Source organism: Rhinolophus sinicus, chromosome X, assembly GCF_036562045.2.
Source record: "Rhinolophus sinicus isolate RSC01 chromosome X, ASM3656204v1, whole genome shotgun sequence".
In the NCBI taxonomy this organism is placed as follows: Eukaryota; Metazoa; Chordata; class Mammalia; order Chiroptera; family Rhinolophidae; genus Rhinolophus; species Rhinolophus sinicus.
Genome location: NC_133768.1, coordinates 49,039,510 through 49,183,688, shown reverse-complemented (window position 1 = coordinate 49,183,688; position 144,179 = coordinate 49,039,510). Strand labels below are relative to the sequence as shown.

Below are 144,179 nucleotides of genomic sequence, written 5' to 3'. Positions count from 1 at the left end.
TTAAGCCTCAAGTCTCTTTCTTCTTCCATCTGTGTCATTTCCAGGTTTCTATCTTCGATGTCACTGATTCTTTCCTCCATCTGGTCAACTCTACTACCTAAGCTGGTTATTTCATTCTTAATTTCTTCTATTGAGTTCTTAATCTCCAGAAATTCTATTTGGTTCTTTTTCAAAATTTCAATCTCTTTCGTAAAATGCTCATGCTGTTCTTTGATTGTGTTTCTGAGTTCATTTAACTGCCTATCTGTGTTTTCTTGTATCTCGTTGAGTTTTTTCAGAACTGCAATCTTGAATTCTCTGTCATTTAAGTCACATATTTCTGTATCTTTAAGTGCCTTTTCTGGAATTTTTTTACTTGTTTTCTAAGCTCTCTTGTTATCTTGGTTATTCATGGTGATTACTGGTTTACTATTTCTCTTCCTAGACATCTACAGGAGTGGCTTCTGCAACAGGTTGATAGGAAGCGATCTTTTTTTGTTTTCCAGTACTTGTTGGTAGAATGTTTTATTTTTTCTCCAACTGCAGCTTATTTTTCTTCTCCACACAGTAGTGCTATGTTTTCTCTGCACTATTCCAGCTTCTCACACAATGGGGGGATTCCCTGGGAGATGGGCTTCTCCTTTGTTAATAGTTCATCTAGGTCACAGGGCGCAGTGTCCCGGTGGGTATGCGGAGAGCTTTTGATGTTCCAAAGCTCTTACAGCTCCTGATTCAGAGCCCGTATGTTTCAGAGGTTCTGTTTACTCCTCAGGGATCCGCCCAGATAGGTGGGGCCAGTGGTGGGGTGAGTTGTGAGAGGTGGCCCAGAGCAATGGCAGCAACCACCACCACAGCCGGTCCTGCTTCCACAGCTCCCTCCCCTTTGCCGGAACTAGTTGGGCTGCAAATTTGTGTCTGTGGTCCACAGTTCTCAGAACAGCAAATATTCTGTTCTTTTGCTCTGACACTGCTACTCTTGCGTTTCTAGCACCTGGCAGGTGGGGGTGGGGCGAGCTCTGGGAGGGTAGGGAGGGGGCGGCTAGTCTCAGTGCCTAAGGCTTCCGTTCTCTGCTCGGCAGTGAGGGCTTAAACCACCGTTTTCAGCCTTCTTCCCTCAGTCTTTTCTCCGAGGTTTCTGCTGTGAGCATTGGGTTCAGCCGTGTTATATGCTGCCCCCTCAGCCCTGTGGGCCACAAGCGGAGCCCTAGCAGTCCGACTTCTTCCCTCTCTTGCAGCTGCGGTAGTTCTGGGAAGCAGCGAGCTCGGAGCACTGAGCTAGGTCTGCATCCTGCGCCCGCGCGGCTCCTTCTCTGCACTTCTGCCTTCCCTCCTCCTCCCCTGCTTGCGCGAATCTCCCACCTGTAGGTGATTTCGGTAGTGGGCCTCTTCGTCTTGCCTGTCTGCTGTGCAGGGAGTCCTTTGTGGAGTTTTTGCTGTTTGATTTGTTGTAAATTCCAGGGGAGCTTTACAGAGGCTCACCTTACGCCGCCATTTTTCCGGAAACTCTTTGGCTTCTTCTTTATATTTTTAGTTATAGGACTTCTGATCAGCTAGAATTAAGGTGGTTCTCCACATTAACTGTTCTATAATTTATTAGGTTGGTGGAAAAATAATTGCGGTTTAAAAGTTTAAAAATAATTGCAAAAGCTGCAGTTACTTTTGCACCAACCTAGTCGTTGTAATTTTAATGTGTTCACGGAAGGATGCAGGCACAGTGTTCATCTATTCCGCCATCTTGGATCTCTCTATTGCTTTCAGTTTTTTATTCCACATGAGTGAAGTCATATGGTTTTCCACTTTTTCTGACTCATTTGCTTAGCATGATAACCTCAAAATTTATCCATGTTCTTGCAAATGGCAGTATTTCATCTTTTCTTATGGCCGGGTAGTATTCCATTGTTTTTATATGACACATCTTTATCCAGTCATCTATTGAAGGACACTTTGGTTGTTTCCATGTCTTGGCCACCATGAGTAATGCTGCAATGAACATTTTGGTAATATATCTTTTTGGATAAACGTTTTCAGATTTTTTGGGTAGATACCAAGCACAGGGATTGCTGGTTCACATGGTAATACTTCTTAATTTTTTGAGGAAACTCCATACTGTTTTCCATAGTGGCTGTGCCAATTTACATTCCCACCAGCAATGTATGAGGGTTCCTTTGTGTCCACAGCCTCTCTGACGTTTGTTATTACTTATTATGTTGATAATAGCCATTCTAACAGAAATGAGGTGATATCTCGTTGTGGTTTTGATTTGTACTTCCCAAATAGCTTGTGATGTTGAGCATTTTTTCATATATCTGTTGGTTGTTTTTATATCTTCTTGGGAGAAGTGTATGTTCAGGTCTTCTGCCCATTTTTTAATTGATTGTGTTGTTGTTGTTCAGTTGTATGTGTTCTTTAAATATTTTGGACATTAGTCCCTTATCAGAGGCATTGTTTGCAAATACCTTCTCCCATTTTGTTGGTTGCCTCTTTGTTTTGTTGACAGTTCCCTTTGCGGTGCAGAAGCTTTGTAGTTTGATATAGTCCCATTCATTTATTTTTGCTTTTACTTCTCTTGCCTGTTAGTTGAAATTCATAAAATCTTCTCTAAACCCAATATCCACAAGTTTAGTACCTATGCTTTCTTCTATGCAATTTATTGTTTCAGGTCCTATGTTGTGGTCTTTTATCCATTTTGAGTTAATTTTGGTACATGGTGACAGGAAGTAGTCTAGTTTCATTCTTTTGCATGTGGCTTTCCAATTTTCCCAGCACCATTTTTTGATGAGGTTGTTTTTTCTCCATTGTATGTTTTGGGCTTCTTTGTCAAAAATTGTCTGTCCATATTTATGTGGGTAGAATAAAATTACCCAGAAATAATTCTATTCTATTGGTCTGTGTGTTTGCTTTTCTGCCAGTACCATACTATTTTGATTATTGTTGCCATGTAGTACAAGCTGAAGTCAGGGAGTGTGATATCTCCAGCATTGTTCTTTTTCTTAGGATTGCTTTGGCTGTTCCGATTCTTTTGTGATTCTATACAAATCTGATCATTTTTTTGTTCTATTTATTTTAAAAATGTCTTTGGGATTTTGATGGGCATTGCATTAAATCTGTGTATTGCTTTGTGTATATGGCCATTTTAACTATGTTGATTTTTCCAATCCATTAACACAGGATATTATTCAATTTCTTTCAAAAATGTCTAATAGTTTTCAATGTATGGGTCCTTCACATCCTCAATTGAGTTTATTCCTAGATATTTTATTCTTTCAGTTGCAATTGCAAATGGAATTTTTTTGTTTCTTTTTATGAAATTTCATTGTTTGTATATAGGAACACAATTGATTTTTATACATTGATTTTGTGTCCTGTAACTTTACTGTATTTGTTTATTGTTTCTAACAGTTTTTTGGTGGAGTCTTTAGTGTTTTCTATATAAAGAAGAATTATGATTTTTGCAATTTACTCTCAAATGGCTCAGTAGAAAAACAAAGAGAGTGAAATTAATTAAAAAAATTAATCTGAAAGAAAAAAAAGTCAGTCTTCTTTCTTTAACGGAAGCTGTTGCCTATAGTCACTACTCACGTTTCAGCCCTACAGCTGAAAACTGGCAAGACTGGGACAAAAAACCATGACTTCTGCTTCTGATTCTATTGTTTAAAAGTGGGTGTGATAGCATTTAATTTTAATTTTTTTTTTTACTTGCAAGCTATGGAAAATGTTTCCTATGATTGAGGTGAAACTACTGTTGACATATTTTTCTTTACACTCAAAGTCTGATGACAAATAATTCAGATGATGGCATTGCTAAATGTCTCAAGTAAATAAAGCAAATGCAATTTTCTCCTTAAACTAATTCACAATGCATCTTACTACTCTCTAGTATAAATGTGATGCCAGATGTTGCCAGACATGAACTGTCAAAATATGGTGTGTTTGTTTCAGTGAACTCAGTGAGTCACAATTTATTTGTCTAATCTTTTTTTTTTTTCTTTTAAGACACATTATTACATTCACCCTCATGTAGAATGAAGAGTGTTGTTTGAACAATGTCCAATAAGGGGGCATGGAGAATTCAGATGTAGATAGAAAGTATATATTTAACTTGTGAATGCTTTCCAAATATAATATATTTTTAAAATCCCATTGGACACATTACAAATGTATATCACCTTAGTTCTTTGTAAAGGACCTTGGGAATCAGGAAAAGCTACAAATTTATGAAATGATTTTGGCAGCAAACAGAAAACATGAAATATGTTGACCAATGTTTAGACACACACTGTTTAGTCCACAATTTGGTAATAATGTGGTGTTCATTAAATTGTTCTCAGAGTTTACTTTTGATTTAAATAAGAACTCAGTCTTTTCTCCCTTTGATCATATTAATGTATGGCTCTCAGATGCACAAATTGAACCATTTTTATCAGGCTGGTGAAAAAAGGAAAGTGGAAGAAAAAGAAAGGAGTAAAAGAAATAACTTGGAAGAATTCTTCCATTACTCTTGGGCCTCTCTGAGCAACCAAGAAATGGATGTTCCAAAAACATCAAGACAACTGGTAACTATATTGAACATTAGAGAGTTTGCCACACTTATGGTGTGATAATTGAATTCCCTTTGACAGTGAGCAGCAAACCTGGTAGGTGACCTCCTAAATGAAACTGAAGAATGGGCTCCTGCAAATCAATTATCATCTCAATGCTGGTAAGCAGGAACACATCTTTCAGGTCTTTGAGGAAAGGGTAGACTTTCCCCAGGGAAAGTGCAGGGTAGACTGACAGCAACAAATGGAAGCTGGAGGGACTACCACAGCTCCTAGGGTGATTGACCTCTGTTACCTGATGTGAAAGCCAAATGAGAGGTAAACAGGAGCTGAAAGAATTAGACGATAAGTCACAGAGTTGGATTATGCAGCACTGCTCTAGGATGCTTCCAAATATTTGATAAATGTTGGGTAGTAGATTAAAGTGAAAAGCAATGAAGTAGAAGGACAGTCATGAAGCTTATCTAGCATGAAGGTGAACATCTGCTTGCTTTAACTTCATTGATGTATTACTAGTGGGGGAGAGAAAATGATCTTAATACAGCATATACTTTCTACTCCCCTCCCTCTGGATAATTGATCATTTGAAAATTCTTTTTTGCTGGCTATTTCCTATGTGAATTAGTTATCACCACCCCTTGACCTCATCACCAAACAAATTTAAAAAGGAAGGAAAATATTGTGTTGTGACCTCTGTCTCATTGCAATATGATTCCACATGCCAAAAAGGAAAACCATGTAACAAGCCCAGATGCTACTAATAGGACAATTGAACACCCTGTATAAAGTCTAGATAATGATTAAGGAATTTGAGATTGTGCTTTAAATGACAAAAGTGAGGAAACTCAAGGTTTGGGCTGATTTTCTTCCTCCTCTGGTGTTTGGAGAGTAAAAAGTACAAAGGAAATAAAATGAAAACAGGTGAAAGAGAAAAAGAAAAGCACCAAACACACAAAGGAAAACCTTATTTCTTAGTCATTTTCTGGTACTCAGTTTTATCTACTGAAAGTCACAGGTAATTTTCTTTCTGGACATTCTTACTATTTCTCCAAGGCTGAGAGATTGCATACTCTTGTATGCATGGTGTGCATGCTATCTCTCAAGGACTTTAAAGTGATCAAGAAATGGATAACAATGAGTTAAACCATATGTGCAGTTGTACATTATGTTGAACATAAAAAAAGAAAGCTACTAACAAAATTAGTTCACTCATATTTTTCCTTAAACTAGAAAACAAAAGGTGATTCTGGTAAGGAAACAAAAGGGAAGGGCCACTGGTAGAGGATGAAAAAGTACATGAGAGGCAAGGGCAGCAATCAGAGGAACTAAACAATGTTGAGGTTCTATCCAGGTCTTTTAGAGTTAATTTGGTTGAAAGGAAAATGCATCAGCCAGGAGATTCTGGTCTCATCTGCTCTGTTGCTCAAAGAAAGTGTGTCTTTGGGTAAGTCACTAAACCTTTTCAAAAGGGCCTCAGTTTCTTCATATGTAAAGTGAAAATAATAATTCATTTTGTCTCTCTTAATTGTGTAGGACCCAAAATATTTATGACTACTGAAAAAAAGTTGTACGAATCTTAGGGTTATACTTCTGATGATGATGATAATGATTATTATTATTATTATTATTATTATTATTATTATTTTACCACATTGGAGTAGGTAATAAAACTCCTTTTGTTAAGGCAGCAGGCTAGGGTTTACCCTGCGTTGGAGCCAACAGAAGCTAGAATAAGACAGCTAATGTTATGCACTTGCCATATGCCAAAAACTGCACTAAGCCCTTATATGCATTAAGTCACTTAATTGTTACAACTTTCTAAAGCAGAAATAGTTACCCTCCATTTTACAGATAAGGAAAAAGGCTCAGTGATTTGCCCAAGGTCATATAGCTAGGAAGTGGCAAACCTGGGATTTGAACCCAGGGCCTGTCCCAGTTACCCCAAACTTGCTGCTTCCAAATTGAGATGGAGAAACCAAGTTAATTCGGGTTGTTTGAATGGGGTATGCTATATAAGAGTTGGCCCAAAGAAAATGGTACCCCTTTGGGAATTCCTGCTTTCAAGTATTCTACCAGTATTAATGCATGTGGTAAAATCATTTATGCTGAAGTGTTATTCCTTCCAAGAGTCTAGAGAGGGCAATATTTAACCCATAGAGAAAGAAGTAGTAGTAATGGTATTAAAGACCTTGCAGTACTGAAGCAAATGGAAGGGTTTTGTGGCAGGGCCTCCTTCAAATCATGTCTTTTGGACAATTGCCTCCTTTGTCTACATTTACAAATGTTCTTAACTTTTCAGAACACTGATAGCAATGTTTCCTTAGTTTTCTAGGGTGTAGCAAACACACCTGGGTTTGAATCCTACTCTGGCTTTTACTGGCTTTAGAAGAATATTTAACTTTCTTGAGTTTAGGCCTCCCCATCTGCAAAAAAGAAATAATAATTATTACCTCACAGAGTTGTTCCGAGGATTAAATGAGACAATGTATGTCAAAGCGCCTGTTTCATAGTATTGTTCCAAAACTAATAACAATAGCTAACAGTTATATAGCACTACTTTGTTGCAAACATTTTTATAAGCCCTTATTCACATTAACTTATATAATCGTAAAGACTCTATGAAATAGGTATTATTATCCTCATTTTATAGTTCAGGAAACAAGCACAGAAGGGTTGACTTGCCCAAAGTCCCAGAAATATGAAATAGCAAAGCCAGGATTCAAACAAGCAGAGTGACTCTCAGATTGCTATCTACATAGTAGGAATTTTCAAAAGGAGAAAATTCCATAAAAGAAAAGAAAAAAAGGTTGGAATAATGAAAGCACGGCTGGATTGTTTTAACTTCTGAAAGTGCATATTTTAAGAGAGCAGTGGATAAATTTGGGAGCATTTGTTTAAAAATGAACTGCATCAATAATAACATAATTATGGATAATATTTATTCAGCCTTTACTACATATTAGGTCCTATATTACCTCTCAGTAATTCTGAGCTATAAGTATTCAATAAGAATTAATAAGTACTAATTTTTTCTATCATGATTATGAAGCTCACAATCCAGGAGGAGGAATACAACATGTGTACAAATAATTAAAATACAAAACAGAAAATGCAAAGTGACAAGAAACATTAAGATAAAGTGATCGAGGAGTTCAGAAGCAAGAGAGGGGACTTCTGGGGTGGGAATATATATGCCACTGATAAAGAAAGTTTAAAAGATAGCCATTTACAAGAAGGAACATGAAGAGATGGTAACGGTTGCAAAATGCAGAGCAGGAAGGGAAATCAAATTCTAATAGAAGGTACAGAGACAGTGAAATGTGCAATATGTTTTGTGAATGACCAATAATTCATTTTGGTTATGAATGTGGACTGTAGAGATGAACTCAGCAAATTAGGATGAGGTGAGATTTGAGGAATGGTAGATTTGAATGTCAGGTTAATGATGACTTTGAACCTCATTCTATGGGAAATGGGGAGTCACTGGAGGCATATGAAAATGTTGTTGGCATGAATAAAGAGCTCAACTTCAGGAAAATTAACCTAGCAACAAATGTAGAATGAATTAGAGGGGCAATGGAAAAAGGCAAAGAAGCTAGTTAGGTAGCTACATATTGCAATAGCCAGTTGATAGACACACACAGAGAAAGAGTGGGTTTGTTTCTGTATCAAGGGACCAATTCAACATATATTTGTTCAAAATATACACACTAAATTCCTACTGTGGGCCAGGCACTTGGTGAATTGAGCAGAGACCCTTTCCTGAAGGGGCTTAGTAAATTATAATTTAGTAATTATAGCTTTAAAATATCTTAGAAGTACATTCTATGAAAAAGTAGACTTGATAAACAGCAGTTTACTTTTTTAGGAAACAATTTGAACTGTGCAATCAAAGAAAATAATCACCTCATAGAGATGGACAATAATCAAGCTTGCAAATGCTCTTGAATACACAACCACAACCTGTACTTAAATCCAGTAACCAGTAGATGGCGAGTATCAGCTTTCACCCAGACGAAAACAACTGGCTTTCAAGTCATGGGATAGAAGAAAGAAAAAAGAAAGAGGGATGGAGAGAAGAGGAAACAAGGGGAAGGTGAGAAGATATGTGAAAGGAAGGGAAGAGTTGGGGGTGAAAGAGTGGGAGATGGCAGGGTGCTAGAAGCTATGCTTGCAGCTCAAAAATGTCCTTGAGATATATTTAGTTCCGAGCTGTCTTTCTAGCAGTTAAATTTATAGCCAGCCCTGTTGGTGTGGAAAAATGTGTATGGGATTCCAAGCAGATATTGAAGAAGAGAATGTTCTTATTCCATAACCCTCCAACTGAGTTTAGTAAAGAGAGGGAGTAGCTGTGTTTGAAAGGTGCTGCACTGGTCTTTTGACCTCGTGTAGTGAGAAATGTGATTGAAATATCTCATAACTATTCTGCTCCTTGTGTATTCCTTTCTTTCTAGTTAAGCTGAAAAGCCTACCAGAGGAAGGGCAAAGTTGGAACAGACAAGTTCCCAATATATTACAGGGGGCCTTTACTAAAGTCAAAACAAAGAGGTAAATTCTAGTCAAGTTGACCGTTTGAAATCCAAGTGGAGATTATCTCCAAAGGAAGAGTATCTTGAGGTAGACATTGGATCTATCTTCCCGAGTAGAGATGGGAAGATCGGGAGTTCAGAGAGGTTAAGAGCAATTTTTACCCAAATACCCTGTCTTTGCAACCACAAATTTCTCTAGGTAGAAGTCTGACATGGGTATCACCAGGCTAAAATCAAGGGCTGTGTTCCCTTCTGGAGGATCTAAGGAAGATTATATTTCCTTGCCTTTTCTAGATGTTAGAGGTCAACTTCATTCTTTGGCTTCATTCTTTGGCTCATCCTTTCTCCCATCTTCAAAGCCAGCAATGTTACATCTCTCTGACCAATCTTCCTCAGTCACATTTCCTGACCACAGCTCAGGAAGGTTCTCCCAATTTTAGGGATGCAGGTGATTAGATTGGACCCACTCAGACAATCCAGGATAATCTAATCATCCCAAGGTCCATACCCTTAATTATATCTGGAATAGGAGAGAGAGAGAGAGAGAGAGAGAGAGAGAGAGAGAGAGAGAGAGAGAGAGAGAGAGAGAGAGAGAGAGAGAGAGAGAGAGAGAGAGAGAAAATAAAAACCAAGTTCACATAATAAATGATGAGAGAGAGAGAGAGAGAGAGAGAGAGAGAGAGAGAGAGGACAGAGAGAGAGAGAGAGAAAATAAAAACCAAGTTCACATAATAAATGACCAACTCTTGTTTTCTAGGATTATTAAACAGAATTGCTTAGAAATGAGTATAGTGGGACAGTCAGTCAATCAAACAGATTCTTTGAATGCCTCTATAAGTAGGGCATTATTTTTGGTCCTTTGAATTTGACAATGGCAGAGGAATGTTAAGAGTAGATTAAAAATATAAAAGGTAAAATAAAAATATAAAAATGTAAAAGGTACAGTAGTACTGCTTCATGTTACAGTAGATGGTATGATGATGGGTGATTATTATCATTATTATCAATCACTTGCTAAGTTTCAGGCACTTTATGTGGGAAATCTTATTCAGTAGTCCAAACAATCTTTGTTTAAAGGTAATATTTATTTTTTAAACAATATTTATTTTAAAGGTAAGGAAAATGAGACACAGAGTAGTTACGTCATTTGCCCAAGGTCACTCACTTATAAATGGTAGAATCAAGGACCCATCTAGCTGGCTCTGGAGCACAAATTCTTATCTATACTGTGTCTAAATTTTTGGCCTCTCATGAAGAACTTGAGAAAGTTATATAGATATTTCTAAACACCAAATAAACACACATAGCTCAGATTAGTCCCCTGATTGTTGAAGGACAACATTTCTTCTGTTTGACTTTGAAAGAACAGATGATCTCAAAGCTTATCAGTATTATCCCTTTTCAGGGCTAAATGACTTAAAATGATATTGAAGTTTCCTTTATATTCAGTGGTCCATGACTCCATTGCTAGTTTGACAACTATTTACTGCCAGGATGAAGAGAGGTAGAAAAGCAGTGAAAAACAGTTCTCCCAAGTACAGTTGCCAATTTCATTTTAATGGGTTTTCATATCTACTGTAGGCCAAAGCTTTAAACGCAAATGGTGTATTTGCAGGCACAAAGATGAATGTATAGTACCTAATATTCACTTATCATTAAAATTAGAGCTAAGTTTGAGGATCGAGGGAATGGAATATATAAAGTTTATCATCAAGAGAGTAAAGATAAATTGTTCAGACCTTCATTTGATAAGCTTTTCCTGGACACCAGGGCCTGCAATTCTCAGGGTACAAGGTGAATGGGGTGGGGCCTTATAGAAATATTCCTGGCTTCCCACAGATATTCGTAAAGGAGAAATGATACAGAAAATATTTCCAGTCAAATATTTTCCCTCATCAAGATATAATTAGTTATTAAATAAAATTATTGTTTTTGAAATTATTTATTAAATAACTATATATTATTTATTAAAAGTAACCATTGGTTAATCATTTTTAAAGGCAATATGAAATCAATGTGATAATGTTCTCTGTTGTATAGATCTACAGTGGATAGGCATTTTCATTTTATTTATTTTCTTCTGATTTGAACAACAGATTAAGAAGATGGGACATAATTTGTTTGTTTTACAAACAAAGAAGAGAGTCAAAAAATGTCTAATCTCTCCTAGTCATTAGTTGAAGAGACAAAAATCATCCAGGTTATCTGAATTCTAGTCCAGTGCTTATCCCATTTTCTTCAGAGAAGCATATACAAAGGACAGATAATGAAAAGGCAAAGAAGTGTTTGAGAGACAGAAGATAGATAACAAATTACGTACAGTATTTGTAATGTATTTGTTTATTAAAACAAAATAAAAAAGGAGAAAATCTTAACCTACCCTCTGGCACAAAGAGGTTGATATCTCCAGTTGCTTGTCTATGTGAGGTCTTGTAAGACTATAGGGAACAATGGCTGGAAGGGTCTCAGACAATGGAGGAAGCTGACAGGATGAAACGGCCAGATCAGAGAGTACACTGGAGGCCAAGGCCAGTTTTTATAGAAATCATAATAAAAATGTTAGCAATAGTTAACATTTATTGAACGTCTACTATGTGTTATTATTACCTTAATTATTTACTTTCTAAAACTCAGTCCAAAGTAGGTCTTCTTTTTATCCCTAGTTTATAGACATAAAATTTCAGACCCAGAAAGGTATTAAGCTTACATAACTAGTAAGTTAAAGAACTGGGGTTTCAAACCCACGTGTAACTGGTTTTATGGGTAACCTATTGTTTTTCTAGAAAAGTAATATATTTGCACATAAGAATAAAGACCCCTTTCACCACTAATTTTCCAGTCTTTATCCTAGTTCCTCTTTCTTTTACGCTTTGTATCTTACAAGACCTTTTTCTATGCATATACATATGTATTTACATAGTCATAGAAAGCAGATCATATGATTTGTGTGATTGTATGATACCATACAGAATATATTATTCTGTAGTTTACTTTTTATTCAGGTATGTATGTATGTATATACTATCAATCTATTATCTATCTATCTGTCTTAATGATTTCATATCATTAGCCTTTTTAGCTGATATACAGCAGTCCACAGGACAGATAAATCATGGTTTATTTCAGCCAACCTCTTCTTTTTTTTCTTTTCTTTTTTTTCCCCATTTTTTTTTATTAGTTTCAGGTGCACAAAGCAAAGTAATACTTAGACATTTATCATTTATATCCCTCACACTGTGTCAACCTCCCTCCCCCCATCCACTATCCCTCTGACATCGCACACAGCCATTACATTTCCACTGTCTCTATTCCCAATGCTGTACCAACCTCTTCTTAGTGGACATTTAAGCTGTTTCAAATTTTTCATTATTGTGAATAATGCTGAATATCCTTGCATATGTTTCCCTGAGCACAGGTACAAAAGTTTATTTGTTTTAGTAACCATACGTCTTTGTGTAGGTACTTTCTAATTGTTAATAACTACTGTCAAATTACACTACCAAGTGGTGGTTCCAATTTATACTCACCTTCAGTTATTGAGAGAACTCTTTTCTACATAGTCTATTTTCTCCAACTTGCTTGCTGAAAAAAAATTGTTTTAATTTATGTTTTCTCGATGACTGATGAGGTTGAATTTTATATTATGTGCACATTTACCATTTGTTTTTCCTCATCTTTAAAACGTCTAACTATAGCTTTTGCTTTTTATGATTGGAATATTTCTCTCTTTATTTTTGATTTGTAGGAATGCTTTACATATTCTAGATACTATCCTTTTTTTCTGTTATCTATGTTGCAAATATTTTTTAAATATCAACACTTGATTTTAACTTAAGAATGGTATATTTCTGTCATACAGAAGTTTTAGTAATAGTGTAGTCAATTTTATTGATGCTTTTCATTTCTTTTTCTTCCTTTTTTAATTAAAGTTTATTGGGGTGACAATTGTTAGTAAAGTTACATACATTTCAGGAGTACAACTCTGTATTACATCATCTATAAATCCCATTGTGTGTTCACCACCCAGAATCAGTTCTCCTTCTATCACCATATATTTGATCCCCTTTACCCTCATCTACCACGCCCCTCCCCCCTTATCCTCCGGTAACCACTAAACTATTGTCTCTATCTATGAGTTTTTGTTTCTCATTTGTTTGTCTTGTTCTTTTGTTGTTTTTGGTTGACATACCACATGTCAGTCAAATCATATAGTTCTCTGCTTTTTCTGTCTGACTTATTTCGCTTACCAGTATATTCTCAGGATAAATACATGTTGTCACAAATGGTCCTATTTCATCTTTTCTTACCGCCGAATAGTATTCCATTGTGTATATATACCACAACTTCTTTATCCATTCATCTATCAAAGGACATTTTGGTTGTTTCCATGTCTTGGCCACCATAAACAAAGCTGCAATGAACATTGGAGCACATGTGTCTTTATGAATAAATGTTTTCAGATTTTTTGGGTAGATACCCAGGAGAGAGATTGCTGGGTCATATGGTAATTCTATTCGTAATTTTTTGAGAAACCTCCACACTGCCTTCCATAACGGCTGCACCAGTCTGCATTCCCACCAACAGTGTATGAGGGTTCCTTTTTCTCCACAGCCTCTCCAACACTTGTTACTATTTGTCTTGTTGATGATAGCCATTCTGACTGGGGTGAGGTGATATCTCATTGTGGTTTTTATTTGCATTTCTCTGATGATTAGTGATGTTGAGCATTTTTCATATGTCTATTTGCCATTTGTATGTCCTCTTTGGAGAAATGTCTCTTCAGGTCCTCTGCCCATTTTTCAATTGGGTTGTTTGTTTTTTGTTGTTGAGTTGCATGAGTTCCTTGTATATTTTGGATATTAGCCCTTATCGGAGGCACTGTTTGCAAAAATCTTCTCCCATTCAGTTGGTTGCCTCTTTATTTTGTCGATGGTTTCTTTTGCTGTGCAGAAGCTTTTAAGTTTCATATAGTCCCATTCATTTATTTTAGCTTTTACTTCCATTGCCTTTGGAGTCAAATTCATAAATGCTCTTTGAACCCAAGGTCCATAAGTTTAGTACCTATGTTTTCTTCTATGCAGTTTATTGTGTCAGGTCTTATGCTTAAGTCTTTGATCCATTTTGAATTAATTTTGGTACATGGTGACAGATAGCAGTCCAGTTTCATTCTTTTGCACGTGGCTATCCAATTCTCCCAGCACCATTTATTGAAGAGGCTGTCTTTTCTCCATTGTATGTTTTTAGCTTCTTTGTCAAAAATTATCTGTCCATATTTATGTGGTTTTATTTCTGGGTTCTCAATTCTAATCCATTGGTCTATGTGTCTGTTTTTCTGCCAATACCATGCTCTTTTGATTATTGTAGCCCTGTAGTACAAGCCAAAGTCAAGAAGTGTGATACCTCCATGATTGTTCTTTTTTCTTAAGCTTGCTTTGGCTATTCGGGTCTTTTGTGGTTCCAAACAAATCTGATTATTTTTTGTTCTATTTCTTTAAAAACTACCATTGGGATTTTGATGGGGATTGCGTGAAATCTGTATATTGCTTTGGGTAATATGGCCATTTTAACTATGTTGATTCTTCCAATCCATGAGCACGGAATATCTTTCCATTTCTTTGTGTCTTCTTCAGTTTCTTTTAAAAATATCTTGTAGTTTTCAGCATATAGTTCTTTTACATCCTTAGTTAAGGTTATTCCTAGGTGTTTTATTCCTTTTGCTGCAATTGCAAAAGGAATTGTTTTTTTATTTCCTTTTCTGAGATTTCATTGTTAATATATAGGAATGCAATGGACATTTGTACGTTAATTTTGAAGCCTGCCACATTACTGTATTCATTGATTGTTTCTGATAGCTTTTTGGTGGAGTCTTTAGGGTTTTCTATAGACAGCATTATGTCATCTGCAAAGAGTGACAATTTAACTTCTTCATTCCCAATTTGGGTGCCTTTTATTTCTTTCTCTTGCCTGATTGCTCTGGCAAGGACTTCCAACACTATGTTGAAAAGCAGAGGTGATAGGGGACAGCCCTGTCGTGTTCCTGAACGTAGAGCAAAGGGCTTCAGTTTTTCACCATTAATTATGAGATTAGCTGAGGGCTTGTCATATATGGCCTTTATTATGTTAAGGTATTTTCCTTCTATACCTATTTTATTAAGTGTTTTAATCATAAATCGATGTTGTATCTTGTCAAATGTTTTTTCAGCATCAATTGATAGAATCATATGATTTTTGTCCTTTATTTTGTTTATGTGATGTATCACATTGATCGATTTGCGGATGTTGAACCATCCTTGTGCCCTGGGGATGAACCCCACTCGGTCGTGATGAATAATCTTTTTAATGCATTGTTGTATTCGATTTGCTAGAATTTGTTTAGGATTTTTGCATCCGTATTCATCAGAGATATTGGTCTGTAATTTTCTTTTTTTGTGTTGTCCTTACCAGGTTTCAGTATCGGGGTAATGTTGGCCTCATACAATGAGTTAGGGAGTACTATCTCTTCTTCAGTTTTTTGGAAGAGTTTGAGCAGGATTGGTATTAGATCCTCTTTGAAGGTTGGTAGAATTCACTAGTGAAGCCATCTGGTCCTGGACTTTTGCTTTTGGGAAGGTTTTGGATAACTGATTCAATTTCCTTACTGGTGATTGGTCTGTTTAGATTTTCCAGTTCATGGTTCAACCTTGGAAGGCTATATGTTTCTGAGAACTTGTCCATTTCTTCTAGGTTATTGAATTTGGTGGCATATAGTCCTTCATAGTATTCTTGGATGATCCTTTGTATTTCTGTGGTGTCCGTGATAACTTCCCCTTTTTCATTTCTGACTTTGTTTATTAGTGTCTTCTCTCTTTTTCTTACTGAGCCTAGCCAAGGGTTTGTCAATTTTGTTCATCTTTTCAAAAAAACAGCTCTTTTTCAGACTAATTTTTTTCTGTTGTCATTTTCTTCCCTATTTCATTTAGTTCTACTCTGATTTTTATTATTTCCTTTATTCTGCTGACCTTAGGTTTCATTTATTCTTCTTTTTCTAGTGCATTAAGGTGTACCTTGAGGTTAGTTATTTGGGACTTTTCTTGTTTCTTGAGATAGGCCTGTACTGATATCAATTTCCCTCTTAAAACTGCTTTCACTGAATCCCAAAAATTTTGGTAGGATGTATTTTCATTGTCATTGTTTCTATGATCTTTTGATCTCTCCTCTAATTTCTTCTTTGACCTGGTAGTTCTTTAAAAGTATGTTGTTTAAATCTCCATGTATTTGTGTTTTTTCTGCTTTCTTTTTGCAGTTGATATCCAATTTCAAAGCCTTGTGATCAGAGAATATGCTTGGTATGATTTCAATCTTCTTAAATTTGCTGAGGATGATTTTATGTCCCAATATATGGTCTATCCTTGAGAATATTCCATGTACACAAGAAAAAAATGTATAGTCTGATGTTTCAGGATGAAGTGCTCTATAAATGTCATTTATGTCCATTTCATCTAATGTGTTATTTAGGGCTGTTATTTCATTATTTATTTTCTGTATGGATGATCTATACATAGCAGTCAATGATGTATATGGGTCCTTAGTATAATTGTGTTTTGGTCAATTTCTCACTTTAGTTTTGTTAGTAGTTGCTTGATATATTTTGGTGCTCCCTAATTGGGGACATAAATGTTGATGACTGCTATGTCTTTTTGTTGTATAGTCCCCTTACCATTATGAAATGTCCATCTTTGTCTCTTGTTATCTTTTCAACCTGAAATCTGTTTTATCTGATATCATTATGGCTACACCTGATTTTCTCTAGATACCATTTGCTTGGAATGTCAATTTCCACCCTTTCTCATTGAGTCTATGCTTGTCTTTGTAGCTGAGATGTTTCTCTTGGACACAGCATATGGTTGGGTTTCGTTTTTTTATCCAATCTGCTACTCTGTACCTTTTTACTGGTGAGTTCAGTCCATTTACATTTAGGGTGATTATTGATATGTGAGGATTTCCTGTCATTCTATCTTTAGTTTTCTGGTAAGGCTGTATATCCATTGTTTCTTTGCCTTTTTGTTGTTGTCTATTATTTCTGTGTGGTGGTATTCTATGATGTTTCCCTCTGTTTCTTCTTTTATTTCAGTACATATTTCAGTTCTGGATTTTTTTTTTGAGTGCTTACCATTAAGTTTATGTAAAAGAAAGTTTGATATTTAGAGTATGCCATTTCTTCAGCATGCTAATTTTCTCCATTCTCATATTCTGATTCAGGCCTTTATTCTCTCACTTTTTATGTTTTGGTTGCCAGAAATTGTCCCTGTATATGGTGGTCGAATAGCCTCCTTTAGTATTTCTTGTAGTGCAGTTCGTGTATTAGAAAATTCCTTCAGCTTCTGTATGTCTGGAAAGATCTTTATTCCTCCTTCATATCTAAAGGATATCTTTGCTGGGTATATTATTCTTGGCTCATGATTTCTCTCTTTCAATAGTTTTAATATTTGGTTCCACTCCCTCCTGGCTTGTAGAGTTTCTGCTGAGAAATCAGATGATAATCTAATGGGCTTTCCTTTGTACTTTACTGTCTTCTTTTCCATGGCTGCCTTGAGGATTCTTTCTTTGTCGTTAATTTTAGACAGCTTCAATACAATGTGCCTTGGAGAAGGCCTGTTCGGGTTGAGGTAATTAGGTGTTCTATTTGCTTCTTGGATTCGAGGGTCCAGTTCTGTCCACAAGTTTGGGAAGTTCTCATCGACAATTTGTTTGAATATATTCTCTGTTCCCTTCTCTCTTTCTTCTCCTTCTGGTATGCCCATTATTCTTATATTGCTCTTTCTGATGGAGTCAGAAAGTTCTTGTAGAGTTCTTTCATTTCTTTTAAGTCTCAAGTCTCTTTCTTCTTCCATCTGTGTAATTTCCAGGTTTCTATCTTCGATGTCACTGATTCTTTCTTCCATCTGGTCAACTCTACTACCTAAGCTGGTTATTTCATTCTTAATTTCTTCTATTGAGTTCTTAATCTCCAGAAATTCTATTTGGTTCTTTTTTAAAATTTCAATCTCTATCGTAAAATGCTCATGCTGTTCTTTGATTATGTTTCTGAGTTCGTTTAACTGCCTATCTGTGTTTTCTTGTATCTCGTTGAGTTTTTTTCAGAACTGCAATCTTGAATTCTCTGTCATTTAAGTCACATATTTCTGTATCTTTAAGTGCCTTTTCTGGAGATTTTTCACTTTCTTTCTGAGGTATCTTGTTGCCTTGGTTATTCCTGGCAATTACTGGTTTACTATTTCTCTTCCTAAACATCTACAGGAGTGGCTTCTGCAACAGGTTGATAGGAAGAGGTCTTTCTTTTGTTTTCCAGTACTTGTTGGTAGAATGTTTTATTTTTTTCCGACTGCAGCTTGTTTTTCTTCTCCCACACGATAGTGCTATGTTTTCTCTGCCCTATTCCAGCTTCTCACAGAATGGGGGGATTCCCTGGGAGACAGGCTTCTCCTCTGTTAATAGTTCATCTAGGTCACAGGGCGCTGTGTCCGGGTGGGTATGCGGAGAACTTTTGATGTTCCAAAGCTCTTCCTGCTCCAGATTCAGAGCCCGTATGTTTCAGCAGTTCTGTTTACTCCTGCAGGATTCCGCCCAGATAGGTGGGGTCAGAGGCAGAGTGAGTTGTGAGAGGTGGCCCAGAGCAATGGCAGCGACCACCACCACAGCTGGTCCTGCTTCCACAGCTCCCTCCCCTTTGCTGGAACTAGTTGGGCTGCGAATTTGTGTCTGCAGTCCACAGTTCTCAAAACAGCAAATTTTCTGTTGTTTTGATTTGACACTGCTACTGTTCCGCTTCTAGCACCTGGCAGGTGGGGGCGGGGCGAGCTCTGGGAGGGCAGGGAAGGGGCAGCTAGTCTCAGTGCCTAAGACTTCCGTTCTCTGCTTGGCAGTGAGGGCTTAAACCACTGTTTTCAGCCTTCTTCCTTCAGTCTTTTCTCCGAGGTCTCTGCCGTGAGCATTGGGTTCAGCCATGTTATATGCTGCCCCCTCAGCCCTGTGGGCCATAAGCCGAGCCCTAGCATTCCGAGTTCTTCCCTCTCCTGCAGCTGCGGTAGTTCCGGGAAGCAGCCAGCTTGGAGCACTGAGGTAGGTCTGTGTCCTGTGTGCACGCGGCTCAGTCTCCGCACTTCTCCCTTCCTTTCTCCCCCACTGGCGCGAATCTCCCACCTGTAGGTGATTTCGGTAGTGGACCTCTTCGTCTTGCCTGTCTGCTGTGTAGGGAGTCCTTTGTAGAGTTTTTGTTGTTCAATTCATTGTAAATTCCAGGGGAGCTTTACAGAGGCTCATCCCATGCTGCCATTTTTCCTCTTTCTCCTATTTCCATATCTTTAACTTCAGTTTTTGGAGACTTTTCACTTTCTTTCTGAGCTGTCTTGTTGCCTTGGTTATTCATGGCAATTAATGCTTTATTATTTCTCTTCCTAGACATCTGCACAAGTGGGTTCTGCAACAGTTTGATAGGAAGAGTTCTTTCTTTTGTTTTCCAGTACATGTTTGTAGAATGCTTTATTTTCTCTCCGACTGCCGCCTTTTTTTCTCTCTCACACTGTAGTGTTATGTTTTCTCTGCACTATTCCAGCACTCACACAATGGGGGTATTCCTTGGAAGGCGGGCTTGTCCTCTGTTAATAGTTTGCCTGGGTCATAGGGCACCGCGTCTGTGTGGGGATGCAGAGAGCTTTTGAAGTTCCAAAGCTCTTCCTGCACCAGATTCAGAGCCCGCGTATTTCAGCAGTTCTGTTTACTCCTGCAAGGATCCGCCCAGTTAGGTGGGGACAAGGGCGTGGTGATTTGTAAGAATTGGCACAGAGCAATGGCTGGGACTACCATCACAGCCGGTCCTGCTTCCACAGCTCCCTCCCCTTTGCCAGAACGAATTGGGCTGCGAATCTGTGTCTGCGGTCCACAGTTCTCAGAACAGCAAATATTCTATTCTTTTGATCTGACAGTGGTACTGTTCCGCTTCTGTCACTGGGCAGGTGGGGGCGTGGCGAGCTCTGGGAGAGTAGAGAGAGGGCAGCTAGTCTCAGTGCCTAAGGCTTCCATTGTCTGCTTAGCAGTGAGGGCTTAAACCACCCTTTTCAGCCTTTTTCCCTCAGGCTTTGCTCCGAGGTCTCTGCTGTTAGCGTTGGGTTCAACCGTGTTATATGCTGTCCCCTCAGCCCTGTGGGCCGTAAATGGAGCCCTAACAGTCCGAGTTCTTCCCTCTCCCGCAGCTCTGGTAGTTCTGGGATGTAGTGAGCTCGGAGCACTGAGCTAGGTCTACGTCCTGTGTCTGCGTACCTCCATCTCCGCACTTCTCCCTCTCCTACTCCCCTGCTCGCGCAATTTGCCCACCTTTGGGTGAATTCAGTAGTGAGCCTCTTCGTCTTGCCTGTGTGTTGTGCACAGAGTCCTTTGTGAAGTTATAGCTATTTAATTTGTTGTAAATTCCAGGGGAGATTTCCAGAGGATCACCTCACGCCTTCATTTTGATTACTTCTGTATTGATGCTTTTCTGTATGTTTCTTTTTTATCTTCTAGTGATATACTCAACTTTTTAATGTTTTTCTTTATATTTTTACTTGTTTTTCTTCTTTAAAAAGTACTCACTAACTCCAAAACATATCATACATATTCATTTAATATTTTTGTAATCTTACTTTTTATTTAGGGACTTAATTCCAGAACTAACTTATAAATTCTGTGAGGTATGGCTTTAATGTTATTTTTTTCTCCAAGTCAACAACTGGTTGTCCCAATAATTGAACAACTGAAAAATGTATTTGATCACCACTGTTTGAAATACTATCTTTATCACATACTAATTATATATTCACATATATCATATGCTAATCAGTAATTATATACTATATGCTAATTATATATCATATATCATATACTAATTATATAATATACTCATTATATAATCTATTTTTAAAGTCACTAGTTCTATCGAGCTCTTTGTTTAGTCTTTAACCAATTCCACAGTTTAATTTTTTTGTAGTTCTACCATATGTCCTAATATCTGGTACAACCCCTTATGTACTTTTTTAAAAACATGAATTGTTTAGTATACATTTACTCTAATCTATGAATTTTAAAATTAGTTCCATGAAAAAACTATTGTTGTGGTTTGGGTTGACATTGCACTAAACTTATAGGTTATCTGGAGGAATAAATGATGACATATTTACACTATTGATTCATCCCTCCCTTAGCATTATATACCTTTCAGTTCATTCAAATCTCGTTTTATGTCATTGCCTGTTGTTTTTCTACTAACACATTACCTCTGTGGGGATTGAAGATAAAGTTAAAATTTGGAGGCCACAAGCAGGATTAGAGCCTTATTAGGTGTTATTTGGCATGTGGTGGTCTAAAATGGGCAGTAAGATATAGATTAGGAGATTTCAGGTATATGGGCATAGGCAGCGAAAAACTGAGAGTTCAGCTCCTTAGTTTCAGAATCCCATGTACAACCCTGGGAGAGTCATAGGAGTACTTGCAGCTGCACCGAAACAAACACAGAACACTAATGTTAGAAGAAGATGCGAGACTAGACAGGAAAATCAGCATCACCAACTTAGCATAACCTAAGAGGCTGAAAAGTGAAAGGTCAGTTGAAGAGATTAAGAACTCAGAGAATATGGATTTAGCCTCATTTAAAAAAATATTGCTCACTTCTATAAGACATTGGAATATAGATAGGATTGCTTTCTACTTTCACCCAAACCCCAGTGAATTTCTCTGATAATGTTTTCTTCTAGCGAATGCATTGGCTGAGTGCACTTTGATTTGACTGAAAGAAAATGAGGCTTTGAAGCCTGTTAGGGGGATGAGGCTTTGAAGCTTTTTAGGGGAAGTAATTTAGGATTAAATTATTTTGTCAAAGAAACCTCTTATGAATTATCCAGAGAGGGCATATGTATAGAAAGTAAACAACAATCCAGAAGAGTAGTCTTAAAGTCCCACATCCAACTCCTGCGTCTGCCACTTACTAGCAAGTTACTCAACCTCTCCAAGACTGTTTCCTCATCAGTTAAATGTGCATAGTAACAGTACCAACATCACCAGACTGCTCTGAAGAATTAAATGAGATTGGGTATATAAAATACCTGATAAAGAGCCTGGCACGTGGTAAGCATTCAGCAAAAAGTAACTTCCTTCCACTTTCTCCCTCTCATCTGTAAAGTATGACTAATCGTCCCTCTGCCTAACTTGCAGGGTCTTTGTGAGGATCCAGGGAGATAGCAGCTGAGACAGCAACTTACAACATAGTGTAGTTCAAAGGTTCCAGATTATCACTTAGCCTGTTATGGAGGTAGACCATTTAAAATAATGAGATTTTTAAAAAGCACAAAGAAGTTTCAGATAAATATCGGAGAAAAACATATGACCATGAAAACAACTGTGACTTAGATGCCTCTGAAAAGGCAGTGATATATGTACCAGCTGTGGTTCTATCAGTGCAGAGTGAGGACAGATTGTGCCAGCTAGGAATTTGGCCTGGCTGATAGACTAAATGAATGGCCAGAGAGCCTGTTTACCTAATTTTGAAGGCCTCCTAAAAAGTGATAACTGACCTGAATTTTCAAAAAGGAAAAAGAGTGAGAACTTGCCTAAAAAATAGTTGTAGGCAACATTTAGAAATGTGGCTCTCATTTACTCAAATAATTGCTTCCAGATGAGTCACCCATTAAAATTACCATGTTTCCCCCAAAATAAGACTGGGTCTTATACCGTATTTCCCTGAAAATAAGACCAGGTATTATATTATTTTTTGCTCCAAAAGACACATTAGGGTGTATTTTCAGGGGATGTCTTATTTTTTCATGTACAAAAATCTACATTTATTCAAATATGGTCATGTCATCTTCTTCTGGAACATCGTCATAACGTACTAAATGTGTGTGTCTGGCTGATGATCTCAACTGGGGCTTATTTCCGGGGTAGGTCTTATTTTTGGGCAAATACAGTAGTCAAAGAAAGAATCTGAAAAAAACAGCCTAGCAGCAGTGCAGGCTGCTAGGTGTCAACAATGCAGTTCCTGGGATAATAAACTGAAATTCTGTAAACACCGGTACAGAGCAATGACTATTCTCTACCTTAAAAATAGATACACAAAACAATTTATTTCAGTAAGCAATTTCTCAATCAACTGAAGGATGCTGAAAACACTGTTTTCCAATAGTTTATAAACTTTAAAATCGTATTTAATCTTTTGAACCTCCTTAAAATATTTTAGAAAGAAAACAAATCATTTTTTGTTCTACAGAAGTTATTTTATGATAAAAGTAAGCATTTTAAAATTTGTATATAAAATATAGTGTTTGTTAATTTAAAAGAAAGCAATTATAATTTATGTAAGGACACTAACTTTTTCTCTTTAAAATTAATACATATTGATAAATGTAAATTAGGTAAGTAAAAGTATGATTTGTGAAAAAATACATTCAAAACTAACATACCTTTGCCTTGAGAATTGAATATATATAAAATGACTACATTAGAAACATCAGAGGTCGTATCTTGCAACTTTTCTCATCTTGTATTTTTTCTCACTAAATATCATGTAATTCTGGAAATACATTATTAGAGAATTTCTTTGTCAGGTTAATAGCAATGGACATCTGACAAGAGTTCTTACAGGTAGAAAAATTATATTTTCTATATCAGCATGGGCTCTTTAGCTTTTGCAACTTCATAAAACTTTTCAATGTGTCTAATAAATTTAGATTTCTCTGCATGTTTCATGAGTGTAACCAAATACCAGATGTTTATAATTCCTGAATTTTGTGGGGATTTTGGTTAATTAAAAAGAGATTTTTTTATTAAAATATAGCTAACATACAACATTATATTAGTTTCAGCTGTACACCACAGTTATTCAGCATTTATATACCTAAAGAAGTGATCACCATGATAAGTTCAGCAAGCATCTGACACCGTACTATGCTATCACAATATTATTGACTGTGTTCCCCATGCTGTACATTACATCCCCATGAGTTATTATCTTTTTTAATTAAAGTTCATTGGGGTGACAATGGTTAGTAAAGTTACATAGGTTTCAGGTGCTGTATGACTTATTTGTTTTATACCTGGAAATTTGAACCTTTTTTCTCCTTCACCTTTTCCCTCATTTTTAAAATTTTTCAATTACAGTTGACATTCAATATTATTTTATACTAATTTCAGGTGTACAGCATAGTGGTTATACATTTATATACTTTAAGAAGTGATCACCTGTGCTGGCTATTTTTTTGGCTTATGTGTGTGTCCTTTGTAAGGTGGGGATTATAATTCTACAAAATGGCAAATAATTCATCAGCTTTTTTTTTTTCTTTCATTAAAATGAGTGGCTATTAAAAAAAAAAAAGACATTAAAAAAAAAAAAAAAAGAAGTGATCACCTGACTAATCTAGTACCCATCTGACACCATACATCGTTATTACAATATTATTGAGTATATCGCTTATGTTACACCCTATATCCCCATGACTACATTGTAACAAAAAATTTGTACTTCTTAATCCCTTCCCCTTTTGCACCCAGCTCCCAAACCCCCTGCCATCAGGCAGCAATAAAAATATTCTCTGTATCTATGAGTTTGTGTCTGTTTTGTTTGTTTCATTCTTTAGATTTCACCTATAAGTGAAATGACATTGCATCTGTCTGACATACTCCACTCAGCACAATACCTTCCAGGTCCATCCATGATGCCACAGATGGCAAGAACCCATTCCCTTCCATGGGTGAACAATATTCATATATATATATATATGAATATATTCCAGTATATCTATATATAGAGATAAAGAGGAGGTGATATATAGATATAGATATAGATATAGATATAGATATAGATATAGATATAGATATAGATATAGATATAGATATAGATATAGATCACCTCCTCTTCATCTATTCAACCATTGGTGGACAACCAGGCTGCCTCCACATCTTGGCCACTCTAAACAATGTTGAAGTGAGCATGTGGATGCACATGTCCCCTTGAAGTAGTATGTTGGGTTTCTTCAGATAAATATCCAGAAGTAGGATTACTGGGTCCTTGTTTGTTTCTTTTTACAGCCTTTGTTCTAAAGTCTATTTTGTCTGGTATAAGTATTGCTACCCCAGATTTTTTGTTTGTTTCCCATTTTATGAAATAAATATCTTTTTCCATCACTTAACTTTAGTCTGTATCTTTTAATCTGAAGTTGAAAGTAACTATTGATAGATAATGTAGTTATTGCCATTTTATTATTCATAGTTTTGATATTTTTCTTTTTTAGTCTTAAAGAAGTCCCTTTAACATTCCTTGTAATACTGATTTGGTAGTGATGGACTCCTTTAGCTTTTTCTTGTCTGGAAATCTCTTTATCTGTCCTTTCATTTTAAGTAATACTCATAGTCTTCCAAGGTAGACTACTCTTGGTGTAGATCCTAGCTTTTCATCACCTTGAATATTTCATGCCAATTCCTTCTGGCCTGCCAAGGTTCTGTTGAGAAATCAGCTGACAATGATATGGGAGCTGCCTTATAAGTAACTATTTGCTTTTCTCTTATTGCTTTTAGGATTCTCTCTTTGTCTTTAACTTTGGTTATTTTAATTATTTTGTGTCTTGATTTGGGCCTGTTTGGGTTCATCTTTTTTGGGACTTTCTTCACTTCCTGGACTTTTATGTCTATTTCTTTTTCCAGGTTAAGAAAGTTTTGTCATTATTTCTTCAAATATGTTCTCAATCTCTTGCATGCTCCCTTCTTCTTCTGGTACCCCATGATGCGAATATTGTTATGCTTGATGTTTTCCCAGAGGTCTCTTAAACTATCCTCATTTTTTAAAATTCTTTTTTTCTTTTTGCTGTTCTGATTGGGTGTTTCTGCTACCTTGTCTTCCAAATCATTGATTCCATCTTCTGCTTCATCTTGTCTGCTGGTGATTCCTTCTAGTCCATTCTGTATTTCAGTTATTGTATTCTTCACTTCTGACTGGTTCTTTTTTATGGTTCCTTTTTATGCTTTCTATCACTTTGTTGAAATTCTCACTAAGTTCCTTATAACCATTGTTTTGAACTCTGTACTCTGTATCTGGTAGGTTGTTTGCCTCTATTTTGTTTAGTTCTTTTTCTTGAGTTTTCTCAAACCGACATGGGCCACCACCAGTTCTGGAAAACTAGCACACCCTGAGGCCATTCTGCCACCTGTTCACTCACATAAGACTCAGCCACTGATAAAGCCTCATGCACTACACAAGTTGGGTGATGAGGGGTCCTGGGGAGTCACCAAGTTGGAGTGAGTGGAGCTCAATTCAGATTCAGATTTGGCCATGGGTATGGGAGGAGGGCTCAACACAGGAAATATGGTGCCCACCTGCCAAGTGCATGGGAGCAGGATCCCACACAGGGAAAATGATGACTGTCCTTTCAGTCCTTATGTCGGAGCTATACAACTCAGTCCCTCCCCATATGTCTCCAATGGCCCCAAATCATTGTCTCTCTGCTGGAGTCCAGGGTGAGTACCTTTGAGTGAGTGAGTCTGTGCATGGTCCCTTTAAGAGAAGGTCTGGGTTTCCTATAGCCTTCTGGTTGGTTGGAATCTCCACTGTTTTTCACACCCAGATGTTGTGGGGCTCCTCTTCCTGGCACCAGTACTCTGGACTCTGGAGCCCAGTGTGGGCCTGGGGTCCCTCGCTCCTCTGAGGGGAACCTCTGTGACTGAGATAGTCCTCATGATTCTCTACCACTACATGGAGGTTTGACGCTGGCCCATTCCATGTCTCCACCCCACCTATCAGTCTCAATGTGGCTTCTTATTTATAGCCTTAGTTATAAAACTTCTGTTTAGTTAGACTTCAGATGTTTCTCCATGTTGATTATTCTATAATTTAGTTGCAATTTTAATGTGTTCATGGGAGGAGGTCCACACAGCATTTATCTACTCCACCATCTTGGATCTTCCTGAATTTTCTGTTTTTGAAATCAACTGATTTATGAACATAATTTTTGTGTGTATTTATAAATAATGATGTAAGAAATATTTTAGGTTACCATTTGGAAATAATGTGGATGATCTCTATTCCTATGAAGAAAAAAACGAAATTAAATCTAATTTTTACCCTCCTTTCTCTGTCTTACATTGTTTTTTTTTTTTTTTTTTTTTTTTTTTTTTTTTACTTTTATTAGTTTCAGGTGCACAGGACAAAGCAATACTTAGACGTTTATCATTTATATCCCGCACACTGTGAGGTATTAGAGTTATCTTGATATGTTGTATAAGAACCTTTATCACATAGTGCAACTTATATATCTGGTGAATAGAATCTTAAGGCAAGTTTTCAAAATTGTTGTTTTATGTTTTTCATTAAATTGTTATATGGAAGCATCAGTGTTCCTAGTGTTTCCTATTTTTAACCCATAATCAATTATGGATGGGAAATCACTTAGACAATTTAAAAATGTGTAAAGGTCAAAACTAAAACAGCAGGTAGCAGTTTTTAACCATAATAAATTGACTGACTGAAACCTGAACATGTTCATTTGGTCTCCGCTAACAAACATGTAAGTTCTCTTCATATGTACTCATATATTTTCCAGTGATTTAATTTTAAAGGATAAACATATTTAAATAATTATTTAATTTTTACTTGTAATTAATAAAACTGATGCCATCACTTCTCAGAAGTGCATCCACATATCCCTAGAGGTTTGTGAATGATATGTTGGTAAGTACTCCCCTTAAAAAAGGGCAAGAACTGAGCAGTGCTGAATGGGTGTCACTGCCCAAAATATGTATGCAAATGAAGTTTTGCAAACATTAAAACTATATACCATGAGTGACTAGGACCATCTATTTGGCCTCAAACTAAACATCTTACCCCATCCAAACACTGACATTTTTCATCCTGTAACTCATCTGAAAATTAGCTTACAATAGTTTTTATATTCTATAATCAACACCACACTACTTAGCATGATGTATAAGACTCTCCTGAATCTAACCACCTCCTTACCATTTAATTTTATCCTCTATTCTTCCCCAAAAGCTTTTTCCATTCTAGCGAGGCCAGCTCTCTAGCTAACAGCCTTTTATAATTCTATTTCCTTTGACTATTAGATTGAACCATATGTGTCGCGTCCAGCACAACATGGGCAGGGAGAGAACGAGAGTGGCGGTAAAGGGTTAAGAAAGAAACAGAAATCAAGAAAGTTTTGAAACAGAGGCCAAGGGTCTCACAGCCTTAGAGGACTGAGAGCCCCGAATTGGGCCACGTTGTGGCTTTTATTGATGCACACACAAGGGAGTAACATTGTTTTTTCTACTGTCTGTGAATCTCATACACCATACCAGGAAACTGGTTCAAACCAATCACTCTTGCCTGCCAAAAGTAACATGATGTATTAGTAATTGTTGTTTGTACCTCCCCAGGGGACAAAACCTTTATGCTGAAACTTGCTGAGATGGAGAACTGATGTTATCACATCTAGAATCACTTGCCAAGCAGTTTGTGGGAAGGAATACAGCCACAGGGGCAGAAGCTCTCCTTAGACGGGGGAAGGTGGGGGTCTATGCCCACCTCTATCAACCCTGTGAGTTCTCCTGGTCGTTCCCACGTGACTGTGCCTGGCTTGAGTTGCTCCCCCCATGGGGAGTCTTACCTATCATTGGCTGACCAACCATCTTTTAGGGGCCAAACAGAGAGACATGAGCTGTAAGCACAAAGGTGAAGCAAAGTCCCTGAAAGGATTAGTCTCACAGACTCTTCTTTCTTTAGGGATAGGCACAAGGGAACAGACAGGCAGGCAGCTGCATGACAACACATATGGAATTCCTGTTTTATGTGTAAAGTGGTCAAATGTTAGCAAATTTAAATGGTTCAAACTAATAGAATACTTTCCAATTTCCCTTTACCAATGTAAACCCTACCTATCCTTCGGGGCCCAGTTTATATTATATCTCCATCAAAAAACCTTCTTTATATGACTTTACCTCATAATGACCTTTCTCTTTCCTTAATTCTTAACATATTGATCCCACATACTACGAGTGTGATCAAAAGATAAGGTGAATGTTTAAAGTTAAAAAAATATTACAGTAAAAGACACATTGCTATTAATCCCCCTCAAAATACTCCCCCTCTCTTCAAACACACTTATCCCATCATTCTTGCCTCCTTCTGAAGCAGTTCTGGAAGTCCTCTTTTGTGAGTGTCTTTAGTTGCATGGTTGTGGCTGCCTCGGTATGCTGAATCTATTCAAAACCTTTACCTTTCATGGTCATTTTGACTTTGGGGAAGAGCCAAAAGTCTCAGATTGCCAGATCTGGTGAATACGGTGGATGAGGACACATCATAATGTTTTTATTTAACAGAAATTGCTGAATCAGAAGCGATGTGTGACATGAAGCCTTTCTGTTGTGATCACAAAATACAGTGAATGCTGCTGCCGAGTGTCATCCAATAGAATGGCAGGGATCTTCGATTTGGGAAGCAGCTTGTGGAACCTTAATAACAGTGTGTGACAAGTTGCAACTTGTTCAATGCAGTCAGTTGGGTGTGAGTTACTGTTGAGAGAAGGATTGTTTTGAAGTGTGTCATAAATCATCCTCCATCATGATAACACTATGTCACACATTGCTTCTGGTATATGGCGATTTCTGTCAAATACAAGCATTACGGTGTGTCCTCCTCCACCTTATTCACTCGATCTTGTACCGTACGATTTCTGGCTCTTCCACAAAGTCAAAATGATTCAGGACATCAAGGCAGCCATGACAGCACAACCAGAAAATCATGAAAGAGGACTTCCTGAACCACTTCAGAAAGTGGCAAGAATGATGGGATGATTGTGTTCAAGTGAGGGGGAGTATTTTGAGGGAGATTAATTGCAATGTGTCTTTTACTGTAATATTTTTTATTTAAATATTCACCGTATTGTTTGATTATACCTCGTATGTTCAAATATGTATACTGATGTATATATGTAATAATATGTGCCGTCCAATGACAAGGACATAAAAAACTGTAAAAGCTAGTGCAGTCTACTCTGGTTTATATTATCTCACACATTGTCTTCACAGATAAATTAATTTAAGAACATTTTAGGAGGCCTAGCACTTTCCCTTAACTTAAAAGAACAGCGCTGTCCCAGGAGAGACATAGGCAAGAGATCACAAACTCAAATGCCTTCAGGAGCCCAAATAGGTAATATAATATATAAAGGCTGACTTCATGGATGGTATAGATGCCTGACCACTGCGCTGTACACCTGAGGCTGAAGCTGAATAATATTGAATGTGAAATATATATATATATATATATATATATATATATATATATATATATAGAGAGAGAGAGAGAGAGAGAGAGAGAGAGAAAGAGAGAGAGAGATAGTCGGGGGATATGGAGTACAACATAGGGAATAGAGTCAATGGAATTATGACAGCTATATATGGTGTCAGAGGGGTAGTAGATTGGGGGAGGGGGTTATCACTTTGTGAGGGGTGTAAATGTGTATTACATTGTTTTGTACACCTGAAACTAATAAAAAATGTATAAAGGCTGGGGAGAAGCTCAACTAGGGGTTTGTGGCTGAGAAAAGGGAAAGTGTGATAAACAGGAAAAGGTGTGCATTGCAGGAAAAGAAAAGGCATCCAATTCAGATCTTTTAAAACACTGAAATAAAATTCGAGTGTTCTGATTCCAACCTTGGCTTAGACACTTTGTAATAGCAGGCATCTGTGAGCCCAGGTTACCATGTGGATCTATGAGATTAACAAAGAGTACATGCTTTCCCCATGGCCAAAGTTTACCTTAACGTCTTCTGTGTCTTAGTACCCTACTCTCTAATTCTGTTTACCTTAGCTCTGGAATTGCCTGATTATTTTGGGCTTATCTGACCTCCATGGACTCTATTCTGTTTTGTTCCCTGACAATTCTCTCAGTATCTAGCACTGTCTGTGGTAACTTAAGCTTTGTCTGATTCTCTAGATCAACATTCTGCCTTCCTGATTCTACCTGCTATACTCTGTCATCTTCATGACATCTGTCATATTCGAGACTGGTAGGAGACATAGAATGGCTGGTCCCACACCAATGTACAGCAGTTAAAAATTGGGAGGGTTATCTCAGCTGCATAGGTCCCCCCTGAGGAGCGAGGGGCCCTAGCACCACACCAGGCTCCCCATCCCAAGGTTCCAGTGCTGGGAAGAGAAGCTCCCATAATTTCTATCTGTGAAAACCAGTGGATATTGTAGCTGAGTGAGACTAAGGGCTAAGTATGGTGTCAGATTGTATTATATTTTTGAGGAAGGATCATTTCATAAGTTATATAAATATCTAATCCCTATTTTGTTCACCTGCAACTAATACAATATTGTATGTCAACTGTAGTTGAAAAATGAAAAGAATATTTTAAAAAGGGAGGAAGTGATAGAAACACTTAGATTTGCAATTTTTGAAATGTCCCTCAATTTGCAGTTGGGAGAAAAGATTTGAAGAAGGAAATACTAGAGACAGATTCTATCCAGTTATTCATTCAACTAATATTAACTGAGTACCTACCATAGGCTAGGTTCAATACTACGTACCAGAGAAATATCAGCCACAAGACCAGATACAGATGCTTGTACTAACAGAATTTGTATTCTAGTGTAGAAGAGGGATAAAGACAATAAATAAATGTAAATAAAGTATAATGAAGGAAAAAGTGATCAGAGTGGAAAATGGTGAAAAGGAAAGGAGGAAAACTACAGATAAAACCAATAACCCAAAGTTGGCTTTCAGAAAATATAGACAAAATTGAAAAAAAAAAAGAAACTAGTTTGAACAAGAAATTACTCTTACTAGGAATGACAGTTGGGATATCACTACCAACATTACAGGAATAGAAAAAAAAAATGATTCAAGGGAATACTATGAAAAGTTGTATGCCAATCAATTAGATACCTTAGATGAAATTCCCAGAAAGAGACAAACTATCAAAACTGACTCAGGAAGAAGCAGAAAATCTGAATAGACTTATAAGAAGAGATGAAATTCAGAATTCTTTTTTAAAAAATAAGACTACCCACACAGAGTAAGCCAAAGTCAGATGATTTCATTGTTGGATCCTACTAAATATTTATAGGATAATTAAATTCAATTTTGTAACAAACTCATTGAAAAACTAGAAAACTAGGAAACCTTTCCCAAACTATTTTATGAGGCCAGTTTTTCCTGATAACAAAACCAGTCAAAGACATCACAAGAAAAGAAAACTGCACAACAATAACTCCAATGAACATAGGCAAACAAATACTCAATAAAATACTAACAAACTGAATACAGATATACATAAAAAGGATTAGACACAATGCTCAAGTGGGATATATTCCAATAATGCAAGGTTAGTTTAATATCGAAAATCAATTAATGTAATATACCATATCAATTGACTAACAGACAAAAAATACATATTCATTTCAATATGTACAGAAAAAGAATTTGACAAAATCCAAAGCCCCTGCATGATAAAAATATTAATAAAACTAGGAATAGATGGGAACTTCATCATCCTGATAAAGGACATTTACGAAAAACGCACAGCTAACATCATACTTAATGGTGAAAGGTGGAAAAACTTCCCCTTAAATCAGAAACAAGAGAAGACTGTTTACTCTTAACCATTTATATTCAACATTTCACAAGAGGTTATAACCCAGGAAATTAGGCAAGGAAATTACATAGAAGGCATCCAGATTGAAAAGGAAGAGATGTATTCACAGATGATGTGATCTTATATATATATATATAGAAATTACTAAAGAATACATTTAAAAACTCTTTAAAATTTTGTTTATTGGGGAATATTGGGGAACAGTGGGGTTTCCCAGGACCCATCAGTTCCAAGTCTAGTCGTTTTCAATCTAGTGATAGAGGGTGCAGCTCACTAGCCCATGTAGGAATCAAACCGGTGACATTGGTGTTACGAGCACTGCTCCCTAACCAACTGAGCCAATCGGCCACTCCAAAAGACTCTTAAAACTATAAAAAAAGTTCAGTAAGTTTTCAGGATATACGTAAGATCAATGTACAAAAATCAATTGTATTTTCAAGCATTGCAATGAACAATCCAATAATGAAATGAACAAAACAATGTCATTTACAATAGTATCAAAAAGAATAAAATGCTTATGATAATTTAACAAAAAACACAAAATGCACACTCTAAAAATTATAAAACATTGTTGAATAACTCATAGAAACACAAAGTAGAATGGTGGTTGCCAGGGGTTGGGGAGAAGGGGAAATGGGGAGTTGCTGTTCAATGGGTATAAAGTTTCAGTTATGCAATATAAATAAGTTCTAGGAATCTGCTGATACTTGTACACTTAACGATACTGTATTGTACACTTAATGATACTGTATTGTACACTTAAATTTTGCTAAGACAATAAATACCATGTTAAGGGTTTTTACCACAATAAAAAATACATCATTGAAAGACATCAAAAGAAATCTAAATAAATAGAAAGCTATCCCTTGATTATGGATCAGAAGACTTCATATTGTTAAGATGGAAATACTACTCAAATTGATGGACAGATTCTGCACAATCATGATCAAAATTCTAGCTAACTTCTTTGCAGGAACTGACAAGCTGATCTTAAAATTCATATGAAAATGTAAAGGATCTAGAATTGCCAAATAATTTTGGGAAAAAAAAATGTTGGCGGGCTTGCACTTACCCAATTTTCAAAACTCACTATAAAGCTACAGCAAACAAGGTCATTTAGTACTGTAATATATATATATATATATATTTTTTTTTCCAGAAATATGTTCAGATTTACATTCAATTCGTTTTAGTCAAAGGTACTAAAATAATTCGATGGGGGAAAGAATAGTCTTTTCAACAAGTTGTGTTGGGACAACTATCTATCCACATTCAAAGAAATGAATTTGGACTTTACCTAAAACCATAAACAAAGAAAAAAAAAAGATTAAATCAATATAGGTCAATTATGTAAATGTAAGAGCTATCACTATAAAAATTTTAAAACAAAACCTTGATCTCATCTTTGTGAAGTTGGATTATGTCAGAAGAGAAACAAAACTTTAGATTCAAGAAGCAACAAAGAGAAAAGATGACAACAAAAGCACAATTAACAGAAGGAAAAAATAGAAAAATGATATCATGAAAATTTAAATCTTTTTTGCTTCAAAGAATAAAGTCGGGCGTGAAAAGACTGGGAGAAAATATTTGCAATCAAATATCTAAAAAGGGACTTGTATCTAGAATGTATAGAGAATTATTGTAACTCAGTAATAAAAAATAAATAATACAATTAAAAATGGGCAAAGTATATAAATAGACATATATCCAAAAAAGGTATACAAGTGGCCAATCAACACGTGAAAGGATGCTCAACATAAGTCATCGATTAAATACAAATCAAAACTACAATGAGACAACACTTCACACCAACTAGGACAAATATAGTAATTTTAAAAATAGAAAACCACAGGTATTGGAGAGGATGTGAATGAATTGAAACACACACACACTGCTATAAAGAATATAAAATGGTACAGCCACTTTGGAAAACAGTTTGACATTTCTCAACGGGTTAAAAAGATTTATCATATGAGTCAACAATTCCAGCCTAGATATGTAACTGGCATACTTCATTTTATTGCACTTTGCTTTATTGCACTTCCCAGATATTTCATTGTTTTACAAATTGAATGTTTATAGCAACCCAGTGTCAAGCAAGTCTATCAGCACCATTTTTCCAACAGTGTTTTTTCACTTTGTGTCTCTGTGTCACATTTTGGTAATTCCCACAATATTTCAAACCTTTTTCATTATTATTATATTTGTTATGGTGATCTGTAATCAATGATCTTTGATTTTAGTATTGCAATAGTTTCGGGATGCAATGAACCATGCCCATATAAGATAGCAAACTTAATTGATAAATGTGTGTTCTGACTACTACATTGACTTGCCATTCCCCCATCTCTCTCCCTCTCCTGAGGCCTCCCTATTCCCTGAGACACAACAATATTGAAATTAGGCCAATTAATAACCCTACAATGGCCTCTAACGGTTCAAGTAAAAGGAAGACTTACACATCTCTCACTTTACATCAAAAGCTAGAAATGATTAAGCTTAGTGAGAAAGGTATATTGAAAACAGATAGAGTGACAGCTAAGCCTCTTGTGCCAATTAACCAAGTTGTGAATGCAAAAGAAAATTTCTTAAAGGAAATAAAAAGTGCGACTCCAATGAACACATGAATGATTAAAAAAAAAAAAAGTGAAGCTGCCTTATTGCTGATATGGAGAAAGTTTTAGTTGTCTGGATAGAAGACTAAAACCAGCCACAATATTCCCTAAAGTCAAAGCTTAATCCAGAGCAAGGCCTTAACTCTCTTCAATTATATGAAGGCAGAGAGAGGTGAGGACGCTGCAGAAGAAACGTTTGAAGCTAGCAGAGGTTGGATGATAAGATTTAAGGAAAGAAGCCATCTCCATAACATATAGTGGAAGGTGAAGCAGCAAGTGCTAATGTAGAAGCTGCAGCAAGTCATCCAGAAGATGTAGCTAAGATACTTAATGAAGTTCAGAATTCACTGAACAACAGATTTTCAATGTAGATGAAATAGCGTTATATTGGAAGAAGGTGCCATCTAGGTAGGACTTTTATAATTAGGAAGGTCAATGCCTGTCTTCAAAGCTACAAGGGACAGACTAATAATGTTAGGAACTAATGCAGCTGGTGAATTTAAGTTGAAGCCAATGTTCATTTACCATTCCAACAATCTTAACGCTCTTAAGAATTATGTTAAATCTACTCTACCTGTGCTCTATAAATGTAACAACAAAGCCTAGATGACAGTACATCTGTTTACAACATGGTTTACTGAATATTTTAAGCCCAATGTTGAGACCTTCTGTACAGAAAAAAAATCCTTTTAAAACACTACTTCTCATTGAAAAAGCACCTGGTCATCTAAGAGCTCTGATGGAGATGTGCAAGATTAATGTTGTTTTCATGCCTGCTAATACAACATCCATCCTGTAGTCCATGGATCAAGGAGTAATTTTGAATTTCAAATCTTATTATTTAAGATATGCGCTTCATAAGGCTATGGCTGCCATAGATAGTGATTCCTCTGATGGATCTGGGCAAAGTAAATAGAAAACCTTTTGGAAAGGATTCTTTATTCCATATGCCTTTAAGGACATTGGTGATTCATGGGAAGAGATCAAAATATCAATACAGGTGTTTGAAAGAAGTTGTTCCCAAACCTCATGGATGACTATAACAGGTCAGAGACTTCAGTGGAGAAAGTAACTGCAGATGTGGTGGAAATAGCAAGAGAACTAGAATTAGAGGTGAATCCTAAAGATATGATTAAATTGCTGTAATCTCATGATAAAATTTTAATGGTTGAGGAGTTGTTTCTTTGGGATGAGCAAAGAAAGAGGTTTCTTGAGATGGAATCTATTGCTGGTGAAGATGCTGTGAAGAGTATGACAATGTAAAGATTATAAAATGACAACAAAAGGATTCAGAATATTACATATACTCAGTTGATAAAGCAGCAGAAGTATTTGAGAAGATTGGTTCCAATTTTGAAAGAAGTTCTAGTGTGGATAAAATGTTTTAAATATCATTGCATTTTACAGAGAAATCCTTTGTGAAAGGAGGAGTCAATGTGGCAATCTTCATTGCTGTCTTATTATAAGAAATTGGTACAGCCACCCCCAACCTTCAGCAACCACCACCCTGATCAGTCAGCAGCCATCAACATTGAAACAAAAGATTACCAATTGCTCAGGAGCAGATGATGGTTCTTGTTTTTTATCAATCAATTTTTTGTATGTGTGTGTGAAAATACTTAGATTTTATTGTGGTTGGTTTTTGCTACATTGGTTTAACTGGGTTAACCAACACATGTAAACTTCATTATTTCTTATTTTTCAATTACAATTGACATTCAATATTTTTTATATTAGTTTTAGGTGTACAGCGTTGTGGTTAGACATTTATATAATTTACAAAGTGATCATTCCGATTAGTCTGTACCCACCTGGTCTTATACATAGTTAATACAATATTATTGACTATATTCCCTATGCTGTACTTTACATCCCATGACTATTTTGCAACTATCAATTTCTAATTCTTAGTTCCTTTCCCTTTTTCACTCAGACCCCCAACCCCTCTCCAATATGGCAATCATTATTTTGTTCTCTGTATCTATGTGTCTGTTTCTGTTTTTTTTTATTCATTTATTTTGCTCTTTAGATTCCACATATAAGTGAGATCATATTGTATTTGTCTTTCTTTCTCTGACTTATTTCACTTAGCATAATACCTTCCAGGACCATCTATGTTGTCGCAAATGGTAAGATTGTATTCCTTTTTATGGCCAAGCAATAGTCCACTGTATATAATGTACCAATTCTTCTTTATGAAATCATGTGTTGATGGGCACTTAGGATGCTACCATATCTTGGCTATTAAAATAACCCTGCAGTGAACATAGGGGTGTATAATGTTTTTGATTAGTGTTTTGGATTTCTTCAGATAAATAGCCAGAAATGGATTGCTGGGTCATAAGGTAGTACTATTTTTAAATTTCTGAAGAATCTACATACTATTTTCCGTAGTGGCTGCACCAATTTTCACTCCCACCAACAGTGCACAAGGGTTCCCTTTTCTCCACATCCTTGCCAACACTTGTTGTTTGTTGATTTATCGATGATGGCCATTCTGGCAGGTATAAGGTGACACCTCAATGTGGCTTTAATGTGCGTTTCTCTGATGATTAAAGACGTTGAACATCCCTTCATAAGTTTATTGGCCATCTTTATGTCCTCTTTTGAGAAATGTCTATTCAGGTCATCTACTCATGTTTTAATTGGATTATTTGCTTTTTTGTGATGCTGAGTTGTATGAGTTCTTTATAAATTTAGGATATTAGCCCCTTATTGTATGTATCATTGGGAAATATATTTTGGCTGTCTTTTGTTTTTGTTGATGGTTTCCTTTGCTGTGCAAAAACTTTTTAGTTTGATATAGTCCCATTTGGTTACTTTTTCTTTTGTTTCCCTTGCTTGAGGAGACATATCAGAAAAAAATATTACTAAGAGAAATGTCAGAGAGTTTACTGCTTATGTTTTGTTCTAAGAGTATTATGGTTTTGGGAGTTATGAGTACACTTAAGACTTTCATCCATTTTGAGTTTATTCTTGTATATTATTTAAGAAGTTGTTCTAGTTTATTTTTTTTGCCTATATCTGTCCAGTTTTCCCAACACCATGCATTGAATAGAGTGTCATTCCCCATTGTATAGTTTTGCTTCAATGTCATAGATTAACTGAACATATAGGTGTGAGTTTCTTTCTGATCTCTCTATCCTGTTCCATTGATCTATGTATCTGTTTTTATGCCAGTATCATGCTGTTTTGAACACTATGGCCTTGTAGTATAATTTGATATCAGGTACCGTGATACCTCCAACTTTGTTGTTCTCTGTCAAGATTACTGTGGATATTTGGGGTCTTTCATGGTTTCATACAAATTTTAGGATTATTTGTTCTAGTTGTGTGAAAAATGCCATTGGTATTTTGATAGGGATTGCATTGAATTTATAGATTTCTTTGGGTAGTATGGACATTTTAACTATATTATTTCTTTTTTTTGTCTAATTATTATTATTATTATTATTATTATTATTATTATTATTATTATCATCATCATCATTATCATCATCATTACTAGTTTCAGATGTACAAAACAACATAATGATTAGATATTTACACTCCTCACAAAGTGAAAACCCCCCTAGGTCTATTACCCCTCTGACATGGTATATAGTTAGTATTACAATACCATTGACTATATTCCCTATGCTATACTTTACATCCCGTGACTATATCTACTTTATAAAGCACTGCCAACTTTATCTTCTCTAAAATTTCTTTTCTCTATATCATTGCTTTGACCAAAATTCTTTAATATTACCCAATTTTTTACAAAATAAAGTGGGTAAACAGGATCAAATATACGGTGATGGAAGGAGAACTGACTCTGGGTGGTGAACACACAATGTGATATATAGATGATGTAATACAGAATTGCACACTTGAAAGCTATGTAACTTTACTAACCATTGTCACCCCAATAAACTTTAATTAAAAAAATAAAAATATAAAGTGTCTCACCCATTGCTCACACTATCTGGCTTATTCATCATTCTAATTTCACTGCCCTGTTTGTAAATAGGAAATCTCCAGTTTAGCCAAATTGATGTATTCTTTGTCATTAAATAATCATGTAAATACCAATTTCACTTTAATGATTTATTCATACTCATCTGGTTATCTGAAATGCTCAGTTCCTTCCTTTCTGCCAATCCACATATGATGCTCTTTAATACCTCTACTCCACCCCTTCTCTGAAATCCAATATCGTTTACTGTCTGTTTGGCACATTCTATAGTATGTCTTATTTGCACAATGACTTAACTTTTTTTGGCCCTTTGTTTGTTTTCCCTCAACTAAGCAAAAGCTTTTTCCACACAGAGGTCATGGCATATTTCTTTACATAGCCATATATATATATAGCATTCAATATTATTTTATATCAGTTTTAGGTGTACAGTACAGTAGTCAGGAATTTATATAATCTATGAAGTGATACCCCATAAGTCCAGTACCCATCTGACACCCTACATAGTCTTTACAACATTATTGATTCCCCATACTATATGTCACATCCCTGTGACTAATTTATGACTATCAATTTGTACTTTCTAATCATTTCACCTTCTCCCACATCTCCTACTGCCCCTCCCATCTAGCAACCATCAGTTTTTTATCTGTATCTATGAGTCTATTTATGTTTTGTGTGCTCATTTATTTTGCTCTTTGGATTCCACATAGGAGGTGAGACAATTAAGTTTGCGAACTTGTGGCAAAGATGTTGCTAACTGTTTTTTTATATATAAGAAGGATTATTCATTACGAATTTGTACCAACTGGACAAAGAGTTAACCAAGTTTACTATTTCGGAGTGCTGAAAAGGCTACATGAAAACGTTAGACGACCTGAACTTTTCACTAACAATTCATGGCTCTTGCATCATAACAATGCACCAGCTCACATAGCACTGTCTGTGAGGGAGTTTTTAGCCAGTAAACAAATAACTGCATTGGAATACCCTCCCTGCTCACCGATCTGGCCCCTGATGACTTCTCTTTTTACCCAAACATAAAGGAAATATTGAAAGGAAGACATTTTGATGACACTCAGGACATCAAGGGTAATACAAAGACAGCTCTGATGGCAATTCCAGAAAAAGAGTTCCAAAATTGCTTTGAAGGACTAGGCACTGGCATTTGTGCATCACTTCCCCAAGGGCATACTTCAAAGGTGACCATAGTGATATTAAGCAATGAGGTATATAGTACTTTTTCTAGGATGAGTTCTCGAACTTAATTGTCAGACCTCATATAAGTGAGATTACATGGTATTTGTCTTTCTCAGTCTGACTTATTTCACTTACAATAATCCCCTCTGGATGCATCAATGTTGTTGCAAATAGAAATATTTCATTTTTTAAAAAAACAAATGTGTTTTCTTTTTTTAAAAAATTTTATTGGGGAATGTCGGGGAACAGTGTGTTTCTCCTGGGCCCATCAGCTCCAAGCCATTGTCCTCCAATTCAGCTGTGGATGGCGCAGCTCAGGCCCAAGTCCAGTTGCCATTACCAATCTTTAGTTGCAGGGTGTGCAGCACACATGGGGGGAGTTGAACTGGCAACCCTGTTGCTAAGAGCTTGCGCTCCAACCAGCTGAGCCAGCCAGCCACCCTTCCAGAAGCCCAGCGGCAGTTTGCCGTCTTTAATCCAGTTGTAGAGGGCGCAGCTCACCGGCCAATGTGGGAATCAGAATGGCAACCCTGTTGTTCAGATCCTGTGCTCTAACCAACTGAGCCATCTGGCCACCCCGAGGTTTCATTCTTTTTTATGGCAGATTAATATTCCATTGTATAAATGTGCCACAATTTCTTCATCCAGTTGTCTATTGATGGACATTTTGGTTGTTTCCACATCTTGGCTATTGTGACTAGCACTACAATAAACATGGGGGAGCTTGCAGTTTTTCAAATTAGTGTTTTGGCTTTCTTTGGATAAATACCCAAGAGTGGAATTACTGGGTCATAAGGTAGTTCTACTTTAAATTTTTTGAGGAACCTGCATACTGTTTTCCATAGTGGCTGCAACAATTTGCAATACCACCAACAATGCACGAGGGTTCCCTTTTCTCCACATCCTCACCAGCACTTGTTGTTCGTTGATTTATTGATGATAGTCATTCTGACAGGAGTGAGGTGGTATCTCATTGCAATTTTCTTTTCCTTTTTTTTAATTAAAACTTATTTGCTCACAATTGTTATTAAAATTACGTAGATTTCAGGTGTACAATTCTGTATTACATCACATATAAATCCCATTGTGTGTTCACCACCCAGAATCAGTTCTCCTTCTGTCACCATATATTTGATCCCCCTTACACTCATCTACCACCCCCCTAACCCCTTATCTTTGGTAACCACTAAACTATTGTCTGTGTCTATGAGTTTTTATTTCTCATTTGTTTGTTGTGTTCTTTTGTTGTTTTTGGTTTATATACCACATATCAGTGAAATCACATGGTTCTCTGCTTTTTCACTTAGCATTATACTCTCAAGATCCATCGAAGTTGTCACAAGTGGTCCTACTTCATCTTTTCTTAAGGACGAATAGTATTCCATTGTGTATATATACCACAACTTCTTTATCCATTCATCTATTGAAGGACATTTTGGTTGTTTCCATGTTTTGGCCACTGTAAATAAAGCTGCAATGAATATTGGAGCACATGTGTCTTTATGGGTAAATGTTTTCAGATGTTTTGGGTAGATACCCAGGAGAGGGATTGCTGGGTCATATGGTAATTCTATTCATAATTTTTTGAGGAACCTCCACACAGCCTTCCATAGCGGCTGCACCAATCTGCATTCCCACCCACAGTGTATGAGGGTTACTTTTTCTCCACAGCCTCTCCTGCACTTGTTACTATTTGTCTTGTTGATGATAGCCATTCTAACTGAGGTGAAAGGATATCTTATTGTGGTTTTTATTTGCATTTATCTGATGATTAGTGATGCCGAGCATTTTTTCATCTCTCTGTTTGCCATCTGTATGCCCTTCTCTTTGGAGAAATGTCTCTTCAGGTCCTCCGCCCATTTTTCAATTGGGTTGTTTGTTTTATTGTTGTTGAGTTACATGAATTCCTTGTATATTTTGGATTTTAGCCCCTTATCGGAGGCACTGTTTGCAAACACCTTCTCCCATTCAGTTGGTTGCCTCTTTATTTTGTCGATGGTTTCTTTTGCTGTGCAGAAGCTTTTAAGTTTCATATAGTCCCATTCATTTATTTTAGCTTTTACTTCCCTTGCCTTTGGAGTCAACTTCATGAAATGCTCTTTGAACCCAAGGTCCATAAGTTTACTACCTATGTTTTCTTCTATGCAGTTTATTGTTTCAGGTTTTATGCTTAAGTCTTTGATCCATTTTGAATTAATTTTGGTACATGGTGACAGATAGCAGTCCAGTTTCACTCTTTTGCATGTGGCTTTCCATTTCTGGCAGCACCATTTATTGAAGAGGCCGTCTTTCCTCCATTGTATGTTTTCAGCTTCTTTGTCAAAAATTATCTGTCCATATTTATGTGGTTTTATTTCGGGGTTCTCAATTCTATTCCATTGGTCTACATGTCTGTTTTTCTGCCAATACCATGCTGTTTTGATTATATAATTACATATACATTATACACAACATATTATGCATATTATAAAATATATAAAATATTATCATTGAGGGAAACTGGGTAAAGTGTTAACAAGACAGTTTTGTGATATTTCAGAAATAACAATTACTGAGATATATTTGAATAGCATACATTTTGCCCATTTAGAATGTACAATTCAATGGTTTGTATAACACAGAGAGTTCTGCAACCATGAATACATTTTAGAAAATTTTCATCACCCCAACCCCAAATGAAGTCCTTTCCCCTTTAACCATCACCCAACAACCACCATATATTTGAGCCATTTTACCCTTTTCTACCTCCTGCCTTCCCTTTCTCCTTCTTGTAACCACTAAACTGTTGTCTGTGTCTATGAGTTTTTGCTTGTTTGTCGAGTGGGAATTATTCCTGGGAAGCAAGATTGGTTTAATATCTGCAAATCAACATGATACACCACATAAACAAAATGAAGGATGAAAATCATATGATAATATCAATAGATGCAGAAAAAGCATTTGACAAGATACAACATCCATTTATGATTAAAACACTTAATAAAATAGGTACAGAAGGAAAATACCTTAACATAATAAAGGCCATATATGCCAAACCCTCAGCTAATCTCATAATTAATGGTGAAAAACTGAAGCCCTTTGCTCTACATTCAGGAACATGAGAGGGCTGTTCCCTATCACCTCTGCTTTTCAACATAGTGTTGGAAATCCTCGCCAGAGCAATATGGTAAGAGAAAGAAATAAAAGGCATCCAAATTGGGAATGAAGAGATAAATTGTCACTCTTTGCAGATGGCATGAGGCTATACCTACAAAACCCTAAAAACTCCATCAAAAAGCTATTAGAAACATTCAACGAATACAGTAAAGTTGCTGGCTACAAAACCAACGTAAAAAAGTCCATTGCATTTCTATATACTAACAATGAAATCTCAGAAAAATATAAATAAATAAAAAACATTCCTTTTGCAATTGCAGCAAAAAGAATAAAATACTTAGGCATAAACTTAACCAAGGATTTAAAAAACCTATATGCTGAAAACTATAAGACATTTTTAAAAGAAATTGAAGAAGACACAAAGAAATGGAAAGACATTCCATGCTCATGGATTGGAAGAATCAACATAGTTATAATGGCCATATTACCCAAAGCAATATACAGATTCAATGCAATCCCCATCAAAATCCAAATTGCATCTTTTAAAGAAATAGAAAAAAAAATCCTCAGATTTCTTTGGAACCACAAAAGACGCCGAATAACCAAAGCAATCTTAAGAAAAAAGAACACTCCCTGACTTTAGCTTGTATTACTGGGCAACAATAGTCAAAACAGCATGGCATTGGCAGAAAAACAGACACATAAACCAATGGAATAGAATTAAGAACCGAGAAATAAAACCACATAAATATGGACAGATAATTTTCGACAAAGAAACCAAAAACTTACAATGGAGAAAAGGCGGCCTCTTTAATAAATGGTGCTGGCAGAATTGGAAAGTTATGTGCAAAAGAATGAAACTAGACTGCTATCTGTCACCATGTACCAAAATTAATTCAAAATGGATCAGAGACTTAAGCATAAGACCTGAAACAAAAATCACAGACAATAGTTTAGCGGTTACCAGAGGGTAAGGGGGTAGGTGGGTGGTAGATGAGGGTAAAGGGGATCAAATATATGGTGATGGAAGGAGAACTGACTCTGGGTGGTGAACACACAATGGGATTTATAGATGATGTAATACAGAATTGTACACCTGAAATCTATGTAACTTTACTAACAATTGTCACCCCAATAAATTTAATTAAAAAAAAACAGCTCCTATTTTATGTCTCTACCTTATATACATGAGCTAATATCTGGAAAATTTTTGGAGATTTTTGAAGAAGTAGATGCTATATAAATAAATATAGTAGTATAAATGGGGAGCAAGGAGGAATGACAACCCTACCAATGGTAATATGAAAGCATATTTTACAATGAGAGAGCTACATACAGAAGCAATTGCTAAACAGAAAAATTTGAGAATCATATGACTTCACTCATATGTGGCATATAAAATTGAAAGCAACAAACAAACAAAAAATCATAGACACAGACAACAGTTTAATGGTTACCAAACGGTAAGGAGGGCAGGAAGGTGGTAGAAGAGTGTAAAGGTGGTCAAATATATGGTGATGGAAGGAGAACTGATTCTGGGTGGTGAATACAAAACACAAGATATAGATGATATATTATAGAAATGTATGCTTGAAACCTATATAATTTTACTCATAAATGCCACCCCAATATATTTAATAAAGATTAAGAAGAAGCAATTGGATTATTTAGAAAAATTTCCTATTATTTTCTAATTCTCTAGACCATTATTTCAAATAAAAAACTTTCTTTGTAAAATTAGTATATAGAGTCTTCATCTTCTTCCAAGTGAAAAACTGAAACTGTGAGGAACTTGGAGATTTAATGCAAAACCCACTTTAAGGGGATGAGAAATTAATTTGGCTAGAGAGTTGAATTGAGATCATGCCAAACACTTTGACAAAAATTCAGAAATAAAAAACAGACTTGTTCAAAAGGGGAACAAACACTTTATGGGTCTGTCACATCAATTGACATGAATTAAGCCAATGATTATAATTTACTGCAAGGGAAATTTTCCCTTGTGTGTAACTGTATAATTGAACAAATTACTCAAATGACAGCATCATATTTGCATTTATCCTTGTTTATTGTTTACTGAAGTCTCTCAAGTAACGATTTTCTCCTTAAAAGACTTTAAGTTTAGTATTTCTGTTGATGAAATGGAGGGCACTTAGGTATAAAACAGGAAAAACTTTCTTCTCTGAAAGCCCAGAATATATGGAATGCAGGGGAAATATCCACTCCAAAGAATGCTTTACTCTCTCTTTATTCCCAAAATAATGATAAATGGCAGCCCTCCCCCCAAATTATATCCAAATGTTGATGTCTGGGGAACATGATAATTGTATGAAAAAAACCGGGCTATTGGTGAATGGTGATTGACAGCACAGGTCAGAATGTGGGGAGCACGTGTTGGGCTCTGTCAGGTCCTGTGGAGTTGCTGACAGCTCATTCTGCAGTTCACTTCCTTCCCAGCAGCAATTTGGGATGAATGCTGATTTTTTCTTGACTTGGGAGGATGAGTTTTCATTGAATGCTTGTTTTCTCCACTAGTGTGAGATTTTCCTAGGATGTAGGGAGCATTAGCAACTTTGAAGAAAATGGGCTTGAGTGATACTCAATAACTATTATTTTAAAACGTTGTACTTACCTGGTAGCTGCCATCCATCTATGACAAAGGTTTGTGTGTGGTTACAATTGGAAGGACAGATCAGAAACCCATTGGAAGTAACACTCTTAGGTCAAATTATTCAGTCTTAAAAATTCTTTGCTGGGAGGAGGAGAACACAGCAATGTTAAAAATATACAAAAACTTTGCTACAATGTGGTTTGTCCATTATGGTCACTCAGTAGATGTAATGAGATAATATTTTTAAAAATTAACTATAAAATAATATATTCTCCTTGTAGAAAATTTAAAATGTTACATGTAAGTCTAAAGTTCCCTCTGTCCACCTGAAACTAATAAAATAATAATAAAAATAATAATAATAAAAAAATAAAGTTCCCTCTGTCTAATATCACTAATGTGTATCCTTTCAAAGCTTTTTCTGTGAATTTAGACATGTAAATGCACTCATAAAATATATAGTACTTATATTGAATTATATAAAATTACTATATAAGTAATCAAAATATTGGCAGTTTTATATAGTTTCACCTAATATTATGTGTGTGGGTATTTTAAAATAATTGGTATCATAACACATATCACTCTGAAAACTTTCTTTTCATCACCTATTTGAGATATTTTCATTTTAACACCTACCAAGCTACTTCAGGTAATTAAATTGCTAGCTAGAATTTCCTGGTATTGTTATATCATCACTTATTTAACTACTCCCAGATTGATATTTAAATTGTTTCCAAGTTTTGTTTATTTTAAACAACATGCCATGAAAAACATTTCACTTCCCTCTTTATGTATATTACGTACTTAAAGTAAAGAATTTGTAAATAAAACTTAAGAAGTAAAAATTAGTAGAATAATTGGGCTTCTAGTGATGTTATTTGGACAGCTTAGAAATTCAAACTTTTCTTTTTCCTTGCAAAGAATCCACATGTCTCACTTTATATGAAATCTATGGTAACATTAATGATCCTACTCTTGCCACCTAGAATTTATTCTCTTTATAAACAAGTTTTGTCTATTTACACTTATTGTGACTACTGATATATTTAGACTTATTTCTGCCAACTCATTGTGTTTTCTATTTACCATGTTTTCCCTTTGATTCTTTTGTCTCCTTTCCTGTCTTCCATTAGATTCCTTAAGTTTTCTTTGTGTCTTTCTTTTTATCCAATGTTAATTTGGAAGTTATGCATTATATTTAAATTTTTAAGTGATAAAATTTAAACTTTAACAAATCAATAACTCTAAATATTTTTCTGAAAAATTCAAAAGGCCTTTCAAAAATTTTAATCCTATTTACCCCCTCTCCTCTTCAATTTTATATTACATGTCTAGTATTTCAGTTTCAATCTGTTTTTAACCTCCCATAGTCACTATTATAATTCTTGGTTTTGTCAGATGTTAATTATTACTTATACAGAGGATGCCAAAAAATGTATACACATTTTAAGAAATGAAAACTATTAAAATTGTAATACTCAATGTATACCGATAACAAAAGATGAATGCAAGTCACATTTGACTTCTGCAATTACAAGAGGTGCTTAAAATTGTTACCATCAGTGTTCAGACACTTCTGATTATGGTGAGCTACTGCTTGAACAACGTTAACCAAACTGTCCACTTTTATACATTTTACTTTTTCGGCACCCCCGGTATTTACCCATACATTCCCAATTTATTTCTTACTAATTGCTCTGACATCCTACTCATTCCTTCTGAATTCAATGTCCTTCTGATTGAAGGGTAATTTTCAATGGCTCCTTATTTTTCTTCCCCCTTAATTTCATTGGTGTGACATTGGCTAGTAAAATTATACAGGTTTCAAGTGCACAATTCATCATAATACATCATCATATATGCCATTGTGCATTCACCATGCAAAGTGAATTCACTTTCTATCACCATTTATTTGGCACCTTTATCCTTCTTCTACCAAACCCGTACCTCTTTACCCTCTGGTAACCGCTAAACTGTTGTCTGTGTCTTTGAGTTTTTGTTTGTCTTCTTTGTTGCTTTTAGTTTTATATCCCACATATGAGTGAAATCATATGTTTCTTGACATTTTCTGACTTATTTTGCTTAGCATGATAATCTCAAGATGCATCCATGTTGCCACAAATGGCAGTATTTCATCTTTTATTATGGCTAAGTAATATCCCATTGTATATGTGTACCACATCTTTATCCAATTATCTATCGAAGGACAGTTTGGTTGTTTCCATGTCTTGGCCACCATGAATACTATTACAATAAACATAGGGGTACAGATATTTTTATGAATAAATGTTTTCAGATATTTGGGTAGATACCCAGAAAAAGGATTTTTGGATCATATGGTAATTTTATTCTTAATTTTTTGAGGAACCTCCGTAATGTTTTCCACAGGCTGTACCAATGTACATTCCCACCAGCAGTGCACAAGGATTCCTTTTTCTCCACAGCTTTTCCTACACTTGTTATTACTTGTAATGTGGATAATAGCCTTTTTAACAGGTGTAAGGTGGTATCTCATTGTGGTTTTGATTTGCATTTCCCTAATAGCTAGTAAAGTTGAGCATCTTTTCACATATCTCTCAGCCCTTTGTATGTCTTCTTTGAAGAAGTGTCTGTTTAGGTCCTCTACCCATTCTTAATTTGTTTGTCTTTTTGCTGTTGAGTTGTGTGAGTTCTTTATATATGTATATTTTTATATTAGCCCCTTAGAGGAGGCATTGTTTGCAAATATCTTCTCTCATTCAGTTGGTTGCCTTTTCTTTTTCAGATTTTTGTTTTCTGTGCAGAAGCCTTTTGGTTTGATATACTACCATTCACTTATTTTTGCTTTTACTCTCCTTGTTTTTGAGGTCAAATTCATAAAATCCTCTCTGAACTCAAGTTCCATAAGTTTAGTACCTATGCTTTCTTCTATGCAATTTACTGTTTCAGGTCTTATGTTTAGGTCTTTGATCCATTTTGAGTTAATTTTGGTATATGATGACAGATAGTAGTCTAGTTACATTATTTTACATGCAGCTTTCCAATTTTGCCAGCACCATTTATTAAAGAGGCTTTATTTTCTCCATTGTATGTTTTTGGCTCCTTTGCCAAAAATTATCTGCCCATATATATGTGAGTTTATTTCTGGGGTTTCTATTCCATTAGTCTGTGTGTCTGTTTTTCTGCTAATACCATTCTGTTTTGATAATTGTCACTTTGTGGTATAAACTGAAGTCAGGGAGTATGATACCTCCAGCCTTGTTCTTTTTTCTTAGGATTATTTTGGGTATTCAGAGTCTTTTGTGATTCCATACAAATATGATAATTTTTTGTCCTAATTCTTTAAAAGGTTTCACTGGGATTTTGGTGGATTGCATTAAATCTGTATATTGATTTGGGTAATATGGCCATTTTAATTATTTCATTTTTTCCAATCCATGAACATGGAATAGCTTTCTGTTTCTTTGTGTCTTTTTCAATTTATTTTAGTAATATCTTACAGTTTTCAGTATATGGGTCCTTCACATCATTTGTTAGGTTTATTCCTAGGCATTTCATTCTTTTAGTTGCAATTGCAACAGGATTTTTTTCATTCTTTTTCTGAAATTTCATTGTTAGTATATAGGAACACAATGGATTTTTGAACACTGATATTGTATCCTGCAACTTTACTGTATTCATTCATAGTTTCAATTGTTGTTAGGTTTTTTTGGTGGAGTCTTCAGGGTTGTTTATATGAAGAATCATGTTGTCCATGACAAGTGACATTTGACTTCTTAATGCCCACTTCGTATGCCTTTTATTTCCTTCTCTTGCCTGATTGCACTGGCTAGAACTTCCAATATTATGTTGAATAACAGTGGTGACAGCAGGCATCCATGTCTTTTTCCTGGTCTTAGAGGGAATGCTTTGTTTTCTATCATTAAGGATGATATTAGTTGAGGGTTTGTCATATATGGACTTTATTATATTGAGGTACCATATCTTGCCGTGTATAATGCGCACACTTTTGCCCAAATATGTGAGGAAAAAATAAGGATACACATTATACATGGGTAGTACTAATTCCATATCTATATAAATGTTTTTATTTTATTTATGCTTATGAGTTAAAAGTATAACTCTAAGGGTAAGGGGGGTGGGGGGTGGGGGGTGGGAGATGAGGGTAAGGGGGATCAAATATATGGTGATGGAAGGAGAACTGACTCTGGGTGATGAACACACAATGGGATTTATAGATGATGTAATACAGAATTGTACACCTGAAATCTATGTAATTTGACTAACAATTGTCACCCCAATAAATTTAATTAAAAAAAAAGTATAACTCTAGAAATCAATAACAATATCTGTATGTGAAATAATACTCTGGAATATGATAATCGGTTTTGTTGAACTTATGACAAACTTGCAAGGACAAAGAGTTTTGGCCTTCTATGATGTGTAAATATTGTAAATTTGTTACCAGTACATAAAATTTCTTGTACCTTTTATCTACTTGTGTTTTGTAATTATTTCTTACATAAAATTTCTTGTACCATAATATGTTAAAAAATAAATGCTAAAATGTCTTTATAATACAAAAAACAAGTACCTAAATGTAAACAAGTAAAAATTTGAATTAAAAAATCATAACAGAAGATTTTTTTCCCTGAAAGTTTGGGCCAAAAATGTGGCTATGCATTACACACGGCAAAATACAGTACTTTCCTTCTATACCTGTTTTATTGTTTTAATTATAAATGGATGTTTTATCTTGTTAAATGCTTTTTCTGCATCTACTGATATAATCGTATGATTTGTATCCTTTATTTTGTTTAGGTGGTATATCACATCGATCAATTTGCATGTTGAACCATCCTCCTTCCCCTGGAATGAACCCCACTTGATTGTTATGTATAAACTTTTTAACGTATTGTTTTATTCGATTTGCTAGCATTTTGTTTAGGGTTTTTGCATCTGTAGTTATCAGAGATATTGGTCTGTACTTATCTTTTTTTGTATTATTCTTTCCAGTTTTTGGTATCAGCATATTTTTAGTCTCATGAAGTGAGTTAGGAAGTGTTGCCTCTTCTTCAATATTTTTTGGAAAAGTTTGAGGAAGACAGGAATTAAGTTGTCTTTGAATGTTTGGTAGAGTTCACTAGTAAAGCCATCTGGTCCTGGACTTTTGCTTTTGGGGAGGTTTTGGATGATTGTTTCAATTTCCTTACTGTTGGTGGGTCTATTTAAATTTTCCAGTTTTTTGTGTTTCAGTCTAGGAAGGTTATATATTTCTCTGAACTTGTCCATTTCTTCTAGGTTGTTGAATTTTGTGGCATATAGTCTTTCATAGTATTTTTATATGACCCTTTGTATTTCTGTGGTGTCCACTGTAACTTCTCTTTCATTTCTGATTTTGTTTTTGTGAGTGTTTTCTCTTTTTCTCTTACCATCTTTCCCCAAAAATAAGACCCACCCCAAAAATAAGCCCCAGTTAAGATCGTCAGCCAGACGGATGCAATTAGTACATTATGACAATGTTCCAGAAGAAGATGACATGACTGGATTTGAATAACACATGAGAAAATAAGACATCCCCTGAAAATACGCCCTAATGTGCCTTTTGAAGCAAAAATTAATATGAGACCCGGTCTTATTTTCAGGAAAACACAGTAGTGAGTTTAGCTAGGGATTTGTCAATTTTATGAATGTTTTCAAAGAACCAGCTTTTTGTTGTATTATTTTTTCTATTATCTTTTAGTTCTTGATTTCATTTAATTCTGCTCTGATTTTTATTATTTCCTGCCTTCTGCTTATTTTGGGCTTCATTTTTTCTTCTTTTTCTTGTTCTTTAAGGTGTAATGTTAAGTTGTTTATTTGGCATTCTCCTTGTCTTTTAAGATAATCCTATAAACTTCCCTCTTTTTCTAACTTTTGTGTCTCCCCAAAGTTTTGATACATTATTTTGTCATTCTCTTTTGTCTTTATGTATGAGGTGTGAGCAAACAATATGGTGAATGTTTAAATAAAAAAAAATTACAGTAAAAGACACATTGCCATTAATCCCCCCTCAAAACACTCTCCCTCACTTCAATCACACTTTTCCCATCGTTCTTGCCACTTTCTGAAGCAGTTCTGGAAGCTCTTTTGTGAGTTTTTATTTGCACTGTCTTGGCTGCCTTGATGCTTGAATCGTTTTGTCTTTGGGGAAGAGCCAGAGTCGTACGGTGCCAAATCCATTGTATAAGGTGGATGAGGACACACCATGTTTTTATTTGTCACAAATTGGTGTATACCGGAAGCGATGTGTGACACAGAGGGTTGTCATATTGGAGGATGATTTATGACACACTTTAAAACATACCTTCTCTCAACCATAACTCACACCCGGCTGACTGCTCCGAACAAATTGAAACTTGTCACACACTGTTACTAAGGTTCAACACACTGCTTCCTGTATTGAAGATCCCTGCCTTTCTGTTGGAAGGCAGTAGGCCGCAGCATTCATTGTATTTCTTGATCACAACAGAAAGTTTCCATGTCATACATCACTTCTGGTATGGCAATTTCTGTCAAATAAAAACATTACGGTGTGTCCTCATCCACCTTATTCATGGGATCTGGCACCATGCGACTTCTGGCTCTTCCTCAAAGTCAAAATGATCATGAAAGGTAAACATTTTGAATCAATTCAGGACATTGAGGCAGCCATGACAGCCGAACTAAAAATACTCACCAAAGAGGACCTGCAGAATTGCTTTAGAAAGTGGAAAGAATGATGGCATAAGTGTGTTCGAAGTGAGGGGGAGTATTTTGAGGGGGATTAATGGCAATGTGTCTACTACTGTAATAATTTTTTATAATTTAAACATTCACCATAGTTTTTTATTACAACTTTTATCTTTTGATCTCTCCTATTATTTCTTCTTTGAGTTACTTGTGCTTTAGTAGCATGTTGTTTAATCTCCACATTTTTGTGGTTCTTCCTGCTTTTTTTTCCCCAGTTGATGTCAAATTTCAAAGTATTGTGGTCAGAGAACATACTTGGTATGATTTCAATCTTCTTAAATTTTTTGAGGCTAGTTTGGGGTCCCAACATATGGTCTATTCTTGAGAATGTTCAATGTGCACTAGAGAAGAGTACATAATCTGGTGTTCTGGGATGAAAGCCGCTGTAAAAGTCAATTTTGACCATTAGGTCTAATGTGTCATTTATGGCCCATATCTCCTTATTGATTTTCTGTTTGAATGATCTATCCATAGCTGCCAATGGGGTATTTAGGTACCCTATTCTTATTGTGTTTTTGTCACTTTCTCCCTTTAGTTCTGTTAGTAGCTGTTTTATTTATTTTGGTGTTCCCTGATTGGGAGCATATATATTGATGTGTTACCATGTTTACCCAAAAATAAGACCTAGCTGGACAATCAGCTCTAAAGCATCTTTTGGAGCAAGAATGAATATAAGACGCAGTCTTATATTAAATTAAAATAAGACCGGGTCTTATATTATAGTAAAATAAGACTGGGTCTTATATTGAAATAAAATAAGACTGGGTTTTATATTAACTTATGCTCCAAAAGATGCATTAGAGCTGATTGTCCAACTCAGTCTTATTTTCAGGGAAACAGGATATGTGTTCTTGATGTATTGTCCCTTTTATCATTATGAAATGTCCATCTTTCTCTTATTACCTTTTTTAGCGAAGTCTATTTCATCAGGTATAAGTATGACTACATCCGATTTTCTCTCCATTTGCTTGGAATATTGTTTTCCACCCTTTCACTTTGAGTCTATATTTTTCCTTTTAGCTGAGATGTGTCTCTTGAAGGCAACATATGGTTGGGTTTTGTTTTTTGATCCAACCTGCTACTCTGTGCCTTTTATTCATGAGTTTAGTCCATTTACATGTAGCATGATTATTCATATGTGAGGATTTCCTATAGCCATTTTATCTTTTATTTTCTGGTTGCTCAGTGTCTACATTGTTTCTCTGTCTTTGTGTTTCTTCCTGTTATTTTAGTTTGTTGGTGTTCTATGAATTTTCCCTCTGTTTCCTCTTTTTTTATATTATGTGTCTCAGGTTTGCGTGTGTGTGTGGGTACCATTAGGTTTATGTAAAAGAATGTTTCATATATACAGTAGTCCTATTTCTTCAGCATGCATCTTATCTCCATTCCCCTTTGCACATTCAGACATTTATCCCACCCCCTTTATGTTTTTGTTGTCACAAATTATCCCTATTTATGCTTTGAGATCTTTGCTGTGTTGCAGTAGCAATTGCCTTCTATTTCTTCCTTTTTTAATGTTTTTATTTTTTTTTAACTTTTATTTTATATTTAAGTTTATAGCGCGTAATTCTGAATAGCAGTTGCAATTGCCTGCTACTGTCTGTTAGTCTTCCTACTTATAGTTTTGTATCCTTTTGTCTTTTTGTTTCAGGTTGAATAACCTCCTTTAATATTTCCTGTAATGCAGAATTTCTGGTGAAAATTTCCCTCTGTTTCTGTATGTCTGGAAATGTCTTTATTACTCTTTCATATCTAAAGGATAACTTTGTTTGATACATTATTGCTACCTAGTGATTTATCTTTTAATAATTTGAATATTTGATTCTACTCCCTCCTGGATTGTAGAGTTTCTTCTGAAAAGTCTGATGATGATCTAGTGTGCTTTCTGTCTTCTTTGCCTTGGCTGCCTTGAGAATTCTTTCTTTGTCATTAAATTTTGACAGTTTTAATATAATATGCCTTTGAGAAGGCCTTTTTGGGTTGAGATAATTAGGTGTTCTGTTTCTTCCTTGGATTTGAGGATCCAGTTCATTCCATTGGTTTGGGAAGTTCTTGTCAACTATTTGTTTGGATAGGCTCTCTGTGCCTTTCTCCCTCTCTTCTCCTTCTTGTATACCCATTATACTTATATTCTTCTTCTGATGGAGTCAGATAGTTCTTGTAGAGTTCTTTCATTTCTGTTAACACTCAAGTCTCCCTCTTTTTCCATCTGTTTCATTTTCAGACTTCTGTCTTCAATATCACTAATTCTTTCCTCCATCTGGTCAGCTCTACTACCTAAGCTGACTATTTCATTCTTCATCTCTTTTATTGAGTTCTTCAGCTGTGGAATTTCTATTTGGTTCTTTTGTAAAATTTCAATCTCTTTGGTAAACTATTCATTTTGTTTATTGATTTTATTTCTGAGTTCGTTAAACTGCCTTTCTGAGTTTTCTTGCATCTATGTGAGTTTTTTCAAAACTGCAATCTTGAATTCTCTGTCATTTAAGTCACATATTTCCATGTCTTTATTTTCTGGAGATTTTTCATTTTCTTTCAGAGCTTCCTTATTATGTTGTTATTCATTGCCTTTTATGGATTATTTCTCCTCCTAGGAATTTATGGGAATGAGCTCTGCAGCATATTGATAGGAAGAGGTCTTTCTTTTGTTTTCCAGTTGGTGGCAATGGAATATTTTCTTTTCTTGTTCCCTATTCTGGTTTATAATGGTGGAAGAATTTGGGCATCTCCTCTGTAACCAGGTCATCCCAGTCTCAGTTCACCACTCCCTTTTGAGAATGTGCTGTGTGATGGGGTTCTGGGCCCCTGAAATCCCAGTGCTGCCCCTGCAGCCAGATGCAGTGCTAGGGTGCCTGACCTGTCCCAGATGCCCCCACTGGGATCAACTGAAAAAGGTGGGGGCAAGTTGAGCTGGGAGAGGCCACTAGTGTGTTTGTGGATTTGTTCTCCTCCGAGTAATGGCAATTGCCAGACTTCAATTGCCTCACTTCTGCATCTCCATCCTTGTTACTGGGATTACCCATAGTTTGTGTCTGCTGCCCAGAAACTGTCTCTCAAGTTCTCAGGGCTATAGATATTCTGCTCCATAACCTGACACTCAGTGCTACAGTTTTCTTCTGGGGCCCGCTCCTAGCTCTGGGAGTGTGGAGGAAGTGGCCAGGTTTTGTAGCTTTATTTTTTGCCTGGCCTTGAGGGCTGCTAGACCACAGCTGTCACACTTCTGTATTCCTTCTCTATCCTAAGATCTCTATCCCACCAACTGGGTTCTGCTGTATTATATGCTGATCACTCAGGCAGGAATGCCCAGAGCCTCAGTGAGAATACCTGCTGCCTGAATCCTCCCTTGTCCTGGGACCTGCAGTGAGCTCTGGGCTGCTTCCACAGCAACTGTCTCTGCTCTTCTTCCTTCTCTCCTCCCTTGTTTGCTCAATTCACCCACCTTCAGATTTTTTGAGGATCTCTCAGATATGTTTCTGTGTTGCACAGGGAATCCTTTGTTGAATTTTAGCTGTTCAACTTGTAACTTCAAGGGGAGACATCATGGAGGACCCCTCACACCACCATGTTTCTGACCTGTTTTGAACTCTTTATCAGGTAAATTACTTATCTTAGTTTTATTAAGTTTTTCTGAAATTTTATCTTGCTCTTTTGTGTGGAACAGATTTTTCTGTTTCTTCATGTTTCTTGACTCTTTTTGTCAGTTTCTATGCATTAAATGAAAAAATAAAAAAAAATAAAAAACCTCACTACCTCTTGAAAAAGTAGCCTTGTGTAGGGGATAAAACTTGTCATTCAACCCTGCCCTAGCTTTTGGTTGTCTCTCACACCTTTGTGTTTGTCCAACCACCGTATTATATTTTTAATAGCTCTCAGTAGTTGATGATGTACCAAGACCTGTCATTGTCCCAAAGTGGAGGTTCTCAGTCAATACCTAGATTCATGCTGATTGGAATCCAGGATCTTATAAAGCAAATGTTTTTTCTTTTCTTTTTTCTTTTTTTTAATTACAAAAATATATATAGTCCTGTGGGACCACAAGCGTAAACCCCATTAATCACCAGAACCAGGAAATGAGGATGTGTTCCCTGGGTGGCACAATATCAACTGGGACTTCAGAAAGTGTGTGTAAACTCTTTTCTGGGAGATATTGGCAAGCTGTAATGGGGCAGAGGGAGAGCAAAAATATAATGTCCACTGGCCTACACTTTCTAAGAGCATATCTGTAGACCCCGAGGTGTGTTCCAAACCTGAACCTGCCTTTCAGGCTGAAGCTTCATGAAAAGCAAATAGCCCTCTTTCACAGAAAGACTGGGGGTGTGTTTCAGTCTGTTGTCTGCACAGTATCTTGGGGATGGTAGCTTGCCGAAAAATACTCTCCAGTTTTCACATTTCACTGAGGCTCTGGGCATTCCTGCCTGAGTGATCAGCATATAATACAGCAGAACCCAGTTGGTGGGATAGAAATCTTGGGGCAAGAGTATAAGAATATTGAAACCCAGGAGTGTAAGAACCTTTGGCCACCAGAGCTAGAAGGTGCGCAGCAGCCACAAAAACTGGGACACCAGATATAAAAACCAGGGCACCAGATGCATGTAAATCCTACCCTCCAGGAGATACTGACAACTTGAGTGTGCTAAATATCTCTTGAAACTATTTATTTGGTTCTATTTACATCCCATTCAGAATTATCATCATCATTTCCCTAGACTGCTATAGTAGTCTCTGACTAATATTCCTCCATCGATTTGGCCTACTAGCTATCCAGTCACCATATGTATACAGCAAAGAGATTTTTGGGAAAAGGTATTATCTGTCACTTCCCCACCTCACCTGGCTTAAAATATTTCTTAATATTCTTTTGACAAAGACAAAACTCTTAACATGGTCTACAAATATCTGTTAGTTCTGGGCCCTCTTATTTTCCCATTCTCATCTCACAGTACACTCTCCTTTTTTTCTTCTGTGATTTATCCACACGGTACTTCTTTCAGATCCTTAAATTGTCATGTTCCTACCCTCCACAGGGTCTTTATAAATTCTATTGCTTTTTGCCTGAAATGCTCATTATCCTTTCTTGTCCAGTTCATTCATTGAAAACCTAATATGTCACAGATACTGTTATGGATACAGAAAAACTAAGATATTGTCCAAGTGTCTTGGGGCAGATAGAAATGTCAACAGACAATTATAATTTAGTGTAATAAGTTAAAATAAATGCACAAAATAAGTTAGCTACAGATGTAACTCATAGGTAAGAAAAGATGATAAACTCCACCTGAAATCAGAGTTCTGGGAAGGTTTAACTAAAGATATATGATTTCCACTTCTAGTGCGGAGGGTAAGTTACTAACACATTGACCTTCCTGAAGATAAAAAATAAAAACTGAAAAAAATACACAAAATACCTTTCTCTGGAGAGTGAATAAAAGCAGGCATTTTGTGGAAAGGATTCAAAATTTGAATGATGGGACAGGAATCAGTGTGTTTCCCATTTTTTTTAGCTTTGGCCTGAGGACAGGTTTTAGTCACAGTATAGCTAAAGCTTTGATAGAAAATCTCTAATTTTTCTGATCAGATTATGCAGGGAATCAACCTTAGGGAAATTATGGCCATCAGAGAGTTAGAGGACAACTTAGAAGTTGAAAGCCAGAGAAAACCACCCACAAAAAAATTCTATATCTCTGGCTGACTCTTGAAACATATGTATCAGGCAGACTTAAAGTAGCTTTCAGCTAAAGAATTGAACTGAGCTGGGTGTGGGGCTGTTATTTAGTACAAGCAAGACAGATTTTATAATTGAAATTTTTTTTTGATATAGAATAACTTTTTATTAAATTTATTGGGGTGACAATTGTTAGTAAAATTACATAGATTTCAGGTGTACAATTCTGTATTACGTCATCTATAAATCCCATTGTGTGTTCATCACCCAGAGTCAGTTCTCCTTCCATCACCATATATTTGATCCTCCTTACCTTCATCTCCCACCCCCCACCCCCACCCCTCTTACCCTCTGGTAACCACTAAACTATTGTCTGTGTCTATGAGTTTCTGTTTCTCATTTGTTTGTCTTCTTTTGTTGTTTTTGGTTTATATACCACATATCAGTGAAATCACATGGTTCTCTGCTTTTCCTGTCTGACTTATTTCGCTCAGCATTACACTCTCAAGATCCATCCATGTTGTCACAAATGTTCCTATATCATCTTTTCTTACCGCCGAATAGTATTCCATTGTGTATATATACCACAACTTCTTTATCCATTCAATTTAACTTCTTCATTCCCAATTTGGATGCCTTTTATTTCTTTCTCTTGCCTGATTGCTCTGGCAAGGACTTCCAAATCTATGTTGAAAAGGAGAGGTGATAGAGGACAGCCCTGTCATGTTCCTGAACATAGAACAAAGGGCTTCAGTTTTTCACCATTAATTATGAGATTAGCTGAGGGTTTGGAACATATGGCCTTTATTATGTTAAGGTATTTTCCTTCTATACCTATTTTATTAAGTGTTTTAATCACAAATGGATGTTGTATCTTGTCTAATGCTTTTTCTGCATCAATTGATATATTCATATGATTTTTGTCCTTTATTTTGTTTATGTGATGTATCATATTGATGAATTTGTGGATGTTAAACCATCCTTGTGCCCCTGTGATTAACCCCACTTGGTCTTGATGAATAATCTTTTTAATGCATTGTTGTATTTGATTTGCTAGAATTTTGTTTAGGATTTTTGCATCGGTATTCGTCAGAGATATTGGTTTGTTGTTTTGTTTTTTTGTGGTGTTGTTTTTACCAGGTTTTGGTCTCAGGGTAATGTTGGCATTATAAAATGAGTTACGGAGTACTGTCTCGTCTTCAATTTTTTGGAAGTGTTTGAGCAGGATTGGTATTAGATCCTCTCTGAAGGTTTGGTAGAATTCACTAGGAAAGCCATCTGGTCCAGGACTTTTGCTTTTGGGAAGGTTTTGGATGACTGATTCAATTTCGTTACTGGTGATTCGTCTGTTTAGATTTTCCAGTTCTTCATGTTTCAGCCTTGGAAGGCTATATGTTTCTAAGAACTTGTCCATGTCTTCTGGGTTATTGAATTTGGTGGCATATAGTCCTTCATAGTATTCTTGGATGATTCTGTGTATTTCTGTGGTGTCCCTGATAACTTCCCTTTTTTCATTTCTGATATTGTTAATTAGTGTCTTCTCTCTTTTTATCTTAGTGAGTGTAGCCAAGGGTTTGTCAATTTTGTTAATCTTTTCAAAGAACCAGCTCTTTGTCACATTAATTTTTCTTTTGTCTCTTTGTTCTCTATTTCATTTAGTTCTGCTCTGATTTTTGTTATTTCCTTTCTTCTGCTGACCATGGGTTTCACTTCTTCTTTTTCTAGTTCTTTATTTGGGATTTGTCTTGTTTCTTGAGACAGGCCTATAATGATATAAATTTCCCTCTTTTTTTTTTTTTTTTAAATGTAAATGTCCTTTTTTTTAAGATTTTCTTTTTTTATTTATTGGGGAAGGGAAACAGGACTTTACTGGGGAACAGTGTGTACTTTCAGGACTTTTTTACAAGTCAAGCCGTTGTGCTTTCAATTTTAGTTGTGAAGGGTGCCGTTCAGCTTCAAGTTGTTTTCCTTTCAGTCTTAGTTGTGGAGGGCACAGCTCATTTCCAGGTCCAGTTGCCGTTTTCTAGTTGCAGGGGTTGTAGCACCCCATCCATTGCAGGAATCGAACCGGCAACCTTGTGCTTGAGAGGACACGCTCCAACCAACTGAGCCATCCAAGAGCTCAGCGGCAGCTCAGCTCAAGGTGCTGTGTTCAATCTTAGTTGCTGGGGGCGCTACCCACCATCCCTTGCGAGACTCAAGGGATTGAACTGGCAACCTTGTGGTTGAGAACCACGACATGGTTGTGGCCCATGTCGGAATCGAACTGGCAGCCTTCAGAGTTAGGAGCATGGAGCTCTAACCGCCTGAGCCACCGGGCCGGCCTCTAAATTTCCCTCTTAAAACCGCTTTCACTGCATCCCAAAAATTGTGGTAGGATGTATTTTCATTGTCATTTGTTTCTATGTATCTTTTCGTCTCTCCTCTAATTACTTCTTTGACCCAGTCGTTCTTTAAAAGTATGTTGTTTAATCTCCATGTATTTGTGTTTTTTCCTGCTTTCTTTTTGCAGTTGACATCCAATTTGAAAGCTTTGTGATCAGAGAATATGCTTGGCATGATTTCCGTCTTCTTAAATTTACTGAGGCTGATTTTATGTCCCAATTTATGGTCTAGCCTTGAGAATATTCCACGTACAGAAGAAAACAAATATATAGTCTGATGTTTTTGGATGAAGTGGTCTATACATGTCAATTATGTCCATTTAATCTAATGTGTCATTTAGGGCTTCTATTTCCTTATTTATTTTCTGTTTGGATGATACATCCATAGCTGTCCATGATGTATTTAACCCCCTAGTATAATTGTGTTTTGGTCAATGTCTCCCTTTAGTTCTGTTAGTACTTGCTTGGTATATTTTGGTGCTCCCTGATTGGGGGTATAAATATTCATGACTGTTATGTCTTCTTGTTCTATAGTCCCCTTTACCATTATGAAATGTCCATCTTTGTCTCTTGTTACCTTTTTCATCCTCAAGTCTGTTTCATCTGATATCAGTATAGCTACACCTGATTTTCTCTGGACACCATTTGCTTGGATTATCAATTTCCACCCTTTCACTTTGAGTCTATGCTTATCCTTGTAGCTGAGATGTGTCTCTTGGAGACAGCATATGGTTGGGTTTAGTTTTTTTATCCTATTTGGTACAATGTGCCGTTTTATTGGTGAATTCAGTCCATTTCCATTTAGGGTGATTATTGATATGTGAGGATTTCCTGTCATTCTATCTTTAGTTTTCTGGTAAGTCTGTGTCTCCATGGTTTCTTTGCCTTTTTGTTGTTGTCTATTATTTCTGTGTGGTGGTATTCTATGATGTTTCCCTCTGTTTCTTCTTTTATTACATTACATATTTCAGTTCCGGATTTTTTTTGAGTGGTTACCGTTAAATTTATGTAAAAAAAAGTTTGATATTTTGAGTATTCCATATTGTTCAGCATGCTTACTTTCTCCATTCCCGTATTCTGGTTCATGCCTTTACTCTCCCCCTTTTTATGTTTTGGTTGGCACAAATTTTCCCTGTTGATGGAGGTCGAATAGCCTCCTTTAGTATTTCTTGTAGTGCAGGTCATGTATTAGAAAATTCTCTCAACTTCTGTATGTCTGGAAAGGTCCTTATTCCTCCTTCATATCTAAAGGATATCTTTGCTGGGTTTATTATTCTTGGCTCATAATTTCTCTCTTTCAATAATTTGAATATTTGGTTCCACTCCCTCTTGGCTTGTAGAGATGCTGGTGAGAAATCTGATGATAATCTAATGGGCTTTCCTTTGTAGGTTACCGTCCTCTTTTCCCTGGCTGCCTTGAGGATTCTTTCTTTGTCGTTGATTTTTGACAGCTTCAATGCAATGTGCCTTGGAGAAGGTCTGTTGGGATTGAGGCAGTTAGATGCTCTATTTGCTTCTTGGATTCGAGGATCCAGTTCTGTCCACAAGTTTGGGAAGTTCTCATTGACAATTTTTTTGAATATATTCTCTCTTCCCTTCTCTCTTTATTCTCCTGCTGGTATGTCCATTATTCTTATATTTCTGTTTCTGATGGAGTCAGAAAGCTCTTGTAGAATTCTTTCATTAATTTTAAGTGTCAAGTCTCTTTCTTCTTCCATTTGTGTCATTTCCAGGTTTCTATCTTTGATGTCTTGATTCTTTCCTCCATCTGGTCAACTCTACTTCCTAAGCTGGCTATTTCAGTCTTAATTTCTTCTATTGAGTTCTTAATCTCCAGAAATTCCATTTGGTTATTTTTTAAAATTTCAATCTCTTTTGTAAAATGCTCATGTTGTTCTTTGATTGTGTTTCTAAGTTCATTAAAATGCGTTTCTGTGTTTTCTTGCATCTCGTTGAGTTTTTTCAGAACTGCAATCTTTAATTCTCTGTCATTTAAATCACATATTTCCACATCTTTAAATTTCTTTTCTGGAGACTTTTCACTTTCTTTCTAAGCTGTCTTGTTGCCTTGGTTATTCATGGCAATTACTGATTTATTATTTCTCTTCCTAGACATCCACAGGAGTGGCTTCTGCAACAGGTTGATAGGAAGACGTCTTTCTTTTGTTTTCCAGTACTTGTTGGTAGAATGTTTTATTTTCTCTCCAAACACAGCCTTTTTTTCTGTCTCATACGGTAGTGCCATGTTTTCTCTGCACTATTCCAGCTTCTCACACAATGGGGGGATTCCCTGGGAGATGGGCTTCTCCTCTGTTAATAGTTCACCTGGGTCACAGGGCACAGTGTCCGTTTGGGTATGCGGAGAGCTTTTGAAGTTCCAAAGCTCTTCCTGCACCAGATTCAGAGCCTGTATGTTTCAGCAGTTCTGTTTACTCCTGCAGGGATCTGTCCAGATAGGTGGGGCCAGGGACGCAGTGAGTTGTGAGAGGTCGCCCAGAGCAATGGCGGCAACCACCACCACAGCCGGTTCTGCTTTCACAGCTCCCTCCCCTTTTCTGGCACTAGTTGGGCTGCGCATCTGTGTCTGTGGTCCACAGTTCTCAAACAGCAAATGTTCTGTTATTTTGATCTGACATTGCCACTGTTCCACTTCTAGCACTGGGCAGGTGGGGGCTGGGAAAGCTCTGGGAGGGTAGGGAATGGGCAGCTAGTCTCAGTGCCTAAGACTTCCATTCTCTGCGGCAGTGAGGGCTTAAACCACCGTTTTCAGCCTTCTTCCCTCAGTCTTTTCTCCGAGGTCTCTACCATGAGCGTTGGGTTCAGCCATGTTATATGCTGTCCCCTCAGCCCTGTGGACCATAATCGGAGCCCTAGCAGTCCAAGTTCTTCCCTCTCCTGCAGCTGCGGTACTTCCTGCATGCAGCAAGCTAGTAGCACTAAGCTATTTCTGTTTCCTGCACCCATGCAGCTGTGTCTCTTCACTTCTTTCCCTCCTCCCCTGCTCACAAGATTCTCCCACCTTTAGGTGAATTCAGTAGTGGGCCTCTTCGTCTTGCCTGTCTGCTGTGCAGGGAGTCCTTTGTGGAGTTATAGTTGTTTGATTAGTTGTAAATTCCAGTGGAGATTTACAGAGGCTCACCTCATGCAGTCATTTTGATGACGTCTGATTTTTTTTTTAATTGTTTCTGTCTCCTTTTATTATGTTTACTATCTCTTTGTTGAAGTTCTCATTAAGTTCCTTGAGCATTTTTATAACCAGTGTTTTGAACTCTATCTCTTGTACGTTGTTTACCTTAGTTTTGTTTAGTTATTTTTATTTATTTATTTTCTGGAGCTTTCTCCTGTTCTTTCATTTGGGACATTATTTCTTTATTTCCCCCTCATTTTGGCTGTCTCTCTCTCTCTCCTTGTTTCTATGTATTAGGTAGATCTGCTCTGTCTCCCAGTCTTGCCCCAGTGGCCTTGTGTATTAAGTGTCCTATGGGGCCCAGTGGCACAGTTTCCCTGTTCACCTGAGCTGCATGTTCCATGAGTGTCCCTAGTGTGGGTTGTGTGTGCCCTCCTGTTATAGTTGAGGCTTCATTGCTGTTGGCATATCAGTGGGTGGTATTGACCCTCAGGCTGACTGGCTGTGGGCTTTGGCCATGTCCACAGCTTATGGGCTGCTGTGTGGGAAGCTTACCCCACAGAGCAGGATTCACCCCAGTGGGCTTTGGTGCCTATTGAGATCACCCTTTGGGTGTGCCACTTATAGGGCTAATTGGATGGTGTTCTGCTGTGGTCTGAATCCAACCTGCACATATATTGGTTCTGGGGCCTCTTGGTACAGACTTCAGTGCAGGCCCAGGTCAACCACTGTCTGTGATCAATCGAGGAGTACATGGTAGGAGCTACAAAGTAATCCATGGTTCTTTGCTGCCTCTGCTAACCCTGGAGGCTTGTGTAAGAGGTCACATTGTGAACCGAGGATGGCTACCTCCATTACCAGGTCTGGGATGACTTCACAAAGAGCCAGAACCCTCCAAGGCCTGCTGCCACCTGCTGGTTCCCATAAGGTTCAGCCACTGATAAGCCTACTGTAGTATGGAGTTTGGTGTGGCAGGGTCTCATTGGGTCACTAGTGTGGAGCAAGCACAGCTCACCAGACCGATTCAAATTTGGCCATGGGCATTGGGGAAGGCTCAACACAGGAAAGATGGCTCCTGCCTATTGGCTGCACCTGAGGAAGGCCTCACACAGTGAAAGTGGCGACTGTCCTTCCAGTCCTCAGCCCAAAATTACACAACTCAGTCTCTTTCCATATGTCTCTGATGCCCTCCAAGTCACCGTCCCTCCACTAGAGCCCAGGGTGCATGCCTGTGTGAACCCTTTAAGAGGATATCTGGGTTTCCTGCAGCCTTCTGTCACACACAGGTGGTCAGAATTACCACTGTTTTTCACAGCTAATTGTTTTGGGGGCTCCTCTTCCCAGCACCAGTACTCCAGGTTAGAGAGCCTGATGGTCCCTTACTCCTCCATGGGGAACCTCTGTGGCCCAGATATCTCTCCTGATTTTGAACCACCAAATGTGGGTGTGGGTCCAGCCCATTTTGCATCTCCACCCCTCCTACCAGTCTCGATGTGGCTTCTTTATATCCTTAGTTGTAACACTTCTGTTCAGCTAGACTTCAGATGCTTCTCCAGGTTGACTGTTCTATAATTTAGTTGTAATTTTGATATGTTCACGGGATGAGGTAAGCACAGCATTTATCTATTCTGCCATCTTGGATCTCTCCTCCAATGGGTATTTTAGATGGAGCAGGAGGACTGGAGATGGAAACTTGAAATATCAGACAGGGAGAGCAGGTATAGTGTGAAAAGGCCAGAGTGAGGAAACAGGATGCTTAAAGAGGGGTGTGGGTATAGAGAAGCCTGCTTATCAAGAAAAGCTTTATATAGGCAATACTGTAACAATGCCATGGTTGTTAATGTTTCACTCAAACGGGTAGTGGGTGTGGGCCTTCATAATTTTTTTCTATTTTCCTTCTGTAACATAACACTATGGCTGCTTAAATTTGTCACTTCCACTCTTTGTTTTTCATAGATATCAACATTTCTCTAGAGGTTTTGCTTTTTCACTTCAACTGGTCCTTTATAACCATAAAAAAAAACACAAAAACCCAAAGATTTTAGTCCTTTCTCTTGGATTTTTAAGCTTTAAATTGTTAGTTTGTATTTATACAAAGAATATGTAATTTTCTACTACCTGGTAATCCTTTATGCCAAAGAAAAATAATGGATGTTCTAGGAATGGACAAAATAAGCTGAGAGAGCCAAATTATGTAAGCTAATGTCAGAGGGAGTGACACTCAGTCAATGTACAGCAGCTTTTCCCATAGGTCCCCTTGGAGAGATGGTGGAAAACTCATTCATAGATGACTTTTAAAAGTTTAAAGGAGATGGGAGTCTACATTTTGGGATTCTAGACTTGGTTTTCACCATAAGATTTTGGACAGATCATTTAAACTCCCTAAGCTTCAGCTTGATAATCCTCAAAATGGAGTATGATTTGTCTGACCTACTCCACGGGGTTGTTGCCTGTCTTCAAAAAGGTAATGTATGTAAAGTACTCTAGAAAAGTGAATGGGTAGTTACACACATCCCTTCCAATAGTGGATGCATATGCACTCTCCTCCATTTCAGAACAAATAGTATACTAAGTTTAAAATATATATAAAATTAATTTCCAGAGGAGTCAATGGAATAATTCATCTTTATGCTTCTATGCTGTATTTTCATTCATACAATCTCTTGGGGTCAGGTTGATGCCACAATATTCATTGGAGGCAAAACAGGTAATACGTGTCACTCAGCTTTGTGGATAGAAGGAAGCACTGACTTTGAAACTCATCTCAGCTCTATCTTTAATGAAAGAGCAAAAGGGAGTAAATATTCCCTCCGTAGGTTAATTACCTCCCATGAGCAGCTCCAAACACATGCCATCTGGAAGAAGGCCAAATAGGCATGTGGAAACGTGTGACTGCCATCCCAAGGGAGAGCACACTTGTTGGGGTATGATTTCCAGCCTGAGAAGAGACCGCCAACTGATGTGTAACGTGAGGGTGGATTTTTTTTTTTTCCTTCGCAAGTGGTCAGTCACACACAATCTGAGAAGGTGGTGTTTAAGCCAAGGCAGCCTCTGCTGTCATCTGACAAATGAAAGCAATCAGGTGGAAATTTAAGTCAAGGGAAATTCCCCATCCGTAAATAGGATGTGAGGTTGCTGAAATACAGCTTCATCCAAGATATATGCACACTGCATATACTCATTGTTTGTTGAAGGGTAATTTTTGCCTACTTTTTTGGCAGTCATGAAAATCATGTTGACAGAAGAGAAGCTTCTAAGTCATAGCACAGATTCCAGTATCTCAGCACTCTCTGTTGTGGAGTACTTGCCTTAGGAATATTTCTTTCAGTACCATGGACCAAACTCCAAACATCGAAGCTAGCCAGCATAATCTTGTGAAATTTGTGAAGTGCATTTTTATATATTTCAGTCCCCACTTTGTGTCCCTTCTACCTACTACTCCTCCACTTCTCTTCCCTATCAAGTACCCAGGCTTGGGGATATACATATACTCTCAGGTTCTACAAATAACTGCCTTACGGAATTTGCATTTTGTGGGGATGGGAGGATGTTTATAAAAGGGAAGGCTACATGGGAAGAGGACCCCTCACAGGGAAAATGCTGACTGTCCTCCAGCCCTTACCATGAAGCCACACACCTCGTCTGCTCCCCGTATGCCTTTGACATCCCCCAAGTCACTGTCCCTTTGCTGGGGCCCAAGATACGCAGGACCCCCTGCCTGCCTAGACCCTCTGTGAAAGCTTGGTGCATACTGCCACTGAGCACCCTCAGGAGGAAGCAGTCATCGGAGAAGGTAACAATGAGGATCTATAATGCCCTTTCCTGGACTCCCTTGAGGACAAATGAACATTTTAATGGTATATGTATCTGGCTACATTTTTGGATACAGTCAATGACTGTGAAACATGGGGAAGCTTGCTATTGTTCAAAGAGGCAAAACCATGATTTTGGTTCAGTTTTCTGGGTACTCTATTGTGTGAATTATGAAACTGAAACTTCATATGTGTGTATTCTTTATAGATTTCTGTGTTTTCTGTAGATATATTTACAGTTAGAATTTAGAGATTGTTGACAACTTTCCCGGATTTCCATGTCCTATGACATGAAAGGGCAGCAAGTATGGATCTTGGCTCAATCTGGAACAGAATATTATATCAGTGCATGGAGTTCAGAGAGATAAGTGATTTCTAAATGATGTTTAAAAGTTGTGCATTTTAGTTTTACTACTTCTGATTAATAGAACTGCATTTATATCTTAAAGGGTCAATATTTCAGACTTTTCAATGTCACTGTGTTATCAAATACTATACTGAATGCTTTTGCAAATATTTTCTCTGAATCTTCAATACCATGTTAAGAAATAGATATTATCCCTCCATTTTAGAAATAAGGACACAGAAGCTTTCATATTTTCTCCTTTTAAATAGAAGGCTGATGTTTGCTCCTCTTGATGACAGAACCTAAGCAATAAGTTTGGCTTCAGTTGTGTGCTTGTGAGAACCATTATGTAATTTCCATAATATATGAGAGAGTCCTTAGCCTGGAATTATGTGACACAAACCCTTGTCATTGCTCCATTACTAGCTAGCTAAGAAATCTCTACCTCATTTGTGGTGGCTTATAGCCAGTTAAAATAAAATGAATAAAATATACATAGAAAATCTGAAAACAAATCCTCTTAGCACTACTGCTAATAGAGATGCAAATACACATTGAACACAAGAATTCACTGAATTTTCTGGTAGGCAGAGCAAAGAGGCAAACACAGGAAGTTTCATGTCAGAAATTTCTCATGAGATCTCCAAGACCCCTTCCTGTTTTTCAGGTTTTATAAAAATGGGGTAACCTACCTTTCAGAACCTTGATAGATTTAAATGAGACCACATTGGTGCATAAATTGGTGTATTGTTTTCCTTCTTATATAACCCCAACATGGTACAAATCTCAGGAGAATCAGACTGTAGTTAACTTCGTTAAAACTCCATCCTCTGAACTTCTGAGGGTCAACTTATTTAAGTACCCCTATGTTGTCAGCAACTGTGAGAAACATTTTACAATATTTTCCATACAAAGTAGATGTTATTGTCCACATTTTATAAATTAGGAAACTCAACTCCAGAGAAGTGATATCACTTGGCCAAGGCCATGTAATGGTTTTAGTCAGAATTTGAACCACTGTCTCTCTGTCACCAAAGCCCATGTTTTCTCTGGTGTGCTACACTGTTCTAAAATATTGACTAATTTAGTAGTTTGGGCATTCTTTCCAAGAATTTTTTCAATTTATAAAGAGGTGATTGTGAAGAATTGGCATATACTGGGTTAGAATTTGTGTAATGTAAAATCACTCATTACAGAAGACTCCACACAACCCCTGACAACATCAGAGAACCTTTAAATATCTAAGAAAAAAGGGGTGTGGGGTGGGGGAAGGCATGCTTTCAACAGTGAGAAAGACTTGGGAGTCTTCCTAGAAATCCTCCCTGTAATATCACTTGAATTTCTTTGATTCTTACAATGTTCTAGGCACCGTGTTAAGTGCTTTGTGTATAACGTCCCACTTGGTCACGCAACATCTTTATGAGGAAAATGCTACTGTAATCCCCATTTCATAGATAAGAAAACAGAAGCTTTAAAACATTCAAGTACCATGATCAAGGTCGCACAGTTAATATATGGTAGAGATGGTATTGGATCACAAGGTCAATCACTGCTTTAGGCAATCCCTCTCAGAAGATAGTAATTACCTATCTCACCTAACCATAAGGCTAACCTGGTAGGAGAGTGGCCTCAAAAGGCTGATTATATCTGACGAAAAGATTTGTCTTATCACAGGACTTCTTATGATAACAAGATTGCCAATTAACTACCTGCACAGCACAGGGACTGACTTCTACTGGATGTATAGTAAAGATGTTGATTTCATACAAGCTAATACTCTATGTAGTTTTATGAAGGCAGTTTTATCTGGCAGAATTCACTTATTCAACAAATATTTATTGAGTTTCTGCTATATATTAGTTCACAGTTTTAGATTTTGGGGAAACAGGAGGGAACAAAATAGATAAAATCCCTTTCTTTATGGACTATACATTCTAATGAGCAAAGACAGACAATAACAGATTTAACTAAATTATCCATGATGTTAGCAGGTTATAAGTGCTGTGGGGGCAGAGCCCCAGAAAGTAGTTTACAGGCTCTCGGCCTCACGTGGAGGAGTACTGGCTCGGGTAGTAGATGGCCAACAGCTGTGGCTGATTGGCCGTCAGCTGTAGCCAGTTAGCCAATTAGCCGCTAATATAACTGCTGCGGCTACGGAGGAGAGTGGAGGAAAGTGAAAGAGAGTCGTCGGTGGGTTGCAGACAAAACGGACAGCAGGTCGCACGTCCAGTGAACCCAGCCTCCAGTGAGACCGTAGTGGTATGACTCCCCTACCTATGGTTCCGTGGTGTTCCTTTTTGGCCTCACCATATCCTGCGTTACGTGGGGAGCGGGACCAGAGACCCTGCATGCCTCCCCGCACAACAAATGGCGCAGCAAGCAGGGTCTCCCTCATGACAAATGGCGCAGCGAGCAGGGTATGGCGCCGGCCAAGGCTCTCCGAGGGATGGTAGAGCAGTTTGTGCGTGTGAAAACGCAGTCTCAGGAAGCCCATGAGGAGCCGCGCCAGAGAGGGGGAGCACAGTCTGCCTGGGAGAGACGTGACCCCTCGGTGAATTGGTGGTCCTCTCGAGCCTCCAGATGGCATGCCGCCCTGTTGGCCATAGCAGGCATTACCGGCTTTTTGGTGGGCTGCTGCTGTAGGCTCCGAGGGCTGTGGACATCTTACATCGAGGCCTCCACCCACTCAGACACCTGGCACGGTGAGCAAGATTCCGACCAGGTAGGAATGGCGTCTGACTCTGGGCAGGAGGATGTATGGCCCCCACACAGTGTGTGGTGTCCAGTGGCCACTGTTCTCAAGGGTTGGACCCCCAAGGAGGGGTGGGAGGACATGGACGGCTCTCCGGCCAGCGTGGAGAGGGCCCTGCAGGCTCTGGCTGAGCAGTTGCCAGAGGAGGAGAAGGCTACAGCCGGCCGCGTGGGCTGGATGTTCCTCAAGGCCTTGAGTCTCAACACGGAAAATGTGCTTAATGAAGTGGCCCGGGTGCCTGACCAGGTGTCCCGGTTGGAAGCGCTGGAAGCCCGGGTCCGCCTGTTAGAACAGGGGCCCCACAGGTGGAGACTCTGAGGCAGAGGCGGAGGAAGCAAGTGGAGACAATGTAGCTCCCAACCCCAAGCCCGGCCAATCTTGAAGCAAAGGGTAAAACGTGAGCAACCTTTGGGCCCCGGGGGCGTTGCTGCCGGCAACCCAGCTGTGACTGAGTTCACTACCTACACCCCATACACTCCCACTGAGTTGCAGGAGCTGGGGAGGCGGTACAGACAACGCCCTGGAAAGCCAGTCTCGGCTTGGCTGTTACGTTTATGGGATGAGGGAGCAGACAACATTCTCTGCTCCCCAGGCGAGATGGAAAAGCTAGCCTTCGTGACAGTGCATCCGTCCCTGCGACAAAGGTTACAAAACTGCCATAGGTTGGCCAACAACCAGGGCAACCATTCTCTAATGGCGTGGCTCACAGCTGCGGTACGCACCATATGGGAACAGGCTGGCGAGCTGCCAGACACTGTGAGTCAATGGCAGTCATATACGGAACTTACGCAAATAATCCGTGAAATGGGTATGAGACATGCTATTTTTAACCTCAACATGCAGGGCCCAGATGACGAGCTTTTTACTGCCAGCATGAGAGATCTGGTTTTGGACACTGCACCTGCGAGTGCTTTTGGATCCTTGTTTGCTATTCTTACACTGTATGTAGGGTGACGGATCCATGAAGTTACAACTGCCTTGGCCACCCTAGGGGATGTTGAAAGCCAGAGGCGAAGGAAGTTAAGACAGGAGGTCCGCACAGTTGAGACCTGGAAGCCCAAACCAAAGGTAAAGGGGCGAGGTCGCGGGCCTCAGAGAGTAACACGCGCACAGATGTGGCGTGATCTCGTGGCAGCAGGGCTTGATCAGGGAAAAATAGACCAGCAACCCAATGCACTCCTGCTTGAACTTTGGAAACAGTTGCGTCCGGAACAACAATTCCGGAGAAACATAAAGGAGGAGTCTGGCAAAGCGTGACCCGTATCCCTCCAGGACTTCATGCAGCCGCTTGAGGCCGACTCCTTGCAGCTTGATTAGGGGTGGGGCCAAGGTACCCAGTCAGAGGGGACGAGAAGGGACCCGAGGCCCCACGTGGAACTGTCCATACATTGGTCCCCTTCGAATGTACAGAGGGTTTTGGCTCTAGTTGACACTGGTGCTGACTGCAGTCTCGTTTATGGGAACCCAGAACTGTTCCCCGGACCAGCAGTCTGCATTGATGGCTACGGGGGAAAAACTGTGACTGTGAAAGCCATTTCCTTACCACTGGGTATAGGAAGGCTCCCTCCTCGTACCTACAAGGTTTATGTCTCCCCCGTTCCGGAGTATATTCTAGGGGTGGACGTGCTACATGGCCTCAGCTTACAGACGTCGGTAGGAGAGTTCCGTCTCCGGATCCGGGTGGTGAAAGCGGTGACACGCGGGCATGCTCACCACCCTCCTCAAGCGTTGCCACAGCCCTGGCGCGTGGTTACAGTGCGACAGTATCACCTGCCAGGAGGACAGGAGGAGATTGGTCGTACAATATTGGAATTGGAGAAGGCAAATATTGTGAGGCCAACGCACAGTCCCTTTAACTCCCCAGTATGGCCTGTCAAGAAGCCAGATGGGACCTGGCGAATGACTGTGGACTATAGGGAGTTAAATAAGGTGATGCCACCCTTGCACGCTGCAGTGCCTTCAATTCATGATTTAATGGATCGTCTGACTGTCCGCCTAGGGACATATCACTATGTAGTGGACTTGGCCAATGCTTTTTTCTCCATTGACATTGCACCCGTGTCAAGAGCAGTTTGCTTTTACGTGGGATGGGCGTCAGTGGACTTTTCAAGTCCTTCCGCAAGGATACTTGCACAGCCCACTATCTGCCACGGGCTTGTGGCCCAGGATTTGGCACAGTGGGATCACCCATCCTCTGTGGCCTTGTTTCATTATGTTGATGACATTCTGTTAACCTCAGATTCTCTTTCTGATTTAGAGCAAGCAGCTCCCTCTCTTCTCCGCCACCTGAAGTCACGCTGGCTGGGCGGTGAATGAGGAAAAGGTCCAAGGCCCTGGCTTATCCGTCAAGTTTTTGGGTGTTGTGTGGTCGGGTAAGACAAAGGTTATACCTGAGGCAATCATTGACAAAATACAAGCCTTTCCCCGGCCGACCAAGGTCTCCCAACTGCAGACGTATTTGGGTCTGCTAGGATATTGGCGGGCGTTTGTACCCCATTTAGCACAAATGGCAAGGCCCTTGTACAATATGATAAAAAAGGGAGCCTCATGGGATTGGACTGAGGCTATAGAGCAAGCCTTCATTGCCACAAAACGGGCAGTGCAGCAGGCACAGGCTCTGCAAGTAGTGGACCCAGGCCGCCCATTTGAACTTGATGTTCATGTAACCCAAGAGGGGTATGGATGGGGCCTCTGGCAACGGCAGGAGCGTCTCCGGTTGCCAGTGGGATTTTGGTCCCAATTATGGAAAGGAGCGGAGGTCCGCTACTCTCTAATAGAGAAACAGCTGGCTGCTGTGTATGCAGCCCTAGTGGCCACAGAAGCCATCACAGGAACGGCACGCGTGTTGGTTAGAACAACGTATCCTGTCCAGGGGTGGGTCCGTACATGGACCCAGGGACCCAAAACGGGGGTGGCACAGACCACCACCCTCGCCAAGTGGGGTGCCTACTTGGAGCAACGTAGCACCCTTAGTTCAAGCCCTTTGAGCACAGAGCTACAACAGGTCCTGGGGCCTGTGGAGCTTGTAGCCCAGGCTGAGCCAAGTGCCCTGCCTAGAGGGGAGGACTTGGAGCCCTCGCCCTACAAAGAAGGACAGTCCCCAGTACCTGAGGATGCCTGGTTTACCGATGGTTCTAGCCGAGGGGCTGCAGCTGTTTGGACGGCTATTGGTGTGCAGCCCAAAACAGACACCATTTGGTTTGATACTGGGATGGGCCAGAGTAGCCAGTGGGCTGAATTACGGGCTGTGTGGATGGTGATCAGCCATGAGCCTGGGCCCCTAGTTATTTGCACTGACAGCTGGGCGGTGTTCGGGGCCTAACGCTGTGGCTGCCTACATGGAAACACCAAAACTGGTTGGTGGGACACCGTCCACTGTGGGGTCAAGCCATGTGGCAGGACCTCTGGGACCTAGGGCAGAAAAAGGAGGTGACCTTAATGCATGTCACAGGTCACTCCCCCTTAGTGTCCCCAGGTAATAATGAAGCAGATGGCCTAGCATAGTTCCGATGGTTAGAACGGGCCCCTGCCACTGATGTAGTCCATTGGTTGCATAGGAAATTGCAGCACGCTGGAGCCGAACCATGTGGCAGGTGAGCAGACACTGGGGTCTACCTTTGAAATGGCAAGAGATAGCAGATGCCTGCTATGACTGTGCCGTCTGTGCTCAGGACAGCCCCCAAAGATGGAGGATCCCCTGGGAGACACAGCAGATTATTCGAGGGAGGGTGCTGGCAAGTAGATTACATTGGACCCCTGCCTAAGGCCCGCAATGCGATATATGCATTTACAGCAGTGGACACTGCTACGGGGTTAATGTTTGCTTGGCCCTGTCCAGCTGCGGATCAGCGGCATACAGTGGTCGCCCTTACACGACTGTGCGCCCTCTATGGGCGCCCCCAAGTCATTGAAAGTGACAGGGGTACCCATTTTACGGGGCAAGAAGTGCAGCGCTGGGCTGCCAGGATGGACGTGCAATGGTTGTTTCACACCCCGTACAATCCGCAAGAAGCTGGCATGTATCCTCCCAGATGGAAGGGATTTGCCATTGTTGGTTCCTAAGACTACCGTTTCTTTTCGTCTGTAGGTGTCAGTAGGCTAATATGGCACAGGGACCCTCGCGGAAGACGCTTGTCACCTAGATTGTGAGGCGAGAACCTGTAGGGGTGGAGTGTGGGGACAGAGCCCCAGAAAGTAGTTTACAGGTTCTCGGCCTCACGTGGAGGAGTACTGGCTCGGGTAGTAGATGGCCAACAGCTGTGGCTGATTGGCCGTCAGCTGTAGCCAGTTAGCCAATTAGCCGCTAATATAACTGCTGCGGCTACGGAGGAGAGTGGAGGAGAGTGAAAGAGAGTCGTCGGTGGGTTGCAGACAAAACGGACAGCAGGTCGCACGTCCAGTGAACCCAGCCTCCAGTGAGACCGTAGTGGTATGACTCCCCTACCTATGGTTCCGTGGTGTTCCTTTTTGGCCTCACCATATCCTGCGTTATGTGGGGAGCGGGACCAGAGACCCTGCAGGCCTCCCCGCACGACAAGTAAAGCAGAGTACATGGGATAGGAACATAAGTAGAGGTATGTAATTATAAACAGAGTGGTCAGTGAAGTCCTCACTGAGAAAATGATATTTAGCAAATGACAACCAAGTACTTGACATGGTGAGAACGTATGATGAATAATAAATGTTACCCATTATTATTTTCACTGCTATTATGTACCATCCCAATTTACATTTTAAAAATACTTTATATTTTTAAAGCTCTTTTACATATGTTATCCCATTAGATTATCATGAAATACCTATGATGGGGAAGGGTCAAGCAGTATCTCTCTTTGAGCAAGAGGAAAACTGAAGCCTTAGGTTAAATAGTTCAGTTAAGCCACACAGTGAGTCAATGGTGGAGTCAGATAAAGAACCAAGACTCTAATTCAAAGTTCTGTATACTTATTACTTTGCTGTACTTTTTAGGTCTTACCTTTTCTAATGGAGGGTGCCAAACTCACAATTCATGTCTGGTTTTAATTAAATGCATTTCTAGACACACATGAAATCTCTGAGGAATAAAAAAGCTCAGTCATGAATTCGTTCTGAAAAAAAATGAAATTAGAAATCTAATTTAAAGAGCTGTAAGCAAATGAAGAGTTTATGTAGGTCAATGCCTTAGTTTTTTTTGTTTTTTTGTGGGTTTTTTTTGTGTTTTTTTTTTGGGGGGGGCGTGACTTGCCAAGGCACACGGGGAGATAGTAGCAAAGCTGAGACCAGAATCCAGGTCCTCTGAGTTCCAAGATAATACTCATTCAACTGTCACAAATAATTCTTTAATTATCTCTTCTAGATTCAGCATTCAGGGGCATTATTTCTGCTGGCAGCCAAAGAGGCTGTTTTAAGATACCAAGTCCTCATAATGAAAGTTAACTCAACATGTGATGATGAGGACCGGTGGGACCTCCTTAGCACTGATACATTTTTCAGATTTAGAACCTAAAACTCATCACAGAGACCACCCTATTCAAATTATTGCTGAAAGAATCTGGCTTGATTTTTACCCCAAATCTACATTGGTTAGATTTTATATCGCTCATGAGAGCTTTCATCATCTTTATAAAGTTCTTACTGTGTGCCAAGCACAGTGCTGAGCATTCTTGGAGATATAAAAGAAATATAGTTTTAATTTTAGATATGCTCTGTCTAGATATGTGACTTTGGTCAATTTTTTCCCCTCTCTGGGCTATTAATCTTCATAGCCCCTTCTAGTTGTAATATTTCATGAATCTGCAAATCTCAAACTATACATACCCGAAACTAAACTCTTGATCTCCCCTATCTCCAAGTCTTCTCTACGTATAGTCTTCCCTCTTACTTGATAGCACCTCCATCTTCTAGTTGCTCAGAACAAAGATGCTGGCATCATCTTTGATCATTTTCACTCTTAGGTCCCACACTCTATCAGGAAATTATACCTCTACATTCAGAGTATGTCCAGAGTCCAGCTTCTTACCAATTCCATTACTACCACCCTAGTTCAAGCAACAATTTATCTTGGTCCTGGATTACTACAATATTCTTCTGATTTTTCTGTGTCCTACTTGCTCTCCTTAAGCCTATTCTTATAGCAATCAGAGAGACTTATTAAAATAGAAATCAAATGACTTTCAATTTCAAAGCAAAAGCTAAAATCCTGATAATGATCTTTAATGCCCTAGGTCAAGTGCCTGTTATCTTGGACCTCATCTACTACTGTCTCCCTTGTTCAATATATTCCAGTCAGAGAGGTCTCTTCATTGTTCTTTGAACACACTAAGCTAATTTGAATTTCGAGGTCATTGCACTAGCTGTTTCCCTTGACTGAAACACTTCCCCCAGAATGTGGTCCCCAGATCAGCAATATCAGCATCACTTGAGAATTTGTTATAAATGCAAATTCTCCAGCACCATCAGAGACCAACTGAATCAAAACCTCTGGAGGTAAGACCCAGCAATTTGTATTTTAACAAGCCCCTTCACTGATTCTACTGGAAACTAAAGTTTTTTTTTTTTTTTTGGAAACTAAAGTTTAAGAACCACTGGGGTAGACTTAACATTTAATTAAAAATATTAACTTTATCCTTTTAAACTGCTATAGTACAAGGAATTCTTACATTTCCTATTCCATTTATTGGCATAATAACACTATTAAAATAACATAATAGTGTTTATTTTAGATTAGAGCTTGATTTTTTTAAGGACCTGAGCATGTTAGCTCGATCACTAGTACATTTTAACATTACTGGCCTTTACTGCAATTTTTCCTCAGATATTAGTTTGCTCATCCTCATTAAGTAGTCCTTGTGCTTTCCATCTCTGTGTTTTTGTTTATGTGGTCCCTGTCCCTTCATATGCTCTACTCACCTCTACCTATTAAATTCCTACGCAACCCTCAAGGCCTACTTCAAATCCTACCTCCTTCTGGAAACCTACCTTGATTAATGCAGTTCAGAAGAATCATGTTTTTCTATTCTGAACTCTCATAGAACTTAACATCTGAACTACTGCTTTATCTAATAGTTCTACGAGAATTTTCTACTGTTCTCTTCTTTTATTATAAATACTTGAGAGCAGGATTCATGTTTTATATGTTATGTATCTTGCACAATGCTCTAAACATACTCTCTGGGGATGTAGAAGTACTACATTTAAATACATTAAACATTTTCAGGAACAGCAATTCCAGATATGTCATGACTGAAGTCATCTGAACCAAACTTTTGAATCTTAAACCTTGTTGGAAATCACTTCATCTCAGCACTAAAGTACTAGTGTTTACTAAAATGAAATTTACAACCCAACAGAATTTTTTTTTCTCTTGCTTTGCCTTATTCTACAGTATCATTTCCTAATTGATTACAAATCCCTGGGCTGAAGCCAAGGTAAAGAAAACTATTAAGAAAAATTCAAGTAGATCTAAGCTGTATTGGGCACCAAAGGGGGTGGGGGAAAGGAGGAGAAAAATTAATGTTTACCAAATGGAAGGGAACAGATTTTAATTTGGTATGAAATATTGATGATGACATCTGACTATCAGCATGTGGTAAGAAACACACCAAGTGATAAACTGTAGTTAATCACGGAGTACCTTTTGTTGATACAAGGTTGCAGTGAGGTAGTTTTATACAAATTTCTCTTGTTAGCAGAAGGCAGACTAGCATGAAGACAATCTTTTCTTTTTTTAAAAAAATCTATTGGTGTGACAATTGTTAGTAAAATTACGTAGATTTCAGGTGTACAATTCTGTATTACATCATCTATACATCCCATTATGTGTTCACCACCCAGAGTCAGTTCTCCTCATGAAGGCAATCTTAATCTGAAGTAGAGAGTGATAACCTAGTAACCTTAGATTTTTACAAGGAATTAAACTAGGAAATTATCTTGAGGTAGTGTTTGGTAAAAGAGGGCAAGTTGAGTAAATGCCATCTTTTGGTACAGGGCCTGGTACTGCCTCAAGAAGGGTACAGGGTTGGGAACAAATCTCTCTATATACCTAAGAATCAAGATTTGACTCCTCATGAAATCAGATTAAAATGAAAATCAAGGGCAAGCAGGAAGAGTCACAAATAAGTAGCTGAGGGGAGAATGTGACTCTACAGACAAAAAGAGGCACTCTCATTTTGTCCCTGAAAGTAGGGGGAAGTTGGTGTTATGGGATGATTCAAATATAAATGTACCTCAGTATTTGTTATTTTTTAGCGCAAGTTGAGAGTAACTTTCCCTTTTTCTCTGTTTGCCTATATTGCCATACTGCCATCCCCAGAGGGCCAACAGAGTGTGCCTTGGCATCCCCAGTTTATGAGGCTCAAGGACCAGCTCCAGGGAAACCAGGACTCACTAGGGCCCAGAACTCTGTAGATCTTTTCTCGCCGAAGCACACTGTGACATTCTGAAATATTTTGCCTATATTCTCAATCTTGTTTTTAAAGGAATAAGATATAGTACACACAGCAAAGGTTGTTCAACTATCTGCCAGTCTCTCTGATCTTCTGCAAGCATACCTTTAATATTTCATATCCAATAATCCTGCATTTTGCTGAGTGTCAAAGTTGTTGTCCAGGATATTTTAGGACTAGTTCCTATAGTTTTAGTAACCAAATAGCACACCATGACTATAACAAGCTTTGCTGTAATTTCTAAGTTTCTGAGCCATTTTCAGTCAGCAGTACTTTGTACAGTACTTTATTGATATATAAATGGAATTGGAAAGCAAATTAAGAACACTTTGAGCTCTTGAATTTCTTGATTCCCCAAATGATGCCCTTTCCCCACTCCCAAAGACATTGAACATCTTGAAGATCAATTTGCAGATCCATGTCAGCCAGTCTTCCTTATGCAGTTATGGCATTTCCTCATGTACTCTGTTGATTGGCACATGTCTGTTGAAGGAGAAATATCTTATTCCAAGCAAAATACATGTCAGGTGTACATGTTGGAATAAGGCACTTATCTGATTCAGAATTAACAACCTTCAATAATTTGATTTCGTTCAACTTATCAGTTGGTACAAACAAGCCAAAACAATGTTGAGTTGAGATGATTAAATGCGATAGGTCAATTTTGTAAGCGAGGGAAAGCAACATCAGCCTGACCAAAGAATTAACATGCAACTGCTAAACAGGCTCCAGGGGAGTTTCAAAAGAGAAGCAACAAAAACCAAAATAGCCTTATCAAAAATGTCCCATGAAGCAATGCTATCTTCATATAAACACGACCAATTGAAGTGGGCTAACTCAGTTCACCATGTGAAAACAACGCTTCATTTCTTATGCCACCTAGGAATTCCAAGACAGAAATAACTCCCCATAATGAAGATATTGCTATGTGATTGAGTCTCTTGATGGGATGGTCAGATGTCTATGCCTATTTAGAGAAGCTTGGCTTTGGGTTACCTATCAGTTTAGTTGCATGAGACCTTTTTTTGCTTTCAAGCAAATCCTTAGATTTTATTATCTGTTTAAAATGTTGCCCACTATTTATGGAATAAACATTTCCACTTTAATTTCATATCATAGGAAAATAACAAAGACAGTGTAGTTATTGGTCACAGCTGTGTTAATGTGTTACATGTAACCTTAATAATTGTGCTGTCAAGTCCACAGAGTCAACCTTTCTGGTTTTCCCTTACAATCTGGCCACAAGATAAAGAAGGGGTTTTATTTAATATTCATGCAAATTTAAAAATCTGTTTTAAAGCATAACTTTTAATAAAGATTGACTCAAAATAACAAGTTTGTGTTGCAAACTGCCAGTGTGTTATAAGATATTTTTGGCATCTAATTAGAAAATATGAGAAAACTTTTTTTCTGACTCTACATTTTTACATTTCAATGTAGTACAGAGGTCCATTGCTGTGATTATTGATTTTTCCCCCCAGGATGAGATGAAAAGTTCTTTCTTTCCTCCCAAGAGTATTAAAAATTGTGTGAAGTTTAACACTTATTAGCAATACCCATCATTGTACATATTTTCAACAATAGTAATTATAATTAAAATGTAAGGAGGGGTTGGAGTGAATAAAAGGAGGTTTCCCTAAGCCTTTTCCTATGGTAATGTTGCTAAAAGATATTTCCTTTTTATTTTAATATATGGTTCACCATTAATGTCCTTTATAGAAAGGTCACTGCATTTAAAAACAGAAATCATTCAATGTATATTACTAGGTAGAACAGTGGCAAATTATGTCACTATATCACCCACTCCAGCATCTGGACAAATTTATCAAGTAACAAAGAGAGCTTGCAATAAAACCTAAAATATGCTTATTTCTCTTGTTATCAGAAGGCAGGCTAGCATGAAGCCAATCTTAATCTGAAGTAGAGAGTGATAACCTAGTAACCTTAGATTTTTACAAGGAATTAAACTAAGAAATTATCTTGAGAAGTTATTCAATAAGGATTGTTGAATCCATTTGGAATACACTAAGAAGAAGTTCAAAAGACAAAACTAAGTCTGAGACAAAATTAATAAAGTTCATTTATTCATTAATTTGCAGCCCTAGAACTCATCTGCTTTCACTTTTCTTTCAGCAGGGGTTCAAGGGTGCTAGAAAGCAAGTAAGTTTTATAGAGTAAAAAGAGGCAATACTGGGACTGTCTCTGATTTGCAAACTTTCTATTAAGATGAGATTATTTTTTGATGGAAGATTTTCTAATTTGTCTTCAGATACATTTGACAATCCTTGGTTGTCAAGGAGGCAAGTGAGCAGTTTGGGAACATTTCAAAAGAAAGGATTGTTCGAAGTTAGGAGCAGAAGATATTCTATGGATAGCCTTTTCCTACAACAAATGGAGGTTGATGGGGTGCTTTTTAAAAATGCAAATGGACCTTATGAGACATTGACTGTCATTGCAGGATCACCCCTCTATAAGCCCATACTTCCACTATGTATCACACCATTACAAACCCATACTTTCACTATGATTGGGAAGTGGCTAATATTCTGTACCAATGGCATTCCTAAGGTTTTCACAATTTCTGGCAAGCATAAAATCACAAATTCCACAGAGCCGGGTTGAACCAATATGCACAGACACATACATATGTACAAACACAAATACACATTCATGTGTGTGCAAACACGCACACATAAAACCTCCAGTCTTGATCCTTTGTGCTTGAAGAGCTGTCTAACAGTAAACAACAGTTTAAGTTGATTATACTGATCAAAAGGTATCTTTTAATGAATCCCAGGCAACAAATCATAATGTTATGTGATCATTAGAGCAAATCATATAAAAAGAAAAATCTAATGCCAAATATATCACTATGATACAATCCAACTTCAGAATGTCTTTCATAACTTGCAATGTAGGTGTATTTTATTTTGAGAGGTCAGTTAATGAAATAAAAGGAAAAATTGGATTGTGTCTTATGAGTTAAAAATTTTGTTATATCAGAAGTTACCAAAGGGTAATTATTACTTGTTGAAGTTACTATTTTTAAACATTTTGGTAGCCATCCCTGGATGATTGGTCAATATTATTATTGTTAGCTCAATTGCAGGGATGAATGTTATTTCCACTGCTCATTTGAATAGTCATGTTTGGGCCTGGCTAACACTACCACCATCTGCCATTTATTGATATTTAATTTTGAATGACAATCCCCTACTTGGTAATTTATTGTGATGAAAGATATTTAACAGGAGTTGCTGATTATACACCATCATAAAGATATTTGTAAAGTTGATTTTTAAAAAAATTGAGCCCTAGAGACAATTAAACAGAGATCCACCATCTTCAACTGATATGGAAAGAGTTGAAAGAAGGAGGGAATAAAATGAGCTGGGACATACCCCACCCTACACCCACCCTCAGCCTCAGGACATAACAACACTATCTCAAGCAATATAGAAGAGTGGTTAAGGATTTAGGTCCTTGAGCCAGAATTACTTGCATTCAAATTATGGACCTGCTGTTTTATTAGACATATAATCTTGGATAAATTATTTAATTATCTATGCCTTGGTGTCATCACTTGTAAAATCGAGTTAGCGACTCTCTCTTGGGGTGGTTGTGAGGATTAAGGCGAATAATACATGTTAAGTACTTAAAATCATGAATGGCATGTAGTAATTTAAAGTAATTTAAGTTTAGCTTTTAAGTAATCACATGCATTGTGTTGATCAAACAATAGCTAACATTTATTGAACACTTACTACATGCCAGCTCTGTCTTTGAGGAATCACGGTAGACTGGCTGGGTCCCTTGCCCATAGATCCTTTTTCCTCTCAAGGTGGCCTATTCTACATGATTATCTCCTTCTAGATTCTGGTAACACTTCCTCCCTTTTTATCTGTAAATAAGAGGGGGCATCAGTTCCGTTACTTCTCGTTTCTTTGGACCTTTCTCAGCAGGGTTTTTATTCAGTTTTGGGCCCTTCTCAACTGTTCTGAAGATATTAGTTACATGCCTGCCTCCACACTAGATGCAGTCACCTAAAAATAGTACATAAATTCTTGAGATCTAAGGAGGAGCTGGCTGAACCAGTGATGCATCTCCAGACAGGCCCAGGTTTCCATCCTGCTAGAGTTTTATTTCTGTATCCTACCTCCCACTCTTACCCTCTTGCAAAGGCCATCAAAGTTCTCATCTTCGACGTCATCAAAATGGCTGCGTGAGGTGAGCCTCTGTAAAGCTCCTCTGGAATTTACAACTAATTGAACAACAATAACTCCACAAAGGACTCCCTGCACAGCAGACAGGCAAGACGAAGAGGCCCACTACTGAATTCACCTAAAGGTGGGCAAATCACGCGAGTAGGGGAGGAGGGAAGGTAGAAGAGCTGAAAGGGAGCCGCAAGTGCGCAGGACGCAGAACTACCTCAGTGCTCCGAGCTGGCTGCATCCCGGAACTACCACAGCTGCGGGAGAGGGAAGAACTCGGACTGCTAGGGCTCCATTTATGACCCACAGGGCTGAGGGGGCAGCATACAACATGGCTGAACCCAAGGCTCATGGCAGAGACCTTGGAGAAAAGACTGAAGGAAGACGGCGGAAAACGGTGGTTTAAGCCCTTACTGTCGAGCAGAGAATGGAAGCCTTAGGCACTGAGACTAACAGCCCCCTCCTTACTGTCCCAGAGCTCCTGGCCCCACGTATCTGGGTGGATCCCTGCAGGAGTAAACAGAACTGCTGAAACATACGGGCTCTTAATCTGATGCAGGAAGAGCTTTGGAACTTCAAAAGCTCTCCACATACCCACACGGACAATGAGCCCTGTGACACAGGCAAACTGTTAATACAGGAGAAGCTCATCTCCCAGGGAATCCCCCATTGTGTGAGAAACTGGAATAGTGCAGAGAAAACATAGCACTACCATGTGAGAGAGAAAAAAAAAAAAGCTGCCATCGGAGAGAAAATAAAACATTCTACCAACAAGTACTGGAAAACAAAAGAAAGACCTCTTCCTATCAACCTGTTGCAGAACCAACTCTTGTAGATGAATAGGAAGAGAAATAGTAAACCAGTAATTGCCATGAATAACCAAGGCAACAAGACAGCTCAGAAAGAAAGTGAAAAGTCTCCAGAAAAGGAACTTAAGATGTGGAAATATGACAGAGAATGACAGAGAATTCAAGATTGCAGTTCTGAAAAAACTCAACAGATGCAAGCAAACACAGAAAGGCAGTTTAATGAACTCAGAAACACAATGAAAGAAAAACATGAGCATTTTACGAATGAGATTGAAACTTTAAAAAAGAACCAAATAGAATTTCTGGAGATTAAGAACTCAATAGAAGAAATGAAGAATGAAATAACCAGCTTTAGTAGTAGAGTTGACCAAATGTAGGAAAGAATCAGTGACATCAAAGACAGAAACATGGAAATTACACAGATGGAAGAAGAAAGAGACTTGAGACTTAAAAGAAGTGAAAGAACTCTACAAGAACTTTCTGACTCCGTCAGAAAGAGCAATATAAGAATAATGGGCATACCAGAAGGAGAAGAAAAACAGAAGGGAACAGAGAATATATTTAAACAAATTGTTGATGAGGACTTCCCAAACTTGTGGACAGAACTGGACCCTCGAATCCAAGAAGCAAATAGAACACCTAATTACCTCAATCCCAACAGGCCTTCTCCAAGGCACATTGTATTGAAGCTGTCTAAAATCAACGACAAAGAAAGAATCCTCAAAGCAGCCAGGGAAAAGAAGACGGTAACCTGCAAAGGAAAGCCCATTAGATTATCATCAGATTTTCAGCAGAAACTCTACAAGCCAGGAGGAAGTGGAACCAAATATTCAAACTATTGAAAGAGAAAAATTATGAGCCAAGAATAATATATCCAGCAAAGATATCCTTTAGATATGAAGGAGGAATAAATACATTTCCAGACATACAGAAGCTGAGGGAATTTTCTAAGACACGACCTGCACTACAAGAAATACTAAAGGAGGCTATTCGACCACTATCAACAGGGACAATTTGTGGCAACCAAAACATAAAAAGGAGGAGAGAAAAGGCCTGAAACTGAATATGGGAAGGGAGAAAGTAGGCGTGCTGAAGAAAATGGAATACTCTAAATATCAAACTTTCTATTACATAAATTTAAGGGTAACCACTCAAAAAAAAATCCAGAACTCAAAAATATATACTATACTAAAAGAAGAAACAGAGGGAAACATCATAGAATACCACCACACAGAAATAATAGACAACAACAAAAAGGCAAAGAAACAATGGAGACACAGCCTTACCAGAAAACTAAAGATAGAATGACAGGAAATCCTCACATATCAATAATCTCCCTAAATGTAAATGGACTGAACTCACAAATAAAAAGGCACAGAGTAGCAGATTGGATCAAAAAACTAAACCCAACCATATGCTGTCTCCAGGAGACACATCTCAGCTACAAGGTCAAGTGTAGACTCAAAGTGAAAGGGTGGAAATTGACACTCCAAGCAAATGGTACCCAGAGAAAATCAGGTGTAGCCATAATGATATCAGATGAAACAGACTTCATGGTGAAAAAGATAACAAGAGACAAAGATGGACATTTCATTATGGTAAAGGGGACTATACAACAAGAAGACATAACAGTCATCAATATTTATGCCCCCAATCAGGGAGCACCAAAATATACCACGCAAATACTACAGAACTAAAGGGAGAAATTGACCAAAACACAATTATACTAGGGGACTTAAATACATCGTTGACAGCTATGGATAAATCATCCAAACAGAAAATAAACAATGAAATAGCAGCCCTAAATGACACATTAGATGAAATGGACATAATTGACATTTATAGAGCACTTCATCCTAAAACATCAGACTATACATTCCTTTCTAGTGTACATGGAACATTCTCAAGGATAGACCATATATTGGGACATAAAATCAGCCTTTGCAAATTTAAGAAGATTGAAATCATACCAACCATATTCTCTGATCACAAGGCTTTAAAATTGCTATCAACTGCAAAAAGAAAACAGGAAAAACACAAATACATGAAGACTATACAACATACTTTTAAAGAACGACGGGGTCAAAGAAGAAATTAGAGGAGAGATCAAAAGATACATAGAAACAAATGACAATGAAAATACATCCTACCAAAATTTTTGGGATGCAGAGAAAGCAGTTTTAAGAGGGAAATTTATATCATTTCAGGCCTATCTAAAGAAACAAGAAAAATCCCAAATACGTAACCTCATGTCACACCTTGAAGAACTGAAAAAAGAAGAACAAGTGAAACCCAAGGTCAGCAGAAGAAAGGAAATAACAAAAATCAGAGCAGAACTCAATGAAATAGAGAACAAAAAGACAATAGAAAAAATTAATGTGACAAAGAGCTGGTTCTTTGAAAAGATTAACAAAATTGACAAACCCTTGGCTAGAGTCACTAAAATAAAAACAGAGAAGACACTAATTAACAAAATCAGAAACGAAAAAGGGGAAGTTATCACGGACACCACAGAAATACAAAGGATCATCCAAGAATACTATGAAGGACTATATGCCACCAAATTCAATAACCTAGAAGAAATGGACAAGTTCTTAGAAACATATAGCCTTCCAAGGCTGAACCATGAAGAACTGGAAAATCTAAACAGACCGATCACCAGTAACAAAATTGAATCAGTCATCCAAAACCTTCCCAAAAGCAAAAGTCCGGGACCAGATGGCTTCACTAGTGAATTCTACCAAACCTTCAAAGAGGATCTAATACCAATCCTGCTCAAACTCTTCCAAAAAATTGAAGAAGAGACAGTACTCCCTAACTCATTTTATGAGGCAAACATCACCCTGATACCAAAACCTTGTAAGGACAACTCAAAAAAGAAAACTACAGATCAATATCTCTGATGAATACACATGCAAAAATCCTAAACAAAGTGCTAGCAAATCGAATACAACAATGCATTGAAAAGATTATTCATCATGACCAACTGGGGTTCATCCCCGGAGCACAAGGATGGTTCAACATCTGCAAATCCATCAATGTGATACATCACATAAACAAAATAAAGGACAAAAATCATACGATTATATCAATTGATGCAGAAAAGCATTTGACAAGATACAACATCCATTTATGATTAAAACACTTAATAAAATAGGTATAGAAGGAAAATACCTTAACATAATAAAGGCCATATATGACAAGCCCTCAGCTAATCTCATAATTAATGGTGAAAAACTGAAGCCCTTTGCTCTACATTCAGGAACACGACAGGGCTGTCCCCTATCACCTCTGCTTTTCAACATAGTGTTGGAAGTCCTTGCCAGAGCAATCAGGCAAGAGAAAGAAATAAAAGGCATCCAAATTGAGAATGAAGAAGTTAAATTATCACTCTTTCCAGATGACATGATGCTATATATAGAAAACCCTAAAGACTCCACCAAAAAGCTATTAGAAACAATCAACAAATACAGTAAAGTTGCTGGCTACAAAAATCAACATACAAAAGTCCATTGCTTTCCTATATACTAACAATGAAATCTCAGAAAAAGAAATATAAAAAACAATTCTTTTTGCAATTGCAGCAAAAAGAATAAAATACCTAGGAATAAACTTATCCAAGGATGTGAAAGACCTATATGCTGAAAACTATAAGACATTTTTGAAAGAAACTGAAGAAGACACAAAGAAATGGAAAGAGATTCTGTGCTCATGGATTGGAACAATCAACATAGTTAAAATGGCCATATTACCCAAAGCAATATACAGATTTAATGCAATCGCCATCAAAATCCCAATGACATTTTTTAAAGAAATAGAACAAAAAAATCATCAGATTTGTTTGGAACCACAAAAGACTCTGATTAACCAAAGCAATCTTAGGAAAAAAGAACAACACTGGAGGTATCACACTCCCGGACTTTACCTTTTACTACAGGGCTACAATAATCAAACCAGCATGGTATGGGCAGAAAAACAGACACATAGACCAATGGAATAGAATTGAGAACCCAGAAATAAAACCACATAAATATGGACAGATAATTTTTGACAAAGAAGCTAAAAACATACAATGGAGGAAAGACAGCCTCTTCAATAAATGGTGCTGGGAGAATTGGATAGCCACATGCAAAAGAATGAAACTGGACTGCTATCTGTCACCATGTACCAAAATTAATTCAAAATGGATCAAAGACTTAAGCATAAGACCTGACACAATAAACTGCATAGAAGAAAACATAGGTACTAAACTTATGGACCTTGGGTTCAAAGAGCATTTTATGAATTTGACTCCAAAGGCAATGGAAGTAAAAGCTAAAATAAATGAATGGGACTATATGAAACTTAAAAGCTTCTGCAGAGCCAAAGAAACCATTGACAAAATAAAGAGGCAACCAACTGAATGGGAGAAGATTTTTGCAAACAGTGCCTTCGATAAGGGGCTAATATCCAAAATATACAAGGAACTCATGAAACTCAACAACAAAAAACAAACAACCCAATTGAAAAATGGGCAGAGGACCTGAAGAGACATTTCTCCAAAGAGGACATACAAATGGCAAATAGACATATGAAAAATGCTCAACATCACTAATCATCAGAGAAATGCAAATCAAAACCACAATGAGATATCACCTCACCCCAGTCAGAATGGCTATCATCAACAAGACAAATAGTAACAAGTGTTGGAGAGGCTGTGGAGAAAAAGGAACCCTCATACACTGTTGGTGGGAATGCAGACTGGTGCAGCCTCTATGGAAGGCAGTGTGGAGGTTCCTCAAAAATTATGAATAGAATTACCATATGACCCAGCAATCCCTCTCCTGGGTATCTACCCAAAAATATCTAAAAACATTCATACATAAAGACACATGTGCTCCAATGTTCATTGCAGCTTTGTTTACGGTGGCCAAGACATGGAAACAACCAAAATGTCCTTCGATAGATGAATGGATAAAGAAGTTGTGGTATATATACACAATGGAATACTATTTGGCGATAAGAAAAGATGATACAGGAACATTTGTGACAACATGGAGGGATCTTGAGAGTATGATGATAAGTGAAATAAGTCAGACAGAAAAAGCAGAGAACTATGATTTCACTGATATGTGGTATATAAACCAAAAACAACAAAAGAACAAGACAAACAAATGAGAAACAAAAACTCACAGACACAGACAATAGTTTAGTGGTTACCAGAGAGTAAGGGATGTGAGGGGTTGGAGATGAGGGTAAGGGGGATCAAATATATGGTGATGGAAGGAGAACTGACTCTGGGTGGTGAACACACAATGGGATTTATAGATGATGTAATACAGAATTGTACACCTGAAATCTATGTAATTTTCCTAACAATTGTCACCCCAATAAATTAAAAATAAGTCTCACCTTTTCCTTACATAAGATGCTCAATGACTGACATTAGTCATCATAACTCATTCATTTAACATTTACTGAGTGTGCCTGATGAGTTAGACACTACAGAGTTACTGGCAGCCCAGACATGAATAACACATGTTCTTGCAAAGCTCCAGATCTGTTAGACTGCTGAATATTCAAGCACTTCCTCTCCTTCATGGCTTTCCCCTGGCTCTGCCTGTTCAGAGCCTCAGACAAAGTAAAAGGCTGGGACTAAGTGAGGTGAAAAAATCATACTTTGGAGACTAAAAGAGGTGAAAAACCATATTTTTGGAGAATCTTAATGTTTCTAAGAGAACCCCAGATATACAGTGGTAGGAGTGAAGGAGTCAATGCAACCACTCTGTTTTAGACTGTCAGTGACTAGGTCACAACCATCTGTGGTGGGGAGAAAGCTATGTCTTCTTTCATTTCTTCCCCAATATCCTTGAGGAGTAAGTTCCAGAAATCAGAAAGGGTGAGAAGGATGTAAGAGTGTGTTGGGAAGGGGAGCAATAAAACATCCATGTAATTGATAAAGCCTAAAGTTTCTCCCAAATTATTACTGTGACAGTAGGAGGCCCACTTTTCTTTTCTATGCCCTGATATCTCCATAGAATGTCTTAGGTGCTTTAGGGTTTTGATAATCACACTAAAGATCAGAAGACAATTTTATTGAAAGGTGCCTATAGAGAGAGATCTAATTAAAAAATAAACATAAATAAAACACTAAGGGCAGCCTTTATGTATGAGAGGTCAAAGGTTCTTTTCATCTGCCTAAATACGATTGTTCTGAGACTTAAGAGTTGGCCTGTTGCTCAAAGCTTTATTCATACCCCCATCTCACCTTCCAGAACTTTTATCGTTTTAGTTTAAGAACTGCATTGTGTTGTATGTAGAATCCAGCTTCTGACTACAGACAAACCTAGGTTTTACTTCCCACTCAGCCACACAAAAGATGTGTTGCCAAGTTATTTAACCATTCTGTAATTACTTTTCTTTATCTATGAAATGGAGCTATAATATAGTCTGTGAAGAGTTGCCTTAGGAGTGCATCTCCAGTGCATGTGAAGATTGAGCACAATACCTGGCACATAGAAGATGCTCAGATTGGAGCATTGCTCTGCCTCTTTTCCCTTCTCCTAAATCCATCTCTGAGCCCTGAGTGCAAATGCATGACTAAAAATTGACCTAGAAATGTGGGAAAATACCCAGCCCAGGGAAACTGAAAACAGAGTGTCTTTTGGAAATTTCCCAAGGGGCCACCCTGTGTCTGGATTTTTAACTCCTTCCTTCCCCAGCCCCTACCTCCCCCCACCCTGTCGCTACCAAAGTCCCTGCACAGTTGGGTTTTGTCTACTTTGTATTTCCTTTCTAGACAGCACCTTTACTTTTGTTACTAAATCATAATTTGTACTCATTTTCATTAGTTGAGAAGAAGTTTTGTTTTAATCCTGGAAGTGGGGCATCTAAATTTCTTCCTGTGATTAAAAATGAGTAGTTTTGTCTACCTTTTGAAATTAATCAGTAGAAAAATATACCCAAGAAGAGCTTTGTTCTAGGATCTAGTCTATGCAACTATGAGTATCAGATTTCAAGAAAGTCGGAAGCCCTTTACCCACTGCCTCCCATAAACAAACAAACAAACAAACAAATACAAAAATACATAAATAACAGGCAGCTTCAAAGAACTGCCAGATATCAGGCCAGAGTAGGTGAGCTTACCCTGGGCAGCTGAGGTCCAGTTCCATCCTGAGAGCACAACAGGCTCCTTCTCCAGAGATGCTCAGTATATCTGCCTGAGATATGATTTTAAGAAGTATATTTAATATTAATAAGTGCTGAACACTTGCTATGAGGCAAGTACTGTGCTATGTTCTTTATGTACCTCCCAACTTATATAACCTCCCAACAATGCTATGAGATTGATATTCCTTGCCCCATTTTACAGATGCTGAAACTAAGGTACAGAGAGTTTATATAACTTGCTCAGGGTCACACAATTAGGAAATAGAGGATCTGGTAATTTGAAGCCAGATCTGTCCAATTCTAAATCCTGTACTCAACCAGTATGCTCTACTGCCACCAATGTATTCTCTCCAAGCTAGTGAAGTGTGGTAGGTCCATTCTCCCCTTGAATTTACACATCCCTGGAAGGCATTTTACATTAGCCTTATCTGTTAGTGACATCTTCATTTGTGAGTTTTTTCTTTATTCCTTCCTTCAGTCACTAAATATTTACCGAACACTTATTTGCCACCAGGCATTGTGAAGAAGGGGGGGAGGTGTGCAAAAATAAAGATACAGACCCAACTCTTTAAGAGCTCACAGTTTTAGTAGTCTTTTGCCAATAAACAGGTTTGATTTGTTGGGGGAAAGCAGGAGTATATTGGTAAACATGACTTTCTATTTTGTTCATCTCTGTATCCCAGCTCCTATATCAGTGTTTGCCAGAGCAGACACTCAAAACAAATGAGTAAATAAATAAATTGGGGCATGCAAGTCAAGAATCATCACACTCCTGGTTTTTCAAAGGATAAGACTTGATTTCAAATGCCAAGATAAAAATTCTAAAGGCTTAGGCTTCTAAAGAAGTGCCAAGAAAGCAACTTCCCCCATAAGTTGTAAGGCAAATAGCCAATTTTCCTCTTGGAGCAGTCTGTGCATTGAACAGTGATAAAAACAAAACATGAAATAAGAGATGGAACACATATATCCTGCCCATCAAATATTTCTGAGACCCACATGAAGTTTAAGTTGCCACCCTTAGCTAAGCATCGTGGTCAATGATGGATTAACTAATTTCTTATGTTGGCAAAGTAATTGGCCACATATGATGCAGTAGGAAATACTATCACAATGTCAACCTGCAATTGTGTCTATCCAAGTATATAACCACTGCCATTTTAATCCCTAGCAGTGGCCTGCCACAGTGCTTGAAATTCCCACTTCCTGGGTTTCAGGTAGTGGTTAAAAACTTTTCAAACTATGGTCAACTAGATCTTGATATAATATATAAACAACTGGAGAAAAACCCAAACAAATTACCTGGAGGTCTGAGGCATTGCCCAAGAACATTTTGATGGGCTAAGGGGGAGTGTTCGCATTGAATATACTAAGACCAGGCTAAGGTCTGACATATGACATTCCAGCAAGCTGGGTGAGAGCTTGGCCTAACTAGCTTGAAACATCTGACCCAGCCCAAATACTCCAACATATTTTTCTCAGAACCCTCCCAGCCTGTTTTATCATCTTCATTTTAGCTTCACCTTCTACCTACAACTCACTTTTACATGTAGCCTTTTTGGATGCTTCCAACAAACCTATGAAGATCATATGTCCAATAACTGTTCATAGAGGGGACAAATATCCCAGGATAAGAAAGTATACCAGGATTGTGTGAGTGATAGGATGGACTCTGCCACTGAAGACTGGGAATACCATTATCTTTGCAGAGTAGCACATACATGGATTAGGGTACTTCTTGGGTAATGACAAAGTAATTTATGAAATAAATATATATTTATATATTTATATTTATACATATGTGTCTATATTTTGTTGCCGAGATGAGCATGACTATGGAGGCATCAATGAACATGAAAAATATGTAAATACAACTTTCCCAACTGAGACATAAGCATGGTTTCTTTCCTAAAATGAAGACAATGATTTTATCTGTGGCAACATAAACACAATCATTTAAATTTAAACTTTTGCTTAACAAGCCCATTTAGATTCTGGGCAAGTCAATGGACACAAGACATGAAAATCATAACTGGTCAAAATCTACTTGTTGAACAAGAGTTCAATCATCTGGGCTCTTGTTATCCCTTAAAGCCAAATGATCTGGTGGAGGTAAAATGGAGTCAGTAAGGATCTTTCCCTGGTCATCTCGTGGACCTGACACAGTGGCCCGCCGGTTACATAAGAAGGAATGTTGTGCAGGCTCCATCCATCCTGAAGATGTCGCTGTTTATGTACGCTTATGTAAGCACCTTGACTGTGAGCCACTATTGTCTCCGCACAGTATAGAAGCCCGGCCATCATACAAGGCTGGTGGTACCCTGACAAGGCTAGCTGTGCCTAGGAAACCTGGCTGTGCCCAGAAATCTAGTGAATAAAGCATGTCTACTCTGCCTCCGGCTCCACATATCTTCTTCAGCTCCCAGAGTCACGGACACCTTACCCCAGGGCCACCCCTCTCCCCGAAATCTGGTCATATGCATTTATCTTCTTTCCATCCTTTTAAATTATTGAAAATAATCCCCTTAATAAATAAAGATGTAATATTATTTTACATTTCTATGGTATTGAACAGTTTACTAAGAATATTGATATACATTAACTCGTAAAATCATGGTGAACTCCCTCTGAAGTAGTTACTGTCCCATTTTATAGTTGAGGAAACTGAAAATAAGTGACTAGCTCAATTTCATATAGCTAGTAAGTAGCAGGACCACACTTGAAATCAGGTCTTCTGACTATCATTCCAAACTTTAGCCATTATACTTTATTCTTGTTATGGAAACCATTTACTTTTGTTCATTGATAATAATTATATTTCTATCTCTTTAGTAAAACTCCATGAAAACATTGTGCCATATAACATTTTCCTAAGTAGCAAATTGAAGAAACACTTCCTTCTGCACTTTATCATAAAGCAGCTTGCTTATTTTACTATATAACTGGATATTGGAATGATTTAGTGGATGGGGTCAAAGAAGAAACAGTGAGAAGTTTGGTTAATATGGTTGCTAAAGCAATAGAAGCCTTTCACTATTTATGCTTTTGAAAATCAAATTCTTTTTACTAACAATTGTCACCCCAATAAATTAAAAAAATAAATTATAAAAAAAATCAAATTCTTTGAACCAACACTGAAGTTAAATAGGTGCTGATGTGTTGCCAAAGGTTAGTGTATCTAAGACAGCATTTGTTTGAGGTATCCTTTTTTCTAAAAGAGAAAATACTTTTTGTAGACTTATCAGGTCATTTCAGTGCCTAAATAGTAAGAGAAATATCATACTTTTGCAGATAACATACAGGGCAACACAATGTGGTTTAGGCCTATGGGGATCATTTTTCCAGTGGCATTTACCAAAAAACTATTCCAGGAAAACTTGGGCCAGTCTTTCCACCATTCTACCTCAGTTTTCCCATCTGTACAATAAATATTTAAAAGGTCCTTCCAGGTCTGATGTCCTATAATTCTTTGAAATTCAAGCAACTGGCTTACTAAAGAGCTCTTTCTTTCAGTATAAAAAGTGCCTGGCATTTATGCCCACCCTAATTCAATATGAAAATTCAGAAGAAGGGGAAGAGAAGAGCTCTCTTTGGTCTAGGCAGAGGTGCTGTTAACCTTGTGTTAGTTCTGGCCCTGCAATTTAATGGGGAACACATTGACCTTAGATCCAGCCAAGCAGCCTACTCCTGACTCTTACTAACTCTAAGTAAGGCAACTTAGGCTTTGTTCTTTGATATTTGTGAGTGAACAATTGGGCTCATTAATATAGGTATAGGGCTATTGTAAAGGGGAGTGAATGAATGACTGGGAAAAGGCTGAAGCTTCTCAATTGTAAAGTTGTGTTTTTTTTAATATATAGATATATATATATATATATATATATATATATATATATACTAAGTCCTTATATAGACCTAGATGTGGGTGTAAGTAAAATATATTTTATACTCAATAGTTCTGCATTATTTTTCTGGTGAAATAAGCCTTTTATTGGCTGGGTGAGGTTTATGATATTTTTGTCAGATGTCAGCTCCCACACAGAAACAGTGTGGATCAATATCAAAGAATCCAAGTGAGAGCAAGAGCAGATCATAAGTGTTCTACCTCCTTACTAGCTCCGTGATGCCTGGAAAAGCCACCCTCCTTTTATACATAGTAATGTTGAGGTCACTGTCTGTTCTTCTGTAATCTTCTCAATCACCATGCCCATGCCTAATACAATGTTTGCCTCATTGTGAGTATTAAAGACCCACCCTTTCTTTTAATTTGGCATTTACTTTAGTTAACATGGTAATTTCTGCCATTTGAAATGGTTTTTATAAGGTTTTGTATATTTTAATAGGTTTAGAGCCATACTTTATTTTTAGCTAACATTTTCTCAATTTATCATTTTGGAACCCATACCTGACTTTCTGGTCATTTGTGCTGTATTTGCTGTCAGTAGTATTTAGTGCCAACAATATGGTGGCCATTTGTTGATTAGACAGATGCATTAAAGTAAATGTATCTTTTTAAACATTTTGTACCTTGAATAACACTCAAAATAGCTGAAAGTCATCTTGCAATTTCATTACTTCTTTTCTCCTTAAGTCTTTTACCAAAAAAAATAATATAATAAAATAAAAAAACCCTGACTCAAAGCAGATGGAGCTGTCAAGGATCACTCACACAGGTGAGCTGAATTGAGCTGATTAGTTGTTAAGTGCTTACAGCTGTTATGTTAGACTTTGAGGAAATTGTAGAAGATCAGGGCCTCCCTTTAACAGAAGATTTGGAGCAAGCATAGTAAGAAAAATAGAATTGTTATAAGAATTATGTTTCTTGGATCTGAAAAGTAAAATAAAGGAAAATGAAAAGCAAAAACACAAGCTGCCTTAAATTGAGACTTCTTAAATTAACAAATACAGCAGATTTTGAACAGCCTTTCTTAAAAGTGAGTTTATAGTTAGAAGTAATCAAACATCTTAAAGCAGACTTAATGAAATGTAAATTTCCTCTGTGAAATTGCTAACACTTTTCCCTCTCAAATTTTGGTAACAGCCTGAAATATAAAATATCTCACTGAAACTTGAAATATTACATATTCTATATAGATGCTTGAGGCCTCTGTTATGTGGAGTCTCTGATCCTGCTCCCCTCATAAGAACGCAGGATATGGCGAGGCCAAAAACGAACACCAACGGAGCCATGGTTGGGGGGTTCATACCACTATAGTCTCGCTGGCGGCTGGGTTGGAGATACAGGAAGCAAGCTCCAAACAATGTGCAATCCACCGGCTGCTTCTCTGCCAGCCAACAACCCCACCTGCTAGCTGCAACCCGCGCTTCTCTGCTAACAACCAACTGCCTAGCATAGCCACGGCAGTTATATTAGTGGCTAATGGCTAACTGGTAACAGCTGATGGCCACCCAGCCACAGTGGCTGGCCATCTGATTACAGCTGATGGCCATCTAATAACTGAGTCAGCACCTTTCAACATGAGGCCGAGAGCCTGGAAACTGCTCTCTGGACTCTGTCCCCACAACCTCCTAAAAAGGTCAAAGACAAACAGAACTCTATGTGTAGCAGGTAGCTGAGCAAACATCCTCAGTTTAATTTAAGTTCATAAAGCATGTTGATGGGCAAGTAGAAAAGCCAAAAAAAAAAAAAAAATTAAAACCTTAGAATTTTTTGATCTTACAGTTTTATTGCCTAAAAACAGAAACAGGCCTATCAAAGTAAAATCTGTATAGTTGCTCATTTCTGGAAAGTGATAATTTATTATTCAATCTAATCTGCTGTCATGCAGGGTGTCATGCGGGGTCTCAGCTCCCGCTCCCCACATAAGAATGCAGGACATGGTGTGGCCAAAAAGGAACACCCACGGAGCCATAGATAGGAGAGTCATACCACTATATTCTCGCTGGCAGCATCTGCCTCTCTGCAAGCCACAATCTACAATCCGCCCTTGCTAGCCCTCATTTTATGCTAGTGTAGCCACGGCAGTTATATTAGTGGCCAATGGCTCACTGGTTACAGCTGACAGCCAACTAGCCACAGCTGATGGCCATCCAATCACAGTTGACAGCCATTTACTACGTGAGCCAGCACCTTTCCATGGGAGGCCCAGAGCCTGGAAACTGCACTCCTGGCTCTGTCCTCACACCATCACACAACTGCCAGATAAAATTCCACCACTGCAGTATTAATTTAACAAAACACTTCCAATGGCTCCCCATCATAAATCAGATTAAAGCTTTCTAAGGCTTGATCCCAAAGGCAAGACCCTGAAAGAGCTAATCTTAACCCACCTAATACTATATATGATGCAAACTGAGGGATTTGTCAGCCACCATAATTTAAGTATGTAAATTGTAAAGCCAAAGTTACTGACACCCTATAGGGAAAAACAAACACTCTACATCTAAAGAGTCTACTTCAAAACTTAAGAAATTACAGAGTTAGAGAAAACCGACAAGTAGGGTTGATAGGGTCTAGTCCTTGGGTGCTCACAGAGCATTGGTAACCCTGGACCATCAGCATTAATTGTAACTGGGTAGGGTAAGGAGTCCTAACCTCAAAAGAAGCAGGACCAGACTTACCAGAAACACGTAACGTCTTTTTTTCTTTAAATCAAACTCAGCACCCTCTTTAGTCTACTCATTGATCTTAGTACACCCTACTGTGCTTTTGTTCATCTGCTTCTTAAGCCCTATAATATCTACCATGGGATAGCATATAATAGTGATTAAAACACAGACTGCCTGAGTTTTATTCTGACACGTATTAGTTATATTACCGTAGGCAAGTTACTAAAACACACTGTTTCCTAGCGTGTCTGTAAATACTAAATGAACTAGTATATAAAATACTGAAGAAAGTGCCTGGTACATAGTAGCTGCTATGTAAGTGCTTGCTATTATCATTTTTCTTTCTCCCTTATTCAAGGCCCAGTTTAGCTCCCATCATCTCCAGGACGTCACATAACTTCCTTGTATTCCTTTGAACTCTTACATCACTTATAATCATTATGACTCCTTTGGTGTTTTATTTTATGCCACCATAAGAAATAGTTTACACCCTTTTAACATTATTTTAAACTGTTTTTAATGTGTTCAAGACTTGCCTCTCCAAACTCCTTGAGAACAAAAACCATGCCTTATACTTATGTTTCTTTCTCTGAACATATTATTGCATAGAAGATACTCAAAGAATATTTGTCAAATGAATGAATCAATAACTGGTTTTCATAGGTGGCAAATTTCAGATTTCAGTGTACAGTCAAACATTTTAACCACAAAGCAGAAGTAAGTATTTCTCCTTCTTTGAAGTATAGCAGCAGTAAATGTCGGGTTGTGTGTGTTTTTTTTTTTTTTTTTTTTTTTTTTTTTAAGAGGGTGATTGTCGTGAGGGAGACCCTGCTGGCTGCTCCATTTGTCGTGCGAGGTGGCCTGCGGGGTCTCTGGTCCCTCTCCCCACATAAGAACACAGCATATGGCTAGGCCAAAAAGGAACACCCAGGGAGCGATAGGTAGGGGAGCCATACCACTATAGTCTCACTGGAGGCTGGATTCACACGACCCGCAACCTGCCGTCTGCTTCTCTGCCTTCCAACCAACCAACTCTCCAACCAACGCAGCCATGGCAGTTATATCAGTGGCTATTGGCTGTTTACAGCTGACAGCCAACTAGCCAGAGCTGACGGCCATCTACTACTAAATCCAGCACCTTTCTATGTGAGGTCAAGAGCCTGGAAACTGCTCTCTGGGACTCTGTCCCCACAGTGATGTTATACAGTAGTACCTCGGTTTTTGAATGTCTCTGTTGATGAACATTTCGGTTTATGAATGCCGCAAACCCGGAAGTAAATACTTCAGTTTTCAAACATGCCTTGGAAGTCGAGCATGTCACAAGGCTTCCGCTGAGTGCAAGATCCTGAGGCCTAGCTGTTGGCTGTTTTTAAATGTTTCAGAACTCGAATGGGCTTCCGGAATGGATTACGTTTGGAAACCGAGGTACCGCTATATTCGAATGTCAGGTCCTTGGCCTGTTTTAGAGCAGATGTATTCCATTGTAGCCAAGGTAAAATGTTTCATAATAGGAGAGTAACCATTAAATTTTCCTTACTTCACTGAAATTGTAAGACAGATTGACACTTTTTGTTGAATGAAAAATACAAGTGAAATAGCAAATATAAAATTTCCAGGAAAGTTCTCTAAGACACTTCATAAGTATGACATCTGACAATTAAATTCATGAACTCACCCTAGTAAAAGTGCTACATACCTTGTTGCTGAATATCACTACGGTCACCTTGGAAGTATTCCCCTTGAGAAGCTATGCACTGATGCCAATGCCTAGTCCACCCTTCAAAGCAATTTTGGAACTCTTTCTGGAATGGCCATCAGAGCTGTTGTCATATTACCCCTGATGTCCTGAATGCCATCAAAATGTCTTCCTTTCAATATTTCCTTTATCTTCGGGTAAAGAAAGAAGTCATTGGGGGGCCAGATCAAGTGAGTATGGAGGGTTTTCCAATACAGTTATTTGTTTACTGGCTAACAACTCCCTCACAGACAGTGCCATGTGAGCTGGTGCATTATCGTGATGCAAGAGCCATGAATTGTTGGCAAAAAATTCAGTTCATCTAACTTTTTCACACAGCCTTTTTAGCACTTCCAAATAGTAAACTTGGTTAACTGTTTGTCCAGTTGGTACAAATTCATAATGAATAATCCCTCTGATATCAAAAAGAGTAAGCAACATCACTGTAACAAGTTCACAAACTTAATTGTCAAACCTCGTATATGCAAAACTCAATGCAACTAGGGACTCATAAAACAGGTCTGGATTGAATATTACACATTAAAATGTTCACAAGAAATACTCAAAATTATAGTGTGTCCGGGACGTACCAACCACTTCACATAATGGCAGATGTGGAAAATAATAATGTTTATATGATACACTGAGTAAGCAGAGAGAGGTCCTTGAGCCAGGGGTAACTGGCACTAGGACTCTAATAACTTCATCCTTAGAACTCTGGCCACTTCAGGTCCTGGCCTACCACTCTGAAAGATAAGAGAACACAAATTTCAGCACACCTGTAGCCCATCCACAACACATACATCAGTTGGAGAACTCTACTGATTTTTCAATATGAAGTGCTTCAATCTGTACTGGTCAATACAGAACAAGGAAAACCTATGATAGGAACATGTAAACTCAGATGCAACATGCATTCTGTTGCATTGCTATGTTCAAAGGTCTCTGAACCTTGCTCAATTCAATAGTTGTATAGTCTGCTACCAAGGCCTGTTCCTAGTAGAGACTGGGTTTAGTACAAATCGTATTATATGTCTTTTCCTTTACTCTAATTCATTCATTTATTAATATATTCAATGAGGACTTATTGAGCACCAACTCTGATAGATTATGTGCTTGGTACAGATAAAAATGATATCATCAAGTTTTGGCAGATAGTGCAGTAAGAAGTGGAGAACATCTCACACTGCCTGAGCAATACTGGCTCTTACCTGGGTGGTCTGGGCTAAATGGGGTCCCTGTCATATGGAGTCCTCACCTTGGCCATTCAAGCCCAGGACCAAAGACAAAGGTAACTTCTTACTGTGAGCAAATATCAGATACCTCTAATCCCTCAAGTCTGATCCTATTCTGGCTTGTTGAATGGTAGGTGGGGTTCAGCAAGAATGGTGGCCTCCGCCCACCAAGTCTCACAGATTCAGGGAACTAGGATGAACATTGTGTCCCAGTTGCATGAGACACCAACTTGTCTCGACAACAACAGACAAAAGCCTTAATAGATGGAAGGTGAGCAGAATCTCTTAAGAAGACAAGTGGAGCACAGAGAAGCCATCAGCCATCTGGCCATTGTTTTTTGTTCTATGAGACACTGATATTGCAAAAGAGAGAAAGGGTAGAATAATGTACCTTAGTTAACCAACAGGAAGCATACACTACACATTGGAAAGATTTACTGGTTGTTTATAGATTTGTATACGTAACATGAACAAAAGTTTTTGTCAACTTTTGGGGTGGTATGATAAAGTTGAGTTAGAAAATCACATGTCTTATAAAAAAACTTTTGTAAAAAAATCTTAGAAATTTCTTCTGGAAATGTCTTTTAGAAATGGATTTGTTAGACCACCTACAGAAATGACATACATCCATGTTTTTTCAATCCATAAGACAAAGAGGAAATCTCAAAGCAAAGAAAAAATATGTAGAACTGAATGAAAATAAATATTCAGTATATTAAAATATGTGGCACACGGCTAAACCAATGCTGAAAAGTCAATTTATAGTACTTAGTACTTAGGAATAGGAAAGTTCTCAAATTAGTAATGTAAGTTCCAACATTAAGAAACTAGAAAAAGAACAAAATAAATCCAAAGTGTGCACAAAGAAAGAAATAATAAAGGTAAGAGTGAACATTATTAAATAGGGAATTTTAAAAATCAGAGAAAAACAACAAACCAAAACTTGTGTAACACATCATATTAAAATAAAGAAAAAATACCACATAATCATATCAAAAGATGCCAAAAAAGCATTTGTCAACCCCATCAACTTTTAATGAAAACACTCAACCAGTTATCTGTGGAAAAGAATTTTCTGAAGCACAATTAGATGATCTATGAAAAGTGCACAGCTAACAACATACATACTAGTGGAAGAATGGACACTTTACCTTTAAAATCAGGAATAAGATAAAGATTATCTACTCTCTCCAATTCTATTCAATATTGTTGTGTAGGTTCTAGCCAGGTTATTAGGCAAGGAAAAAAGAGCCATCCAGGTTGTAAAGGAAGAAGCTAAATTATTTTAGAATAACTAAATTTATTGAAAGTAATCTTGTGTTAGTCAATTGGAAAACCTAATATTGTTAAAATGGCAGTACTCCCCGAATTGATATACAGATTGAACATAAATCCTTATTGAATTCCTAGGAGCTTTTATTTATTTAATTTATTTTTGTGGAAATTAACACGCTGATCCTAAAATTCAGATGGTAATTCAGGATATAAAAATGACAATACACACATGAAAAGATGCCCATCATCAATAGTCATGTGGAAATGTAAATCAAAACCACAGTGAGATTATACTTCATCCCCAGTAAGATCACTAAAAAACAAACAGAAAACAATAAAAACATTAGACAATAGCAAGTGTTGGCGAAGATGTGGAGAAATTATAACTCCCGTGCTTTGCTGGTGGGAATGTAAAATGGTGTAGTTCCTTTGGAGAATAATCTAGCACTTCTTCAAAAGGCTAAGCATAGAATTATCGTATGATCCAGCAATTCACTCCTAGGTATATACCCAAGATAATTGAAAACACATGTTCATATAAAACTTATACATGAATATTCATAGCAGCATTAATTATAATAGCCAAAAAGCAGAAGGAAAAAAACCCCAAAACAAATGTCCATCTACTGATGAACTGCTAAATAGAGGTGGTATATTCATCCATACATTAGAATGTTATTCAGCTATAAAAAAATAAAAAATCCTGACATACTACAACATGAATAAACACTGAAAACCTTATGCTTACTGAAATAAGTAAATAATATAAGATCACATATTATATTATTTCATTCATGTGATATGTCCGCAATAAGCAAATCCAAAGAAACAAAAAAATTAGTTATTGTCATGGATTGGGGGAGGTAGGGAGAAAGGATTAGAGGGGTTGATTGGTAAATGGAATGACATTCTATTTGGGGATGATGAGACTGTACTAAAGTTATATAGTGGAGATGGTGGCACAACTCTGTAAATATATTAAAACTTTTGAAGTGTACACTTCTAAAGAGTGAATGTTATATGTGAATTATACCTCAATAAAGCTGTTATTGAAAATAAAACAACAACTCCTGAAAAATAAATGCCTGGGCCCCAAATGGTTTTCACTGTTAAAAAAAGTAATTAAAACAAGTTATCCACAATATCTTCCAGAAAATAGAAGATGAATACTTCCTGACTCATCTTATGAGACTAGTGTTACCCTAATAATGAAAACAAAGACAACACAGAAAAACGAAAACTGCAGACCAATATTGCTCATGAATTTAAATTTAAAAATCATCAACAAAATATTGTAAATCAAATACATCAATGTGTAAAATTAATCATAACTGTGACTAAGTAGGATTTATTCCACGTATGCAACACTTGTTCAGCATTCAAAATCAATCAATGTAATCTTTCATGTAAACAAGCCAAAGAAGAAAATCATATGGGCATATCAGTTGAAGCAGAAAAAGCTTTTCACACAATCCAACGAGTATTTATGATTTTAAAAAAATCTCTCAGAAAAATAGGCATTGACGAGAACTTCTTCAACTTAATAGTGTTTACAAAAACCCTATAGATAACATACCATTGGTAAAAATCTCTTGAGACCAGAAAGAAGGCAAAGATATTCACACTCCCCACTCTTTTTTTTCCTTATTAAGATAAAATTGACATATAACATTGTGTAAGTTTAAGGTGTACAGCATATTGATTTGATATGTTTACATACTGCAATATTATTACTCTTACAGCATTAGCTAATACCTCCATCATGTCACATAAATATTGTTTCTTTTTCTTGGTGATAACATTTGAAATCCAGCCTTTTAGCAACTTTGAATTATATAATACTGTATTGTTAATTAAAATCACAATGCTGTGCATTAGATCTTCATAACTTATTGATCTTCTAACTGTAAGTTTGTGCTCTTTGACCAATACCTGCCTAATCCTCCCACCCCTCAGCTCCTGGTAACAAGCAATCTACTGTCTGTTTCCACAAGCTTGGATTTTTAGATTCCACATATAAGTACTATCATACAACATTTGTATTTCTCTGATTTATCTCAGTATAATGCCCTCAAGGTCCATCCATGTGTTGCAATTGGCAGGATTTCCTTCTTTCTCATAGCTGAATAATATTCCATTTTATAAGTGTACCACATCTTCTTTATCCATCATCCATTGACAGACACTGAGGTTATTTCCTTATCTTGGCTATTTTGAATAATGCTGCAGTAAACAGGAGCGTGCAGATATCTTTTTTAAGGAATAATAAAGGATTAGTTGTTTTATTTTTTCCCTTTTTATTAAAGTATATTTGACATAAAATATTATATCAGTTTCAGGTGTAACATTGTCACTTGACATTTATATTCCTTACAATGTTATCACCATCATAAGCCTAGTAATCATCTGTCACCATACAAAGTTATTATGATAATATTGATTATTTTCCCTATGCTGTATATCACATACCTACGGATATATACACATACATATGTGTATACATATATATGTATATATGTATATATACATATATGTGTATATATACATATGTATGTAAGTATATATACATATATATGTGTATACATATATGAATGTATATATGTACATATATACATATATATGTGTGTATGTATATATATATATATATATATATGAGTTTTGCAGTATATATGAATATAAATATATAATAGGAGGTTTGCAGTATCCTGTTTTCATTTTATTTCAATATATACCCAGAAGTGGGATTGCTGGATCATATGGTAGTTCTGTTTTTAATTTTCAGCATAGTGCTGGGAGTCCTAGCCAGTGTAATGAGCTAAGAAAAAAGAAATAAAAGTAATAGATATCATAAAGATAGAAACTGTATTTGTAGATGACATGGTTGTCTACTTAGAAAATCCCAAGTAATCTACCAAAAACAAAAACCAAACCCCAAAACTTGTAGAACTAATAACTGAGTTCAGCAAGTTTGCAGGAGACAAGATCAGCACACAAAAAGCAAGCTCATTTCTACGCACTAACACTGAACACACAGAAACAAACAGAAAAATGGCATTTAAAATTTATCTAAATAAAATTAAATATTTAGGAAAATGCTAACAAGATATGTATAAGATATATGTTGAAAGTTACAAAATGCTGATGAAAGAACTAAAAAAAAACACACATAAATAAATGGATAGGCATACCCCATTTGTGGATTGGAATACTCAACATATTCAAGATTTTAATTCTCCCCAAATTGATCTATAGGTTTAATGTAATTTCTATCAAACTGTCAGCATAATTTACAATAGACAGAGTCAAACTAATTCTAAAATTTATTTGGAAGGGTGGAAAGGAACTGTTAGAGTAAAATTATTTTTTTAAAAAGGAGAATAAAGTGGAAGGAATTATTCTACCTAATATTATGAATTACTATATAGTTACCATAAACAAGACAGTGTGGTTATTAGCAAAGAGCTAGAAATATAGATGAATGAAATAGAATAGAGAATCCAGAAATAGACTCACACAAATGTGGCTAACTAAATTTTTTACGAAGGTGCAAAACCAATTCAATGTTCAATGTTCAATGGGTCAATGGAAGAAGGAATTCAATAAATTTTGCTAAGACAATTGAATATCCATATGCAAAAAAAAAAAAGAAAAAGAAAAAAAGAACTTCAACTTAAACCTCACACCCTACATAAAATTTAACACAAAATGAATCATGGGCTTAAATGTAAAACATAAAACTTGTAGAAAAAGAAACACTGAAGTAATTTTTTGAGATCTAGGGCTAGGCAACTATTTCTTAGACTAGACAGCAAAAGCATAATCCATAAAAGGAAAAGATTGATAAATTAATATATCAATAAAAGGAAAAGATTGATAAGTATACGTATTCTTAAAATGCATCAGTTTAAAAACAAACAGTGCAATTAAAAATGGGCAAAAGACACAAACAGACATTTTATGGAAGAGGATAAACAAATGACAAATACACTGTAAGCATGTGAAAAGATGTTCAATATCATAAGCCATCAAGGAAATGCAAATTAAAATCATCCCAAGTTACCACTATAAGTTTAGAAGAAAAACACCAAAAAAAAAGAAGAAAAAAAAACACCACGAAGTTCTGGCCAGGTAGAGGATAAACTGGAAAACTGGATCACTAATATGTTGTTGCTGGGAATATAAAATTGTACATACACTCTGCAAAACAGTTTGGCATTTTCCTAAAAAACTAAACATGCAGCTACCATACAACCCAGTGATTGCACTATTGGGCATTAACCCAGAGAAATGAAAACTAACCTTCACATAAAAACCTGTACATAAATCTTTATAGCAACTTTATTTGTAATAGCTCCAAACTGGAAATTGCTCATATGTCCATCCACTGGTCATATCCATACCATGAAATAAAATTGAATGGAAACATACCTTCTCGCTAATATTTTAATAATATAGATCTGATAATCACTTATATTAGAAGCATTATGCTTATTGTACTCTATTGCTTTATGTCTTATTTTTAATTGAGAATTAAGGGAATGCAATATTTTAGTTGAACTCTCCCAATATCTTCATCCAGAAGACTGTTGCCATTTTTGTCCTTTTTTTGTATTGACACCTTTATTTAAATCAAGATATTTTGTTAGAAATACGCCATCTGTTTTTCATTTTAACCAAAACATACCAGCAAGAGAGATTACATGAACTTCTTTATATGTCTTCTAGTTTGCTTAAGGAGCATTTGTATGTAATTCTTTTTTTTTTTTAGTTAGTTTTAGGTGTACAAAACAACATAATGATTAGACATTTACACCCCTCACAAAGTGATAACCCCCCTCCCAGTCTACTACCCCTCTGACATTGTATATAGCTGTTCATTTTTGTCTTTTAAAAAAATGTTGACCCTGTGAAAGGTAAAATTACACTTCTGTCCTGTTAATTTGGTTTATTGTATTCTTGGTTATCCAAATACTCATGAGCCTGAATTGGCAAATAGTCATGATGATTGAAATTCAGGAGCCTGAATTGGCAAGTATTCATGATATATGAAAAAGCATTATCAATACTGTATGACCTCAACCACATTTACATATGTATTCTCAGTTGTGTGTAGACATACACAATGACTCGAACTCAAACTATACACTTGTTGTGATTCTGGATCTTGTTTGTGTTTTTAAATTTTTCAATAATGCACATATAAACTTTGAAAAATTGGAAAATAAATGTTATTTATAAAAACCTGTTTCTTCCCTCACTCACAGTCTAGTAGAAGAGACATGCATATGAACAAATAAACTAAAATATAGCATAATATGTGTGTGTGGGAAGTTCACACCTTTGTATCAGCTGGGGCTTTCACCCCCACTACCAACTAAAGGCCCTGTATCTTGCCTTGCCAAGAGTTCTGGGCAACTAATGGCTCTGATTCAGCACACCCAAGGGACTGCTGAATTTGGCTACAACAATTGAGGGTGAACATAGAATTAGTTTATCCTAATCCCCTGTGTAGGGTACTAGGGCCCATAGAGCCTTTTGAAATGTTACACCTCATCCCCACCCCCACCTCATGAATGTTACAACTACAGAAAAGAATTACAGTGACAGATTACAAAGTGATGTTATTTTTGACAAATAGTTCTTTCTCCTGCCTGGCATCATGGCTTGAAGAGGATTCAACCTGGATTTTGTAAAACGTAGGTATTAATGTAGCAGTTGAACACTAAGCATTTGGCCTGTGCATGAATTCCCTTAAAGAAAGCCAAATATGATGTCTGTGTAAGTGCAGTAAAGAGTAACTTTGTTACTTTAACTTGGGTCTTACTAAGAAATTATGCCTCTTTCAAGGGGTAATCTATTTGTTGGTGTTTCTATAACTTTTCCTCAAATTGACAAAATCCAATAAAGAAACAACCAGCATAATTAAACATTAATTAGAGTCATTGGTAAGAAGTCACAAAATCTTTGTCACAAAAAGAAAGTGAAAACTTAATTTCAATGAAGGTAAAATACCAGAATATCAACATTTTCTAAAAGAACACCCATAAAAATGGAAGATTGAATTATGTAATTCATTAAAAAATCTTTTATTTAAAGATATTAATTTTAATCCAATATTTTAAAAAATTTTATTGGGGAATATTGGGGAACAGTGTGTTTCTCCAGGGCCCATCAGCTACAAGTTGTTGTCCTTCAATCTAGTTGTGGAGGGCACAGCTCCTTGGCCCATGTGGGAATCGAACCGGCAACCCTGTTGTTCAGAGTTCATGCTCTAAGCAACTGAGCCATCTGGCTGCCCCTAATCCAATGTTTTAATATAGTTATCCATGATTTTATTGCTTTCTCATTCTAGTAAAATTTTGAGTTCTCTATACCATTTTCTATAGCTAAAATATTACACTATACTTTAATTATCATGGGCATAAACTTGTGATCTTAAGTCCAAAATCAAAATTTTGTCATCTCTAATAATAACAAATACATGATAATTTGATAAAAAGAGTTTGATGATACAATTTATTGTACTATAATTTTATGGATTTCTGTTATCTTTAATTTAAAATTTTGTTACTTTTTCAGGTACTTTTAAAAAATAAATCCAATATGCATGTACACATTTCAACTAAGTAGAAATATCCTAAAATTATTCTCAGTACATCTGCTTCTGCTCACTATAATGTATGTTTGCATATTAATGTTCACTACAAATTTGTAAACATGAGCATTTGATATTTGAAAGGAAGTGATACTAGTGTTTTTCCTCTCAATACTTTATTGAAACAGCATGTCAAAAGTTGACCAGCACCACACGTGTAAATAATTTTAATACTGGATATGCTTCAAATGTTCTATATCTCTTTTTCTCTGTTTTATGTTGTCATCCAAACCATGTTTATTTGCACACTTTTAGTACAAATTATCATTTAATTGGAGACTAAACCTAAGAAGATTAAATGTATACAAAGGCACTTAGAGCAATTGCCACCGATGACTAAGCTACCCATTTGCTTTGTTTTAAACTGCTCCAATAAAAATGTTAAATTCCAGTGAAACTAACTGGTAAACTGTTGCTGTATACTAGGATATTATTGTCATTTTGGCTAATTGAAGATTTTTTCACCACAAAAGCACTATATCTCTAAATCAGAGTAAAAACATTGTATTTCCACCCTTTCAAGTCAATTCACAAAATACAGTTCATGCAATTAGACATATCTATTTATATTTAAATCTGTCTTTCATAAGTATATATCATTAATAATATAAGTATGCAATGAATAGATGTTCTTTGTAACAGTGGAGGGAGAAAGAGCAACATAGCATAAATTATTTTAAAACAAAAGTAAACTAAAACCACATTGGTCATATAAATTACAGTGTGACATCTAGAATTTATCAAATTGCATATTCAGATTAGGAAATATTTGTTATTGAGATTTAGTAGGAGATAAAAACTATGTATTACACTGTATATGTGGACATCTAACACTATTGTTTCAAAGTATCTAAATTTGTCAGCATGTTTGTAGATTTTTATAAAATATATTTTAAATATTAATACAAAATATTTATTGCAGTCATGTTCTGGGCTTAGCGCTTAAAAGACACACTATCTACTTTATGTGCACTGTTATTTTCCCCAAGGTGCATAATATAAATGATAAGGAGAATAAAAGGTAAATCTTCCATAATGTCCAATAAAGATGCTTGTCTTTACTTTTTGTTGGCACATTGTCAAATTGTCAGCACATAGGACTGATTATTTAAAAACTGATTCACTGACTCATTACTTGCGGATTCTAATTTTTCATGCCAATTATTAAAATTATTTCATGCCATAGACATGCTCCAAACTCACAAAAGAAGAATGAAGGCATGTCCATTCCTAGACCATATGTAGAACCCATGCCTAATAGCAGTGAAATATGAATATTTACCTTTATAGTTGGTAGAAAATATCAGTCTCCATCTTTGTAGTATAGTGAATAGGAGCAATGATATTAATGTTTGAAGACTCTAATGTTACATAATCTAAAGTTATATATTAGACTTGCAAATGTAATGTCCACAGGGCTTAGCCCCTCTGTTTAGTGACAAGTAGTAATAGTTTTGATGTTCTAAGTTATGTTAGCTGAAATCATATTTTGGTTGTTAAAATGTAATGGATATTTATCCACTTAGACATGTGCTCTGCAACCAGGCTCAAACTTGAAATCAAGTCTTTGATTTTAGTTTGACTGACTGTTCTACAAAGTAGAACTTTCCTGACAAAAGAATTTGACTACAGGTCTGAGCTTGATGGAGGTTGTGCAAAGATAAAGTTCATTCACTTATTTCCCGACTCAGTGTACAAATTTTACACAGTTGATGAAATATTTATTTCCTCTAGATTTATATTTGGTAAGTCATATAATAAGGTCAGGTTAAGAATCAGATTTCATAAATTTAATCAGCTGAATTAAGATTTTTTATTTTAAAAGGGAGGATGAAGAAGATGTATATGTATAGTCATACCAAATGGAGATAGCAGTTTTAATTAGACTTGGGGCTCTATTAAGTATCATTTGGCAACTTTCATTTGCTAATTATTTCATACCTCGTCTAACTAGAGTGACTTTTGGTTTTTGTAGGTTGTAAAAGCAAGCCTAATATTTAGTTGATGCAATTGAAATTAATAGAATTCCATAGCATTTTCCTTTTAATTCCATAACTATAGCCTCAATTTACCAAGTTACTCGATTTTTGAACCATCCTAGGGAGTAAGGATTTATTCAGTATAAAACAGTAAAGATACTAAATATTAATTGTACATAAATTAGAACTATTAGCAGCTTCCTGAAGATGAGTAACTTGCTCAAAAAGTAGGGGACTGCTTCCTGGACTTCTTGAGGTCTCTTTCAAGTATAATTTTCTATGAAGGCTTCCCTTTGGTTATTTCTTCAATTAAAAGTATGAAATCACAACTCATGAACATTATATAAAAGCAACTTAAAATAGATGTCTATCTTCTAGCATTTTAACTTTTGCTCCTTTATGTTAATTACCTGTATCATATAGTTCCATATTATCAATTTTATAGGGATAATATATAGCACAATTATCTGAAATATAAAACGTGGGGTACACATACTCAAGCAGCTACAAAATTAATGCCTTCTCTTAAATAATCATTAAAGAATAACCCAGAAATTTTCTATATTTTTCAGTTAACTATTTCTGTTATTAATTACTAAGTATCTGCCGTGTAAACCATCAGAATAAGTTTCATTGTCATCTGATATGGGAGTTTCTGCTTAAAACAAGAATTTATTTTAGCAGTAAAAGTTAGCCTACAGCTTTCCTGTTTTGGAGTAGACAGTAATAAAGTGTACTTGCTACTTTAATCCCTGATTTGATAAGCCTCAAATACTTTTATAACAGATACCTAATTAATTAGTTTGGGCCCTAAATAATATTTCACCTTGACTAGAATACTCAGTTTGAGTGTAACCATGTGCTGTTCCATCCTTACCCCCAGAAGTGAAGTGGCATATAAGTTTAATGCTTGTACTGGAAGGCCTATTTATAAGGCATATTTAAGAGGAGATAACCATTTTGAGCCAAATAAATAATAATCATATGTTCTTAATAGTCATTGGACACATTTAAAAAAGCAGTTTAACAATTTGGTTAAGTTTGTCAAAAGTTAAGTCATGCTATTGTCATATGAAGGACCTTGGCTTAATATATGACAAAGCTAGTAGCATAAAAATTACAATCTGATTCATCTTAAAGATATACAGATTACATAAAAATTATATATAATATTTTTCATAAAAATTAGGAATGAAAGGAAACATTTCAACTTCAATAAACTAAAATAAAGTCTCATTTACGCTACTTTTGCCTGGTCTAATTTACTGTGATTGTTGCATAGGAGTGGAATTAAATTGTACAAATGTAATTATATTTTCATATTTATGGACTCAAATATATTCTTCTCCTTCAAATCCCAATTTCATAGTCATTTTGGAGAACAATGATAATTTGTTTTTGCAAACTATGGATAAAATATCAGGTCTTTAAAGGAATAAGTAAACAAGCTTCACCCAGGAATGATTCAAAAGTAAAAAGAAATAAAAGATCAAATTTATTTAGAATATTTTGCTTCTCATTTAATCTTCATTTTCCTTCAGGATTAAATGGTCTTTAGGCTGTAAAGATTAATATTTGAAAATTTGTGTCCTATTTGTACCTTAAAATTGAGATTAGTAGCTCTTTCAACAGCAGAGTATAAAAGTAAAAGGCAATTGAACAATAAATTTTTTCTACAATTACTAGATAATTACAATGAACCCAATATTCATAGATTAAACTAAAATTGTTTCACTGTTTTCACAGGAATTAAATCCATCTTCTTTTGGTTATCGTCAATATGTAAGAGGCAGTTGACATGGTCCACTGGCTTCCCTATAATTAGAGACATCGTCACCTGGAGTCAATTTTCACTGGTAGTCTATCTCATCAAATGACATTTATTGAGTATCTTATTTTGAGGCCAAAGGCCACTGTAATCACAGATTGTTATGTCATATTTATTATAGGTAACAAATCACTATAACTTCTAGTGAACATTTGATAAGGCATTTTAAATGCATAACAGAGAAATACCCTCTTATAATGAAGCTTTGTAAGCCAAATAGCTCTTGACCTTTCTTTGGCTACAAACAAAGAAATTATGTGCTTACATGCAATTGTTTTAGGAATGTAACTATTTCATTAAAGACAATGATTAATTGTTGGATACCAGTGAGCATGATTGCATTTGCCTTCTCTAAAAGAAACTTGACTGTTGTCATTCACTTTGAGATGGTTGGAAGCATTTACCAGTCTAGATGGCAAAGAGAAGCTGTACTGATAAAAACCAAAGGAAGGATGGAAAGAGCAACCGATTGCTTCCTGGGCAATGGGGTTTGGTGATAAAATATTTCCAGGTGCCTGTAATCCATACATTTGATTGGAAGAATTAGGTGCTTGTACACACTGCCCACTGAAGTCTGCAGATGAACCATTTTTTGAATTGGCGACTCCCAGGGACGATAACGTGGGAACTTCCATCACGAGTGGGCTTAATGACTGAGAACTGCTGCTGCTGGCTAGTCTTTCAGGAGCAGGCAAGACAAGAGACTGCTGTCGCCAAAAATTACTTGGACAAATCTTGTAGCAAAGGGGCACATTGATATTGTGCAGGTACACCTCTGGACAGGGCATTCCAAGTGAGCTTGTAGGTAAGTGAAATGTAGGCGGGGAGCAAGATGGAGAAAGCAAGGAGTTCAAAGGAGAGGGAGCCCCTCCACTAGAGGTCACTGGAGATGAGCCACTGCTTCCACCTGTGAATGACAATTCAGTCAATGATCAATAAACTTGATGTTCCTACTGAATTAGTACTCATGTCCATAACTATCCCTGCTTTATTCTTAGATTAGCTTCCCTGGTATGTTTGCAGTTCTTTTAACTTCTTTAGGAAAATGAAACAAAACAAAACAAAAACATGCTTATTTGTCTGACCAAAGTTGAATATGGTATCTCTACTACCATTATTATTTTTAGCACTACTGTTCTGCCTCATGTATTGAGCATTCACTATGTTCAATAACTGTGCTAGGCACGGGAACAACATTTATCCAATCAATTACAAAAAAACAAACAAATAAATATGACCCAAAGTCAATTATATGTTACAAACAAAAATAAGGTTTTTTTAAAAAAAAACTTTAAAAAAATTACTAAAGTTTTTAATTAAGTTGAACAAATTGGTTGTTTGGGATTCTGTAGAAAGCTTCAGTCTGATAAAAACAAAAAAACTAAGTGCACATGAAAGTAATCTTTATATAGTATTAACATATATTTAAATGTATTAGACTTTTTTCCTTATATGAAAAGGGAGAATTCCATGGTGTACTATATCAAGAGTTAAAGGTAATTTTGCAGGTTAAAAAGTATCAAGATGAAAATGAAAGTGTTTTAATCAATGTTGTCAGGTGATCTTTTATAGTTGCCTATCATCTGCTAATATTAGGGGTAATTATAAAGTTCACAAAAATCTAGACACTACACCTTATTTTTTTAAGTGTTTGAATTAAAAAGACTAGTTATTTACTGAACTTGATCACCATTGTGTTTTTTGTTTGTTTGTTTTTTGGTGTTGCTCTTTCTTTTCTATATTGTGTATAAGGATGTAGCCTAATCCTTTATCTACAGGGTGGAAAATATATTTTATAATTAAATATTCAAAATTATTTTTAAAAATTGGGACCCATTTTCTTTGCAATTTGAGAGCATTCTGGACATTTTAAACAATTAAGAAAACTGTGTATTTTAAATCATCAATTAATCATCATCTTTAGCTTTCTTTCTTTATTAGTGTACTTTGTGTTGACTTGGATATTTGAAAAACATGCTGCCTAGATGCTATTAAAGTGATACTATCAAATAAGTGTTCATATTTTTCTATGCAATTTTCCAGACCAAATTAATATAGTAAATTCAGTGAAATATGTTACTGAATGATTAGACTTCCTCTCGTCACATTTCAATTGGTTGTTTGCTTTGGTATCACGTAAAACTCAACATAACTGTAATGTTGATGATTTTCTCAAGTTAATTGTAACCTTGAATTAATGGTCAAAGACAAAGACTAATGGAGTAAAGACAAAAGAGTAAAATAATTCCATGTTGCTAACAAATAAAAACTATTCTATATATTGTTAAGTATCAGAGGAAATGAAGGTATACATTCTTCTACCAGATGGCCTGAAATGTCTAGTTATGATTATTATTTAGTCATGTAATGCCCTACCTGAGAACAAACACTTTGCAAATATTTTAAATACTTGTGGTAATTAATTGTGATGGTTTAGTATTGTTTTCATCATTTATTTTCCTTATTCACAATGAAAGGAAAATTAGAACTAAGTGATGGTAAAAAAAAATTAAATTAATTTAATTTAATGGAAGTCATTTTAACACGTGCTGAATGTTGTTCATAAAACACAAAATATTTATTTCAATATCTAATATAGTTTCAAATAAGTACACAAATGCACCACAGGCAGATCCTAAAGAATATATATAGTGAGATGCTAAATAATCCAGGTGAGATCTGGCGATCTCAGGATTATGATAACTCAAGAAGACATAAGTCAATAAATCCACCATTACCATGACTCTGCTCTTTTCCTTCATGCCAGCTCCCCTCCCTTTTTGCTTCTTACCTCCTAATCAAGATAAATATATATCCACACTCTTCTAAACACATATTGTTCTGGCATGTACTCATACCTTTTTTGTAGTATTTGGTACAAAGGCTCTGTCTGTAATTATTTTATTAACATTTAAAATAAAAATTAATAAAACTTTTCTTACTTTGTGTGTCTGCACCAAAAGTTTTAAAATCCAGAGTGAGAGAAGGCCTCCATGGGTAGGTCTCTAAAAGCCCTTCCAATACACCCCTGAAAAAGAGATTCACCTTCAGCAAGTCCAGAATGCAATTCCTGAAAATAATGATTTATGCAAACTTTGGAGTTATTTTGTTATGGTTTTTAGGGGTGAGTATCTGAAATATCATTTTTTTTATAGCTAGACTTGTAAATTAAATCCTGAGTTAAAAAAAAAAACAAAAAAACAGGAAGATAGAATAAGCAATATCTTAAAAGTGGGTTGGGAAGGGATTGGGAGGAGGCAAGCTTTTCGAGACAGAATGTCTACTAGCTGCAAAATGTAGGGCTTCTGAGTCTCTGAGCCACAGTTTCCTTATATATAATATATATAATACTTGCGAAAAGGGCTATGTAAATATTAGATACAATTGTTATGTTGCCTACCTGTTTCTCCCAGGATCTCTAAATCCTTTAGCAAAAGGATTCCTGTCTATTTTCAATCTGGTAATCTATTAATTCAAAAGAGAGGAAAGATAAAGTCAGTGCCCTCAGTAGTAACACTGTCACCATTGCTTTTAATGGTTACAACAACCACAAAACACTTTTCAACGTGTAGTATGGTATGTTAAATAAATGTAAGCATATTTCTAAGTCAACTTGGGAATGGTTATCTTATTTCTCTTCTGGCACATTGTTTTGCTCTTTTTTATTTTTTAACACAAGATCCACACAATTCATAATCAAATTTGCCTTGATGACAATGCAATAAGACCTTTTTAAAAAAATCAAGGGAAATTCAGTCCATATAGTGCAGCTTGCCTCTATCCTGTAAGTCCCTCTGGGGCCATCCTTGCTTGCCTGGGACCTAGTTAGCTTTACCTGCTGGTTTTGATAAGCTGTTACTGTGGTGAACTCAGTTTCTTTAAAGGAGAACGTTTTAACCCCTTCAGCGGGCAGGGATTGAATCCAGGACAGGTCAACCCTGCTGTCTTGTTCCATCACGTGCACACGGGGCTTGTACTTGTGCATGGACTGCAGAATGATCTGGAGGAGAAATCGTCAAATGCTGCCTAGAAATTGGCTTCCCATCCCCGATAGTCTCCCCCTCTCACCAGCACCCCCAACCTGCCCATACACAATAGTGAAGCTCAACCAGAAAGGCTAAGCTAGCCACACACAAGGACTTTTCTGTGCCTTTGTGCCCCAGACAGAGGCTGGGGTAAGGGGTTTCCAGAGCAGGTCACCACAGCAGCACCAGGAAGCAGTGGCTCCACTTCCAGATGGGGCCCTTTTCTACTTCCAAATGTGGATGACCATGTGATGTCCCCAAGTGTCACTGGGATCTGACTGCCTGCCATAAGTTCCCTGGGCTTATGGTAACTGATGGGCAATCATCTGACATCCCCCACCTCCTAATTTCTGGAGACTGTTTATCTCCTTGTGTGGCTGGCACAGGGCCAGGCTTGGCAGGGCAGAGGCAGGGGTGCACCTGAGCAGCAGAAGGCTCAAGATCAAGGTGACCTGAAAAGTCCATGGGGCGGGGGCAGGTTGGAGAGATTTCCAATTACACCATGCCACACAGAAGGTGTTCATCTATGGGGAAAGGCAATCAGAGCCCATAGGGATTGTCTGGTAGGCTGAGGTGCTAGAGAGCTCTTTGAAACATCCCCTTCCAGGCATCCTGGCTTAAGCAAGTGTCATTTGGTCCTCACACTCCCCTAGCTCACCATCCCTAATGCCCAGCACTCTCAGCCTTCTAATAAAGGCCACAGGAGCAACTCTGATCACAGGCCTAGAACTTGGACACTTCTTAAAGACTACAACTAGCTTATCTGGGAGAAGCCTCCTTGGCATCTCCAGGGCAACCTGTGGGTTGAAGACAGTATCTCCTTCCCTTCCTTCCTGGGGCAAATAATTCACACTCTTACGTGGCCTTTGTCATCCATTTCGTTGTTGGTGAGTTTCACGCGATCAAAGCTGATGATCTGCCTCATCCAGGTCTCTCCAGAGCAGGGTGAGTCCGGGTGAACATAGAACCTGGGAGTGATGCATGAGTGGTCTGTATTCCCGGCTACCATCCACTGAGAGCTGTGGTACACATACCTGAAAAGGTGCGGAGTGTAGCTTTATGTGCAGCCAGCCAAAGCCAGGAGCATGGGAGGAAGGCTGACCGGGATCTAGTGCCTCAGCCAAGGTTCACCAGCTAATCCCAAAGGCAACTAGTAGAAGATCTAACTTGATTTCCAAAGAGCATTCAGGGACAGAAAGCAAACTGTAAATAAGCATATATCATTAAAATGCAATGAAGTGCCAGGACAAGTATAATGTCATGGGATTTCAAAGTCTGGTTTGTATTTCCTCACAGAAACCGCAACAGAAATTGATCTAACCCGTTTTACTGTGCAGAGACGCCAGAGAAAAAATCCTCATGCATTGGGCCAGAAGTGTCAGGGAAGAAGCAGAAGGGTGAGGAGGGTGTCTGTCCAGCCCACCGCCAACAGTGGTCGTGGAAACCCTTTAGCCAACAAGGCTTCACATCAGAATATTCCCACAAGCTCTACCCCATGTGGTCTCGGGCTGGTTTTCACACTGTTTCCAATTACAACTGTTCAGTTGCGCACAGCATTCCCAAGATAGTTGGAACTCGAGAAGCAAACAGCTGGGCCTGCTACTATTTCCAGGCTTTTGCTGCAGCAGGGTTTTGAACTGCACCTTCTCCTTGCCCCTCAAACCCAGCCCCAGGCATGAGGCAGGCTGTCTCCTACAAAGGCTAGACACCCACCCTCGGTTGCTCACAGCTCACAGCCAGAGTTTCTGCAGCTTTTGCACAAGTCCCCGTAGTCCCTGAGCCAAAGGGCTTGCAGACCAGCGTTTCTGGGCTACTAGCACAGAAAGGCCTCTGTTTTAGATAAATACAGCTCTAAGTAGAGAGCTTACATCAAGAGGAAATGTTTCTTGTACTCTCTGGAACCTGACCCCTGCCTCAGGAAAGAGGCTAAGGAAGAAGAGATGGACCTAAGCGCTGTTAACTGCTAGACTAGCCTTGGATGGCAAATCAAAGCATCGCTCCAGGACACTGCTGCCAAAGTAGCACAACCCTGATCCCAGTACGGACCCAGAAACCCAGGCATTTGTCCCCAAATTCCTTCACATAGCTTCCTAGCCTCCTGAACCCACACCTTCTGTAGTTTGGACAGCCAAAGCCAGAAGAGTAGGTAGGTGAAGGGTTTGGGAGACATTGAAACACCAATTGGCACCTGCTTCCACTAGTGAGAGGAAAACAGAGGAAACTTGCTCTTCTCTCAGTCTGAAACCCAGGTTGAGAGAGCAAATTCAACTCTCATCCCTCCCCACCCCGCCACCCCCCATTTTAGAGTTTTTCAAAACAGCACTCTCAGGTTACAAAGAACAGAATCCCCATTCCCAGCCCAGGCCTGGGGTATCCTTCTTTGGGCAGGTTACCTATAGCGTTTGGAATCCACGGGCACTACGTCGATGGCCACATAGTACTGCTTCCCTGGGTCCAGACCTTTCACCTTGACCCGAACAGAGGGGAACATCCGTCTGTGGAAGAGAAAATAGCGACTGACCTGGGCGCTTTTAGAGACAGTTGGAGTGGGGCAGGGATGGGGACAAATGAGAAGTGAAGAAATTCACAATACCCTTCTCATTCTAGGACAGGTTTAGGGAATGTCATTTGCTACATGAAAACAGACTGTTGGTTGTATACGTGATTGAGCAAGTTCAAGATTTCTGATTAGAGCAGAATATCCTTATCACAAGGCTTTGTTCACCCTACTCCCCACTACCATCATAATAAAAAGCTATGGAAGAGCAAGTAAGAGAGAAAAAGCTGTGCCCCTCCCCCCAAGTTTTCAGCACTACTTTCTGTGAGGCAGATTTAGGAAAGACTGCAATTAGGAAGATTCACACACAAAATTACCCAGCTGCCCCAAAGAAGCTGCCCAACAACAAAAGGTCAAAGTGGGAATGGTCCACCTCAAACTAGCCTGGGCTAGGTGGGATGGATAGGCTGCTAGATGGGATATTATCCACTGATAACTGTGAGGATTTAATGGAGAGGCCTGACCAAAACTTAAGGTGTGGGGGTGGCATCTGGCACCTGCCTTAGCAGGTCTAATTTTTGTAGTATATCACACAGGTAAGAGCTGGGAGAATGAGTCATTGGAGTCACAATGTACAGGAAAGCCACTGACATGGGCCAAGCACTATCCTAGTCTGGTCCATTGAGAGGCAGTGGCTTTATAATGCCTGTGGGGGGGTGGAGACATGGAGGGATGGGCGCTAGAGTGTAAAACTGGAAGCACCACATCTTATGAGAGAGGTATATTAAGTATCTACTGTGTGTGGCCCTTGAACAGCTTGGGTAGAGCCGAACCTGCCGGCCTTGGTAATAATCATTTCAGTCCCTATGTCATGGAATCTCTTCCACAGCTCGGATCCTTGAAGCTCCACTTGGATAGCATCGTTCTCTCCCAGACTTTCACTGCTGTTGCCGCCGCCGCCACAGCCTGAGAATGCAGTTGCCGAGGGCTCTTTCTTGGGTCGCTTTTCTGCTGGATACAGAGACGCCAAGAGTTTGAGAGAGCTTGGCCGTTAGCACACTCCCTTCTCGCTGACGCGTCTCGGAGCAGAGCCGCCTTGTCTCTTCCCCGGGGACCTTGGCGGTGGAGCCCCAAGTTCCCGCAACACCCACTGTAGCCCCCTGATGGTGAGCAAGTAGTCCACGTCGCACCCTGTGAAAGGCAGGGTCCTCCTTCAAATTTACCCATCCTCACCAGTATCTCTGAGACTTTAGGTCTCGGAGGCTGAATCCCCTCGGAATCTGGGTGCGTGCCCTGCTTCCTACCCTGAGAAACAGCCACCCTCTGGTTCTCAGGGCTTTGGGGGAGGTTGGAGAGTCTCACTTCTCCACAAACATGTGGGGATCTTCCCCTTCACTGTAAATGAACCACAAAATTATGGGCTGAACTTGGAGGCTCTGAAACTTCCCTAACAGCCAGGTGGCCAAGGTGGCCCGCGGCGGCCCCGAAAGCGGCCATAGGCTGGGCCAGGACTTCCAATGGTAGTAGTACTAGCCGCCCTCCTGCAGCTTCGCAGACCAGGCTGGAACTTGCAGATCCAGCAAGAGTGGGTAACAGGCTCAGGGCTTTGGGGTGTAGTTGGGGTACTTACCCGGCTTGCTCTTTTCCCCTGCGGCGCAGCTCCCTCTCTCTTCCTCCTCTCTGCCCTCTTTCTCCAGCAGTTCAGGCTGAGCCTCCTCTCGTCGTTCCTGCAGTTTTCTTTTGCTGGGTCTCCCCACTAAGGCTTCCACAGAAAAGGCGTGTGCCCGAGAGCTCAGAGCCATCCTTGGAGGGGGAGAAGGGAATGTGCACTGCAAATTTTCAACCTGAGCTGGGTTAGGGAGGGAGGAGGAGGGAGGGCGCAGAGGACAGGCGAAGGAGGGAAAGCGGGGGAGGGGGGGACCCAAATCAGAAAAAAACAATTTTTGGATTAATATATATTTAAAGAAAAAAGACGTGTGTGTATATAATTATATATATATATATATATATATATATATATATATATATATATATGTATATATTTTTCTTTGAATAGGATGAAAGAGAAGGAAGATCAAACTGAAGCCAAAGTCCTTTGGAGTTTAGTCCTCCTTCCCTCTGCGGTCTCCTCCCTCCCAACAGACATGTGCGCACCATCAGTCCTCAACTCCCTGATTCCAGGGCCTGGCAGAGCGCAGAGATTGGCAAGCACGGGCCTCTTAGGGAGCGGATCTGCCGCCAATGGCGGCTCAGGCAGCTCAGATTAGGAGATACTGTTGCATCCAACTAAGTGACTACCCAGCCCGTCGCAGCCTCCACTGTTTGTTTTGGAAACATTAAAAAAAAAATGAGTGACATTTCAGAGTCTGACAGGGAGTAGGGATGGAGTGGGGTTGAGGGTTGGCTGGAAAGGGGCTCGAGATAGTGGGGAGGGGAGATACACAAAATGACTCTTTTACGTTAAATTGTGAAACTCAAAGACATGCGAAATAGTTGCCCATGAGTGGTCACTTTTCCAGCAAAAGTGCAAACATTTTTTACCAGATCCAGAAAAGTGTATCAGGGTCTTTTGTTTCCCAGTGAGAGTACTGGAGAAACGATTTCTTTTTTCATACTAAGTCTTCAAAACCTGGCATGTAGTTTTTACTTGCAGCACATCTAGTGTGTTCTAAGCACATCTCATGTTGCTAGTAGTTACCATATAGGATGGAGCAGCTCAGGGTGATTCTGGGGGCTCTAGACCACTTTGCTGTAAGCCAGTAGCAACTATCAGTTTTGCCCTAATGAAACTAGAGGAATGCAAGCTTTCTGGGGGGCTGGGGTGGGGTTTGTTCTGTAGTCTGGGTCTCAAACTGGTTGGGCAGTGTACTGGTCTGTGCTTTCTATCCAGGTGGGGAGGCAAAGGGTGGGCAGGAGGCTCCCAGATGCCCATTATCAATGATCAGAGCAATCCTGAGTCTTCAAGCTCTGCCTGTACTGGAGCCCAATATTCTCAAGCACAGCCTCTTCTTACTCACCTGACTTAATCAACAAACATAGCCTAAGAGCTTCAGGTGTCACCAGCAGAGCACCAAGGGGAACTTTACTCCCAAGGATGAGGGACCTCAAAATGATGGGCTCAAATAATCAATTCCAATGTTTCCTGGAATATCTCCCTGGGCTCGGTTTTGCTTTCCTTTAAAATGGATAAAGACACATTCTTTGTTCAGGAAGAGACTTACCTACTACTTCCAAGGAGCATGGTTATGCACACAGATATAAGATGTCTGCCTGCATGCCTGGAATTTGGTCATCCACTTTTCATCAAAAATAAAAAACCAGGCATCCCTGGACTCTTGCAGACTACATCCTAGGTAATGACATTTGCACCTTTACAGAAAGGTCCTCCTGTTTTCTTCTGACACATTTGTTCATTTAAAGGACATTAAAGTCAATCCAACTCTTTAAAAATAGGATGAAACTTCAATAAACTCTTACTCAGTATTGGAGTTTGACAGTAAGAGACTTTTTGTGACCTTTTAGTTTCAGCTTCTTAGGTAGAAGCGTGCAGTGATAACAGTAGTGGAGTGGGGAGAGTGTGAAACTGGTCTATGGGACAGAGATCCTCATGCAACTGGGTATGACTTTAAGTATCTGATGATCTTAGATAGTATGGCAAAGGGTTAATTACATCCTGATTACTGCTGAAGGGTTTAGCTCAATAACCAATTATTTGTCACTCAACATGTAGGGCTGGGAAAGACACTATCCATACCCTACAGGGACATAGTAAAGCTCACAGTGCAAGGCCAGTGTACAAAGCACTTGGGCTGGAAAACAGTCAGGTCTGGCTGTGATCTTGGCCACATAACCGTGGGCCAGGGAAGGGGCGGTTATTAATGCATTTGTCCATCCCGTCTTACTCAGAAGATACATTTTTATTAATTGTATATTCTTAGTTAAAAGGCACAGCTCAGAAACAGAAAATTCAAGAGTTCATTTGTTAAGTCTAAAGTGTTAATCAGAATATAGCACTTGTATTCATGTCTTCTAATATAGGCATTTTCTTGCTTTTGAAGCCTAGCTCATTTAATTGTGAAAAGCAGGAAATTATTTTGTGTAGCAAAGGAAGGCTTTACTTGGTAGTGTTTTTGTTTTTCTTAAACAGGTTTCTGTAAAAATAAGACAAAATATGTAGTTGCAATGTCTTTTGTAGTATTTCGAATTACTATATAATGTGATTTTTTAAATCAAGGAAGTAGTTTATCTTGGGATATAAGTTCCTTGCTTAGGACAAACTTCTTTCTCAATATTTATTACATACATATAATTTAGTCATCCAGGACTTTTTATTTTGTAATCTCACATTTCCATTTCAGCATCTATCTGATGACATCACCGGGAGAAAAGAAGCTCAACTCCCCTCTATGTGTTACTGGACTAAGGTGTAGTTAATTTCTGTTAACTTTTATCTGAGAGAAAAAGTTATTGCAAGCCTCAGAACCAGCTTTGCTCTCTGTTCTGCTGCTGAAGCACTGAGCTCTCAGAAACTGGGGCATGAGGGACATACATTTATGGCAGTAATTCATTTTCCATAGCTGTAAGTCTCTTTTGAGCATGTTATTTGTAAGAGATTCTTACAAAGAGATTTGTAAGAGATTCAACTCATGTGGAACTTACAGAGAGAGAGGTTCTGGAACCCACAGGTGCTCACATTAAAAAGAAGAGTGATGTTTTGAAAAGTTTGACAATTGGGAAATCCTTATAGTAAAATGCAGATTTTAAATTGCCAAAAAAGGTACAACTAAGGAACACACAGAGAATTTATCACTTGTAGGAAAGACACATTTGTGGTTAATACAAATCAAAACTATTTAATATTTATGGGGATATGGAGGTTATAGATGAGCCTTAAGGGATGCATGGTTTATTAGACCTCTTACTGAAATTGAAATCTGAACCTAACTTTAATTAAATGGGGAGCAATTTGTAACTCCCTAATAAAGATTCCAATATTTTATTAATCATTATAAATATGTATGTGAATTAACACATGCACAAAACAAGGTTGACCGTGAAAATATTGCTTCTGGTGAACTATATGTGCATTAAAGTAGATGTTCAGAATTAAGCTAATGTATCTGAAAATATTACATTTCTCAGAAATTTATAACATGTTAAGGGCAAAGATTAATGGCCTCTCTAGCTTTCTATACAGACAATACAGGTTTTTTTTTTAGAGAAAAACTTACGTATGAAAGGAACTAAGTCTGCCTGGAGAAAAAAACACATCCCCTATGTTCTGCAGTACTTATTAACTAAAGGGATGATGGCAAACCCCTATGGAGGGATTCCAACTGCTACTTTTAATTTATAAAGGAAGGTATGAAATAAATCAATAAATAAAATATTTTGAGACTGGTTGGATGTCTAGTGCCACACTTTGGCAAAAGCACAAGCAACTTCATGATAGAGATTTTTCCTCCAATTGTTATTCTTCCTTCTCTCCCTTGATCCTCATTCCCCACGGTTAGGATATTTTGGCACAGCTCCAAGCTTATAGAATGTGAGTCTGAAATAAGTTGCTCCTGACCATTTTTACTATTACTTGGGGGAAAGCCTGCCTAGACTGAACCCCCAGGAAAGCATAGTCAAGAAGTGCAGAGTCAGTTTCCTCACAACATCGTTTTTAGTATGCGAATTCATCTTTGTCTGAACTAGCTAAGTTACTTGAACAAATAAGTTATTTTTGTTTGCTTAAGTGAGTTTCAGCTGGGTTTCCATCACTTGCAACCAAAATAATCCTTAGATATACACTCATCTTGATAAAAATTTGGCAGATCACCTTCATTTTTTTCTAGTTCTTCCTCCTCCTTCTCCAATACTACTGGTTCTGTGAATAGGGAAATTATATACTATAGATTATTCCAGAATCACAAAACCCGAAAGCAAATTTTTCTTTCTACACAAATTCTTGGGCTATGATAATTAATTAAAAAATAAGGTTCAAGCAGTATAACATCCAGAGGACAGACTTTGGATTCAGACTGACTTGATTCAAATTCTGACTTTGCTACTTTCTGAGTGACCTTACACAAGTCATTTAAAAATTTATTTTATTTTTTACATTCAGTTTCTTTCTTCTAAGCTTTTAAGCTTTTATTTATAATATCTTTGTCATAGGTTATGTTTCTGTAAGTTTGTATATGTATCTGGGGATTTAGGAAAATAATATATGCATACCACTTACCATAATGCCTGGAACACAGTAAGCACTCACAGCTGTTTCTATCGTTAAAGAGAAAATGAAAGTTAATTTCAAGAATATATTAATCTTTTTTTAAACATTTTAAGCAGGACAAAATCTATGCTTTTTACTTTTTTATTAAAGTATAGTTGAAATACAATATTATATGAGTTTCAGGTGTGTACAACATAGTTATTCAACATTATGTACCTTGTGAAGGAATATGTTGATTTTTTTATTAACTATACAGCTATAAATCCTTCAGTGCCAGACACTAGAAGGAGAAGAAATTTCCCCAACTTTCTGTTAAATCCTAAAGCAGATTCCATAGTTCAGAAGTCTCTAGAATAATCACTTTTCTGCATTTGAGTTTCAAAAATCCAAGATAAATGCATTTGGTAGAATATATATTCTGCTTTTATCAAATTGATCCTTGGAAAGATATTTTTGGTATTTTACCAATGTAATGTAAGTATATGTTCTTCTTATAATAAGTAGATACAATTTATTAATTACATGCTCCTAACATACAGCTTTGTTCTCACTCCAGGAAATTAAGAGAACTTGCCTAATTCATAGTAAAAGTAATTCTCACACTGAATCCCTCAACTTATGTTTAGCTTAATTCAATATAATCTCTCAAGAACTCTGTGCTTTAATGCATCTAGTAATTGAGTTATGCATGCCAAACTTTGTAATCCTTGTTCCTAAGTAGAGTGGGCAAAGAAAGAGTAGGGAGACAAATTCTAATCTATGCTCCCTGCATTCTTCTCATGAGGAGAATTGGGAAGCTAAATGCTTATGCTTGCCAAGACACTAGATGAGGGAAAATTTATTCCTTTGAATTTAATCATGTGTCCATACTGATATCAAATCATGAAGACCTTCCTATAGTAATAATTATAACATTACTCTTGCATTCATTATATTTCTTGTTCTCACTGAAGTATGTCAAAGGCATGCAACTATTTTCCTATTTTTCTACTCAATTCATAACTTATGGCTAGTAGATTTTTTTTTTAAGTTTAGATCTAGGACCTTTATCCCCAGAATTGTGAGAACAATTTTGTCCTTGGCTAATTTTGGGCAGAGTAGATGAATTAAAAAATAAATAATAAGAAGAAGAACAAGCCCAGATGTGGCCTTACTCTAGAGTGACCTGGGTAATTGCCAGAATGAGCATTGTATGTCCATTTTTCATCTGTCTTTGACTGCCTAGCACAGTGTAAGTAATCAATAACAGTAAATGTATCATGCATCTTTCCATCCTCAAACACTTCCCACTGAAACAATGAGACTGAGTCAAACCTAGTCCTTATTTATGTCACCTCTCTGATGCTCTATTGGCATTTGTACAGTCATACATTAACTGAAGGCCCAATCAGGATTACTAAGAAGTAATAATTCTTCATAGGTTGAGTTTGTATTCTGTGAATTTTAATGTTGGGTCATTCTAACTTGGGTTTTACGCCTTATATATTTCCTTTACTTCCCCACCATCATTCTTTCCTTTCTTTGTCTTTATTTTCCTTTTAGTTTTTTTCTTTTATGAGGATAAGAGCTATAATTACCTCCAAATATGCTTTGTGTATAAGACCCAAAGAAAGTGGGCTAGTATTTGAAAAATGGCCACAGGTACCCATTTGATGATTTTAAATAAATAATTCTGACAATTAGCAAAATATCATCAGCATAGATCACTGGAATCAGGATATACCAAGTTTATTCCATCAATGAATTATTGGGAAAAATACTGTTTAAGAAGAATCATTGTATCTCTCTAAAACCAGGTAAAAGCCTGTTTTATACCTTTTCGCCACATTCTCTTACCAAATGTCTCTGCATGCAATTAACACAGTAAAGAATGTAGCTTCAGATCAATGGGCCACTTTCCTCTGTCTCTGTCTAATCTGGGTAGCCATGAGCACAACAGAAGCAGATCCTGCAACTAAGAAGGCAATCTACCTGAACTCCATAGACTAGGCCTACCGAGTCTCATACCCATTTAATTTCTGTTTACTTCATCTTTTGTATTTCCAACATAGTTTTCTCTCCTTACGTTGGCACCCCACTGCATCATGCCAAGGGCATGTGAATAAAGTGTTAAAAGCTTCCTTCCCTATTTTCATAATGATCTGTTTTTGATCAAGATTTTTCAATATGTAACATCCACAGAAGTACCAATAATGGGACATATTTGGTAGTAGACTGAGGGTTTTTTCCCTAGTTTATCAAAACACCAAAAGGTAGGCAAACATCTACCCTGCCTATGCTTAAAGCCAATGTATGCCTACTTTTACCTACTATCTTCCTTCCCAGTTTCCTATATTAACAATACTAGACAAAGAGCTGTTGTTGCATGAAATGAATGTTTCTAGATTTAGGACACCCTGATCAATACTTCCAAGGGGCAAAAGGGCAGGCCTTAATAATAAAACAATAAAGACACAGAAGGAAAGATACAAAAGAGGAGCTAATAAAAACAACAGAGACCTTACTATCTAAATTCATCATGTTTTAATTACTGGAGGAGAACATGAAGGAAAATCAAAGCCAATGGTTATGTATGTTGGCAAATTAATAACAGCCTTTAGTAAACTGGGTCCATAGTACCATGTTACGCACCCTGGAGGCAACTAAGTGGTCACTGTTCAGTTAGGGGGCAGACTAAACCATTTCAATGAAGTCAATTAAATAATTGCCAATTCTCAAACTTTGGGCTTTGTACTCCCAGCCTAAAACTTGACTCATATGGCAGCACCAGAAAATGTTGATAGAAAGTTGGAATACACATCTATTTTTGTATTTTATGATTGTGATTCCAGAGTCACCTAAATTGTGCATATACATATTTCTTATGAAAAATGATTGTTGAATTTTTTGAAGGCAATGATGCCAGTGACTCTTTGAAAAAAATTAGTTTAGGAGTTTCTTTGTGCTAGCATTTTAATAAATACTAAAGTATTTGGAATCATTCTTTATAACTGATTTCTATTCTCAGATTTTGGCCCTGGTCTGAATAATTTTATTACAAGGAAATGAATTTTGAAAACTCTAGCCTAAACTGAAATGGATTCATTACTTTGCCTTTTGGGAAGCTTAAAACTTTACAGTCATTTTCACTGACACACATATATCCTCTCTTCTTTCTCCTTGTCTAAAGACTAGCTAGAATGTCTCTTAATGTTTAAATAAGATTTTATAGCTGGAAGAAAAATTTCACAATAGGTATTTGTTTGTGTGCACTGTGGAAATGACCACAGTTTTATATTTCAAGTAATAGTGTCCAAAAACATGCATAGAGAGAATGATAGGTAGCATTTTCCACAGGAATGATTTTTTTTTTAACAGAAGTTGCACCCTCCGTTCCCCATTTCATTTTGGCATTGAAATTATTTGAAAGTCACTTTTGAATGGGTGTTTTAGGTGACAGTGAGTTTATCCAGAATAGATGCACTGTTCACTTTTTCTCTAGATTATGTACTGATAAACTAGAGCAACCATAGAATGTCTGGGTTACCCAGAGCACTAGAGCTGGCTTGAGTAGAAGATCTTGGTTGGAAAGAGATTTCAGTGTATTTCATCAGGTTCTGCAGAAACAACAAGCCAGACTAGGTCAAACTGTTATGGAGTTATCTACTGATGGAAGACTCAGTGGGGTGTCCCCACACCCCTCTCAGTTTCAGGGTGTCTCTTTCTTTATGTCTCTGTCTTTGCATCCCTTTGTTGTATTACTTGAATTTTCCTCTCCATGTTTCTCTCTCTCTCTCTCTCTATCTCTCTGTCTCTCTCTGTCTCTGTGTCTCTCAATTTGTCTTTATCAGGCTTCTCTTCCTCTTTTTTAATTTTTCTTCTGTTTAGCTGTTTTATCCTTCTCCATGTCTCTCATATCTCCCACCTTCCAATAATCTCAGAAAGCCTCCATGAGGAGGGGGAAGTTGTACAGAGGCAACCATACCACCCTACAGCAACCTCCTTGATATCCCTTTCACTGTCCCTTCTATAATCTTTTTCTCTAGCTCGAAGGTAGGAGTGTATAGTGTTGTAATGCAGTTCCTTAACTAAAGCACTGGTGAGAAAAAGCAGGAATATGTAAAAGGAGAAGGTATCTTTTGGCACCATTGTTACTCCATGGCTGCTCTCCTGGGGGTGTTCAATACCGCAAGTTTGAGGGCCTCAGGCCTCCTCCTGAGGGTGAGAGACTTAAGTCAAGTGAGTACAAGAAGAACTCAGAAAAAGCCTTCTGGCTGAGTGATCTGGAGCTCCTTGGGGAGGAGCCTGGGGAGAAAGCATCACTGTTCAGAGCCCTTTGCACCTCTTAGTGCTACACATTTGCCATTCAACTCAGTATGCTTCTCTCAGATCTGGCTTTACCTCAGGCCATAATCCTTACCTTCCAGTGAGGCATGCTTATTACTTTAGCTCCCTTGCTCTCTAAATGTGCCCAGTGAAGTTTTCTGGGCCTGGGGGCCTTCCAACAGAGTCTCTGTTCAGGAGAGGAACTATTACTGGATCCTTTGGGTATCACTGCATACCCTCAAAATACAGGCCAAATCTAGCTTTCATTAATTTTAAGAAGCATGGATATTCCACTTTGGGTCCCCTCAGAAGTAGAGCTTTCAAAATCCCTGTGTCAAAGCCCTCAGTTAAACAAGATGAAACCGACAATTATGACTTCAGCTGATTTCCTGAACTTTATGGACTTACCTAGTGATAGCTACCAGGAAAGGCAGATACTGAGGAAAATTCTTTCACCTGAAGAAAACCCACAGCCTAACCATGAAATTGTACCTGCACGAGGCAAGAAACGGTGGGTCACAGCGTCAAGAGGATAGGCCATCCCATGGTGTGGTCAGAAAGCCAAGTGTCAGGCTGGGTTAATTTGTTCTGTGGATGCCAGCACCAACTAGTGTCCATAGTCCAGAGGAGAGTGGCCTGGAGCCAGTGTGAAATGTTCTGGCCCTCAGCAGCCAGAGAGGCACTTGCTACTTTTTGGGTTGGACCCAGCCTTCTCCCACGTGGAAAACCTGCCTTGATTCAAGGCTGAGAAGGCACAGTGACAGTCTGTGGTTTCAGCCTTTATGGCTGCAAGGCTGAGGGGTCCCTACCTGCTCTCTCAGACTCCCTAGAAAGCTTGCCCGACTGTACTCTGATCTGAGGTGCAGGAAAATACTTCTTGGGAAAAATGCCTCTGAAACAGAAGTAAATTGACCTTACAAGTTGAATGAGCGCATCTCCATTGCGAGCACTTGCAGTTGGAAAACCCTTTTCAAACCCTAATCAACAGCAGCTCAGCAGCTCCGCCCGCGGGATTCAGCTTGCGCGCGCTCTGTTCTGCTTCTTGTTCGCCTACTAAGCGACCCATTCAGTCTCAGCAATTACAAGCTGGCTGCGGGGCCGTTAGGCGCTGTAGAGACTCTTAGGAGCTATGGTCCCTCCTGAGTCCCTTCTCATTTCCAAACCTCACACCTCCAAAAGGAACATTTCCAAACCTTACACCTCCAAAAGGAAAGAGTCAAAATAATTATATTTTCAATCCATAGGGAATCCAAAAAATGCGTTGGCTGATTGATTTTTCCGATACGGAATGTAACATGTTTAATTTTTACTTGATATATTTCTCTAGAGTAGCTCAGAGATAATCGTAAAGGGCTAAGATTCTAAGATGGAAGATTTTACTAGCATCAAGTGGCCCACACAGACTTGAAAATCAATGCTTGTTTTATCCTGGAGTGAGGTTCCCTCCCGCACCCGCCCCACAAGAAGACATATTTCGGATCAGTGTGGTTTTTGAATGAACACCAAGGCATTCCCTCCCCCAACACCGGCCCGCGGAGCTCCAAACCTTGCAGAGAATGAGGGAAACCCCAGCCGCGTGAGTCTGGCTGTCCTGCGTTACCTGGAAGAACTAGGAGCCTCCGGAATGAAACCCCTGAATCAGGTAAAGTGTGCGTGGATCTTGCGTGGGAAACCAGAGTCCAAAAAGTGCCACAAGTTGTTTATCAAAATTGGACACTAAATTATGAGGGTACGATGCGTGAAGGGTCTATAAATGCATTCCTAAGTTCCTGAGGTTTCCAATTTACAGTCAACCACACATAAATCTAAGGTTTTTCTTGATTTCCTCTGCAAGCTACAGTTGTGCAAAGAGGACTACTCTCTTTCTAAAGTAATTTCTCTGGCGAATATTTTCCCTTCTCTCAAGGAAAGTAAAAACAGGGATTTTACTTTTCACTTACGACTTTCCCTTTCATTTTGGTTTTTATTTTTAAGCCCTCAAAACATCCATGTAACGATCAGGTTCCAGCCATTTTTTGAAGGAAACTCAGAAACAGGATTTTCCAACAGTCCGTTCCACATTTCCTAAAAAAAAAAAAAAAAAAAAAAAAAAAAAGAATTTTGAAACATGGACAAATCTGTTTCTGCATTTTGAAACACAGACAAATCTATTTCTGGTCCTTGTTTCATGCCAGGAAATGCGTTTCCTGTTGTAATTGGGGCTATTCACTTTTGGTGATATTTAAAACGAGCCCCACTGAGTTGACTTGATATTTGGTTAACCATGAAGGAAACGCTCTTGATCAGGCAGGCAATCACCAACCAAATCTGATCACTTCCTAAGCAAAACAAAGGACTTTATAGCTATTTTTCTTCTGCAGTAATAAGCACAGCAGGCAATTATTTATGCATTAAAGAGAGTTTTCCATGTTGGTGAAGGGCAGCGGAGCTGAGAATCACACCGCAAAACATCTTCCTGGAACTCGGGCCAGACTCCTCTTTTATTTCTCTGTGTGTGTGCGGGGAGGGGTAGTAGTCTGAGTGCAAGTGCTGGCAAGATACTGAGTTGGCAAGGTCGCCATCCGCTGGAGCAGATGAGACTTGTGGATACCTTGTCAACAATCCCACCCAGGCAACTCAAGAGACCTTCGTCCTTCTCCCTCCCTCCGCTGTCCACTAAGAGCTCCGTAACAGCTGGGTTTCAGGCCCCTGTCAGGCAGCTGATACTTCACTTCTAGCCTTTGGAATGACGGCTTCTGAGATACCAGGCTCTGACACTCTGCAGAGTCAGGTATTTAGCAAGTGTTTCCCAAAAACTCACCTCAGCAAGTTTACGGACAGACAAAGCCCTAGGTGTAAACTGCCCAGTGTCACTGCATAGACCATGCAGTGACAGTCAGCTGTTTACAAATTTTGACATTCCAAAAAGTTTCCATCTTTTCTCATGACTTTGACAGGTGTACTCAACTCCTGGTGACTCCTATCAAGCCAGACTTGGGGAACAGAAGAGAACAAGGTCTTGGCTTTCCAGAGGTCAAGCAATCTTGGCAGTATTATGGGGAGACACAGCACAGATGCAGGGAGCCTTTGACAAAAACCACCGCCATTTTTTGAACCTTGCTTGTTAACTCTTTGTATACATTATCATATTTTTCACAGCAACAACAAGAAATGAGGTAGGTAATTTCTCTCCCCCCCCCATTATCCAGATGAATTAATTGAGGCCTAGAAAAATTACGTTAATAGTAGAACCAACTGCCAATCTCCAGCGCAGCGGTGAGCTTTCAAGACCACTGCTTAGGGACCAGAAAGTAAAGAATTTCTATACTTTCTATTATTACATAGCTGGATCCCTCCCCAGATCCCCACAGTGATACATGGTTAGAGAGGCTAAGTAAGGCCTGGGAGCAAGACCCAGTTGCAGCTTCTGAAGGAGGACAGGCATCATTCTGTTTGGCGAAATCTTCTGACCTCCTCGCCTCATGTTGCCCTGGGGCAAACCCACGTTCTAACTATTGGAAGAGCCCCTGCATTCCAAGCTCTGCAGGGAGTGTAGTGGGTTGCCCACCATGGCTTCCCTGCGTGCCAACATGTGCCCCAAAGTTTGGGGAGAGGCTGCTGGCACTTATGAGGGCCTTCAAAAGTTCCTTCCTATAACAGAAAAGCTCTATTTGAGGCAAACAGGCTTCTCCACAAACGATACTTTAGGAAATCAAAGCATAAAAGTCTCTACTGTGCTCTTCTGAGTGTCTATTACTCAGTGATATCACCCCACCTATAGTTCAGCTTCCTACCGTATTCCTGGACCAGCATAACCTTTGCATGATCGCTATCCATATGAAGACATTGATTTATTAAGAATTTGATTTTGTGAGAAGCTAAGACCATTTCAGACTTAGTTTCTCTTGCTAGAATGTATTGAAATTCTCCTTGTATTTTTAAACTGAGAACTTTAAACAGTTTATTTTTACTATTCTTAGAAAAGAATGACATTGAGCATGATTAATGGAAAATTATGGGCTAGATTTTCAAACATTCTCTTTTTTACTTAGCACCATTACATAAGTGTGTCCAGAGTAGCCTCTACATCCATTTTCAAAAGTACAAGCAGCAAATTTCAGGTACAGTTAGCACATCGACACCTAGGAGGCCCAATGAAATGACGTTAAAATTTAGATGGCAGACAATTTTTTGTTTTATTACATTTACATATACATGTTAGCCTTTTATACATTATTTTAAAGGGATCTTTGGACATTTATTAAAACTGCTTTGAAATTGGAAGGAATTATAAGGCTTTTTTCACTGTAGTAAATCTTAAGCAAACACCACTTTGGAGAAACACAATATACTTTCCCATTCAGAACTCCGAATGACACTGACTGTTGAGACAATGTGATGCTGAAAAGATGGCATTCTACTATATAAGATTTTGTGGTACATGAAGTACATAATACTATTTAATTATTTTTTTTAAATTTAAATATCCAATTTCTTTTCAACACTTTTATTTCTCAATAACTAAAAATAACCCATTGTGTCAGTTAAAATATTTATGCTTTTTTTCAATGTCTTGGCCACCAAGAATAATGCTGCAATGAACTTGGGATTCATATATCTTTATAAATAAATGTTTTCAAATTTTGGGGGGTAGATACCCAGAAGAGGGATTGCTGGGTTATATGATAATTCTATTCTTAATTTTTTGAGGAAGCTTCATACTGTTTTCCACAGTGGCTGTACCAAGTTACATTCCCACTAGCAGTGCAAACAACCAAAGTGTCCTTCCGTAGATGAATAAAGGAGGTGTGGTACATATGTACAATGGAATATTACTCAGCCATAAGAAAAAATGAAATACTGCCATTTGCAACAACACGATGGATCTTGAGATTATCATGCTAAGTGAAATAAGTCAGTAAGAAAAAGTCAAGAACCATATGATTTCATTCACATGTGGGATATAAAGCTGAAAGTAACAAATGAACAAGACAAACAAGCAACAACTCATAGACACAGACAACAGTTCAGTGGTTACCAGAGGGAAAGGTGAAAGGCGGAGGTAAAAAACGGTAAAGGGGGTCAAATATATGGTGACAGGAAGAGATTTGGCATTGGGTGGTGAACAAAAGATGCACTATATAGATGATGTATTATAGAATTGTATACTTGAAATCTATATAATTTTATTACCAGTGTCATCCTAATAAATTTTAAAAAAGAATATCTCACTTAGTACAGGACTATACAATTTGGTTCCTTAGAGTAATATTTGTATGCTGGCCTTTACTTATAATTGAGATGATCACAAATAATACTATGTGACTCATCCTAATAGGAAACCAAATACAATATTAATGGAGAACTGATTTTATAGGCAATATGCCTATAGATTTTATAAAAGGAAGAGAGGAAGTAACCTAACAATACTAACAAATAAACAGATTAAAGTTGTAGGTTGTAGATGTTATTGTAAAGTGGCTCAATCCTGCTGGATAAGAATCTGATAATAAAAATAAAAGCTATAAGACAGTATATAACCTTTGACCCAGTATGTCCTCTTGGAACATCATGGCAAAGAAAAGCGGGGATGTGGGTGTGGAGGAGTTGACATTATAAACATTGCAACTCCATGATATAATTAAAACTGACAAGTATGTCACTATGTTATTCTAAGAAAAGGCTTGCATACTTTATATGCGTGTATAATATTTAGTGAAAATAAAACAGAAAATGATATGTAAAAATATTTATGCTTTAATAGCAAGATGGATGGATCTTGAGATTATTATGCTAAGTGAAATAAGTCAGACAGAAAAAGTCGAGAACCATATGATTTCACTGATATGTGGGATATAAAACTAAAAGCAACAAAAGAACAAGACAAACAAACAAAGAAACAAAAACTGATAGACACAGACAATAGTTTAGTGGTTACCAAAAGGTAAGGGGGGCGAGGGGTGGTAGATGAGGGTAAACGAGATCAAATATGTGGTGATGGAAGGAGAACTGACTCTGAGTGGTGAACGCACAATGTAATATATAGATGATGTATTACAAAATTGAACACTTGAAAGCTGATAATGTTAAGTGTATGTTACTAATTAATATTGCTGTAACTTTCTTGGTTTCTGATCTTCAACTAATTATTATTTTCCTGTTATTTGGTGAGTTTTTCATTGGTTTCATTGTTATTACATATTTGACTTTACTTTTGTAATTGTGTTCAGCATGAAAATAAAACAAGTGAAGAACTTTTTCATTATATAATCCTAATGTCATTCTTTGTTACATTTTCTAAATTAGTATGTTTCCCCCTCCCCAAAGGTATGATTAAAACACATATAGCAAATATAGTTGTCATTATAGTGACATGCAATTGCAAATTTAATGTTAAGAAGAATTATGTGCTCTTCTGTATTTCATTGATGAATATCTTTTTCTCTTTTTATTGATACTGATAAAACCCAGCTGAGACACTTTTATCTCTAATTGCATGACATTATTTTCAAGCATGTCAAATAATGTTTTATTTCTTTATTACAACACATTTCAGAAACTTGGACAAAGATCAACCAAATCATTTTAATTTTCTATGGTGAAAAAATGAAAAGAATAACAAAAAAATTGGGATAATATAATCAAGAACATTTTTGAAGTGAATGTAGCTTTATATGGTTTGTTGCACAACATTTTCTGTTGAATTGGGGGAAAGTTTATCTCTTATAGATGGGCTCAGATCATTATTGCATTTGTAATCAGACTGAGTCCCAAGAAATTAGTTTTATGCTGTGTAATACACTCTGGTCAGTAAGCAAAAGAAAGAAAATCCAAACTTAATTACATTTATTTGAAACTATATACATTTATTTGATCTATATACATTTAAAGGAAACATCTCATTTTCATACTTGTGGTTATAGACAATATTTTAATTATGTATTAATTTTTCAAAAACTCAAGGGTTAGTACTACAGCTTAACAAAACTCAGCTGGCAGGAGATTGAATTTTTCTGTGGTTCTACTGTTTCATTCTTGCAATAACAAAAATCTGGTGTCTAGCTTTCAGATAATAGTTCAGCTTGACAAATCACCTGTATTCAATTTGGTAACTGATATAATTATTTATTGTGCTTTTATCTGATTATCTTAAAAGCTATGGCTTTATACAGTGTTATGGTTATGAATTTGATACTAACACATTTCCTATTATAAAATTTACTGTCATTAACCCACTCCATATTTTAACAATTATTTATAATGTAGATCATATATATATATATATATATATATATATATATATATATATATATAATAAGTGATTTTATATAACTTGTTAGATGCTTACAAGTCCCCCTGCCACTGCATCACTCTAGTTTTATACTCAATTATGGAAAAGAATAATGTTTTTTCTTAGAAAGTCTTCCAATGGGTAAATCACAGCATTATAACATAGTAGTTAAGAGACCTGGATTGAGTCAGACAGACCTAGGTTAGAATTCTAAATCTACCACTTAATTACCTGATTAACTTTGACCAAATTATTCAGATTTTTAGAACCTCAATTTCCTCATTTATGGACAAGAGCAATTACTATCTCATAGGGTTTCTATAAGAATGAGATAATTATTATGAATGCCTGGTATTTAGCAAACTTTTTGTTGAACACTTATTAACAACAAAAACAACAGTGCTCACAGATCACAACCAGGATTTTGACATTGATATGACCCACTGATTTTGTTTGGTTTTCACCAATTTTATGCACGTGTGTGTGTGCACGCGCCCATGTATATATTTACTTCTATGCAATTTTATCATAGTGTAGGTTTGTGTAATTACCACCATAGTCAAGATATAGAGCAGTTCAATTTCCACAAAGACTCCTCATTCTGCCTTTTTATAACTATACCCAACTGCCTCCATCCCCCACACCCATACAACATGTAACCTTTTGGGATTCACTGTTTTTCGTTTAGCATAATTCCTTGGAGATTCGTCCAAATTGTTGTGTGTATCAATAGTTTGTTCCTTTTTATTGTGGTATATCCACAGTATGAATGTGCACAAATTACTTAACTATGTACCTATTGAAAGATATTAAATTGTTTCCAGTTTTTGGTGATTAAAAATAAATCTGTTATGAACATTTGAGTACAGGTTTTTAAAAACTCCTTCCTTCCATCACCACCCCTATGGATTCTATTTCCTCCACTTGCTCACCCTCTTTTGAAAATTGATTATATTTCCTATGCTTTACTTTAAATGCCCATGACAATTTTGTAACTACCAATTTGTATTTCTTAACCCCTTCACCTTTTACACCCTGCCCCAAACCCTTCTCCCATTTATCACCCCAACAAATCTAGTACCCATCTGACACCATACATAGTTATTGCAATATTATTGACTATATTCCTTATGCTATACCCTACATCCCCATGGCTACTGTGTAACAACCAATTTGTACTTCTTAATCCTTTCCCCTTTTTCACTATCCCAATGTCCTCATATCTGGCAGCCATCAAAATATTCTCTGTATCTATGAGTTTCTGTTTCATTTGTTTGTTTATTTTATTCTTTAGATTCCACTTATAGGTGAAATCATATGACATTTATCCTTCTCTGTCTGACTTACTACACTCAGCACAATACGCTCTAGGTCCATCCATGTTGTCACAGATGGCTAGATTTCATTCTTTTTATGGTTGAATAATATTCCACCTTATATATGTACCACCTCTTGTTTATCCATTCATCCATTCAGGGACACCTAGGTTGCCTTCATGTCTTGACTATTGTAAATAATTCTGCAATGAACATATGGATGCACATGTCCCATCGAAGTACCCTTTTGGGTTTCTTTGGATAAATACCCAGTCTTTGTTTTAAAGTCTATTTTGTCTGGTATAACTTTTGCTACCCCAGCTTTTTCTTTGCTTGCTTATTTCCATTTTCATGAGCTATGTATTTCCATCCCTTTATTTTCAGTCTGTGTGTCTTTTGAACTGAACTGAACCTATTGTAGGCAGCCTATGTAAGGATCTTGTTTTCTCATCCATTCTGCTTTTGATTGGAGCATTTAATCAATTTCCATTGAAAGTAATTGTTCATAGGTATGCAGTTATTGCTATTTTATTATTCATGTTTTTTTTTATTTTTGTCTTAAAGTAGTCCCTCGGAGACGTCATCAGGATGGCAGCGTGAGGTGGGCCTATGTGGGGCTCCCCTGGATTTTACAACTAATTGAGCAACAATGGCTCCATGGGGGACTCCCTGCACAGCGGATAGGCAGGATGAGGGGGGGTCCACTGCTAGGTTCCCCTAGAGGTGGGTCAATTGCGTGAGCGGGGGAGACAGGCAGGAAAGGAGAGGGGTGGGGGCAGAGGCACGCGGGCATGGGACGGGGACCTGGCTTGGTGCTCCAAGCTCGCTGCATCCCGGAGCTGCCGTGGCTGTGGAGGGGTGAGGAGCTCAGAATGCTGGGAATCTGCTTGTGACCCACAGGGCTGAGGGAGCAGCATGTGGCACAGCTGGGCCCAGCGCTCACGACGAAGACCTCGGAGAGGGGAGTGAGGGAGAAAGGCTGAAAGTGGTGGTTTGGGCCCACACTGCCCAGCTGAGAATGGAGGCCTTGGGCACTGGTACTGGACGCCCCCTCTCTGCTATCCTGGAGCTCGCCCATACCCGCCTGCCCGGTGATGGAGACGGAATGGTGGCGGTGTCGGATCAGAGGAGCAGAGTGTTTACTGTTCGGAGAACTGTGGACCGGGGACGCAGAATCGCAACTCCTGCTGGTTCGGGCGGGGTGGGGGGGGCTATGGAGGCAGGCATGCTGTGGTAGTGGTCACTGCCTTTGCTCTGGGCCGCCTCTCACACTTCGCCCCGTCCCTGGCCCAACCTATCTGGGTGGATCCTTGCAGGAGTAAACACAACTGCTAAAACATACAGGCTCTGAATCTTGTGCAGGAAGAGCTTTAGAACTACAAAAGCTCTCCGCATAACCACACGGACACTGCGCCCTGTGACCCAGGTGAACTATTAACAGAGGAGAAGCCCATCTCCCAGGAAATCTCCCCATTGTGTGAGAAGCTGGAACAGTGCAGAAAAAACGTAGCACTACCATGTGAGAGAGAGATAAAGGCTGCAGTCAGAGAGAAAATAAAACATTCTACCAACAAGCACTGGAAAACAAAAGAAAAACCCCTTCCTATCAACCCTTTGCAAAACCCACTCCTGTAGATGTCTAGGAAGACAAATAATAAATCAGTAATTGCCATGAATAATCAAGACAACAAGACAGCTCAGAAAGAAAGTGACAAGTCTCCAGAAAAGGAACTTAATGATATGGAAATATGTGATATAAATGACAGAGAATTCAAGATTGCAGTTCTGAAAAAACTCAATGAGATGCAAGAAAACACAGATAGGCAGTTTAATGAATTCAGAAACACAATCAAAGAACAACATGAGCATTTTACGCAAGAGATGGAAATTTTAAAAAAGAACCAAATAGAATTTCTGGAGATTAAGAACTTAATAGAAGAAATGAAAAATAAAATAACCAGCTTAGGTAGTAGAGTTGACCAGATGGAGGAAAGAATCAGTGACATCGAAGATAGAAACCTGGAAATTACACAGATGGAAGAAGAAAGAGAATAGAGACTTTAAAGGAATGAAAGAACTCTACAAGAAATTTCGGCCTCAATCAGAAAGAGCAATATAAGAATAATGAGCATACCAGAAGGAGAAGAAAGAGAGAAGAGAACAGAGAATATATTGAAACAAATTGTTGAGAAGTTCTCAAACTTGTGGACAGAACTGGATCCTCAAATCCAAGAAGCAAATAGAACACCTAGTTACCTCAATCCCAACAGGACTTCACCAAGGCACATTGTATTGAAGCTGTCTACAATCAACGACAAAGAAAGAATCCTCAAGGCAGCCAGGGAAAAGAAGACGGTAACCTACAAAGGAAAGCCCACTAGATTATGATCAGATTTTTCAGCAGACAGTCTGAAAGCCAGGAGGGAGGGGAACCAAATATTCAAACTAGTGGAAGAGAGAAATTATGAGCCAAGAATAATATATCCAGCAAAGATATCCTTTAGATACGAAGGAAGAATAAAGACCTTTCCAGACATACAGAAGCTGAAGGAATTTTCTAATACACGACCTGCACTACAAGAAATACTAAAGGAGGCTTCGACTACCATCAATCCTACAATTTGTGGCAACCAAAATATAAAAAGGGGGAGAGTAAAGGCCTGAACCGGAATATGGGAATGGAGAAAGTAAGCATGCTGAAGAAAATGGAATACTCTAAATATCAAACTTTCTTTTACATAAACTTAAGGGTAACCACTCCAAAAAAATCCAGAACTGAAATATATACTGTAATAAAAGAATAAACAGAGGGAAACATCATAGAATACAACCACACAGAAATAATAAACAGCAAAAAAAGGCAAAGAAACAATGGAGACACAGCCTTACCAGAAAACTAAAGAAAGAATGAAAGGAAATCCTCACATATTAATAATCACCCTAAATGGAAACGGACTGAACTAACCAATAAAAAGTCACATTGTAGCAGGTTGGATCAAAAAACTAAACCCAACCATATGCTGTATCCAAGAGACACATCTCAGCTACAAGGACAAGCATAGACTCAAAGTGAAAGGGTGGAAATTGACATTCCAAGCAAATGGTATCCAGAGAAAGTGGTGTAGCCATATGATATCAGATGAAACAGAATTCAGGGTAAAAAGATAACAAGAGACAAAGATGGACATTTCATAATGGTAAAGGGGACTATACAACAAGAAGACATAACAGTCATCAATATTTATGCCCCCAATCATGGAGCACCGAAATATTCCAAGCAACTACTAACAGAACTAAAGGGAGAAATTGATCAAAACACAATTACACTAGGGGACTTATATACCTCATTGACAGCTATGGATAGATCATCCAAACAGAAAATAAATAACGAAATAGCAGCCTTAAATGACACATTAGATAAAATGGACATAATTGGCACTTATAGACCACTTCATCCGAAAACATCAGACTATGCATTCTTTTCTAGTGTACAAGGAACATTCTCAAGGATAGACCATATTTTGGGACATAAAATCAGCCACAGCAAATTAGAGAAGATTGAAATAATACCAAGCATATTCTCTGATCACAAAGCATTGAAATTGGATATCAATTGCAAAAAGAAGGCAGGAAAAAACAGAAATACCTAGAGATTATACAACATAGTTTTAAAGAGCGACTGGGTCAAAGAAGAAATTAGAGGAGAGATCAAAAGATTCGTAGAAACAAATGACAATGAAAATATATCCTACCAAAATTTTGGGGATGCAGTGAAAGAAGTTTTAAGAGGGAAATTATATCATTGTAGGCCTATCTCAAGAAACAGGAAAAATCCCAAATAAATAACCTCATGTTACATCTTAAAGAACTAGAAAAAGAAAAACAAGTGAAACCCAAGGTCAGCAGAAGAAAGGAAATAACAAAAATCAAAGCAGAACTAAATGAAATAGAGAACAAAAAGACAATAGAAAAAATTATTGTGACAAGAGCTGGTTCTGTGAAAAGATGAACAAAATTGACAAACCCTTGGCTAGACTCACTAAGATAAAAAGAGAGAAGACAATAATTAACAAAATCAGAAATGAAAAAAGTGAAGTTATAAGGGACACCATAGAAATACAAAGGATCATCCAAGAACAGTACGAAGGACTATATGCCACCAAATTCAATAACCTAGAGGAAATGGACAAGTTCTTAGAAACATATAGCCTTCCAAGGCTGAACCATGAAGAACTGGAAAATCTAAACAGACAGATCACCAGTAATGAAATTGAATCAGTCATCCAAAACCTTCCCAAAAGCAAAAGTCCGGGACCAGATGGCTTCACTAGTGAATTCTACCAAACCTTCAAAGAGGATCTAATACCAATCCTGCTCAAACTTTTCCAAAAAATTGAAGAAGAGACAGTACTCCGTAACTCATTTTATGAGGCCAAAATTACCCTGATATCAAAACCTGGTAAGGACAACACAATAAAGCAAACTACAGACCAATGTCTCTGATGAATATAGGTGCCAAAATCCTAAACAAAATTCTAGCAAATCGAATACAACAATGCATTAAAAAGATTATTCATCACGACCAAGTGGGGTTCATCCCTGGGACACAAGGATGGTTCAACATCTGCAAATCCATCAATGTGATACATCACATAAACAAAATAAAGGACAAAAATCATGTGATTATATCAATTGATGCAGAAACAGCATTTGACAAGATACAACATCCATTTATGATTAAAACACTTAATAAAATAGGTATAGAAGGAAAATACCTTAACATAATAAAGGCCATATATGCCAAGCCCTCTGCTAAACTCATAATTAATGGTGAAAAACCATTATGGAAGGCAGTGTGGAGGTTCCTCAAAAAATTACGAATAGAATTGCCATATGACCCAGCAATCCCTCTCCTGGGTATCTACCCAAAACATCTGAAAACATTTAGAGATAAAGACACGTGTGCTCCAATGTTCATTGCAGCTTTGTTTACGGTGGCCAAGACATGGAAACAGCCAAAATGTCCTTCGATAGATGAATGGATAAAGAAGTTGTGGTATATATACACAAGGGAATACTATTCAAGAAGTGATGATATAGCAACATTTGTGACAACATGAATGGATCTTGAGAGTGTAATGCTGAGCGAAATAAGTCAGACAGAAAAAGCAGAGAACCATGTGATTTCACTGATATGTGGTATATAAACCAAAAACAACAGAAGAACAAGACAAACAAATGAGAAACAGAAACTCATAGATACAGACAATAGTTTAGTGGTTACCAGAGGGTAAGGGGGATGGGGGGTGGGAGATGAGGGTAAGGGGGATCAAATATATGGTGATGGAAGGAGAACTGACTCTGGGTGATGAACACACAATGGGATTTATAGATGATGTAATACAGAATTGTACACCTGAAATCTATGTAATTTTACTAACAATTGTAACCCAAATAAATTTAATAAAATACAGGAAAAGAGTTATCCTCCACAGGTTTTGAATATTCTACTCTCTGCTTACAAGACTGGAGAATATTTTTTAAAGTTTTATTTGTTTTTTGCCAATAAGAGAAGAGATATAGTTCCTCTCTGTTCACATCATGCATTATGAATAAGTTTGGTTAATAGAGGTTTGTGCCAAGTCATATGTTACTCTGAAGCTTGATGGA

The 144,179-nt window shown here is 37.6% G+C and overlaps 1 protein-coding gene and 1 long non-coding RNA gene across 2 annotated transcripts; one reads left to right on the top strand and one right to left on the bottom strand.

Annotated features, from left to right (window-relative positions):
- The first annotated feature begins 60,490 nt into the window (after positions 1-60,490).
- On the top strand, positions 60,491-121,755 carry LOC141569661 (uncharacterized). Its single transcript, XR_012493398.1, has 3 exons — positions 60,491-60,732; positions 120,288-120,564; positions 121,455-121,755. It is a non-coding gene; the product is annotated as an uncharacterized LOC141569661 (long non-coding RNA).
- Positions 112,677-121,200, bottom strand: TBX22 (T-box transcription factor 22). Its single transcript, XM_019717547.2, has 8 exons — positions 121,029-121,200; positions 120,232-120,409; positions 119,295-119,396; positions 117,761-117,935; positions 116,712-116,876; positions 116,277-116,341; positions 115,819-115,904; positions 112,677-113,783 (listed from the first exon to the last, which is right to left on the bottom strand). The coding sequence occupies exons 1-8, from the start codon at positions 121,198-121,200 to the stop codon at positions 113,173-113,175; spliced, it is 1,554 nt and encodes a 517-aa protein (XP_019573106.2). The 3' UTR covers positions 112,677-113,172.
- Positions 121,756-144,179: the final 22,424 nt, after the last annotated feature.

Coding starts and splice junctions, on each gene's coding strand:
- TBX22 (XM_019717547.2), bottom strand. CDS start 121,200: ATGGCTCTGAGCTCTCGGGCACACGCCTTTTCTGTGGAAGCCTTAGTG. Junction 116,342..116,711: donor CAGCTTATCAAAACCAGCAG/GTAAAGCTAACT, acceptor TTGAATTAATAG/ATTACCAGATTGAAAATAGA. Junction 113,784..115,818: donor TTTTGGTGCAGACACACAAA/GTAAGAAAAGTT, acceptor TGTCATTCACAG/GTGGAAGCAGTGGCTCATCT.